The sequence below is a fragment of the Callorhinchus milii genome, unplaced genomic scaffold (genome assembly GCF_018977255.1).
Source record: "Callorhinchus milii isolate IMCB2004 unplaced genomic scaffold, IMCB_Cmil_1.0 Scaffold1, whole genome shotgun sequence".
Classification (NCBI taxonomy): Eukaryota; Metazoa; Chordata; class Chondrichthyes; order Chimaeriformes; family Callorhinchidae; genus Callorhinchus; species Callorhinchus milii.
The window spans coordinates 19033886-19178064 of NW_024704742.1; the positions used below are offsets into that span (position 1 = coordinate 19033886).

Consider the following 144179-nt stretch of genomic DNA (forward strand, 5'->3'; position numbering starts at 1 on the left):
CCACAATACCAACCCCATCATATTTCCATCACAGCATCCAGCTGTTTCTTAAATGACTCCAGCATCCTGATCTCTACCACTCTTCCTGGTAACCTATTCCAGCTGTTGATTACCCTCTGTGAAGAAATACTTTCTGATGTCTGATCAGTAAATTGCCCTACACGATCACTCATATGGTACGCCCGACACACCTGCCATCCATGGGTAAGCTTTTGGCTATTCTGTCCCCACTCTAGGAACATGAATTGCGAATAGATGTTTTCAATTGGAACAGTTATGGTTTACTTCAAAACCATGAATTCATCTGTCTGCACTCCATGAACAAAATGCGGCTATGGATATTTAACTGTACAGTGCTATCTGTAGATGGGCTGAAACTTCAGGAACTATGGTTCAACCCATGCACCTCTTCTCAAGTACACAATAAAAACCATTCCATGATTTTAAAGGCTTACTGCTGAAGAAATATTCAAAATACAAAATTCATTCATTCCCTTCAGTTTTGAAACAAAAATTCTGAGACCCTGAAAGTTTAAGGGGATGAGTTCAGAGCAGTAAAGTTGAACATTTATTGCCAGGTGGCAATATGCATTCTGAACTTAACTTATCAAAGGCACTTGTCACAGAAAACACCTCATCTTCACAACATTGCCTGACCAAAATGAACCTCAAATGGTGCTGTCTGTGGATGTGCTGGCCACGTTACTTGATGTGAGTCCAAAGAATGCCAAATATACCAGTACACTGCTGTTCTGATTTTGACACCAAAATGTGCTGGGAAGGTGGAATCTCCCAAAATATACCTCAACATCTGCCGTCTGATCAAGATTATATATCTACTAATATCCACTTTCCCCAGGACACTGCTTTATTTTCACAGACTCTGCTAGCACCATCAACCCTGTGAGGTAGATGGCTAATGGAATAACTTTTTAATCCATCAATGTCATCCCCGACTCGAGCAAACACCTCAACTAATGAAAATCAGCATGTGCAGGTGCCTTCTTCTATTGAGCTGCTCAACATGGGCAGAGTATGGAGCAAGTGCCAGTTGAACAACAGGGGCAGAAGGAGTGCCTTCACCTTTCACTGTGGAAGATGTGAAGCACATCACAGCACTCTTACAGGCATGTAGAAGAATTGTCAAGCATACCAAGAAAAAGCAGCTATCAAGTGAGCCCCTGATTAATGTTGCTTCTTGCATCCATCTGGACATTACTGCATAGGTCACCACTTCAACTGAACACAAAAAGAACATTTCCATATTTCTTCCTGACATTTGGAGTCTGAATTGGTCCTACATCTTATCATCTTGCACTGAACAATTGAAAGTCAGACAAGTTAAATCTGGATTTATAATCTCAAAAGTGTGTATATTCTCAACCTTTAGCTGCAAAAAACCATATATATATATTTCAAAACTGTCTTTTTGCCTAACTAACATGTTTTACTTTTATTATTATGCTTGTATATTAATTATTTTTTACCTTGGCTTTTAATTCTTGTCAGTAGAAATGTGAGTTTAAAAATTTCTCAATCAAATGACACTGGCAGAATATTGTTAATTAACTTTCAGTTCTTTGTTTTGCATTCATTGCAATCTGTTAATGTCAGGTCCCATACAAAGAAAATCCTCCCCAATGCCCTTCATCTGGAAATGAAACTAATTATGTATGATAGCTTGAGACACAATAGCAAGTTAATGCAGAAGGTGAAACCTACTTATAACATAAGTTCCCTTATAGCTTATAGTCTTCAAAAGACAGCCATTATGAGATGTTAAAAGATGAGGTGGTGGAATGGGATATGATAGGTGCTCGGGCTCAATAGGTAACTTTTCTCACCCTCCCAATGTAAATGTACAACAATCCCAACGATTCCCACTGCACAACAGTTAGCGTTAAAAAAGGTAATATACATTAACTCTATTTATGTTTCCTTATTGGACTTTCAATGCTGCTTCTAGATTTTCCACCTGACATCTGGATTTACTTGCTTTATCATGTTGCACATCTAATATAACTCACTGAAGCCCCCTTTGAGATCTCTCTTTTTGAAGCTAAGGTGCCCTGGTTCATCACTCCTCATACATTATCCCTATTGAAGATCTGGCTCACTGTTCTCCTCTGCATTGTCCATAATCCCTTCTCAATTCCTCCACTCCACCATCGGTGTGCAGCTGTGCTTCAGCCACTATGCCCCGAAGCTATGGAACTCCCTCACTCAATCCCTTTGCCTTGCCCCCTCTCTCCCCATTTTCAGGTTATGCTTGAAGACCTTCCTCTTCAACCGTGCTTATGGTCACCTCCCCCTCCCCCTGGCTCGGCATCAGACTCTGCCATTGTTAAGTGCTCTGGGATGCCGCCCAGTGTGGAGGGCGCTATATAAATGCAAGTTGTTGTTGTTGCTGTTGTCCTGTCCTGTACTTCCAAACAAGTCTACTTGATTACAACCGGAAGCTCGGATGCAAACTTTTAACTGTCCAGCGCCTTGGGACGCCCTTCAGACATGAAAGGCAAGACATAAATGCAATTTATTGTGGTTGTTGTACTACTGTCCTGTACTTCCAAACAGTCAATTCATGTTACAGTATATTCTGCGAAGCACTTTTTGCCGTCTTGACGATGTGATGATCAGGCGCTATATCAAATGCAAGAATTATTATTATTTTCATTATTACTAAACAAGTTACTGCTTTCTTTCAGAACAGATTCCACTGAAGCTCAATGTGTTGGCATATTAAAACGTGTCAAGCTCACTTGGCTTGCCATCGTCGCCGAGCTATGTTTAGAGATCTCAATGTAAGATACGCTCAGCAGCCCTGTTCAAATTGTTTTTTAAAAGCTCGGATGTGTCTATAATAATATAATGATCCTTGCATTTGATATACTGCTTTTTCACGTCTTCTAGATGTCTCAAAGCGCTTCACAGAATAGACTGTAAAGTGAATTGACCGTATATTTATGGGCGAAACGCGGCAGCCAATTGCGCACAACAGTTTCCTACAGACAGTTGTGGATTGAAAACAACCAATTTATTATTGTTTTATTTCTTTCAATGGATGTGGAGTGGCACAACTCAGCCCCTCTCCCCCAACGCATTGCTGGCTGTGGTCTGTTCCACACTCGGGGAGGAAGGGGCCACAAAGGCTCTGATGAACCCCCTGATTGAGACGCCGTCCACACGCACTACCCCCACCCCCACCCCCCCCCCCCCACCCCATCCTCTTCCCAAACCTCGCTGCTCGACCTGCATTTAGGTCACTTGGGTCAGTGTTGCGTTTGGCATCTGCATATATGCAGAGGTGCTTTGACCACCAGGGCAGGGCAGGGCAGGGCAGGGCAGGGCAGGGCAGGGCAGGGTGGCAGCCGAGCTGACCCACCAGGGCAGGGCAGGGCAGGGCAGGGTGGCAGCCGAGCTGACCCACCAGGGCAGGGTAGGGCAGGGCAGGGCAGGCAGGACAGGGCAGGGCAGGGTGGCATCCGAGCTGACCCACCAGGGCAGGGCAGGGCAGGGTGGCAGCCGAGCTGACCCACCAGGGCAGGGCAGCAGCCGAGCTGACCCCCCAGGGCAGGGCAGGGCAGGGTGGCAGCCGAGCTGACCCCCCAGGGCAGGGCAGGGCAGCAGCCGAGCTGACCCCCCAGGGCAGGGCAGGGCAGGGTGGCAGCCGAGCTGACCCACCAGGGCAGGGCAGCAGCCGAGCTGACCCCCCAGGGCAGGGCAGGGCAGGGTGGCAGCCGAGCTGACCCACCAGGGCAGGGCAGGGCAGGGTGGCAGCCGAGCTGACCCCCCAGGGCAGGGCAGGGCAGGGCAGGGCAGGGCAGGCAGGGCAGGGCAGGGCAAGGCAGGGCAAGGCAGGGCAGGGCAGGGCAGGGCAGGCAGGGCAGGGCAGGGCAGGGCAGGGCAGGGCAGGCAGGCAGGGCAGGGCAGGGCAGGCAGGGCAGGGCAGGGCAGGGCAGGCAGGGTAGGGCAGGGCAGGGCAGGGCAGGGCGGGCAGGGCAGGGCAGGGCAGGCAGGGCAGGGCAGGGCAGGCAGGGCAGGGCAGGGCAGGGCAGGGTGGCATTTCGCCCTGACACCATTACCGCGTTCATCTGTTGCCATCAGTATCCGCGATGCGAAACGCCAATGCATTATAATTTTATTTAAACACTCACAGGTTGGTCTGTGTCTGTGACCTACACCCCGAGCGATCCGAGACTTTGATTTCTCCCCCATCTCCTCCCCCCCCCCCCCAACCCCCCCCTCCCCCCCCCCCCCCCCCACCCCCTCCCCGTTAGCTTTTATTGCTTATGATTTAAGGGATTTGCAATGCAAAGATCCACATCGAGTCCCCGCGCAGTAATGTCACTGCTCGATCAGAAATAAGACGGGGACCTGTTAACTTTCTTCAAGGAAGAGCTTTTCCGATGGGTCTCCATCACGTCCTTCCTTTCTTAGCTCTTCCACCGAGTTGTCCTCCTGTTAAACAAAAAGGACGCGTCTCCCCGTCCCGACGAGGCGTTGCTGCGAATCTTTCAGTCGCCATCCAAAGTGGTCACGAAATTGGAAGCAAAGTGCAAAATCCACATCACAACGTCGCCTCCGATTTTATTTTGTTTGCATTTCGTTCTTACGTTCTTATCGGATGGGACCCACCGATCATTGCAATCGCCGTGGGAGTCAACAGACTTAACCAAGAATAAGATCGCGTCTCATGTCATGTGTGTCACTTCGGCTGATACATTTGGGCTGCGAAAAAAAAACAAAAAAAAAATGTGATTTACTGTCATTGTTTTGGGTCATGAAGCTGTTCTGGCAAAAGCTGTGCAACGCATTTCAATATTCTGTTCATTTATGCTTAACCCAAATTAGCACATGGTGTAATATGTGGGTCGCAGAGATGCTCCAAAACACAGCCCAGTCTTGTCTGGAAGGTTGACCAAACGTGCGTATAATGTGCAAAACACACGAAGATCACAGTTGAGTCGAGTTATTGGTGTTAACGTTATCGATTAAAAAAAAACTGCATACACCCCCGATTAAGGTATCAGTGATCGCGCCAAATTTTAATACATCGATTACCTGATATTAGCAAAGAAGTGTTCGTCTCGTGTCTGTGTTTACAGTCTGCAAAAAAGCATTAATAACCACAATGAGAATAATCCTCAGAGAAACATTGGGAGGGATGATGTGGTCCATGACCCTGATTCTTGGTCGAAATTACTTTCCAACAATCCTGTAGATGCTGAACGTTGGATAACATCAAACACTGCAAAATTGAAATCAATATCTTGGAATTGTAGGTCAATAAAATTCTGTGCTGCAAATTAAAAAAAGCAGCAGGGATTATTATTATTATTATTATAAGCTATTATTTTTGAAGAAATGTAGATTCTCCATTGTTTGATATAATTGCAGTTTATATGAACAGCATTTTGCATTAGGTTAATGTATGTAGGTGGTTACTGTCATCTCAGTATCTCAGACGAGTGAGTTAATGAATGTATGGGGACTGAAAAGCGTTAACATGTTATGATTAACATGTCGCATGTCGATAACATGATAAATCTCAAAGAACTGTGTCAAGGACACAATTAGTCACCTGCATGAACATTTCACAGAGGGGATTTGTTTCCTTTCCCGACCAACTGCTTTGGCTTCTGCCAGTTTTGCAAATACACCATTAAAACAGTGTTAACGACGAGATGAAAATGAATAGGGGCGACTAAAAGCAAAGCTTTAGGAAAAACATGGAGGTTTTAATGAATCACAGTGGAAGCCTTCTCTGGATTGGTAGGAAGGGACGTGTCTCAGTTCGGTGACTGATCGGTTGTGTTCGTGTGGGTTCGGCTTTATTAAGAATCAGGACATGTCTCTGGCAGTGTGGATGTAGTGAGAGGTGATGCTGGGTAAAGCGCAGTGCTAACACTGCTTTTCACATCTCCCCAGTGCTCCTGCTCCCGTTTGCTGCTATTTTCAATCGAGAAAGAGTCAGCCCTCACTACCTTTTTATTCTTCTGCTTTTCTCCCTCCCTCCCTCCCCCCCACCCCCTCCACCCCAACCCACCACCCACCATCACATTCTTGAAGCGACAATATGCAAGGGATCTGAGCTTTACAATCCTGAAAAAAAAAGGAAGGATTATACCCTGGTTGCAATGTTTTCTTCGGAAATGCAAAAGATTATGCAGCATATATCTGCCTTCCTGGTTTCTTGGTTTTGCGGACTGGCGGTTGCCGCTGCTTCCCCAACCAGCGTGCAAATAGGTGAGTTTCTGCAAAAAAAAAGGAAAAAAAGGGCAAAAAAAAAAGTAGTGCAATTTGCATTTTCTGTGTTCTGTTCGTTCGCTCATATAGTCTCATCCATGGATCGCCGTTGCATCTGCATTCCCTGTCGCGAATCGTTAGGTTGGGGTTGAATATTTTTCACAGATTGCAAAAAAGTAGATGCATATATATATATATATGTAATATAATAATATATATTAAAAAAAACCTCGTTTACGGTAGCATTTCTTAATGCTTTGTTATTGCAGTCTCTATCATGTCAATTTAAATAACTTGGCGATCGACGTGATATTTTTGACCACGAGTGCATTTGGCTTTAACTTTACCTTCTGTATGATCATTTCACCTTCATGCTGAATTTCTTCTAGTTCCAGTAAACACTCTTGTGTGTGTGTGTGTGTGTGTTTTTCCCCCCCTTTCTCTTTACAGGAGGGTTATTTCCGAGAGGAGCAGATCAGGAATACAGCGCGTTTCGTTTAGGAATTTTTCAGCACAATTCACATGAACTAAGGCTGACGCCCCATGTTGACAATTTGGAGGTAGCAAACAGCTTCGCCATAACTAATGCGTGTAAGTAGCCTTTCAGACGTTGGCTGCTAATTGTATGGTTGTGTCGGAATGCTTGTGTCCCTCAGTGTAATCGCCAATGGCAACTGAGCTGACATCTTTGACAGATGTGCCTGAGCCTGGGGGTTGTCTGGATGTGATGTGGTACCTCTCCTGTGCTAGCTGGGCTGTTCTGTTCTTAATATGTGGAAGATTAAACCTTCGTGATGCGTTTAAGGTGGCTTTCCCCCCTTGCCTTATGCCCACCGTCGCATGCAAGTGTGGTACTGTATATCTGTGTGCTCCTATCAGGCTTTGGCTGAGGCAACATTTGTGGTGCAAACCGTCTGAGATGGGTGATGGCTTCAGTGTCGTGTTGCGGGCTGTTAAATATCGTCAACGGTACCACTCCTCCCATCAAATGACCCAACGTGCTGTGCCATGGGTGAGGGAGTCACCAGTGGGTTATTGGGTCGGGTCTCAGAGACCATGAGTGGGTTATGCATTGTGGCATCTCACCGGTGCTGCAATCTCCTTGCACCGCCCTGACCATCCGATCAGAAAGTTCAGTGTTAAACATACGATACATCTATGGCCATTAAAGCAAAGTCACATCACTCAAGTTATAAGAGCTTCTTTCTGATGTCAGCAGGAGGCTGTGTCACATCAGAAAAAAGGTGATATACCATTGACGTCATACCACTGCAATGCTAAAAGAATATCCCCATCGGCTCTGTGATCTTGACAGGAGGATAATATCTTGAAAGTAATGTCTTACACCCTGGAACATATCTGTACATTTACAGACACACACTTAGCAATCTCAAACACTAACCTGAACCATGCATAAGACTAGTTTGCCATTGGGATCAATGCAAAAAGGGACCGTCCTAATTATTATTTCCCCTAAAGGAAATTAATGCCCCTCTTCAGCCCCATATAAAAGTACAAAGCATCGCCTAACGGTATACAGTTCTTTATATATATATATATATATATATATATATATGAAGAAGTACTCTTTGCACATTGCTGAAAATGGTGGTGGAGTAGGTGAGCGAGGAATTAGCTCCACTGCACCAGATTATCACAGCGCGATGCCCAGAAAGTGTTACACAAGCATTTCTGGGAGTCACTGGAGAAACAGAAAAGAAGGTTAGAAACGGGAGGGGGAGATCTGCTCATACACACTGTGCTCTAACGAGGCGCTGGGGACTCGTACAAAATCGTCGCCACATTGGATAGCTGCTGTTTGTGTTTCTGGGGGTGTCTGTGATCCCCACTCCCTCCCTCACCCTGTGTGTGTGTGTGTGTGTGTGTGTGTGTGTGTGTGTGTGCAGTTATGCCATACAATGCTGCCTGTGAAGGGGATATAAAACGCAGCAATTAAGATGACTTCATTCAGTACACAAGGAACCACATACATTCTATTTAAGAAGGCAAATATATATATATATATATACCGTATTAGCCCAGAGCTCATCCGGAATTTAAAATGTTCCTTCTACCCTTTACTGACTTCTGAAAAATTGCATTTTTAAAGCACTTTTAAAAGGATTATTCTTTTAGAAAAAAAGATTTTTTTTAAAAGTAAATATAGCCGGGTACCGGAGACAGACTTAGGTACGATTTTAACATTGTTTTTCACCTCTCAAATACATCTGAAATGACATATTTCTTGCTGAAACGCGTCTTGAGCTGCGGTACCTGGTGGCAGGTGAGGAGTGTGGGTGGAGGATTATAACTGGTTATCTGATCCTCGTTTCAAATGAAAAAAAATACATCTTGATTTGTGGCATTCTGTTCAAAATTCAACCCAAAGGCAAACAGACACTCCTCTGCCGCCCCTCTGAATTCCTCTCACTCCTTTTGGAATAAATACCAATGCACTGTTAATAGGATGAAGTTACTGTGTGCCGAGACGTTGGGCATTTTGCTCAACAGCGTTCAAGTACATCTCAGATTCTTTTCCGCTTCTTCTGATGTGTTGTGGAAACACCTCGTTAACACGATTTGTGAATGTTTATGCAATGTTTCGTGACACTTTTTTTTTGGTGCCTCAAGATCGTCAATAGTCCTGGGGTTGGGGTCGGGGGGGGGGGGGGGGGGGGGGGGCGAGGGGGTAAAGGTAAACTGGAGATGAGAAAGTGAGTGAGCTGCAGACTGGTCAGCTGGTGGCTCAATAGAGAGAGAGGGAGAGAGAGCAGTAAAGTACTGTTACTGTAGATCAGCCTCTCTCCCCTTCAAACCAACAGTCACCAACACAGCTCAGGCAATGCCACTTGAAGTAATATACAGGACAACAATTATGTTTCATGTCATTCTGCAGTACACAAAAGGACCCAAGCGACAGCAAAGTGCATGTTGTAATTTGACTCTATATGTATAGATATACATATATGTAATACTTCATTATGTTCACACCCGAGAGGTTCCACTATTGCTGCTTATTTGCATCATTCCGGTGCTGCAGTGCCTGTTTACGAATAGCTGGTGGGAGCAATATCACTCACAAATTAGCTTTATTAAAAAATCCTGTTCTCTCCCTCTCTCTCTCTCTCTCTCGTGTGAATGCAACGTGCCATTTCGGCCCACAATATCCGCCAATTCAGCGCTGCATCGGTTTGATGCAAAGTGGAGGAACGTTCAGTGTAGCTGTCATCCGGGAGTAATCAATATTAACGGTGTGAGTTTAAGTTTCAAGTAGTCTGAATGCAGGACATGCCCTTTGCAGTTGTTTTCCGTGAGATGTAGCTGTGCTCAGTGCCTGACCATTGGAACACAAGCGTTAATATGATTCATTTATGGCCTCTGGAAGATCTTCCCTCTCTCAGGGCTTGGAGTCTGTTCTGTTAGCGCAAGGGGGCAGGATAGCATCAACATAAATACTCACTGATCCTTCACACACTGATCTGCAGTATAGGGTTTCGGGCACTGGTATTGCTTTCCACGCACTGTTGCTATTTCATGTGCCGCAAAGGACCAACGTTTGAAATTTTGCATTACGGAAATATCACAAATGATCTCAATGCATTGGTGTACTTAACAGCACCATCCGGAACCTGCAACTTATTGGGTCCCAATCGTGTTTGCAGTGTACGGACGTTAACTCCCCGATTTCACATACAGTTGTTGAGATCCATAACGCTCCAGTGTCTGAAACGATTAATATCAGATCGTTTGATGTGATTTGTGACTGTGATGGGAGTTTGTGATGGTGCAAAGTTTGGGCAGATGTGATGAGCGATCATCTCCATGTTCCCAATAAACGAAATCCATTGATATTCCTCGGGCTTTTTATTTCGATCCGAACCTGGACTTTGATGTCTATCTGAGTGCTGCAGTTGAAGTTTCAAAGCTGACTTGGACTTACATATTTTATCGAGGAAGATGTCTTGCAATCACGTTCAGCAACAGATCACAGAGACGTTCAGCTTCACCACAATTACATGGGAACAGAAAACAACCACGTTAAGCGCTGTGGGCTGTGTGTGAGGGAGAGAAGCCAGTGATGGAATAACATTGTTGAACTGGATGCCGTGTGCATTTTGGGCGATTTAAAAATCGCAATGCAATAGCACAGTGCACAGATTGCATTTTATCTATGGTTGATGGTTAATCATGCAACGATTGCTGTAATTATATTTACAGCAGGAAATGGATTGATGGATTTTGCACGGATACCTCTGTTGTGGGCATCGATTGCTCTTTCAGTTGGATAACATGTTTATTTTCCCCGTCGAAGTGCAAGAGGAGTTTGCTTGTGTGTGGCTTTGGGAGCCTTGTGGAGAGAGGCTACATTTCTTATTAAATAAGCTCATCAAGAGGAGGTTGGCAATATTTAGGGTTCTCAATCTGCAGAGACCATAAGTAGGACGCAATATAACAGCACAGTTGAGCTGAACCTCCAAGATGCCAGATTTTTATATCATGCGCCTATCGGATGCATGGGACTGGTTTCCAGAATCAAATCAACTCCTTCAAAAATCATTAATATAAAATTATAATATTCCTTGCATTTGATATGGCATCTTTCACTTCGAGCGGGTAAAATAAGACAAATTATTTTACACAGAGAGTTGTTAGGACGTGGACTGCCCTGGTGGGATGGGTGATCGAAATAGTATCCATATTAGATTTCGAGAGGGCACTAGACAGTTATCTGACATGAAGTATTTATAGGGTTATGGGGAAAAGGCAAGTGAATTGGGCTGAATGGATTGCTCCACGGATTGAATAGCTACCCCATAAACAATGGGTCATAAGGCCTTCTTCTGTGCTGGAGAGTTCAATGGTTCTGCACAATCAATATTGTTAAGAACCTAGTAATTCCCATTGGATCACTTTCTCAGCCTAAATACTAATGTTGTAACAGAAACACTGCTGAAATATGTGGAAATGGTAATACAATAGTATGGCTCCAGAGAAGGATGTAGAGGAGTCATCACATTAATCATTATCGTCAGTCCTAATCGTCATTTTTATATTATGGTACACCATTCACAATACTGTTATTATCTCTGTGTCTTTGGCCATTTCTGAAAAATGTAATATTTCAATCTTTTTCTTTATAATACCGACTGCAAACTCAGGAATTATAGGGGTGAATTTGATATTACACAAAGGATACCAGAAATCCTTATACAGTACTTAAAATTCCATGAGTGTAGAAAATGCATTTCAATTGAACATTCATCACAGGATTAATCTCCTTCACTAGAGCAATGCCTTGCACTAAGTAGCCTATGGCACAGACATTCAATAGATTTGTCGAAACCTCTGATCCTCATTTTAGGTGAAATGTATTTTTTTGGTCAGCTAGGTATGCGACATATATGGAAATCTATCACCTATGCTTAATAATATCCAAACCAAACTTATGGTGAGTTCCACACATGAAGGGACATTTCTATTTGTCTGTAGTGGAGTTTGCAGTTTCTGTGCAGGGGGACATACCCTGCTTACCCTGGAAAATATTAGGCTTCGCTGGGCAAAAGCCAAAGGCTTGGCAAACCCAGAGTGTGAAAAAGGTACTGCTGAGTTTAGCCAGCTAAAACCATGTAATTTACCATTGCAAGCAATATCTGGCAAATCTGTTTTTGTCTAACCGGAACCACTTCCCAATTTTGCCTGTTGCTTGTAGGATTAATCAGAACCAAATGGGAAGAATTCTTACCCTAATTATTGACCAGCTTTTCCAATTTCTGCTGACAAGCCAGGCCGGATGCCCTGTACCAGCAGTGGTTTGCAATATTGCAGACCCGTCTGTCTCAGGACTGTGGAGATTTAACTTGATTTCAATATTCTACTGCTGGACCCACTCAACCCCAAAAAGACCTTGCTTCCCTTCCCACTGCGCTTCTCAGAGATAGTCACTAGTTGATCTTTAGACAGGTGAAATGTATCAAGTAAGATGGATGGTATTAGGCATTGGAGATACATAGTCAAACAATAGGTAGATATGAAATATATAGAAATGGAAATTTAGTGGAAAGAATAGTAACAGGACTACCTAGATTTGAAGAGACAAACATTCTCCAATGGGAACAGAGTCTGAAATGTAATAATTCCGGATAGGCTCAATCTACTTTATTCTGGATTTATAAACCTATACATCAATATTAGGCATAATTTGAAGACTGAGAAACATATTATCAGGATGGAAGGGGAAGTAGGATGTTAGTATAGAAGGAAGCGATCTAGTGAAACAATGGTTAAAGCAGATCGCTGGAGCAAAGTAGAGGGAGATTGCCTCAGCATGTTAACTCTGGTCCTTAATAGTAGTCTAATTTGCAAGTTGTGTAAACCACCTGTAAGTGTTTGTTAACACGGAATTAAAAATGAACTTAATTGCATAATTATTAACCAATGAAAAGGAACACATAATGTTTGTGTCATAATTACGAAATTCAGGTGTCTGTAATCCCCTGTGGATACACTTGTTTACACATGGTTTACACACCCCGCAAATTAGACCCCAATGATTCTAGATAGAGAATGGTAAATACTTTATCTCATCCATGAAATTCCATCACTCTGATGAACACCCTTCTGCATGACTTTTTTAAACAATAAGCAGCATATTAGTGAAAATAAAGTCACTGCTCAACAAAATATTGTTTGTTTAGTTATAGAAATATGTAGTTTAAAAAACAGTTAACATATATATGATTTGTTTAAAAATTATAATAAGTATAATAATCATTGCATTTGATGTAGCACCTTACCACGTTATCGAGACGTCTCAAAGAGCTTCACAGGATTTTACTGTGAAGTGAAATGTATTTGTAGGCAAATGTGGCACCCAATTTGCACACAGCTATGTCCCACAACAGCCATAATGTAGTGAAGTGAGTGATCAATTTTATCTGGGGTTTGGCCAGGACACCAGTAGAAATGGTTGAGGTTAGGAAGTAAACTCATTTTAGAAATAGCTTTAGTGGGAAGATACTAATAATAATCCTTGCATTTGATATAGCTTCTTATCAAGTCATCGAGATGTCTCAAAGTGCTTCCCAGGATATGCTGTAAAGTGGATTGACCGTACTTTGCAGGTGAAATGCGTCAACCAGTCGCGCACAGCAGTGTGCCACAAACAGCTATGGAGTGAGATAGGGCAGGTATTTAGTAAGGATGAGATCAAATGTGCTGAAGCATCATCTTCAAGTATAATTCTCACGTGCTTCTTTAAACTGATTCTCTGGTTGAGGCTATCTGACGTGGCACAGACTGGGATTTGAACCTGTGTCTTTCATCTGTATGACAAGTGCTGCACTCACCCTGTCGTTAAAGACTTGGATATTGGGAGAAGCGTGACATTGTTTTTTAGAATTTGTTTGTCTCCCTGGCTCAGTGGTAGCACTGTCACCTCTGAGTCAGAAGGTTGTGGGTTCAAGCCCCAGATCGGGACTTGGAATCACATAGTCTAAGCTGGTACTCCAATGCAATACTTGGGGTTGTGTTGTATTGTCAAAGATGCCATGCTTCGGATGAGACATTAAACCGAGGTCCCATCTGCTTATTCAGGTGGACATTAAAGATCCTATCCTGGCACTGAAAAGAGAAAAAAATTGCACGGGAGTTTCTTCTGGTGTCTCAGCCAAAAATAACTGCAAATAAAATTGGTCACTCACTCATGGCTGTTTGTGGGACATTGCTGTACACACACTGGCTACCACATTTAGCTCACAAAATATACAGTCAATCCACATTACAATATATGTCGTTAAGCGCTTTGATGATGTAATAAGATGCTGTATCAAATGTAAGGATTATAGCCAACGTAACCAGATCTGATAAAGTGATCATAAAGATACATTCCTTTCTATGACAAGTGACTGTTTTGCTTGGTTCATTTTTGCTGGTAACGTAATTGAGTTTGAATTTGAAATTGTTGGTTAGTACTTCAATTATTCTACATGTTAGTTGTCTTAGCTACCTCATTTGTGAGTTATATATGCTGCAGATTTTAAAAGCAGTTCAATTAGTCATTACCCACTGGAAGCAAGTCACAGATAGCTGCATTACAGATATCTTGTGTACATTTGATTTGTACGTCTTAATGGTAAAAGCACATTGTTTTTTACTTACTAAGCTCTCAGGGGAGCACAAATAACATGCTTTAGAAATTTGGATACAGAGTAGCATGGCATACTGAAGCAACATTTTAATGCTATTTGACATGTCGTTAAAAATATCACATGGCATATACTTTCTTCAGTAAAAGGCTCCAATAAAATGTTTAGTTTGAGGTTTATTTGGGTTCACAGCTGAGTGAGCTGGTGGGTAAACTGCTTCCAACCCTCTGAAAATGCTGTTCCTTTAACTGGGCATCGAGTGACACGCAATGGTATTCTGTGAATGAGGTAGTCCTTCCCTCTGCTGCACAGTCAAACTGTACGGCTTTGGCCTAGCAGCTCCCGACTGCTGTGACGCAATCTGGGAGCTGAGTGGAATGGCAAATCTAATTTGTTTTAACCCATCAGGCAGCATTACATATTTGTACTCCAATAACTCATGTCATTATGCTGTCTGGATAATGTTAAAAGGATTTCAAATTTTCTTAGTTCAATTCAAAGGTCTCAAAAGCTCATTTAATAGCTTTGACATGAGCCCACCCGACATTAGCATGTGCAAACTTGTTGGTCATGACATTGACTCCTATTGTAGACCTACTTGTTAATATAGAAGATAATGATAACCAGTAATGGTGCCCTTGGTCCTTCCAATTATAATAGTTGAGGCTGCTAAATGCCAATTTCCAACATGAAATGCTGATGAGAAAGGCACTATGTAAATTTAAGTTGCATTGTATTATTGTAATATTGTCAAAGGTAGGGTGGATCCAATTAGGGACCCGAGTGGAAATCTTCTTGTTGAGGCAGAGGGCATGAATGATGTACTAAATAAGCACGTTGCAACTGTCTTCACAAAAGATGATGCAACCAATGCCACAATATTGTAAACGTGTGAACAGAAATTGGATATGATAAAAATCAACGGAGAGGAGGTACTAAAAAGGCTGTCGGTGCTCAACATAGATAAGTCACCTGGTTCGGACAGAATGCATCCTAGGTTACTGAGGGAGGCGAGGGTGGAAATAGCCACAATCTTTCAATCCTCTTTGGACACTGAAGTGGTGCCAAAGGACTGGAAGGTTGCAAGTGTTACTCCCCTGTACAAAAAAGGCAGAAGGATAAACCTGAGAAGTACAGGCCAATCAGCCTAACATCAGTAATAGGGAAACTTCTGGAGACCGTAATCCGGGTCAATATAAATTCTCACTTAGAAAAATATGGTTTAATAAAGGACAGTCAATACGGATTTGTTAAAGGCAGATCGTGTCTGACAAATCTAATAGAATTTTTTGATGAAGTGACTGAGAGGGTGGATGAAGGTAATGCAGTAGACGTAGTTTATCTAGATTTTCAAAAGGCATTTGACAAAGTGCCACATAAGAGACTTATAAACAAAATAGAAGCCCACGCTATTAAAGGGACTGTGTCAACATGGATCCAGAACTGGCTAGGAGACAGAAAGCAGAGAGTGGTAGAAAAACGGTTGCTTTTCTGACTGGAGAGAGGTGCGTAGTGGTGTCCCTCAGGGGTTGGTATTGGGACCACTGCTCTTTCTGATCTATATTAAGGATCTGGATCTGGATATAGGGAGCACAATTTCCAAATTAGCAGACGATACTAAGCGAGGAAAAGTAGTTAATGGTGAGGAGGATAACACCAGACTCCAAGAGGACTTAGACAGATTGATAAAATGGGCAGAAACAATGCAGATGAGGTTTAATGTGGAGAAATGCGAAGTGTTGCATTTTGGTTGGAAGAATGAGGAGAGGCAGTATAAGATAGAAGGTACAATTTTTAAAGGGGGCAAATGAACAGAGAGACCTGGGGGTCCACATAAGCAAATCTCTGAAGGTGGCAGGACAGGTAGATAAAGGTGTTAAAAGGCATACGGGATACTAGGTTTTATAAATAGGGTTATAGAATTCAAAAGTCAGGAGGTTATGTTGAATATTTATGAAATGTTTATTAGGCCTCAGTTGGAGTACCGCGTTCAGTTCTGGGCACCGCACTTTAGGAAAGATGTTAGGGCATTGGAGAGGGTGCAAAGGAAGTTTACCAGGATGGTACCAGGAATGAAGGACCTTAGTTATGAGGAGAGGTTAGCGAAACTAGGATTATCCTCGCTAGAGCAGAAAAGATTAAGAGGGGATTTAATAGAGGTTTTCAATGTCATGAGAGAATTTGATAGGTTGAACAGGGAAAAACTGTTTCCACTGGCATGTGGATCAGTAACCCGAGGACACCGATTTAAGTTAGTTGTTAAAAGAAACAGAGAGGAGTTTAGGAAAAAAATTTCACCCAGCATGTTGTTCGGATCTGGAATGCATTACCTGAAAGGGTAGTGGAAGCCGATTCAATAACACTTTTAAGAGAGACGTATATGGGTATTTGGGGAGGACAGGATTGCAGGGCTATAGAGAAAAAGCAGGCCAATGGAATTGAGTTGGAGTCCTCTTTTCGGAGCCGGCGCAGGCACGATGGGCCGAATGGCCTCTTTGTGTGCTGTTTGATTCTATGATTCTATAAATCTTTGATTTTAACATTGCTTTGGATTGTACTGTACAGATCAGTAGTGCTCGCAATATGTTATAGAGCCAGAGAAGAGCATATAATTCAAGTCCACTTTAGTTTGAAATTGAAATTTCACTGCATGGGGAGAATGACCCCAACCATCTGTTTAAATCATCCCTGTAGGCTACTTGTTATTAATCATGATGATATTGAGTAATGGTGTCCTTGGTCCTTCTACTCATAATAGCCTATGGCAGTGGGGTTCTCGAGATCTATGTGGATAGTTCTGACTGTTATTTTCCAATGTGGGAGATGAGAGGTTGACGTTTGTGCTACAATTACAAGCTTGTTGCTTACTAAATTTTCGAGTTTCCTCTGATGGTGTGAAACAAACTACTGAAATTCCAAGTCCATGTAATTGGAGTCTGCTGTTGATTTCGATGCAGATGAGAGGTGCCAGTGGGGCTGAAGTGAGCTACTCTGCAGTGAAAAGTTTTTTCACTGTGATACTAGCAATGTTAATGTTAGAACATAAGTGTTAGCCTGGGAGCACATCGTAAACTTGTTAGCCGTGACATGGACTCCTAACATAGACAAGCTCATTAATATAGATAATGCTGACCAGTAATGGTGCCCTTGGTCCTTCTTCTCATAATGATGTATCATAAACGCCAATGTCCACAATCAAGAGTAACAATAGAAGAGAGAATTCTTCAAGCTCAATCATTATCCGAAAGCCATGGAAACATTTGTTTATTGTTTGGACATCAGGATCAGGTCATTATCATAAATCTTCCTTGTTCTATTAACTCGTTTCAAATGTATTTTTTATTTTATTCAATTATTCGTATTTTTTTACTAGTCTTCCTTGTCGTACAATGGCATAGAATTGTCAAATCGTGTCCGTTGAGAGATACAATAAATAAGAGCCTGATGATACATTCCTATTGTTATTCTTCCTAACCCTTTATATCATTGAGAAAGTACAACAGGAGTTGACTTAACCCATCATGTTATTAGATCATGGAATCAATTTAGATTTTTAAAGCCATTTCGTTATATTTTCCCCTATCATTGTCTTTCCAAATAAGGTGGAAGCCACTTAAGCTGGACATATCAGGGCCAGCCATTTGTCCGGCTTTTGTGGCACCTGAGGTTAACCCAAGTTCGTCCTGTGCTGCAGAGGAGTGGTGGTGGTGCCTCCTCCCTCCCCATTCTGAATGGCTGGAGTCTGCTGTCAATCAATCGCAATTTGACTCCTCCCTGGAGTTGCTCGTGGCTGATTGGAGCCGCTCGAGACACAGAGTGAGTAGCCAAAGTGGCGACCAGTGGGGTATGTTGTCTGAACTAACCGGCATTTAAAATGAATTGGGGCTGAGCATTTTGTCCGATTTACTTGGTGTTCTGGGGTTAACTAACATCCAGTTTAAGCAGCTTCCGCTGTATCTATTTGCTGTCAGCTATGATTCCCCCACACACGCTCCCCCCTCCCCCAGCCTCAGGATAATGAGTGAGCTTTAAGAATTTTGTTCTCCATTGTTACTCTTAATCACAGAGATTGGGATTTGAGTGCAGCTACAATTGCCAGCCGTTTTGTGACAAACAATGTACACAACTATTACTGTTGGGATAAAAGATATAATTGTTCACAGAAATAGTCATAACAGAAATTTAGTGTTTGTGTAATAAAAGCCACGTTTGACTGCAAATTCAGAAATTCACCACAGGTGAAAAAGCATCTGAAAAGTAGGATCCTACATCTGAATTGAATTGGTGACTGGGGATGCTCCTTTATGGATTAAAAAAGGAAGGAAAGTTTGGCCTCACAACAATTACTGTATATAAGAAATCATACCTCTGATATCGTGAACTGCCATAGATGAAGCTCAAATAGATTATTTTTCTTTCAGTGTATAAAACAAAATCATTCTTTTCTTCTTATTGTTTTATCTTCAAAATAGGGACCACGAGAAATTAATAATGGTAATCCTTACATTTGTTACAGAGTCTTTCGCGTTGGGATAACGTTTCAAAATGCTTCACAGAATATACTGTAAACTGCAGTGACTGTGTGAAATTCTACCTGGAACTAATTTATTCTATTAATGTAGAATTTTGGAACATCTGGAATTTCGCAAATTGTTGATCTCAGTTTTAACGGTGACACTGGTTTTCAAATCATTTTAAAAATAAAATTTCAGAAATCCAGTTTCAAAATTAAGGCTTTATTTAAGAAATTGACAAATTCTGTATGCTCTAAAATTCTACTTCGGTAGACCCAGGTGGAATTTCTCCTAGCTAAACAATATACTATAGAGAGCAACTCTGAATGGCAAGCAATTGATTAGTACTTTTTTATAGAATGTGAGACAAGATAAGAAAAGATCCTCAGTTATTGTGTTACTTTGAAACAAGATGTTAAACTGGGGTGTAAAATACAATATTTGCAAACAGGATTTGATGTGTTCATTACAACTTCTTGTTTGCGAATATTGGATTATGTAATTTGGCACAGTTGAAAATTGTTTATCTCAAACTGGAACAATCTGAGAAAAGGCTAATCTGCAAAAACACTGACCAGAAACAACTGACGGTTTGCTCACCGGCATTTTTTTGAATCGGGTTAACTTTGTTTTCTCGGTTCACAGAGCATCAATTTCGCAATTTGATATTGACAAACAAGAAGCTGGAAACCACAAATCATTTGGTCAAAGATTTTAAACATGGCAATACTCTCTCATACCTCTTAATTTATTCCTTCACCAAATATGAATCAATTTCTTGCTTGAATTTGCTGACATAATCTGTCTTCATCAATTCCCTGAGTAGTTCATTCAACATATATATCACTCTTTGTGTAAAGTAATGAAATATAAAATTTCTGTTCACATTCCATCTTCTGAGCTTGAATCTATATTTACTTGTGGAGTTTGTGGTAGGGTTCAGATCATCTATACCACACAGTCATTACGATTTACAGTGAAGGGCTTTGAGGCATCCCCCCGGTGTGAAAAGCACTGTATTGGAAGCAAGGATTATCATTGATATTATTTTATTGATACCCATTAGAATCTTGCTACTTCAACAAATTTTCCCCTGGCCTTCTCTTCTCACTACTAACTCCTGTAATATTAATTAGCAGAATAAAATATAATAATCCTTGTATTTGGTATAGTGACTTATTACATTGTCAAGACATTTCAAAGAGCTTCACGGGATATACTGTAAAGTTGTATGCCTGTGTATTTTGTGGGCAGGATATACCAAAGCTGCAAAATATACACATCAATTACTATTGGGATTCCCAACTCGCAAATGGCAACTCCATCTGTTAACAGGATGTCTGTCATCCTGACCAATGTAATCTCCACTCTGACCCGATCTACTGGATTGGAGATCCCATGGGTCAATATGATGTATTTCCAGTTACTGGAGGAGTCCAGTCCATTTGCAACTCAGAATCAGTTTCCAATAAATTACCAGAGTCTCCACCTTTAGTCCATAGATGAGAAAAAACTTATTGTGTGCATTCTTTGCAACCATTTATGTAAGAATATCCAAAACACTTTCTACATTTATCCCACCAAAGTAGACAAAGTCAGCCTGAGCTACCATCAGCAATATCTGCATTTTTATTAAAGATACCTGATAGATCTTAAAAAATGTAAAGTTGAAACTTGAACATCTTTTTACCAAGAGACAAACAATCTCATAAGACAGGCTGGTGTTGATCACTTCAGGAGCTAAATAGAATCAAACCACAGGAAACCATTGACTAGCAAATCAATATGTCCATTTGCTATACACAAGAAAGACACAATTTGAACATAAGAGTTTGTGGTAGGCTTCAGGTCATCTATACCCTTTAGAATGCCGGCAGTTCACTGGAGATTATTTTCTCCTTGGGCTGACATTTTGTGTAGATTTTTAGCTCATGCTCCGTGATGCTGAAAAATATAATGATATTACATGAATAAAACCACTTAAACATTAGGAAAGCTTTTATTACTGCAATCTTAAACCAAAATACAAACAAGAACAGAAGTTTAAGCAAAAATGAAATAGATTTTAAAAAACAATACTTATATTCACCCTTGGCCTTCGATCCCTATTTTCTCTTCCTTCCTGTTCTATTTCCTTTTGTATTTTATTTTAACTTTAACTATAGTGCTGCATTTATTTCCAATCCACAGCTTCTGCCCCTTAAAAATCCCATTAAAGAAACTGCGGAATTGTCAGCGGTGCCAACCTGCGGATGATACATTAAAGCGAGATACTGTCTCTCCGTTCAGGTGGATATTCAAGAGCCCATGGCAACACAGTACAATACAAATTTACATTTATATCGCTTCATTCACATCAGGAGGACATTCCAAGGAGCTATTTGAAAAGAGAATGGAATTTCTCCTGGTGTCCTGGCCACCAATTCACCAAATAAAATAGGTTATTCATTTCATGGCTGTTTGTGGAACATTGTTGTGTTCAAATTGGCTGCTATATTCATCTACAAATACACAATCACGCCACATTACAGTAAAACCCTGTGAAGTGATTTGAGACATTTTGACATGATGAGTTGCTATACCAAATACAAGTATGATTATTATTATTATAAACAAGGCCGTTACTCTTTTTTGTGGTTCTGGATGAGTTAAGAACCTGAGGTAAACTGATATCACATGATGGATTTCCCCCCATACTTTATTGTCCCTGATATTGTCTATTGATCTATGGCTCTGCAGCATTACAAGCTGTTTCACTGAATTGTCTTAAATGTTACTGAGTTTTAGGCATAATTAATAATCGTGGAAAGGGAAAATTACTGATAAGATACACTTTGGTCAGAGTGAAAAAATGTGAGATGGAATTGGTATGTCAGCATAGACTATATGAGTTCCAAGTCCTGATGTGGGAGCTTCAACCTACAACCTTTTAACTTAGAGGCAATAGTGCTACCAACTGAACCAGGCTGACAAACCTCGGAGTCTCACCCTCATTTCAATTAAGAAATACCTAACACTGCTTATATGCACGTATCTACAGGTTAATTATTATCCAACTTGATATGTGAACTGTTTAACAACAACAAATTACATCTGTATAGAGCCTTTCTAGTCGGGAGGATGTCCCAAAGCACTTGACAGTAAGGGATTCAGAATAAAAATCAAGTGGACGATTCTAAGTTGGATACAATTATTCACAATACTCCTGAGAGCTTTACATCTGGAGTGGAGAATTGCATGTTAGCAGGAGTTTGATTGTGGTTTTGGCGGCATTACAAAGAGATTGTGCTTGCGTGTGTTTGCTTATGCTGTGTCAATTCCTATCAAAGATTGTATTACCTTGATAGGTCGGTAGTGCACTTCAATACTTGTCACCAAACGTCACCGCTGTAAAAGTTATTGCATGCCATGTAACATTCCCATTAAAGAGATATTCAGATGCCAAAGGATGAGGAGAAATAAAAGCAATTGTGGATCAGAGAAAGGCTAGAGTATGACAGAAGCAGAGGAAATAATTGATAATGCTGGAGAGGCTTGTGCAAGAATAATTACTTTTTATTCCATGCTGGACTTTTCATTAATTTTAGAGGGAATTACCAGTCTGTTTGTCAAATACATTGAGAAATGACACAGAGTAATATAGATTTATGTATTTTTTTACTTTGGGACTGCAATAATCCTTCATGGCCCTTCACATTGCTACCCACTTGTTTTCTTTCAGTTATGGAGAAAGCAATGGTTTCTTTTGTTTTCGTAATGTGAAAAAACGTTTTACTGATGTTTTTCTTCTAGTTATAAAATAATTCCTCTAGTTTCTTCTAGTTGTCTGTTTATTTTGTGGGCGAAATGCAGCAGCCAACTGCACACAGCAGTGTCTCACAAACAGTCATGGATTGAGCGTCAACATTATTTTTTTTAACCCCAGGAAGTGATCCGCCAATTATCTAACAACCGGGTTCCCACTTAGTGGTAGGTAAACAGAGGGCTATGTGTGGAGTAAGGAAACTTGCCCCAACCCACCCAGGAATCAAACCCGGGTCCTCTTGCTTGCAAGGTGAGCGAGCTCACTTCAACCAACGACTTGCATTTTACACAGCACCTATCACATAGAACAGTTTATTAGCTTATTATTGGAAGCGGCAATTGACACACACAATTCCATTCTCCTGAGAGGATTGTGGCCCGACACAAATCCATGACCAGGCTTCTGAACACACTTTTCCAGGAAAGTCAGAGCACTGTGGCAGATCTGATACGCAGGCTCACTGTTGTGTCTGGCACTTCATTCACCCCTAACTACACTGGAAATGGATTAATCTGATCAGTGCAGCCTCCCCTTAATCCTAAAGGTTTAATCACTATCCCAACCTGCAGAACACAGAAAGAAAAACAAATGTTTAAAAAAAGTGCTCTCTCAGAATTCGTATCACAATAACAGTCTTAAGGTAAAGTAAATGAAGTGTCTAATTGGCCGAACTGCTCAACACCCCAAAATATTCTGCGAGCACATGTATCTCATGATCTAATAACCCTGAGTCCTTTTGGGGTGGGTGGGGGTGGTCAGCCGTGTGTCTGACACATGTGGAAATCCATCACCATGCTTAACAGTAAACACATGGAAACCCCAGAGATAGATTGTTGGAATGGAATGCGCACTCTCTCCCTAAAGGGACACATCCTGCTTACCTAATTCCAGAGAGTATTAGGCGCAGGTTGGCAAGAGCCAAGGCTTGTGGACCCCAGAGGGTTGCATTGGGGGTACTGCGAGAATCTAACTAACTAAAACCTGCATCGTTTGCCATTGAGATTGCTGTCTGGCAAGCTTACCCACTGCTTTTGCATCTAGGACCACCCTAGCATTTAGGGCTTTGTCTTGCAGTGTTAACAGGAACTGTTATTAATACGAGTTGATAACTGATTGATTGACATGAACATATCAATCTGTTGTAATATTGCTCCAAAAATCATCTTTTTCTCTGTGTATTTTCAGTTTAATCTGTATGTAATCACACAAATAGGCTGTGCGAATGTAATGTTCCACTTGCGTATCACCCAAACCCTGTACACAATTCTCTTGCACTTCCCATTGGGGTTTCTTGTTTTGTTGTCCTTATTTTTTAGGCTAACCAGTTCATAATTCAGAATATATTTAAAGTAAAAGCAATTGAACTATTGTTACCTTAGACTCAGAAAGTGACAACAATAAACAGTAGAACTATTTGTCCTGTTATCTGCGCTGGATCTAAACACATGAGGCTGACGCACAAATGCAACACTGTCATTCATGAAATGTTTATTAGTTTCAAATTATAAGAATGAATTATAGGATACTTGTACATCGGGGGAGAGAGCCAGTCTGCTCTAAAATAAAACATCTAAACATGAACCCAGAGGACATGATTCTATCAGTGTAATTTAAACTACTGTACCAACATCTGCTTCCATACTAGTTTTTAGATTTTGCTTTTGTAACATTTTCTTAAGCTTTAAATGCCATCATTTTTTAAAATAAACAAAATGATTGTAATGAATGAATCTACCTATTCGATTTACCAAAAGAGTGGGTAAAGGAAGATTTTGTTTACTATCATTACAATTGATCTTGGACTGCGTAATCTTTTTTCTTCTAAATACAAGGCAATTGGTTCAGAAAATAACTTGTGAAAAACGTAAAAAAATTACTGAATAGTTAGCCTACAATTTACATGATGAAGTGGAGGGACCAGACAGAGCTGTCTAAGAAGGACAGGATGGCTGCTTTGAGCTGACATTGATTTGTTGATGTACAGGATCACAGAGTAGTTGGAGGTGCAGTTAGGCCTTTCATTCAACATGTAGCAAATTCATCATATCAGTTGCAGGAACTGAGGACCTGTCGATTGTAGGCTGGATGCCTTCACATGAAATTGGAGATCACAAGTCAAACCATCAAGTGTATCTAAAATATCCCCAAAGGACAGTCACAGAATAATAATACAGTACTTGTGTTTTCTGTAAAGTGTATTTGTAAGTGAAACTGACAGCCAATTTGTGCAAAGCAATGTCCCCAAAACAGTCATGAAGTGAATCGCCAATTTTATCTGTGGCATTGTTGGCTAGGTCATGGAGAGAAATTCCCTTCTCTTTTTTTGAGTAGTGCCATGAGATTTTTAATACCCACCTGAGCAAGCAGTTTAATTTGTCATCCAAATGATGCCATCTCTGACAAAGGGGTGCTCGTCAGAGTATCACACTGGAGCCCTAGACCATGAACTCAAATTCCTGAGGTGGGGATTTAATAGAGATCTGAACAAAGATTGTCTATCTGACATCTACCAGAGGAAGGTAAAACACAATATGGGAAGGAAGGTAGTTGCTGCTATCAGTTGGAAGAGTGCTATGTATTTGTCAATAAAATCACTGAAACCTGCCATAATTCCTTGGCAGCTCAAACTGTTTATGTTTTGGTGGGTACATTTTCTATTCTTCAACCACGTGTTATTCAGAGGGCTGAGATTACGGGAGACATTCCCTGGAAGAACCTCAGCACCCTTACTGTAGGACACAATTCATCCATCAGAAAGCACTTCATTACTAAGTCTATGTTAAGTGGCATCAGAGCTGATTAAAGCAGCCTCCTCCTGCTTCTCTGAAATGATTTGCCATCCCTTCTGTGGCATTGTAAGAGCTCATAAGAATTTCATGAGTGCACCACTTCAAACAGACATTGGCTGTGATTACAGAATATTGTGGCTATGGTTTAAATTGATCAGTATTGAATGGCTTTTGATGAGCAACAATGCGGCAAAACCACAGCCTAACAAGATTAAATATACATGTAATCTTATATGTATTTGGAGCATCTAAACGCAGAGAGATTGAGATTTTAAGGGATTTCAGAGCCAGCTTTTAATGTGTTACAGAGGCTTCTGGTCTATTGGAAAGAGATGTAGTGGCCCACCGCCCCATCCAGGGAGGCCACAGGAGGCCACGGTAGGTTTATATGTGGGTCCGTGGCAATGTTTGGAATCCTTAGGAATCAGAGGTCACCCTTATATAAAGGCCACTTTGGTCCAGTCCCCTGAGTGGTTGCTAAAAAACGGTTTGACTGATGTATACGTAGAGAGAGAGAGAGATGACTAAATATTCCATGGGATCACAGTGGTTCTTGTGTTGCTGAGGAGAGTGGAATGTTAAATAAAACAATAATCTTTGCATTTGGTATGCACTTTAACTTTTGTGAGGGTGTCTCAAAGTGTTTCGCAGGATTTACTGTGAAGTGTAGTGACTTTAGGTGAACACAGTAGTTAATTCAGGCTGTCAGTGTCCCACAAACAGCCATGAAGTAAGTGATCAATTTTCTCGGGGGGGATAGTTGGCCAGGGGACCAGGAGAAATTCAAACTTATCTGTGATTATCTGTAACCCACTGGTGATTAGGTCATTGAACAGCAACAATGTGTGAATAGATAATTCTGGAGTTTTGCTCAAATATCTTTGGAAGAAGGAGTCAGGGAGGATATGCGTCTCGAAGATTCCTTATTTGAGAATGGTCTATGGGCCGCATAAGCAATATTTTGTGTTTCCCTTCCAGAAACATAACAACATTTACACAACACCCTTTTCATGTTGGAAGGACATCTTGACACTGTTGGCTGGGCAGCTGTGCTGGGGCTGGGAGATGAGAGGGGGGATGCGGAGGGGATCAAAAGTGTAAGGTCTTGATGTGCTTTGAAAAAAAAGAGGGAGAGAATTGGAGGGACTCCAGGAATGGAACTCCAGAGAGTGGCAGCAAAATGGTGAGGGTGAGGAGGATAGGGTGGAGGGACATGAAGCAAACTGGTGTTTGCTCTGCAATGGGCATGGCCAGGTCGAGTGGTCACACAGAAGGGTCGGAAGGTTGCAGAGATAGGATTGAGGTGGAATGAAGGACGTAGAGATGTTTTTCACTGGAGAAAATGGGAGCTTTCTGTGGGGAAACTGCACGGCACATCACTCTGTGTCTGTCCTTGTTCCCCCGCACAGTGGACGAGGGAGGCTCCGATTGTCTATCCAGACAGTGAACCACAAAACACTGCCCTCACTTCTCCTCCATCTCTGCTCTCTCACTTTTTTCTCTCTCTCTCTCACACATTCTCTCCATACGCTCTCAAACTCATTCTCAATCACCCATGCTCTCTCTGCTTGTCCTGGTGAACACTAAAATGAACAACAAAAACAGCAAATGTTGATTGTGTGGCTGACAGTGTGAGCCATGTGGTAGAATGTACATGGTTTGAGTCCCATGATGGACCTTAAAGATATCCTGGCACTATTTAAAAAATGAAGGGAGGTTCTCCCAGTTTCATGACCAATAAATCCTCCATCTTCATGGTTGCTTGTGGGATATGGTGGGTACCAATTGACTGCTGCATTCGTCTTAAAAAAATGCATAGTCACTGCATTTCACAATTAATCCCGTAAGGTGTTTTGAAAAACTTTGACAGCATCATACAGCCTGCTATGTTTCACCCACAAAGTACACAGTCAATCCACGATACCCTATATCCTGTGAAGTGCTTTTAGATGTCTCAGGGGTGTGATAACGCGCAATATCACATGTAAGGATTATTATAAGCATCATTATTATATCAAATCCAAGGATTATTATTGTATTATTATAAATTGCTGAAGCATCCTGAGTTGAGAATTGGATCTTTCATACACATTACTTTTAACCAAGATTGATTGATGATGATATCGGGAGCCCAAAGAGAGAATGCCATTTCATTTCTTAGCACCAGCATTGCTTGCCTTAATGAGCACAAATCCACCTGAAAAATGTATTGTGTTTCATCAAGATATTCATCATCCTGCTTATATTGTACTTCCACTGTTGCATTATCACAGAGGTTATTCAGAGAAAGGTTTCAGCTCTTATTTAATAAACTCTATATTAGAATACATTAGAATATATAGCACAGAAACAGGCCATTCGGCCCAACTGGTCTGTGCCCGTGTTTATGCTCCACATGAGCCTCCTCCTGCCCTTCCTCAACTAAGCCTTCAAGCATAACCTTCTATTCCTTTCTCCCTCATGTACCTATCTAGCTTTCCCTTAAATACATCTATGCCATTTTCCTCAACAACTCCTTATGGTAGCATGTTCCACATTCCCACCACTCTCTGTGTGAAGACATTTCTTCTAACTTCCCTATTTGATCTATTTGTGACTATTTTATATTTATGGCCCCTGGTTTTGGTCTCCCCCACAAATGGAAACATCTTCCTTATTCTACCCTATCAAAACCTTTCATTATTTTAAAGACCTCTATCAGGTCGCCCCTTACCCTCCTCTTTTCAAGAGAAAAGAGTCCAAGTATGTTCAGCCTTTCCTGATAGGTATAACCTCTCAGTTCTGGGATCATCCTTGTGAATCTCCTTTGCACCCTCTCCAGTACCTCTACATCCCTTCTATAATGTGGGGACCAGAACTGCACACAGTATTCTAAGTTTGGCCTAACCGAGGTTCTATATAAGTTTACCATAACTTCCCTGCTTTTCATTTCTATCCCTCTAGAAATGAACCCCAATGCCTGGATTGCTTTCTTATGGCCTTATTAACCTGCGTTGCTACTTTTAGTGAATTGTGTATGTGTACCCCTAGGTCCCTTTACTCCTCTACCCCATTTAGGTTTTATTTTCTAGGATGTATGTGACTTCCTTATTCCATCTACCAAAATGTACCACCTCATACTTTTCTACATTGAAATGCATTTGCCATTTAAATGCCCATTCAGCAAGTTTATTAATGTCTTGCTGTAATTTGTTGCAGTCTTCCTCTGTATTAACTGCTTCCACCAATTTGGTGTAGTTCCGCAAATTTTGAAATTGTGTTGCTGATTCCCGAATCCAAATCATTAATGTATATTGTGAACAACAGAGGACCCGATTCCGATCCTTGTGGAACACCACTGCCCACCCCCTGACAGTCTGAGTAGCTACCCTTTCTTTACCTCTACTCTCGGTTTTCTGTTTTGCAGCCAGCTTGCTATCCATTCTGCTATTTTTTCCCTGACTCCACATGTTCTGACCTTATTCATTAGTCTATTATGTGGTACCTTATCGAACGCCTTTTGGAAATCTAAATATATTACATCTACTGAATTATTTTATTAGCTTATTGATCTATTTCTCTGTCTTACGATAACATTGATCAAATCCTATTTACTTCAACTGTCGCCCACACATATACGGTCAATTCACTTTACAATATTCTGTGAAGCGTTTTGACACATCTGGAAGACATGAAAAGCACTTTATCAAATGCAAGGATTATTATTATAACTATTATAACTGAAAGCAAAAGAATAAGCATTTTAGAAAATGTAAAAAAATCACTGTATTCATGTATTGTTTAGGAAATTGAAGTGGAGTTGAACATTGAGGTTTAACACTTGGATAATAAACCCACAATTGAAGCAGATGTGTTTCTTTTTGTCAGATATCAGTTTCGGAATACGTTTTTGTAAACGTGTTAAATTGTTTTACGTATCATTAAACTTGATGAAGGAAATCATTCACAATCAGCATAATAATAAATCAGAAGATACGGCATTTTTTTTCTGCTCAGCTTACCAAAAGAAAATCAATGAAGGTTAATTCAATGGAGCCATTCGTCAATATAATATGCAAATGATTCACAGATCTTCATCAATTGTGTTTCCGTTATATTTGCTGCAAAATATAAAAAGATATTGACTGAAGGAGCTGATTTCACTTGTTACGACTGTATCATATTCTTCTGGCTTGTCGAGCTTAAGTTTTAGAAGAACATTAGTATCGACATACACTATATTAGAGTAGAGGCTAACCTCACAGTTTAATTAAACAATGACCTTAATGTGAGGATGTTCCATACATTTTAATTGCTCAAATTTATATTTAATAATCCTATTATTTCCGTGTACATTTTTTTTTCCATTTGGCACAGTTGCAATGGAAAGCAGCACTGATCTGCTGTACCAAGACTCCAATGTGTTTTTTCACAGTCCCTGCTATGTCCTTCAGAGTGGTTTAAAATGATAAGGCATTCCATCAACGTTATTGGTACAGAGAGAGAATGATAAATAGAACAGGTGAATGAACATAAATATGCTACTGTGTAATCTATCATCTTTATGAACGCAGATGTCCTGAGAAGCCATCTCAAAGTGCTGAGTCTTTAAAGTGTGACTCACTCTCAGTTCAATACTGTTAAGTCAGTCAATATTATAATTAAATGTTGAAGGTGCGATAAAGAAGTCCTGTGATAAAGTAAAGAACAATGACGTGCATAGCTCCACAATTTGATTTTGGAGCTAGTTGAAGAAAATAATTGAAATGTTATCGGTTACATAAATTGCCAAAGGACAGCATTTGATGCAAGATATTATATGAAATAAGACATGTTAATGTATTTTACCAGTGTTTTGTGGATTTAACAATAGGTTGTTTATAGTTTTAGACAAGCTGGTTTTGTTTTAAATTAAAAAAAAGACTCTTTTGAGTTTTTTGCCACATATATTTCCTGCTGAAAGGATGGACTGGAGTTCTCTATGAGCAAGCAGTGCACCTCAATAACTGACAGAAAATATTCACAGGACAATAGTACATGATATCGGCCACTCACTCCATGGCTGTGGGTGGAAAGTTGATGTGCGCAAATTTGGCTGTCACATTTGCCTTCAAAATATACACAGTTACATCACTTTACAATATATCCTGTGAAGTGCTTTGAGCTGCCTCGACATCGTGCTTAGATGCTATATCAATTGCCAGGATTATTATTATTATATATTATTATGCTGGCTCCCTAACTGGTTATATTATCTTCATGGGAGTATTTCTTTACACAAAGGGGAATGTACAGTTTAACTGTTGTCAGGAATGGTAGTGAAGGCTGAACTTATTTAGGAAACAGCTTGGTGCTGTTAAAGGGAGGACAAGAACGGCCATTTTGGAAGGTTGACAGCAATTGGGCTGAAAGACCTTCGTCATTTGAACCTCTCTTGTGATCTAGTGTGAAAACATTTGACTTCTGCTCAGTGAGTCCCTACAATAACATAGTTTAGATAAGGAGCTCATCACTTTAGGAATCTTAAGCATGAACATATATCTTCCCACTCCATGAGAGCCAAATATTGTGCTGTCCTGCAATCTCATGGAGGGTTTTAAAAATTACAATTACATATGTTTTATTTGATTATCTGTGAACATACTGTTTGCAGTATTTCCCTCTTGTCCACCCTCAATTTACCTGTACTTTCTTTTAGAGACAGTCATGATATGTTACATCACAATCTGTATAGTTGTATTTTTGCTTGTCAGCTTATCCCTGTATCTTGTCACAAGCCAGTCTTTGGGTCTTGTTATATCTCGATCTATCCAATTGTCTGGTTACCTGTCAGTCTGTACAGTTGTTAAATGTCAGCCCATATAGTTTCTTTTCACATGTCTGTGTGAACCCAGCTGCAAAACAGTTAATTTGCATTTGAAAAGTCACAGACACATTTGTACACATATTTTTTTTTAAAAAGGGTTTATTGAAATGCATGAAATCATTTTGTTAAATTGAAGTTTTATTTTGTATAATATGAAAATGGATTATAGATTTTGCATTGTATAATAATAATCCTTTCATTTGATATAGACGATTTGATTTGATTTTGACGATTATCACATCGTCAAAATATCTCAAACCGCTGGATAGGATTAACTATATATGGTTGTATACTGACTGATATTTTGTAGGCAAAAGCCAATTTGTGCATAACAATGTCCCACAAGCAATCACTAATTTTATCTACATCCTGCTGCACTATAATGTACAGTGCTGGGGGGTTGTTGCAGTATTGCAGGACCTGTCCTTCAGATGAGACATTAAACCAAGGGCTTCAAGGGCTTCCCTGCTTGGAGTATTCTTCTTTTCTCTGTGTATGGTGAAAATAGTAGTTTCAAGCCCTTTTTCTTTTATACCAGGATTTATTTTATGTCAGCTGGCGCTAACTGTCTGTGGCCGAACCTTCTTCACAATTTATCGTTTCTATTAATGGTCAATTCTTTGTGTAAGAGGCCTATTGCTACATTGTTCTGAACATAAAGCAATTTATTTTCATTACAGTTTCAAATTGCTACTCATATTATGTTCATGACAAACCGCAATCATAACAGATCCCTGCAACAGTTATGTGCATGCATGAACGCTGTGAAAAAGCATGCATACTTGGGCCGTTAGGAATCTGATGTATATAGTGTAGGTTAATTGCGGACAATTTTTATGAATGTGTGGAACTGATTTTTTGCTGATAGCATGAAAGTAGACGTCAACAGATAGAAAGCTAGGTAGACTCGGGGAGATAGTGAGAGGGAGAGAGAGAGAGAAACAGAGAGAGAGCCTGAGAGAAAGTTAGCAAGACCATCATAGAGAGAGAAGGGCTGCTATAATGAGCTTCCATGACACCAATAGAGAATACTTGAACCGTGAAACCTGCACCCGCTCCACTCCTCAGAGAAATTAGGCCAATTAACATTAACACAAGAATTTATCGAAATTCTAATGACAGAATACAAACTATAAGGTCCTCTGTGGTTGACTTGAATGTGCCGATTATGATCTAGATATTAGCTACATTATGTCACAAGAGATTGCTTGTTGGAAAAACGGAGGCATAAATAGTGCTTTGACACTGGAAAATGCACCCCAAGATATGAAGTGAGTACTGCAGGGAACAGCTTGCAACATCACCCTAACTTGTGAGAATTTTGGTGTGAGGTTAGGCTTGAAGGCTCTAGGGAGGGATCAAATTGTCATTTACACTGCATTTATGCAAGCAGCCTTTCTGAACTCCATTATAATGGAGAAATTTACCCCTTGCACTTCCGGTGTGCAAAAAATATATTGGACAACTCCTTAAATCTCACTTTATTTTTGGTCAGCCAGGTGCCTGACAGCTGCGGAAACCCATGCTTAAGAGTATCCAAACCAAGCCTTAAATCTCCTAGTGGGTAAATGCACTGCATGGTACATCACTGTACAACATAGATCAAAGGGTCACAGCTTTAAATTCGTAGTCTTCACTGATTCTAGCACTTTGGGCCACTAACAGGCATCAGCTTGACTCAGCTGGTAGCACTCTCATATCCTGGTCAGAAGCTTGTTCATTCAACCCCCACATTGAGACATTGAACTTATACAATCTAGGCTAACACTCCAGTATAATATTGAAGCCCACTGCCTTGTTTGAAGTGCTGTCCTTTGGATGAGACATGAAACTTAAATCTCATCTGACTTTCAGATGGGTGTTAAAGAAAACACCCATCTGAACAAGCTTTTTTTTAAAAAAAGAGCAAAGGAACATTTGCGCAGCATTATTTCACAGAAAGGATAATAGAAATCTAAAACATTGCCAAAGAAGTCCATTAAAACGGAAGTTTTCAACGGATTCAAGAAGCAACAACTTTCTTATCAGATGTTATTATGTCTTATGGGGAGAGATGGGATTCAACAACAACATATATTAGAACAGCGCCTATCACATCAGGCAGAACACTGAACCAGAGTTGAGCATATTTATCCAAATGATCTTTTTCAATTCCTTAGGTTTCAAGAACCAATACTGTGGTTTGATTTGGAGACTTCCTTACCCTGATGAAGGCTTTTGAAAATGGAATTGTTGCATTGCCTCCTCAGTACAGTCCCAAGTCAAATAAGGATTTAGCAAAACAAATAAACTTTGAAAACAGGGTTGATTGTCACTGAAGTAGATTAACATATCAGAGAATTAACGGTGGATTATGAATGTTTGATTTGTACCCCAAGTCACAACCATTCTTAGGGCATCTTTGTGCTGAGACTAATAATACAACGGTGTGCATGTTTTAAAATAATTCCTCCTTGAGGGAAGGTAAGCAGTGTCTCATTGGAGCTGATCTGCTTCCAAGATATTATGCTTTGCAACTGAATATTGGAATCAAGCCAACTGTCTCTCCTGGGCTTGGTTGACTAGTTCCTGACCCATGTGGATGTCCGAAGGTCAAGCGCTCAGGGACGCTACCCCGCAGGAAGGGCGCTATATAAATGCAAGTTGTTGTTGTAAGGCACTGCTGCCTAATTGTTGGGACTTAAGGGGTAGACACTGGCGACAGGGATTCTTCGATGTAGCTCCTGGTAACTCTGTAAGCCAAGGCCCTAGTTAGACAAACAGTGGGAAGCTTAACAGACAGTGCTTTCAATGGCAATAATAATAATAATAATAATAATCCTTGCATTTGATATAGCGCTTTTCATGTCTTCCCGACGTCTCAGAGCGCTTCACAGAATATGCTATAAAGTGAATTGAAGGTCTATTTGTGGGCGAAATGCGGCAGCCAATTGCGCACAGCAGTGTCCCACCAACAGTCGTGGATTGAAAATGACCAATTTATTATTGTTTTGTTTTGGAGGGATTATTATAAGCTCTGTGGTTTAGTTGGTTAACCTCCAGCAATACCCCAAGCGCACACTGTGGGGTCCCTAAGCCTTGGCTCTTGCCAGCCTGTGCCTATTGCTCCTTGGAATTAAGCAAAAAGGGTGCATTACTCTGGGTAGCTTCTGGTTAAGTGTAATTACAGTGTTGATACTGGCATTTACCGGCTTTTTCAATGCTGAAAAATGCTGGTACCGGCATTGAAATTGTTTGAATTCTGCAAGCAGACAATAGTTTATAAGCTACCTTCTGCTCACATTCGGATTTCAAACTAAGTCGATAGCCCTGACCACTGAAGTCCAGCAAGGACAGTGAGGTGGGGACGTGTGCTATGAGAGTGAGTCAGCGGGAGTATACATGCTCGAGAACCTGCAGAATTTTTTTTAAAATTCTATTTCAAGTCTGGTCTGACTATATACAAATTCTGGCTATCCAGAGACCAGGATGCCCGGCGTTTACTGTAAATTTAGAACCCAAAATGTTTTGATTATGCTTCAAAATATCTCCCTTCTTGGCCTTCAAGGCGCTTCAAGGATTTTTTTAAAGTCAGATGGATATCTGTCACACACCAAACCCATCGCCATGCTGAAGAATGGTTATAAATATCCAAACCGAGTGAGATTTCCTCATATATATGGATATTTCCGTGTGTCTCGATGGACTGTGCAAGCTCTCCCCAGAGGATTGCGTTCACCTTGTATAATGTGTGTTTGGAGGTGCTCTAGGCTACATATTTAGTGATAGCAGAGTGAACAGTTACTCTGGACACATCCTGTTCTGCTCACTGCGCGTTTAATGCAATGCACTTTTGAAAGCAGCAGCAACTTGCATATACGGTATAAAGTGTTCTTCACATAGGCACAGCAACTGAGGCTCGGACATTGAAGGATCGGGGGGATGCACAGCAGAACTGTGTTAGGTGAGCTGAACAATCATTCTCCTTCACAATTGGCAACAAGAATAGTCATTTCAGTTGTTATTTCCTGCCAATGTTTCTCCTCTGATTTTCTCTTCTCCTGAAGATGTTTCCTTTTTTTTAGTACAGCTTCTCTGGTGTATTGGATACTGTATGGTACTTCACTCAAGTGGCTATTATGCATTTGGGAGCTTTGAGAGTGAGCTCTGACTATGAAGAGCATCAGTCGAGCCTGAGCAAGTCCTCCCCTGAAGTCCACATACGCACATTCCAGTAGGAACTTATGGATAACAACAACTTGCATTTATGTTTATATGGGCAGAGGCTCAGAGTGCTTAACAGTGGCGGAGCCTGACGCCAAGCCAGGCCGAGGGAGGGGGTAACCGTAAGTACAGTTGAAGAGGAAGGTCTTCAGTTGTGATCTAAAAGAGGGGAAGAAGGGGGCAGGGCAGATAGATTTGGGGAGAGAGTTCCAAAGCTTCGGGCATAGTGACTGAAAGTGCGGATGCTGATGGTGGAGCGGAGAGGACGAGAGACAAACAGGAGGCCAGAGCCCGCTGATCGGAGACAGCGGGTAGTGGAGCGGGGAGAAATCAGGTCAGAAAGGTAGGGAGATGCCAGGACGTGAAGGGATCTGTTACAAGTGAGAGGATCTTGAAATCAATAAAGATCGTCAGGAGCAGAAATCCTTGATAACTGTCCCCTTCCAAACTCAATGGCGCTGAGGCTCATTGTAACATCCTATCTGCTGCTCTGGCTGAGATAAGCTATGTCAGCACACTTCAGAAATTAATTCTGCAACCTTCAGGTCTGGCTTACTGCTTGAGTGACTTACTTGATGCATATTCGGAATTGAAAGGGTGGAGTCCAAAATTGTAATCTATCAGCCTTCATTGATAGTTGGCCCAAGTCATAATGTTTAAGAAAGTAATGTGGTAATGAATCTAAAATCTCCATATAAATTGGTCATTCACTTCATGGCTGTTTGTTGGACATTGCTGCGCACAAATTGGCTGCTATGTTCACATACTACAAGAGATATTAAATATCATTATGTATGAATTGTTACAATGACTTGGCAGTCTCAGGGCTCAGAAGGTTAGCAGTTTGCAATATTATTCTAATGTTAGTACGAGAAATGTTGAAGTGCAGTTAATAATAATTATACATTCTTTAGTTCACTATATTAAAGTTATTGTTTGCACTGGCATTTATTAAATCCCTGTCAGCCTGGCTCAGGTATCATACTCTTATATCTGAGTCAGAGCGTGTCAGGGATTTTGGTCGAGACTGACACCACAATGCAGGAAAGGAGATACCATCCTTCAGATGAAACTTTATGCCAAGGTCCTATCTACCCGTTTAGGTGGACATTAAAAATCCCATAACATTATTTGAAATGTATTTCTCCTAGTTTCATGGCCAACAATCCTCCAGTTCAATGGATCATTCATCTCTTGGCTATTGAATGGGACATTGCTGTGCGAAAATTGTCTGCCACATTTACCAAATACACAGTCACTACACTTAACTGTAAATACTATGCAGTGTTTAGACATTCTTCAAATGTCATAAGGGCACTGTGTCAAACACAACAACAACAACAACAACAACAACAAGATTGCATTTATAGAGCGCCTTTCACGTCGGGAGGACATCCCAAGGCGCTGGACAGTTGGGTCAGGACCCGAGCAGGGGGGAAATGGTCAGGGTGAGGGGAGGGAAGAGAGGGAGCGAGGAGGGGGTAGAGAGTCGAGAGGGGAGGTGAAGGCACGGTCAAAGAGAAAGGTCTTGAGACCGGCCTTGAAGGAGGAAAGGGAGGAGGCAAGGCGAAGGCACTGGGGGAATGGAGTTCCAGAGCCTGGGGGCTGAGAGGCTGAAGGCCCGGCCACCGATGGTAGGGCGGTTGGGCGGGGGGTGTGGAGCAGAGCGGAGCCAGAGGAACGGAGGGTATGAGCAGGTAAGTAGGAGGATAGTAGGTCGGAGAGGTAGGAGGCCTCTCTATTAAAATTAAAATTAAGGCCGTGAATGGCCTTGTAGGTGAGGATGAGGATGTTGAATTCTTATTATTGTTATAATTCGTCTGATGTCATAAATATACTTGGCAAATTCAAATAATTTAGTGCTTCGAGACGTCCTCCCGCCATGAAAGGTTATATAAGTATAATTTTATTTTATTGTGTATAATTCAAGTGTTTCTCTTTCTCTCTCTCAGTCTGTTCCCAGTTTTCAAGAGGTGTCTACGCCATTTTTGGATTTTATGACAAGAAGTCTGTAAACACGCTTACGTCATTCTGTGGGACATTGCACGTTTCATTCATTACCCCAAGCTTCCCTGCAGATGGCTTACACCAATTTGTCATACAGATGAGACCAGACCTCAAGGGTGCTCTTCTGAGTTTGATTGAGTATTATCAATGGACCAAGTTTGCTTACTTGTATGACAGCGACAGAGGTACCTATATTTTCAATACAATTTAACTTTACCTTAGAATTATATTATGGTTGTGCAGGACTATTTTGCTGTACCGTAATCATTTAGATGAATAAAAATGTTAAAGTATTACCCACAAGTTATGAATGTCAAACCAGATTTCAACTTGATTTAAGTGATGTGAGACAAATGTTTTTAATTTCCCCATTCAGTTATATGACTTAGAGTTGGTATTTTTTTCAAATCAAGTAGCGTTGCAATATATAGAGGGATAAGGGGCTAATTCTCCAAAGATCACTACATTGACAGACTACACTGGACAAGAACACTACATTCTCCAAAAGCCTGTAAATTCAGACGTTGGGAGTGTGACCTTGGTGTTGTGAGCTTGTTATTTTCTGCTATTATCTGTACCACTGGGCCATTTCTTGTACAACAAATTTTGCTTTCCATGGATATTTTCATTCTTTCCCAGCTTTTGTGGGGGAAAACATAGAATAAAAAATAACTTCCTTGTAATGCAGGTCTGAAGTTAATGTCTTTGGGTTCTGTTATGATTTACACATTGGTTTTATAATTGTATAAGATCTACCCACATATCTAATGGACACCATCTCCATTTTACTGCATGCAGCTGTTGGTATCGTGAAGTAGTTAATATATATACATATAATTTTGAGGTTATATAAATGCTATGAAGTGTAAAATATATTCAGAAAAAAGGTTACACCTGGACTTATTTAGGATAATAATACATAAATGATTGTGATTTTTTTCTTTCACTCATTTGGAAGACTGCTTCAGTCTAATCATGGTCATAAATTCAGACATGCAGTTTGCAGTTATTTTTGAGTTCATCCTTTGTCTCTCCCCATTACATTTTTACAATTGAGTAGTTATATAGCCCACAAGAGTAGAGAGTGGGGATGGAATCATAGCTTATTCTCCATTGATTATTTGAATCAACTGATGGGTACTGGGGTTAGAGCCATTGTCTCTGTTTCACATGAGATTGTCTCTGTTTCACAGTTGGACCCCATTATACTGTAGTGGTTTAGGTGCATAAAATCGGTGCCCATATCGTAATGGGTCCTATTATAAAAATGGCCATTGATCAGTGCTTCCAGGTTATCAGGTTGTTACTGACGTAATTTCCGCCTCCTGATGCAAGTGGGCCAGTCAGTGGTGACTGCTCTTGCGAGTGTTTCCAGCGGTTGCTGTGACACAACTGATGCTCGGAAACCTTCTGAACCTGCCTGCCATTTTTGTTCAGCTAACACAGGCCTGCACCTGTGCCCCTGACTGCTCCTCAGTGTAACAGATTCTGACTGTTGATCAATCTTTGATCATAGGCTGGGACTGAACCTCCTTAAAAACCCACATTTCACATCTTGACTGTACTCAATTTCTAATGATGTACAAGGCAAAAAATAGACCCTGAAAGAAAATAGAAAATTACCCAGAACTTTTATTTTGTGTGCGGGTAAAAATTTACTTCAATGGTCCTTAGTCATATAATAAATAATAATAATTTTTGCATTTGATATGGTGATCTTCACATCTTCTAGACATCTCAAAGCGCTTAACAGAATAAACTGTAAAGTAAATTGACTATATATTTGTGGGCGAAATGCAGCAGCTACTAACGCACAGCAGCATCCCACAAACAGTCGTAGATTGAAGTTACCAAATTATTATTGTTTTTTTTCTTGCGGGATTATTATCAGGCATGTGGAGTAAGTAAACTTCCCAAGATTTCGCCCTTTCGGGAATCGAACCCAGGTCTCTCGCTTGCGAGGCAAGTGCTCTAACCGCTGAGCTACAGGATTCCACATATACATCTGGTTACTGGAAGGAGTGGGCACTCACATTCCTTATTTAAGGAAGTCCAGTTAGAAGATGTCTGTGTATTAGCCCTGATGGTGAACACATTCTCCTATTACTCTACCCTTTTCCAGGATTGTCAGTATTGCAAGCTGTGCTGGATTCTGCTGCTGAAAACAAGTGGCAAGTCACAGCCATTAATGTTGGAAACATCAAAGACGAAAGGAAGGATGAAGCCTATCGCTCCCTCTTTCAAGATCTGGAAAATAAAAAGGAAAGACGGGTGATTCTTGACTGTGAGCGAGATAAAGTCAATGACATAATGGATCAGGTACAACTTCTATCATTTAAGTGAATAATTATTACATAGATGTGCAGAGATTTATTGGGCTGGTTATTAATCATTTAAATGAAAAATCATATTGTCAGGGAGAGTTAGACAGCAAATATTAAATTGTGAAATAGATAATAGCAATTTGACATCTTTCATCTCCCATTGAGTTTTTACAGCTACACTATGTATCTTATCTGATGATCAGTCATAGTGTTTATTATTAGATTTTCTTGGAGAATCAGTGTAAAGTCATTGCAATAAAAGCATGGCTATCACTAATACTGTAAGTACTATTGCAGTTCCATTATAATGCATGCCCACCTTATCACCTTAGTTCCTGTTGCATGCATACAATTTTCCATGTAATTAAATTCATAATGACTGGTAACAACTCTGTTACGGGAATAGATGGGGAGAAGACTATGGGATTCTATTTGATCCATTCATTACCAAAAGACCAAAGTAGATGATACTGAATCAGTCACTGAAGAGCATTAGATTGTCAGAACTGCTTAACATATTGAGCAAAGGCTTATTTATTATAATAATAGTAAATAATCTGTACATTTGGTATGGCTACTTTCACTTTGGTAGGTTGCCTCAAATTGCTTCACAGGATATACTGTAAAGTGGAGTGACTAGGTGTTTTGTGGGCAGTCAGTTCTATATGCAGAAAACGTTAAAAATGAAAATTACAAGTAACTTCTGCATTAGATTCGGGAATACAAATTTGTCATGCCTGGGTTAAAAAATCTGTAAAATCCAGAATAAACCCTTTCTTGTAACTAAAGGGGAATTGTACACAACTGACATTTATGCCTAAGTTAAATGATTATTGAGAACAATAATGGGATGTTGATGGTGGCCAGACAGCTGTATCTCCCGCTGGTGTCAGAGCTCTTGTTGTTGCCCTGTTCTTTGAAATGAACACTTTCTTTCATCCAAGCTCCAGAAAGTAGAACATTTTCCTAACTTTTCCATGGTACCTTTGAACAATGCTATTTTACTCGTCAACCATTAGTAGGGCGGAGGTGCAGCAGTTAAATAACTGCATTTGGTGCAGAAGTCTGGTTAGGCTAGTGAAGGGGTGGGGTAGGAGTGAAGCAATAAGCAGAGGGGTGGGGTAGGAGATCAGGGAGGTGTGAGAACGTGAAGGGATTTATAGGTGAAGGTGAGGACCTGAAATCGATCCGTTGGGAAACAGGGAGATAGTGGAGCCTGGCAAGGAATGGAGTAATGGGTGTGCAAAGTTTGATGGGGTAAGGATATGGGTGGCAGAGTTGGGAATAAGTTGGAATTTATCGATAGTGGAGCTAGGAAGAATAGAGAGGAGAGCTCGTAAAAAGCCCAGGCGGGAAGTAACAAAGGTGTGGATAAGAGTCTTGGTGACATTTGGTGTGTGAGGTGGAGGCGGCGATGTGATGGAAGTGAAGAAAAGCAGTCTTGGTCAGAGACTAGATGTGAGGGAGAAAGGAGAACTGAGAATCGAACTGGATCAGTGCTTTGAAAGTGAGGCCCCCAACCCCTAATAATATGTCAAAACTATTTACAATAACCATGACTGAAAACAGACGCCTTGAAAAATATATACTTGAATTAATATTATTGATGCCCCAGTAATTTATAAGGGTTATAAACAACAACAACAACAAAATTAAATTTGTAGAGCGCCTTTCACATCAGGGGGATGTCCCAAGGCGTGCTATAGGAGTTATCCATCAACTCTATGATCTTACAGTCAGACTTCATCAGTGCTAAGGAATGTGTGTATATCCAACTTCCTAGAGTAGTTGCAACTAAATATATGGAAGCGGAGAAAGCAATTTGGTCCATTAAACCACTGTGTTCAAGGAACTGTACATAATTTGGTATTTGATAAACGCTATACCAAATGCAAGGATTATTAGATATTATATTGTTACAACATGTTAGCGTCTAAAGTGAGGTTTGCCAATTTTTTACTCTTGTTCTCCCGTCCTTTGTTCACCATTTATAGTTAAATAACTGCTTTTAGTTATCTGGCTCTTTTTCACAGTTTTATGTCCCCTTTCTTTTCTCATTTCTCAAAGAAGAGCAACTTTAATTTAATTTAATTCTTGCAACTAGGCACTATAAATCCAAGAATCATAATCATTGTCACTATTCTCTGAACCTACTGTAATGCACAATTGTTCAGTTGGAAATAGGTTGGCCAAAGTGTTACACAATATTTGAAAAGCAGTCGTGCCAATGACAACAGACTGTAAAGAGGTCTAATAAGGTTTCAATATGGAATCAAATTCCTCTTTGCTTTGACATTCGATAATCCCTGTATTTACCTTTTCTCTCATCAATCAATGTGTTCATTTCAATGCAAGCTTCTTCCGGATCACTCTGCCAAATTCCCATCTTCCATTTTCTCTTTTCTGACCCTTCTGTCTTCCCTCTGCACCTCTTCAGTCTCTATTTAAGTAAATGTGTCTTTACTATATCTCTATTTATGTAAATGTGTCTTTTGGTTCCTGCTCTCAGAATGAGAGTCAGAGGTAGTGCATAGTTGTGAACCAGATTTATTCTCAGAAATTATACCATTTACTTTGTCTTTCAATAGCACTGTAAGTGCAGGAGCTAGCAGAGCTATTTATAGGTGTAAATCATGTGGGACAGGGTCAGACACGCAGTTGATTTAATAGAAATCTAGCTTTTGCAGAATCTTTACTCAAGAGAATAAATGATTCAGAGTCCATATGAAGCACATTTCTCATGGACTTTGTCAGAAAGATGACTGAATCACTAAGCATCACTTTATCACTCCACATGTTCTTATCCCTCTGTAATTAATGCATTATGTATTCCCTGCCAGTCAATGCATTCATAACCACTGCCTGTTTCACTAAGAACAAATAATCAAAGAACAATTACTGTTTCCTGCTGACACTTTGTGCTCACAAACTGTTATTAAGCCTGGAATTCTACCCAGTCTTAGCCAGCCTGACCATTTGTGCTTTAAAGTGTAAAATTACACAGAATTGTGGAAAATTCTTAAATTTAGACTTAATTTGGAATTCGGTTATCCATGATTCCTAAAAAGAGCCGACTTCCAAATTAAGACTGAATTTAAGAGTTTTCTTAAATAATGTTTAAGCAAATATTGAATTGAAGACAAAATGATTTTACAGGCTAAGACTAGGTGCAATTTCAGTGCAGGATATCGACCTTGTACAATGTAAGATGCAGGTTACAGACTTTTATGTAGAGGTTGCAAAGCTCAATTGTTCTTTATAGTTAGGTTATTTAATTTGTTATTCTGCATGCAAATGCTTAATACTGTGTACTTAATATACAGTCAACTGACTTTACAGCATATTCTGTGAAGCGCTTTGAGACATCTCAAAGAAGTGATAAGGCACTATATCAAATGCAAGGATTATTATTAAGAGTCTTTACATATCAAAATTGTTTAGAGTGACATCTGGTTTATTATTTAATTGTTCTCATTATGAAACAAGCATCTGGTTAACAAATAGGTTATTAACAATTCTGAACATCCTGTTGGAGCAAGAGGAGAGTGGATTTGAATTCTCACTGGGTGTACATATTGTCCATTTATGTGTGCCCAGTTGGTTCAATTCAAACCCATATTGATGATGGGTTCTGTCTCTCTCTAGGGTCACTTAAGGGTCTTGAGTGATGGACATACTCCGTTCCCATCGAGAGAGAATCCATGATGCAAACAAAAATGTCCATTAAAGGACCATTGGCACTCATTCACTAATCTTGGCTGAAGGAGATTATAATGATAAATCATATGAGAAATGGAAAAGTCATGTTCTTCTGAGACAGCAATTAACTTTTTAATTGAAAAGACGCTCAGGGTCATAATAATCCATATGGAGTTTCAAAGACATGCATGTAATTTATCAGCACAAAGCACTTAGCACAGCAGCAGAAAAGTCTGTATATATATATAAAAAAAGTAAATTGGTCACTCAATCTACAACTGTTAGTGGGACACTGCTGTGCGCAATTGGCTGCTACATTTCAAAATATACAGTCAATCCACTTTACAGTATATTCTGTGAAGCGCTTTAAGACGTCTCAACCATGTGATATCAAATGCAAGGATTATTATTATTATTTGAAGAGGTGGATTCAGCCCCCAAAACGTGGCCTGTATTATTTTGACTAAAGAGGACCTGCTCAAATTTGCAACTGGGCACCAAAATAGAAACCTGGATGTTTTTCTTTACCCAAAGAGTAATTAACGACTGGAACTTGTTGCCAGGAAGGGTGATGGAAACCAGAATATCGAACTTGTAAAATTCAGCTTGATGCTATGATGAATATTTTTAAAGGATGAGATCAAATGTGCCAAAAGGCCTTCTTCATCCAAACCTTTCTTGCAATCTATTCCTGAAGATTTTTCCAATATAATTTAATCAGCAGAAATGTTATTTAAAAACCTAATCTATAGCTATATTCACAGGTTAACAAACCTCTCGATTTAGCTCTGACAGAGCCCACAAAATTCCCCTCTCATGCCTCTGATTAGTTCATAGATATTCAAGGATAAATTGCAATCCTTTTTCAGGTTTATCTGAGGTTTGAGATCTATGGAATGTACGCTAAATAACTACTAGATCAACAACAATAATTTTGCATTTATATAGGCCTTTGACATTGGGAGGACTTTCTACGATTGCTTCATATGAAAATAACCTGAATTTATAGAGCTCCTTTCACTAGATAATGAATAATTGGCAATGCACAGAGTCGACAGAATCTTACAGACACTCACTGTAATCAATATTAAAAAAATGCTTATAATTTATATTGCATCTTTTTCTTCAGGAGGATGAGGTAATGTATTTCATAGGATATACTGCAAAGTGTAATGACTGTATTTTGTAGGCAAATCTGGCAGCCAGTTTGAACATACCAATGTTCCATAACCCACCATAAACCATGACAACCAATTTCTATTTGGTGATCGTTGCCAAAGTCTATGGATTATGTGTTTTATACTGTGGTCACTTTAATTTGTATTGACTGCGATCTGAATGCCTGCAGATTTTTGCTGCAAATATCATTGCTGTAAATAGAGTGTGAAACTCTTTGAAAAGCATGAAATCACAAGCTCATGGGAATTCAATGAATACATTTGAGATTTGTAGGCTTCAAAAATTACTCAATTAATTAAAACCAGCCGCGTTTTAATTATTTTCTTTTACATCTCACCTTCATATACCCTTGAAAGATCGTTCTCTCATTTCCTAGTGTTATTTTCAAACTTTCTCACTGATGATAGTTTTTGAGGTCACCTGAATTTTTTTTTAATCTTTAAGGTCTTTTTTGTTGGGGTGGTGGGAGGTGATAAGATCCTGAATATCTTAAATGTGTTAAGTATATGCTGTTAAAAATGTGTATGTTTCTCCTGTAATGGTAACATTAAACATGTTATTAAGTTAAGAAAAGTCACTCATTTCTTAATCTCTTCCTCACAGGTTATAACTATTGGGAAACATGTGAAAGGATACCATTACATCTTTGCCAATCTGGTAGGTAACCTCTAACATTGTACACTGGAATTGTGTTGTACATAAAATAGGCCAGAACCTGCAAAACCAAACAACTGTAGCTCTGTGCAACATTTATATGTAATTAGATTATGTAATACTGTGTAAAGATTCAGATAAGCAGAGATACATTAAGATCATTGCAAAAAAGAGTTTTTCACTGAAATGTACAGGTCTAGAAAGTACAATCTGGCTGGACTCAAAGAAAACAATTATGCTATTCTACTATTTCATACACCTCAGTCAATTTGATTGACTAAATACCTATCTATTTTCCTGTTGAATTTAGTTACACAATCTACCTCCACCAACTCCCCAGATACACTCATTCAGTGTTCCTTGTGTAAAGGAGTTATAATAATAACCCTTGCACTTCATAACGTATCGTACAACAACAACAACAAAAAACTACATTTGTATAGTGCCTTTGACATCGGGAGGCTGTCCCAAGGTAATGGACAATAAGTGTTTTGGATCTGAGTTGGGGGTCAGGATCGGGGAGGGTGGAGGGTAGGGGGAGATGGAGAGTGCCCGAAGGCACGGTCGAAGAGGAAGGTCTTGAGACGGGTCTTGAAGGAAGCATGGGAGGGCGAGGCGGAGGGACTGCGGGATAGAGTTTCAGAGGGTGGGGGCAGAGAGGCAGAAGGCCCTCCCCAATGGTGGGGCAGGCAAGGCGGGGAACGTGAAGCAGTCCGGAGCCCTCTGAGCGGAGGGAGCAGGCAGCTTGGTAAGGGGGGTAAAAAGTCGCCGAGGTAGGGGGGAGCAAGGCCATGGAGGGATTTGAAGGTGAGGTCCAGGATCTTGAATTGTATCCACTGTGTGATGGGAAGCCAGTGGAGTTGGGTGAGGATGGGGGTGACAGGGTCGCGGAGCCTGGTGTGGAAGAGGACACGGGCTGCAGAGTTCTGGATGATCTGCAGCCTATGGAGGGAGGAATTGGGGAGGCCGACAAGCAGGGAGTTTGCATGGATGTTATGAATGCATGCATGAGGGTCTTGGCGGTTTGTGGTGTGAGACAGTGGCAGAGCTGGGCGATGTTGATTTTGTGTCATCTTGTGGAGATAGTAACTATTTTAAATATGTTATTGGGATTACGCTCATCTGTAGCCTTTAGGACCTTAAACATTTGAATAAGATCTCCTTTCAGCCTTCTCTTCGGCAGTGTGACCATTTCTAGTTGTTACAGCTTCTCCTCACAACTCAGTGCCTCACTCCAACTATCATTTTAATTACCCTTCGCTGTAGCATCATAACGCTCATACGCCCATCTATTAATACTGCAAGCAAAATTTTACACTCCATGCGGTATAGACAAGAGCTCTCCACAAGTTCAGTATCGCTTCCTGAGATTCATGCTCCATCTGTTTACCCATCTACTGCCTCATACTGTGCTGATAATTTCAAGAACATATCCCCCAAATCATATTAAGCGATGAAATCCAGCAGGCCACCAACAATGAACATGTATCCATGTTAGACCCAGTTAAATCTTTCATTGGACACTGCTATTGTAATGCTTGCTTTCTGCAGCTCACTTCCATTTTGCACAGCTGCATAAAACCATGCCATCTGGAGTTTTCATGATATGAAGGACTCCTGCGGGAACAAGCCTAATTTGGAAGTGAATGCGCTATGTTATTTTCAGGCCAAGAAAAGATGACTGGATGATTGTTCTGTACAACTGCAGTCTGCAAAAAGCCATGTTCATTAAACGTTGATGTAAATTACATTACCAAAGAGTAAACATTGTATAATTATTTAATAAGGAAGCAGAATTCTAGCTGGCTGAGTTAAAGTCTTAATTTCTCATAAACAGGTCAAAGACATCTTAAATCAGAAAATATAATGACTGCTGGAATAATTTCATGATATCTTCAGAACACAATTTATCTATCTTTTGGGGAAAAAAATGGTTGGGTTTGTTTTGCCACTTAGATCTTACCTAAATTTCATGTAAATGTACATTTCAGTAAGCGCAGTAAGTAGGAACCCGGTTGTTAGTCGATTGGCAGATCGCTTTTCCGGGGATAATAATCCCTAAAAAAAAACAATAATGCTTTTGTCACTCAATCCACGACTGTTTGTTTGTGGGACACTGCTGTGTGCAATTGTCTGCTGCAGTATGCCCACAAATATACAGTATTCTCTATGCAGTTACTCATCCCCACTGTTGGGTGTGGAGCCTTTGTTTCACCTGCCCATCCTGTTAAACAGATCATTTAGCACCTTATTTACTCATCTGCTAATAGATCATTAGTTCTCTATTCCACACAGTAGGTTTGAAACACTTGCTATCTCAAGGTCTTAGCATTTGTCTGCTTGTAAGCCATTACATAACAGTAGCTGCAGGCTGACCCCATTTTCCAGATAGCTGTTCAGACACTCACTATCACATCTGCCAACCCAGCTGATCTGCAGGGATATGGACTGACATGGGTTTGGGTTGTATCAAAATAGCTCCGGGAAGAAAATAACAACAATAACAAACAACGACAACAAATTACATTATATAGTGCCTTTCACTTTGGGAGAATGTCCCAAGGCGCTAGGTGTAGGAGCTGGGAGTGGGGAATAAATACAATTATGATGTGAAATTTTAACATAATTTGACATCAATTTTAACATTTTTTAAAAAAGATTGTTAGAAGTGTCGGAAACACAGTCAGTTAGTTAATCCCCTAGATCCAGCCAGCTCTATTATTTTCTTAACCACCCAGGCACTTAAAACCATTTATATCAATACAAGTAATTTCTTCAATGACATGTAAAATGTGAATTTTTGATCAGGATACCTTAAGAAAAATAATTAGAAATCCCACCAACGCATGAAAACTGTGTCTGGAAAAGTGGATCACGTCAGAGTGGAATTTCTGCTGCTCAGGGTGATTTATTTCTCGTTTTCGAATAGGAGTTCCTAATTGTCCAACTCAGATTCCTTATTAGAAAATAATGGTGTTTTAGCCGCTTATTGTAAATGATATAGATACATTTTCCATATTGAATATTGCCAGGATTTCAAAGGCTTTTCTTCGAGCTGCTCCCTTTTCTCCCTGTGGAAGGTAAGCAAAGATTCTTTGGGACTGAGCCGGCTTCAATGTGACATGGCTGGATATACTTCCATTTACGACTGTTTGTGGGACACTGCTGTGGGCAATTGGCTGCCACGTTTCGCCCAAAAATATCAGTCAATTCACCTTACAGTCTATTCTGTGAAGCGCTTTGAAACGTCTGGAAGACGTGAAAAAATGCTATGTCAAGTGCAAGGATTATTATTATTATTATATAGAATATCATAATTGAGTCGATCTTTGTGGGAGTCTTAGTAGTTTAGATCCTGAGCCAAGCAGGTTCTTCGACTCCAAGGAATTGTTGATGACAAACCATCCAACCTTACTTGTCAGCAGCACTTGGAGGAGTTTATCAGTCACTGGCGCCAGGAAATCTTCCCACTCAGCTTCTGTCAACTAAGCAATTCAAAACCCTAATGGGATCCTAGCTGGACAAGCAGCAGGAAGCTTGCCAGATAGTGTTTGCATTGGCAAGCCCCTGCGGTTTTAGCTGATTCAACTGCAGTGATAGCTTTATGGAAATTCTGGGGTCCCCAAGTCTTTGCTCTTGCCAGACTCCACTTAAGGATCTCCAGAATCGCTTGAGCAAGTGTGTCCCTCTGGGGAGAGAGTGCGCATGCCATTCCAGACAAACAGAGGTATGGTTATGCATATACAATACAATTTACATTTAAGTCAGGAGAATGTCTCAAATCACTTATGTGGAACTCGGTGTAGTTTAATTTGGAATGAAACAAAACCAAATGAATCCATCTTTGTTCTTGTCACTTGCTGCAGGGATTTACAGATGGCGACCTGTCAAAAATCCAGTATGGTGGAGCAAATGTCTCTGGATTTCAAATTGTTGATTACGATGACCCAGTCGTCATGAAGTTCATGCAACGATGGTTGGCTCTGGATGAGAAGGAGTATCCAGGAGGCAAAACAAGTAAAATTAAGGTAGGTTTATTATCCGTTCTATTTTCAGCAACAAAGCCATGAAGATCTAACTGCTAAAGCATTAGCTGGTCACAGTGGAGCGTGATGAAACCCAATGATGTGGCAATCAGAGGGCCCAAAATTCAACTGGTCTTAGCCTTAAGAACATTTAAGTTGTACAGAACCTTGTGAAATTCTAAATTTCAGTCTCGTTTTGGAAGGTGGCTTTCCATAGTCCTTNAAAAAAAGCTACAGATTAAGGATCAAAAGGCTGTAGATTTATAGGTGAATAAAGACATTAGTTAAACTATCTATACAAGGCCAGAATTATACATAACACCCAAATGTTCCAATTAGAAAATAAGAAAATAAGAACATAAGAAATGCTATTTGAAAAAAGACCAAGGCCCATCTAATTTGCCTTCCATCTTCCTGGCGGTCACATGCACATATGTCCAAAACTACCCATGTATTATATCCCATAATGTTATTTCCTAAAAGAAAACCATTTAATCTGTGTTTGCAATTCATATGATTCAGGCATTATTGAATACTTTCACCTGTAAAACATTAAATTAAATACTGAATCTGTCCTTCAGATGAGACATTAAACTGAGATCCCATGTGCCTGATCAGATGGATGTTAAAGATCCCATGGAACTATGGTAAAAGAGTAGGGAGTTTCTTCTGGTGTCCAATACAACTGGTCATTCATTTTGTGTCTGTTTATGGAACATCGTTGCTCGTCGACAAATTATACAGTGACTGCATGCACAATATATCCTGTGAAGCACTTGGAGACATTTTCCCTAAGTGACATACGCTAGGTTAAATGTGAGGATTAATTTTTAATATTTATTTAAAAATAGAGGAATATTGAAGGCACTAAAACTCAGCAGCAAACCGTGTGTCAGAGATACAGGTGATCCAGGAAAGCTTTGAACAAAAGCTGGAGCATTCACTTGAAACTCATCAATATTTTAAGCACAGGTGACAATAATACTTCATTCAGGTCTGAAATTGGTTTGTTCTGCAACAGATATGGCAAACAAACAATCACATTGATCATGTCAGCTGAAGATGGGACCGAAATTGTGTGCTTTCACAGGGAAGAAGATCTATCATCTTATTGCAATGCGATGCTCATCCAACAGTAAAATGGTCAGACAGTTCTCTTCATTTAGCTTTTTGAGTTTGAAGGTTGTCCTGAACCAACCAGTCTAATGGGCTAAAATTCTGGCACATGCAATGCCTTTAGTAATGTCAGCCACTAATGGGATTTCCCTACTAATTGTGCATTGCCGAAGGCGTGAGCTAAACTAAACACTGACTAGAATGTCAGCCCATTAGACTGAAAGAGTACTATGTCTAATACTGTTTGTAGGAAAGCAATTATCCTCTCCCAAAGGGTTGCACTGTAATCTAGGCCACTTCTATAATGGCCAGAGATATTGCTTCTCAGTGGCTTTCCATTTTGGTTTCTGTTCTCTTAAATATTCTACCGTGCCTAGGAATCTCCATTTCTACTGAGAAGAATTTACAGAAGAAGTAGAGTTTTATTTGTTTTTTTTTAGAGATTACATCTCTCTCCTGGAGGGGAAACTCAATGCCTGGGGATCAGAGGTGTAGGTTCGCAGAAGACAAGGGTTAGGGATCTCAAACTGCTCATGGGGACTCTGCAGTATTTCAGAACAACATACTTCATTTAATGATAACAATAATAAACCTTGCATTTGATGTAGCATGTTTCACGTCAGGAGACCATCTCAATGCACTTCACAGGATTTACTATAAAATGTGATAACTGTGTATGTTTGGAGGTGAAGGCGACAGCCAGTTAGTTAGTGCACAGCGATGCCCCCGCAAACAAGTCATGAAGTGAATGATCAATTTTATTTGGGGGATTATTAACTATGACACTTAGAGAAACTTCCATCTTTGTTTCAGTAGTAATAATAATACTTGCATTTGACGTAGCACTTTTCATGTCAAGAGGACAACTCAAAGCACTTCACAGGATTTACTGTAAAATATGGTGTTTAACATCCACCTGAACAGATGGGTTTAACGTCTTGTCTGATTTGATTCATGGTTCAGTGATGGGTCCTGCCTGATCAGTGGAAGGGATGATAATTGTATTTTAATGGAAGTATTTCTTGGGCTTTTGACTTTGTGAAATTCTGAATTTTAACTTTTCCAAAAGAGGTCACCCTCAGGTACTGTATGTTCATTTGTTGTCTGCTATATAGGTTGAAACATTTGGTCTGAAATTCTACCTTGTCTTACCCTGTAACCCCACTATGTAAAGTGATTAGGATTGCATGGAACTGTTACAAATTCTTCAATTCAATCTTACTTTAGAAATCGGTACTCTTCAGTTATTAAAAAGAAAGAGTCCAAATTAAGACTGATCTTAAGTATTTGGCGAGGATGGAGGGTACAGGATTTATTACGTCTACTTTGCTTTGTTTGCTCGTTGTCTCTGTTTCTCAGTACACTTCTGCCCTGACATACGATGCTGTTCAAGTGATGACTGAAGCTTTCCGTTATCTACGCAAACAGCGAATTGACATCTCCAGGAGAGGTAGTACTGGAGATTGTCTCGCTAATCCTGCTGTGCCCTGGGGACAGGGAATTGAAATTGAAAGGGCATTGAAGCTGGTAAGTCTGTCCGTGTTTATAAGAAAACAAAAGGCATTCACAATATACACATAATAGAAGAAAGATGTTATTGTGAATGTGGTGAAAATCTTTAAGTTCAATAACTTGCATGTTACGCATTTTATTTCAGGAAATACAGTAGTACTGATTCAAAATGATAAACGAACATCATTTATTGCTGTTGTCATTGCCATCTATCTCTTTTGTGTTGAATAACTACAACTGTTTAACTTCCAACAAAGCCTGTTTTCAGATGCTGACATGTTAATGGCATGGCTTGTGTGTCTGAGATGTAATTTATTTGTTTTCAGTCTGCTGGAACTTCCCCAGTGATGATGGATTTCCTATATTGTCTGTCATTATTGTAAAAATCTCCTGTCTTGTCTCTTAAGTATCCTGGTGGTCTAGTTCTTCTATCCCAGGGGGATCTATTGGTTTTCAGTGCCTTAAACCTATCTAGAACGTCAGGCTCATTTGTGACAAAGTCCTGGAGTTCATACAATTTTTTCTGGATTTTGGGGGAGCATTTTTATAATATCTTTCATGCTAAAAAAAACTCCAGGAAGTAGCTGTTAATATGTTAACTATTGTTCATTTTCTTTATCAACCCTCTTTGGATCTATCTTCTTCGGATTCTTCCTTAGGATTAGGGTTTTACCATCTTCCTCTACTTACGACTTATATGATCAGTTTACGGACTGAGAAGCTCTGCAACGTGATGTGATGTGGTAAAAGGTGCAGACAGACTGATTTGAATCCTCAGTTGGAGAAATTTGAGTTTTGCTAAACTAAAGTTTGTTGTGAATCTCCTTTGTCTGCAATTTCTTGACTCCTACTACTGTTTCAATACTCATAACCTCTCTGTTGCCAGGTCAACAACATTGATGGAAACAGTTGCATAGTATGACAAGTGGCTGGTTCACCAAATTTCATCTCACTTTATTCTCAGCTGCAGATTATAAGGGAGTATATTGCAGTCAAAAGTGATTTTCTTCTTGGTTGGGTACTTTTTTCCTCAAAGAGTATTTTTTTGTTATTGTCAGAGGTATTTTTCATGTCATGCGTAAGGCAGTTGAAGCTCAATTATCTGAAAATAAGCCTAGGGATACCCGTGAAAGGAACTTTTCTTTTTGGAAGAAAGATTGAAATCGAAATCTGAAGAATAACTCTGCCACAAAAATGCCCCTGGGCAACTTTCAACTTTCAAGACCTGTTCAGTAGAAAGGGCTGTGCTGAACCCTTATTGTGACAATGCAATTAGTCTCCAAAGCAATCTATATATACGTGCTACGCTGTGCCTTTCAAAAAGTTTAAGATTGTCTCTATTTCCTGGTTTAGGTCCGTATTGATGGTTTAACTGGAAATATTCAGTTTGATCAATTTGGGAGAAGAGTCAATTATACCGTGAACATCATGGAACTCACAAATAATGGTCCCCGGAAGGTAATAATAATAATAATAATAATCCTTGCATTTGATATAGCGCTTTTCACGTCGGGAGGACGTCCCAAAGCGCTTCGCAGAACACACTGTAAAGTGAATTGACTGTATATTTGTGGGCGAACGCAGCAGCCAATTGCGCACAGCAATGTCCCACAAACAGCCGTAGATTGAAAATGACCAATTTATTATTGTTTTGGATTTTGGAGGGATTATTATTAGGCGTGTGGAGTAAGGAAACTTGCCCAAGGTTTCTCCCTGCCTGGAATTGAACTCAGGTCTCTCACTTGCAAAGCGAGTGCTCTAACCACTGAGCTACAGGACTCCACAGAGGTGTATGCAACTTATCTTTACATTAGCAAAGAATTTCACATTTTTAATGGATAATTTCAGGAGAATTGATGATGTTGTTAACGTGTTTGCTTCTTGGAACAGGTACATGTATTACCAGTGTGGACCTTTAGATGTCAACTCTTGATAAACCCATGCTCATTTTCTCTGTACTCTGTAGCAGTACTTTTGGTGGGTGGATTTGGTTTGTAGCTTCCTGATTGGCCATTTGCAATGGTGGTTCCTAGACATTCATGTAAAGCATTTGCAGATACATTAAAAAAAACAAGGATTGAGGTCCTCTGTGTTTCTGTCATTTAAAGAAAGTGGGATAGAGAGAGTGAAATAGAGGTACGCACGCATATGTGATAAAAGTACTGGTCAAGAATTTTTTTTATATATTTGAATAATTTTACCAAATCTATTGTGAACCTGGCAGATTGGATATTGGAATGAAGTCGACAAGATGGTTCTCACGGCAACAGATTTTCTTGGTGGGAATGATACAGCAGCAATGGAGAATAAAACCGTGGTGGTGACAACGATTATGGTATGTTTGGTAATCGTAATTTGCAGCTAAAAACTGAGTAATGATGAGCGAAGGAATAGCGTGCAGTGCACGGGGAATGGAAAGCAAATCTCTTCTTGAGAATTACGATCGTGTTCTAAACAGAATAATAAAACTGATGATTGTATTTTTGGTTCATATTTTACTTTGTAATGTGTTTTTTTACATTTATATTTTGTGAATCCCCAAGAGGTTGTTATTTTCTCAAAAGGATTTGCTTTTCTGGCAAACTGTACCATCCTCTTTAGTTTGTAATGTTTTTACTTCATTCAGTTAGTGCTGTGATTGGTGAGCACTTGAGTCGCTCCAATGGTAGCCATCTAGATAGCCTTACTTTTCAAGCACATGTTAAGTTGAAGTTCAAAAGCAGGGATCCACAGAGGTCAAGCTTTGACATTGCTTCAAATGGCAACTAAAGGCAGCGTTTCCTGCTAATGGAATGCTTCATTTCTGTAAGGAAAAAAACGTCAGTGTCAATCTCACCTATTGTCAGAAGATCACAGATCAGCAGTGACAGTTGTCACAAAGATGTCCATGTCCCCAATGCTGCATGTATAAAATGTAGTGTGGAAGACAGCTGTGAGAGCCCTTGAGGACAATGTAGCTGTTAAATATAGAAACAGCAGTGATTTAAAAGCAATTGAAATATATTTCATTTTGTTTATAATTATGTACTTTTTTTAACACATTTTCTTCAACCCACATTAAGATTAAAATCTGTATTGAAAGAAAATGCATTTTTGGGGGACAGTTTGCACTTTTAATGAAAATAAAAAAACATTTGAATAATTTGCTATATAATACAACTCAATACAACTCAAAGTCAGTAATTCATTAAGAAATTGCTACATTTTATTTTTTTAAATAACTTTTAAATTATGGCTTGTTCATTTGTTTGTTTTCTGTGTATGTGTGTGTGTATATATGTGAGTAGGGGACTGTATGGTTGGTTGTGTATATGTGGGTGTTTGTGTATTTGTCTTAGTGTATGTATTATGTATTGCTGTCTGCCTATATGTGTATGGATGTGTATGTGCCAATTCATTGGTGTACTGGATTGCTCATCCACTGATAAAGGATCGGTTTATGCCTATCATTTCCCACACAGCACTCATTGATCTATAGATGTACTGTCAGAGTAAGACATCAAGTGGAGTCCTGGCAGATCCACACAGGTAGAAGGAAGAGCAATGAACGTAACAGCCTGGCTGCTGCCCATTTCCTGTCAGCCAAGTACTGTCAGCAGACAGACAGAGGGCTGGAGGAAGGTCACCTGTTATTCTCTTAGTGATGGAGTAACATGTGGTTTGGGAGTGACTGATATAAAAGAGGGATAGTGAAATGTTTGCAATTTGAAATAAATGAAAGCATTTTGTGACACAAACCTTCTGTCATAGGAAGCACCCTATGTTATGCTGAAGAAAAACCATGAACAATTTGAAGGCAATGACCAGTATGAAGGCTACTGTGTTGATCTAGCGGCAGAAATAGCCAAACACTGTGGCTTTAAGTACAAGCTCTCAATAGTGCCCGATGGGAAGTATGGTGCTAGGGATGCAGAAACCAAAGTTTGGAACGGAATGGTCGGAGAACTGGTGTATGGGGTAAGATAAGTGACTCTAAAATTCATTCAGCAAATAAATGCTTAGGAATTTAATAGATTTAGATATTGATAACTAAGAAATGAGCCTCACACTGCTGAAATTGAACCATACAGGTTGCCTGATTAGATCCTGTTCTCTCTATTGGACTGATTGATCATAGATACAGCTACAGTTAACCTCAGCTGTTGGAAAGGGAGAATAAGCTAGTATTCCCTTTCCAAATAGCAATCCACTTACCAGGGCTGACAAGTGGACAGATAGGAAAATCAGGTGAATTGACAATGATGCACCAGAACATTCCCCTACTCCTATTACAGTGAACAGCCTGCTGATCCTCACTACTTAAAGAATAGAGATTTGGATGAGATAATGGAGGGCAGCTATTGCCTATGAATTGTGCCCAGCATAAGTCAGCACCTTCAGCAGAGAACGAGTGAAGAGGGTAAAGAAAGGCATAATTATAGCAATGATGAATGTTCCTATTTTTCCAAATAAGTAGCATACCTATAGTTCAGTCTCAAATGAAGCTCTTTATCTACCTGTTTTTGTTGCAGAAAGCAGATATTGCTGTAGCTCCACTGACAATAACATTGGTAAGAGAAGAGGTGATCGACTTTTCAAAGCCCTTCATGAGCCTTGGGATATCCATCATGATAAAGAAGCCCCAGAAGTCGAAGCCAGGAGTTTTCTCATTTCTAGATCCGTTAGCATATGAAATCTGGATGTGCATTGTCTTCGCTTACATCGGGGTCAGCGTAGTTTTATTCCTGGTCAGCAGATTTAGTCCGTATGAGTGGCACACCGAGGAGTATGAAGATGGACGGGAAACACAAACTAGCGAACAAACTAATGAATTTGGGATATTTAATAGTCTTTGGTTTTCTCTGGGTGCCTTTATGCAGCAAGGATGCGATATTTCGCCAAGGTTGGTCACTCGAGTATTTTAGCTTTGTGCATTTTTGGTCTCAAACTAATGCCATGTTGCATATATATTCGGGTTTTACTTGCAACCCTCCCCACCTCCTTGATCTTTTCCTTTTTTAAAAAAACCCACAAATTAAAGAACAAAAACAAATTTGAACATTTGGTCCTGAAAAGGGAAAAACAATTTTTAATAAATACAAAGAAGTGCATGAATGATGTACAACAAAGTCATTCATGCATTTCCACCATGAACTTATGTGCACCATGCAGAGACTCTAAAATGCATAAGGTTACAGTCATTACATGGTCCTCTTGGAGGGGTACCGTGTTTTTGCTGCATATTCCCATTTTACGGTCCACGATTCATGTGTATATAAAAGAGGAGGGCATGAAGTTAGTTAGTCCATCAGTCATTCATCATCCAGTTTTTTTTATTCACACAAACAGCAAGATATAGCACATGCCTGCTTCCGGTAAACTCAGAAAAGCATTACCTCAGGCAATATTGAATGTCAGCTCTCCTCAGTTCTCCTCCAGTTAATCACGGAGACAGTTGGAAGTTGTTGTGAAAGAAGAATTATACTGGTTTGGAAAGACCTCTGTTGAGAATAATAATCCTCTGCATTGAGAAAAGAGACACATCCCTTGAAAAAGCAGTCTCCTCTATTGAAAGGAATTCCTTCCATTGAGTAAGGAATCTAACCCCTCAGAAGAGAGTGTTCAGTAAAACGAGAGCGAATGGTAAAATAAGATAAACTTTATTTGTGTTATATTTGAATGCCTTCCATATATACATTATATCTAATCTTTGTAGTTGTTTATCTTGAAGACCAGCTTGATGGATCCAACTTCGTCAGCTATAAGAAGACAGATTTAAAACTACTGGCGCTGTTGGTGACTGCACAAACCATACATTAGAAAGTCTCTTTGCAATTTTAACAGTCTAAAGATATTAGCAACTGGGACTAGATGCCAAATATACTTATTGTGCGCCTGATAAAGTAGTTTGATAATGATTGCATGTCGTAATGTTCACAAATTGCTCACAAAATATTTTTAGAATCATTTATTTTTTATAAAACAATAGAAGTTAGATTTAGCACCTCTGTTCACCTAGTTTTGGTGGCAAGTACAGCACGTAATGTCACACAGTCAGTGGATCAACCATAGCCTATTTATTTAAAGCAGATCTTCACCCGTATACTACACATCGTTACATCTTACTCTGCAGCATCATCTCTAGAAAATTGCAAAGCAATAGTATTTCCCTCTCTCCCTGTTCCATTAAAGCACTAATTTTGAATTAATTTGAGCATGAAAAGCTTTGAAGCTAAAACTCATCTTGATTTAAATTGTAATCCTTGAATTTTGATATAACAGCTTCCATGTTGGGAGGATATTACAATAGGATATCTTACACATTTATATAACACCTTAAGCATTGGGAAGACATCTGGGCTGGGCATACAAGCTGAGCCTGGGAGGCGAAGGAAAAATTTATAAGTTAAGCATTTAAAATAAAGGGTGGGTCTATGAGGGTTTAGCACCTTGACACACTGAGCCATAGGTTATACTAAACAACCAATGTAGTTAATGGTCACTACAACAAGCAATATAAATAAATTAATTGAAACTTTATTTTAATAAGAATGACAGTAATTTTATAAAATAATTTGATACGTTCTACCTTCATAGTCCATATATTAAATGGGGAATATACTTCCAATTTCTATTACTATGCAGCAAAAGCATTATATCTGCTCCCATCTCACTGATACAGTCCAAAAACATGTTAAGAACAAGAGTCTACTGGCAGCCCCAGTAGACTCTTGTTCTTAACATGTTTTTGGACTGTATCCCAGCCTCTATTAGTTTCCCTATTTTTCACTTATTTTCGTCTTCCTGGTTTCAGAGACCTGCTGCTCCCAGTCTGCCAGTTATGCTGCTGTCAGATAGTGAGTGAGTGAGTGAGTGAGTGAGTACGTACACTTAAAGAATTCACCTTCAGGTTTTCTAACCCTCTCACTAATTGGCTTCTAGAAAGTACCTCAGCAAAGGAAAACCAAGCTGGGCTCCCACCTCTCGGTGATGCTGTACACTGGTGCTCTGATGCATTGTACACTCGTGCTCATGCATTACAGTAGCATGATTTTGATTTTGCTTTTAAGGAAGAAGGTGCAAAGCATTTAGAATGTAGCTCAGGAGATGAAGGATAAGATGTAGTAATTATAGTCCCGTCAGGATTGTAGGCTGTTCAAACACTAATACTGTTTTCATTAGACACTAAATGAAACATATTTAATGCATATCTGTACCTTTTCCCTCTAATAGGTTAAGACAGGTGAGAAAATTTTGGCTTCTGATAATTTCTGGATACTCGGTGTGTTACATTAGGTTTCATACATCCTCATCCTCAACACTCTGCACATCTATATATGTGTATATACCATTTTCCATTACTGTGTTTTGTATCTTTATTTTAAGGATTTAATACCCTGTAGTTGAAAGATCTTTTTAGAAAAATAACTGAAATAATGTTGTTTAAAAAGAGAACTCAGGTGCTCCCAGTGTGTACCGAGACTTGCCAAATGGTTCCAGGTTCCATGCCCTGGTCTATGCTGAGTCAGCTAAAGCCAGCCAGGATGTTAGTAAGTATGAAACAGTCTCAGCTTTTTGTCCCCATGATCACACTGCCTGCCAGCACTTAATCTCCAGGCTCAAACATGAAGAATGGCCACTTGATGAGACACTGGATGGCTGCTAACTACATAGGCAGCAGGAGGCTAGAGCTAGAAGTGGCTCAGATGCCTATATCTTTTCTCCAGTTTTAGCTAGTGGGATGTTGCGACTGGATTGGGGAGCTGCTCTCTGTGTGTAATGGGACATGAAGTAATGTAAGTGTAGCAGTCAGTGATTGAGTGAGCAGGAGTTGGATCCAGTGCCAGGGCACACACACAGACAGATAGAGACACAGTCCTTCAGTAAAGCACAGTCAAGATGTACGAGGAGAGTGTGGCTTAGCTCAGCCCCCATAAAGATAATTTTCACCTGCCACGTATGGATAGGATCCATGCCATCCCCCCAGCATAAAACATTGGAGAGGAGAGTCATTGTTTTTTTCAAAAAATTCAAAAAAAGCTCAATGATTGGAACTGAACTTAGGTTGCACAATACTTTTGTTAATTCTTATTATGACTTCAATCTTACAAGAACAAACGTGCCTATGTACTTTTACAAGGTTGCATTTGTTTAAGATATAATTAAACATGGGGTGCTATTCTGAGAGAAATGTGTTTACTGGTAAGGAAATTAATTATGTATTCAGCAATGTGCTCAGTGAGACCTTGAGTTCAGACTCTCCGTCACAGTTTTGTTTAACGGGGATGAATTCAAACAGTTCAGTTGAAAGCAAGACACAAATTTAGACTTGCCTTGTTATCAGGGTATTTTTGCCAGAAATGATATGTTGAGAGTGATTTAGGCTATTCTTTTTTTACCTCGCTCAAATTAATTGAAAGAATTTTAATTTATCTTAAATTTTAAGGCAGGAGAAAAGAAACAAAGTGTGAATATTGGAGTTGCTGCGAATAAAGACTCGGATTTCTGAGTCATTTTCATGTTCATAGATCTTGTTTGTTTGCATCAGTTTTGTTGTCCATGATCACAAGCAGCTCCTAAGCCATGCCTTCCTTTTATTAAACCCTCCAGTATTGAAAAACTCCAGCATCATTTAAAAAGTTGCTCGTTGAGTGTTGAGCATTCACCTTTCTTTAATGTAATGTAACAAACCTTCACCATTGCCCGTGGCTCCTCTCGTTTGTGTATGACACTGTTTGTGGACCCCATTTGAATGTTTAAATGTCTTTTTCAGATTAATTGAAAATAATCATTCAAGCATTTGGCACAGTTTTTGTGTAAGACCGTACTATGTGCATTTGTAGTTTACATATCATAAATTTGCCTTCATTTTTTGTGTTCTGAGCAAAATAGAAGATGTATAGTAGCATGGAGGGCTACTACTTTTCTTTCCATTTGGCATATTCTCATTATTTTAAATTTTTTATTGCAAGGGAGCACTTACTTTCACTACTTATTATTAGATGTAGTAAAACCTTTAAACACCAAACCATTTAGCTGTGATGTATAATTCATGCAGCATTAACATTGTTAACTCTTAAATTTATTTACGAGGATGAAGACAGTTTGTGGAATTATTTTAACAGCTCACCAAGTGGCTTGTAATATGCAGTTAAAGTGCTTCCATGCATTTAAATGCCAAGCATAATAACACGTGACTGATGACTCTGTCCCAATGAAGACATTCATTTCATTTTACAAATCCATTTCACACTTGTTATTAGATCCCTGTCTGGGCGAATAGTTGGAGGTGTGTGGTGGTTCTTTACCTTGATCATAATATCCTCATACACGGCTAACTTAGCTGCTTTCCTGACGGTCGAACGAATGGTCTCTCCCATTGAAAGTGCAGAAGATCTTGCTAAGCAAACCGAGATTGCATATGGAACTTTGGATTCTGGATCCACAAAGGAATTTTTTAGGGTAAGTTGAGATTTTGCTTTTCTGCATTTGTTTTCAGAGGTGAGAAATCATTGTTGATGCAAAAATGGGTGAGAAAATCATTATTCCCAACTCTGTGTGAAAAAGCTTCCTGACCTCACTAACTGTCTTGGTTTTGATTTTAAGGCTATGTCCCTTGTAACAGATTCCTCTACCAGAGGGGAAGAGTCATCTTCTATCTAACCTGTCAATTCCTTTCATTACTTTGAATATCACAATCAAATGACCCCTTAACCTCTTCTGATCTAGGAAATATAACCACAGTCTAGCCATTATGACTAGGCTTCTTTGGCCCAGGTATTAATTTAGTGAATCACTGCTGGACATCATCCAAGTCTTGTATATCCTTCCTAAGATTGGGTGTCCAACACTGAGCACAATACTCCAAATGAGGTTTGAGCAGCACTACACAATTGGAGCAGGACCTCCTGACTTTATATTCCAGACCTCTTGTAATAAATGCCAGCATTCCATCAGCTCGATTGCTTTATGCAATTGCAAACTTGGACCCCTTAGATCTACTCATCTACTCCTCCTGGTGTTTCCCTATTCGGAACAAACTCCCAATTGCTACTCTTCCATCTTAAGTGTACATCTTCACACTTTGGAATGTTAACTGCTTCTCCTCCTGACCCCACATGGTCATGTGTGGCATTCATCAGAGCTCTATTCTCAGTCCTTTCCTTTTTATCTTCTACCTGCTTCCCCCTTGGTGACATCATCCATAAGCACGTGTTCCACTCCTATATGTGCATGGATGACAACCAACTCTCCCTTTCTGCCTCTGCCCTCATCTCTAAGCACTCTGAGACACTGCCCGGTGTGGAGGCTGCTATATAAGTGCAATTTGTTGTTTGTTGTCATTCTCCCACCCCTACCCATCCCATCTCTGCAATTCCCTGCATCGCTTCTCCTCCAACCACTCATTTAATTTCACCACCTCTGCCCCACATCACTTGTCATCACTTGCCTGTCAATCAGAGAATGTCCATTTATAGCAACTTTTTGTGTCCTATTTTACAACCTATTGTCTGTCTATCACACAAAGTTGCCTTCAACTCTATGTCACGCATTAACTTTAGCTAATTAATAATTAATAATTTTCTAGTTATGGGATCATGGGGTGAAAAAATTGTACTTCATAGAATTATCAGATCACATATTGCATTTTCACCTTATGGTTTTAAAACCAGCCAAGACTGTTGAGATAAAGGTACCTTTCCATAAAACTGTCCTCACTTCCACATTCACTTGAAGGCTTTATTTCAGAGGATGAAAAGAATGGATATTTAAGTCTCACAATTCTCTTATCAATGACTGATCATTGTACACCTTTCTTGTGGCAAGACTTGGTCTCTGATTCAGCTGTCTTAAGTGTGTTCAGAATACTAATGGGAATCTCCAAAGGACAAAATATGGATGTTGCTTTGAAAACTTATTCCTTTATATCCTGAAAAACTGCATCTGAGATTTGTTTTCCAAAACAAAACAATAATAAATTGGTCATTTTTAATCTATGACTGTTTGTGGGACATTGCTGTGCGCAATTGGCTGCCGCGTTCGCCCACAAGTGTACAGTCAATTCACTTTACAGTGTGTTCTGTGAAGCGCTTTGGGACGTCCTCCCGACGTGAAAAGCGCTATATCAAATGCAAGGATTATTATTATTATTATTATTATTACCTTCTATGTTGGCTGTAAGCATCTTGTGTGGAACTAGATTGGTCAGTCTCTAACTAAATTATTGTGGAGAGCACCAGCCCACATTCAAAATTGCCTCTTATTCAGTATAAATGCCAGTGTGTTGAGGCTTTTCAACCAGCAATCCTTCATTGTTTCTCCCCCTCAAATTTCAAACTGATTATTTTCAGTATATTCAATGAATTCAAATCCATACTAATCAAGATACTGGTCCCTTCAGTCTGAGATAGTTTCTCAGATTTATATTTCAAAATACAAAAATTATAAAATAATCCTTACATTTGATATAGAGCCAGTGTTTTGTGTCAGGATGATGCCTCAAACAATTTCACAGGATTTAATGTAAAGTGTATGACTGTATTTTGTCAGCGAACACCGCAAACAATTTATGCACAACAATGTCCCTCAAATGGCCATGAAGTGAATGACCAAATTTTATTTGTGGGATTGTTGGCCACCAGGACAGCAGGAGAAACTTTCTTTTCGAATTGTATCATCTATCTGTAGCATGGGTGCTGCTTATCTAAAATGTCTCATGCGAAGGATGACACCTCCAACAATGCGGCACATCCCCAGTATTAGCGTAGACTAAAGGCTCATGTCAGAGATGCCCTCTTCTAGATAAGAGGTGAAATTATTTGCTGTCTGACAATTCAACTTGATGGTAGAAATCCCATAACGATTTAAAAATAGGGGAATATTTCCTGATATCCTGGTCAACAATCATTCTGATTAGTTCAGTAGGTCATTCACCTTGTGGCTGATTGTGTGACCTTATTGGTGCAAATGCCTGTTGTGTTTACCTACAATAAATACACTACACTTGTCAATAACAACTTGAGTTATATAGCGCCCTTCATGCGGGTTAGTCTATCGGAGTGCTTAACAGTGCCAAAGCTTGACACTGAGCCAGGGAGAGAAGGGATTAAGATACTTTGACAACAACAACAGAAGCTTGCACTTACATAGTGCCTTTCACACAACGTAGCATCTCAGAGTACTGATAAAGTGCTATAAAAATATAAACTCCCTTTTTCTCTGGCTACATTTATTTGTCTTGTTTCTTTGATAGCAGCTTCCTTCTCTTCATTTTCAGTACATGGGACTTCAGTCACATAATTTTATTTATTGTTCTGTTGTGTTTCTGTGAGATCCATATACTGTATCTCTCGTTTCCTGCTCTGTAACTCTTTCGTATGACATTTTGTGAGTCCCATTTCCTTGAATTTCCTCTCTGACCCACCAACTGTGGAATCTTATATTCTTTAGTAATCCCAGGTGACTGAGACTACTGCTCTGCAATGCGCACTGCTTCAATAACACCCAAGAGGCAAAACGGGCCACTGGTAATTAACAACAGGAACCATTTGCCAAGAAGGGTGGTGGAAGACAGGAAACTGGGCTCAATTAAACAAAGTGTGATACTGTGAGAGGAGGATGGTAGGGTGGGTATTCTGGAAGGATGAGATAAAATGGGGCAAAGGAACTTTTTCACTAAAACCGAACTTGTGGTATTGTAAACTCTGAATGCAGCCGCTTAATCATGAGTCTTTTCAATTTTCAATAAAAGCAGAGAGCTCACTTTGCAAAGCAAACCTTTTCAAATTGATAGTGAAATATAAATAGGGCAATCGAAAATATCAGTGAGAACTCTCTCTCTTCCTCCCAATCGAGTGATTATTATTATATAATCACTTGATGGAGTGGAGTCCTGTAGCTCTGTAATTGGAGCACTCACCTCGCAAGCAAGAGACCAGGGTTCCTGGTAGGGCAAAATGTTGGCCAAGTTTCCTTACTCCACACACCTCTGTTTACCTAGCAGTAAGTAGAAACCCAGTTGTTAGTCAATTGGCAGATTGTTTTTCCGGGTTAATACCGCAAATAAAATAATAATAATTTGGTCATTCAATCCATGACTGTTTGTGTGACACTCCTGTGAGCAATTGGCTGCCGCGTTTCGCCCACAAATATACAGTCAATTCACTTTACAGTATATTCTGTGAAGCACTTTGAGATGTCGAGAAGATGTGATAAGGTGCCGTATCAAATGCAAGGATTATTATATAAAAAGTGTTCAGTGACTGGTAAACTATTTCAAGCCTGAGTAAGTGTTTCAGTCTATGGTGAGCTGAGAATTCTATTCTTGTTTTGTTGGACAGAGATCCAAAATTGCACTTTTTGAAAAAATGTGGGCCTACATGAAAAGTGCTGAGCCATCTGTCTTTGTCAAGACGACTGCAGAAGGGGTGGCCAGGGTACGGAAATCAAAAGGAAAATACGCCTATCTCCTGGAGTCCACCATGAATGAATACATTGAACAAAGGAAGCCCTGTGACACCATGAAAGTCGGAGGAAACCTAGATTCTAAAGGATATGGGATCGCAACACCTAAAGGATCCTCATTAAGGTGGGTGGAATAGTATAACAATATTCTCAATGTTGTTATAGTATCCCACCTACCCTGATGTGTTGTTTACTATTGTGATATGGTTTGTATAAAAATATGAGGTAACATTAACATTGTAGAGGCCATTGAGAAAATTACGTAGCATTCTTTAGAACTAAATTTTAATTTATTGCACCAAGCAAAACTTTTTTTTAAAAGGGCAATACCCAATTAACCTGTGTTGGACGTTGAACCGAGTTCTTACTTCTTGAATCGAGCATGTTGGTTAGACTCGAGACTCGTAGACAGTGCAATCCTGATGTCTTTACTTTAGTGGGAAAGGGAGACAAAAAAAATACCTGAATGTTCTTTAATAATATATTGTTTTCATTGGAATAATTTTGGTGGGATTGTCAAGTCCTATTGCGAAAAATATTATAATATTTTATGAAAGAAAACAGTCATGTATTTCACTGTTTACGAATCTTGAATCTGACCATAGTATGAATTCAAAGAAAGATGACCCTATTTAAGGAAAAATGCAAAATATTGCCCTTTTAAAAGTATTAATTCTTGTTAAAAGTATTTTAGATACAATTTTTAAAAAAAACTTCCTAGTATCTTTTGGCATTTGATTAAATTAGCTTTATTTTTACCTGACATAAGTGAAACACGTTATTTGTTGTATATGGTTGTTATGTTCACAGTTGGTGTTACTACTTTTTTGCTGTCTCTTTTTAGTGGAGTCACATTCAAGACACTCTCTTATTTATTTGTTGTGAATGTGAGTACAGTGATGTAGATGATATAGCTCCCCATTTTTGCACTCTTTCCTTCATTTTTTGTTTAAGCTCTGCCACCTTCCAACGAATGCATAGAACATTAGCAACACATGGGTTTTGCTCAAATTGTTTTAATATTGTGGCCAGTTCTTGTGTTTCATTGTGACATGCCTGCCACAGCAGCAAAATTTCTAAACAAAAAGGGAAAAAAAAAAAGCAAACTCGCTCACTATTTCTTACAAGTATGTTTTATCGTTTCAAGAAATGCGGTTAACCTCGCAGTTCTAAAACTGAATGAACAAGGCCTCTTGGACAAATTGAAAAACAAATGGTGGTACGACAAAGGAGAGTGCGGCAGCGGGGGAGGTGATTCCAAGGTCAGCCCCAGTGAGAAAAGTAATGGGTAACTCAATGCAAAAACAAGTAAGCAGCAATATTGCACAGTGGTGAGCTAAAAATGCTAATTGAGGGCACAGAGACGATTTAGGACCCAAGCTTCCAGTAGTACTGGATCTGATATTTAATGCAGACAATGCAAAGGAAACTGTTGCACTTGCTGGTTACTTCAGGCGATGCGTTAATGGTCATGTGGCTTTGTAAATCTCACTGGGTTTGCATACGCCAAATGGTGCATTAATGTATATCGCCCTTGCAAACTTGAAATAGTATTTTGTAATGAATAACATAAAATAACATATATAATGTTATTTATGTTATTTTCCACGTGAAGAACACCTATAAACCTTGCAGTATTGAAACTCAGTGAGCAAGGCATCTTAGACAAGCTGAAAAACAAATGGTGGTACGATAAAGGTGAATGTGGAGCCAAAGACTCTGGAAGTAAGGTCAGTCGCTGCAGGTTTTATGTAAAAAAAACAGAACTCAACTATTTAGTGGGAATGACCCTGCTTATAACTGAATGAAAAACTACAAAAGCATGAGGTGCCTTGGTAAGATATTGTTAACTGCTTGCATAGCTGCTGAGCCCTGTTTATTTCCTGTCCATAACTAGCTGTAACAATTTTGTCGCTTTAAAATAATGTAAAGTGATGCATGAAAATACATAGGGAAAATGAATGTACTTGGAGACGATTTGTTCAACTTAAATGCATAGCCCCTTTTAAGTAAGACCAAGTTTTAGATATAATTTTTTTTCTGAGTTCTCCTTGAAATTAATAAACCTATATTCTGTTTGATGGTTATAAAGCTAAGGTAGAAGTTCCAGTTCCAAGCAGCTTCCAACACTAAATGGATGTTAACTTATATATTCACAGTTAAATTGCATGGATTGAGCACTGTTAAATTTGGACAAATGAAAGAATCAGAGAGACAGCTGTTGCTCTTAAATGCTTCTGACAATTCTATATTTTAAATTGTGTTTGCATGAAAATGTACAATTCTGGGAGCATGTTTAAAGTAAAAAAAATTGATAAATACTGTACATTGTTTTTCACTTTAGCAGGGTGTTTTTTCCTTTCAAAGTGCTGTTAAAAAGATCAAACTTCTTTTTAAAATGTGCCATAATCACGTCTTTATGTTAAAACCACCAATGTTATTTAGTGGTGCAAATCATTAATATTTTTAGCTGCTAGGCTAGGGCTTTCAAACACAATTGTTTAATTCTGCTCCAATTATTCAGAATTAAAAAAAGCATAATGTTGCTGGAAGCACAGGTAGCTTTCTGACAAGAAGTCAGAACAAACACCAAATAATTCAGAGCACGCACCAACTTACCTACTGCAATGTAACATAGCGCTAACCAAGTTCCAGACAGATGAATATGAGTCACAAGTTAAAGAATTAAGCTACATGTTATGAATCAGAATGCTGTACTATTAAATTCTATATTTATATCAAACCATTAGGCAAACTGTCCTTCATACCCATGTCTAGTCTTGCAGCTGAGTCAAAATTTGAAAATGTATCAATTACAATAGTTTGTATTGTATAGACTGTTTCCATCTCAGCTATGTGTATCAGCACTCATAAACTCAGCACTCACACTGCTTCCATTTACATCTCATTGTGAATGTTCTCTCCTTCACAGCTAGTTGTTGACAGGTGTTTTTCCTCATACAATTACAGGAGAAGACGAGCGCTTTAAGTCTGAGTAACGTGGCTGGAGTCTTCTACATTCTCGTTGGAGGACTTGGTTTGGCAATGCTGGTGGCTTTGATTGAATTCTGTTACAAGTCAAGAGCAGAGGCAAAACGAATGAAGGTGGCAAAGAATGCACAGGCTATTAACCCAACTTCCTCGCAGAATTCACAGAATTTTGCAACTTATAAGGAAGGTTACAACGTATATGGGATCGAAAGTGTTAAAATTTAGGGGGTAGGAAACCGGTCCTGTTTTAAAACTATAACTGCACGCTGTAACTTCATTGTCGCATCCATAAAGCTAATTGCTGAGGAGGCTGACCCAGGGACCGTATGTATTTGGTATTTCATTCATCTTTCTAGTATCAATGGGTATGGTAAACGTGACTTGTTGCTTTTGAATGTAGTTTGTATCAGCTTTTCAGAACATAGCTTTTTTAACCTTTTGCTTTTGTATGATTTATATCTTGGCTTTCTGGCACACACATCAGAATTTGTTTTCAATGTTGTGTTTTGTTTGTTGGTTGGTTTGTTTGTTATTCTTGAACAGATGTCTGCCAGAATATTTCAGATCATCCGATTGCAACATGTGCTTTGTTCCTTCCTAGATGACCTTCAGTGATGCCATGAGAAGCAAAGCAAGACTATCAATTACAGGAAGCACTGGAGAAAACGGACGTGTTATGACTCCAGAATTTCCCAAAGCAGTGCATGCAGTACCTTACGTGAGGCCTGGCATGGAAATGAATGTCAGTGTGACTGATCTTTCTTGATTGATAAGACTCTTTGAGTGCCTTACATGATGGTTGATGTAAGTTCATCGTTGATTGGTGAGAGGCATCCAGCGTTGTGAAGATATTTTTGCAAGAAGAATTCTTGTTATTTTGTCCAGTTCATCTGAATAATAATGGGATGCTTTGTTCACACACACACCACACAAAACAAAAAAAGAATTAAAAACCATCATTAAAATGTTGAAGATGGAGCTTGACTGACATGCACAACTCATGTGGAAGTACTGGAAACAAAACGTTTTACGAGGCATCACGCCTGTGTCTGCAGCCACCGCTGTTTAATCCTGGATTCGTATGACTTAAGCACAGTGTCCACTTGACGTCAGCTGCATTATGATGTGAAATCTTTTATAAAGAAAAAAAACAAAAGTACACTATTTTTAAGTATTTTCACTATCAAGAAATGGCTTTTAAATAACTCTGCTTCCATACTAATTGAATATTAATGAAATTAAACTGCAGGAAAGTGACAAGGCTAGAGGCATCAATTTCATGTTTTTTCTGAAAGCCAAATATGTACATGCGCAGAATAAAGGATTCAACTCTTGTAATTTAATATTGTAAGACTTTCCTGTATATCTTCTTCTTAACATTGGTGTTAATATCAAATACTTGGCAATGCTTGACATTTGAAATAAAATTTTCATATGGTTTATATGCAAAAAGTGTAATTTATTTAAACGGATCTTGGTTACCATCCTGAATCCACACATATTTTGGAAGTTGAATGGTGCCATTGGTGTATTGATAGTGAAAGAATCGCTCCTGTAACTGCAGACTGGTTTAGAATCACATTCTGAGGCTTGAAATTCCTCATGATCTTAGAACTCAAAATAGTTTAGTTTAATGAGAGTTTATTTAGGAGGAATGTCTTTACACAGAAAGGTGAGAATGTGGAACTCACTGCCAAATGCTATATTTCTGCCAGAACACACTGCCAGGAGCATCAATACATCTAAAATGAAACTTGATGCATACATGAGGAAGAAAGCAATAGAGGAAGCATAGGAGATCAGTTCAGGATGGGTGGAGCTTCATGTGGAATATAAGCACCATCACTGACTAGTTGATGTAGTCTATGTAATTGCATGGTTTTAAGGCTAAGACCATGTGAATTGTGAGCCTCAGATATTTATGTTTCCTTCTAAAATGGTAAAAATCTCATGTTATCTGTTGTGTATTTCATTTGCCTGTCAAGGTATATTTTTTGAACGGTTCTTAATACAGTGGAGTCCTGTAGCTCAGTGGTTAGAGCACTCGCTTTGCAAGCGAGAGACCTGAGTTCAATTCCAGGCAGAGGGCGAAACCTTGGGCAAGTTTCCTTACTCCACACACCTAATAATAATCCCTCCAAAAAACCCCCCAAAAATAATAAAATTGGTCATTTTCAATCTACAACTGTTTGTGGGACATTGCTGTGCGCAATTGGCTGCCGCGTTCACCCACAAATATACAGTCAATTCACTTTACAGTGTACTCTGTGAAGTGCTTTGGGACGTCCTTCCGACGTGAAAAGCGCTATATCAAATGCAAGGATTATTATTATATTATTATAATATAACTTTATGTGTTTTTTGTCTCGTTTGATAGTTGTTTATTTGGTTGTTTCTTACCTAAACCAGCTTTCTTTGTGTCACTGTGATGTGACTGGCACGGGAATCAATTATTTATGTTTGTTTCTATTCAGCTGTTTGTCTTTAGCAGTAAATTACTCAGAATCAGAGCAGGGGTAAATATACTATACATCAATTGGGGATCTACTGGTGCAAGGTTTTTAAAGTGAAGAGCTGAGCCATGTGTAAGTCCCAGGTTTGATTCACAATCAACGTATTGGTTCAACTTAGTCAGTTGATCACAAATGAGGTAACATCAGTCCATGACTGTTTGTGGGACACTGCTGTGTGCAATTAGTTGCCGTGTTTCACCCACAAAATATACAGTCAATTCGCTTTACAGTACATTCTATGAAGCATTTTGAGACATCTCGAAGACATGCTATATCAAGTGCAAGGATTATTATTTTATTAACATGTGCAAAGGCTACAATGAATCTCAGAGCCCTAGATTAGGGAGGGGAAATTCATCCAAGATTTCCTCAACTGATCACTATCCAGTGATCTGGAAGGTCTTCACATGTAAGTATGACTGAGAGTAGAATTGGCGTTTACCACAAAACACTCTGTTATTAATAATAATAATAAACCCTGCATTTGATTTAGTGCCTTATCACGCCTTGTAGACATCTCAAAGCACTTCACAGAATATACTGTAAAGTGAATTGACTATGCTTTGTGGCAAAACACGGTAGCCAATTGCACACAGCAGTGTCCCACAAACAGTCATAGATTGAGTGACCAAATTATTATTTATTTTTATTATTTTTTGGAGGATTTATTACCCCCGGAAAAGCGATCCTCCAATCAACTAACAACTGGGTTCCTATTTACTGCTAGGTAAACAGAGGCATGTGGAGTAAGGAAACATGCCTAACATTTCGCCCTGCCGGGAATCGAACCCAGGTCCTCTCGCTTGTGAGGCGAGTGCTCTAACCACTAAGCTACAGGACTCCAATAACACGACTATTATTGAACAGCCTGCTGACATGCATACATGAAGAATGGGAAAATTAAAATGATATAGTAATAACAGCGGTACACAGGTTCAGATAGCAAAAATAAGGCATTGTAGCTGGTTTTGATTAACTCATATTCTGCTATCAGCAGCAATCACTAGTCCATGATCTGAAGGGGGAGGGAGAGGTTTGGTTCACATCTGAGGCCAGTGATATCTACTGACTATTAACAGTTAATATTAATAGGTCAATATTAACTATTAATATTAACTATTAATGGGTGTTGGTGGGGGGTGGGGGGAGGGAGTGGACAACTAAAATGGTATAGTGGATAGAGCTGCAGATAACAGACCGGAAGCTCGCTGGTTTGAATCTTGGATCCATACTGAGTTTGTTGATTTCCACGGGGAGAATAAATTGGGCCTGGTTTCTCCCAGCATTAGTACTGTCTCCTCTACTGGCAGCTCCTCTGTGATACATGTACATGCCTGCTGACATCCACTGCAAAGGTTCACACATTAAAAAATATTCACTTGCGCAGGGTAACCGAGGGCAAACAACACCATGGAACTGCAAATCTACATGGGGAGGCTGGAAACCACAAGCAGAAACATTTGCCAGTGAGGAGGACAATTAGAAAAATAATTGGAGACACGATTTTTAAAAAAATATTAAACAACTCTGAATATATTTAATTGACAGGATTTGTCTAGTTCCATTTTGAAAACCTCTTTATTTTCCTCTTCCACCAGCTGTGCTGTGCTGGTTGCTTGTTCTACATACTTATCCTCTCACTGAAACAAACGTCTCCTGTATTCCCTGTTCCTTCTGTTGGCCTTATTTTGAAGCTAACTGGATTGATACTGCAGCTAATAACATTCATTTACTTTCAAACTACCTCTCGGAGATGGTTCCTATAGCAGGACTCGATCAATGCTTGTAAAACATGATTGATACTGTACTTTTAGCATGGATTCCAACTAAAACAATGCATCAAAATTGATTTTGGCAGTGTAGTAAAAATGTGTCATTGTTGTTTGCCTATCATTCTCCACATATCAAATCTGCAAGGATTTCATACAGATTAAATTGGTGTTTAAACTGGGTGCACTCAGACTCTCAGACAGAAAATTCTGATGGTTCATACTGTATTGTGATTTTGGAGGATTTGAGGGTGTCCTTGAAGGCACACGTCACTCTCCCAATTACTGTGAAGGACGCAAGAGAAATCTCTCTTTCAATCTCCTTCTGCTACCCTGGTGGATATTGATCAACGTTTTATCTGTCTAACCATCCAGTAGAAGATGAATGTTTTGCTGAGAAGTGTCATCGGCTTTGTGTCATTGGATTCAAGTGCTCTGGGTTGCTATCCTGCGTGAGGGACTCTATATAAATGCAAGTTGTTGTTGTATTTCTCTATGGGAGCCTACAGTAACAAGTGGAGGGATAGCAGGAATTTTCTGATGATATGGGATTTGCCAAACACTGGAGCTAGTACATTAGGTAATAACAATGAATTCTTGCATTTGATATAGAGCCTTTTACATCAGGAGAACGTAGCATAGAGCTTCACAAGATTTAATATAAAATGCATTGTGAATAGTGCCATGGGATTTTTAAAGACCACCTAAACAAATAAACAGGACATAATTTTACCATCTCATTCAAAGGATGTCACCTCCAACAAAGCAGCATTTCCCTAGCACTGCAATGGAGTGTCAACAACAATAATTTATATTTATATAGTACCCTTTAAGTGGTGAAGCATTTTGGAGAGCTTAACAATGGCAGAGCCTGAACCCAAGCCAGGTGAGAGGGGAGGTGACTAAGGATGGCTGAAGAGGAATATCTTGAGGACTGATCTGAAAATAGAGAAGGAGGGGACAAGGCGAAGGGATTCAGGGAGAAAGTTCCAAAGTTTGGTGGTGCAATGGCTGAAAGCACGGCCACCAATTGGTGGAGTGGAGAGAACAAGGGACAAGAAGGAGACTGGAGTCAGCCAAGTGGAGGCAGCAGGTGGAGAAGTGGGGAGTAAGCAAGTTGGAGAGGTAGGGAGGTGCCAGGGCATGAAGGGATGTGTCAGACAACATGAGTTTAGTAAGGGATTTACAGCCTTCTGACTCAGAGGCAAGAGTGCAACCAACTAAGCCAAGCTGACATCTTGCAATCACGTAATCATTAAGGATCCCATCAGAGAACAAGCTGGAGACTTGAACAGGAAGGTGTTCCACACCCTTTACGTCCAACTAGTATATAATTTCTCTGACTTGTTAATGCCCAGTTTCCAGGATACACAAAGTTCTTTAAATTTCTCTTGTAGCTACTGTATTGCAACCTTATCTTCTGAGCACTTTATTATTTCTTAGATGAATTGTGTTGGGGAATAGTAGATCAATGCTGTTTGTCGGGATTGGCTCAGTTATGGATTGCTTCATTAATTGTACATCCCTATGGCATTGTGCAGCTGCAGAGCCAGAGAACCAACTGCTCTGTGATTGTTTTGTGCGGAGAAATGCACATGCAGCCAATTCCCAAATCAGTGCACACCGATCAGAAGCAATAACAGTAACTAAAACAGATGACTGAATGGACTGGAACAATTGGCGTCCCACAGGACGAGCAGCACCAATGCATCTGAAGAGTTGTCAGTAGCAGTATCCATGATGTTTCTAGGACATTACCACCAAACTGCAATATTTCCATAAGTGCACGGGTATCAAGATGTGGTTGAGCTGAATGCTGTATGACATAAAGTACAATGAAAGCCCTGCATCCTTTATTGCTTCTCCTCTCTGTGTTCAAATCTCTCATTCATTGTTCCTTACAAGATCATTTAATGTTACAGGACAGCATTAAAATGAGTGCTAGTACCTTCACGTTAACTCTTCAGAGCCAGCACTGGTTGCTCAAGGAAACGTTTCATCTTATACTGTACCATGATTCTTAAACATATGGGTTTAAGGCCCAGTTTCATTCCTAGTGCTTAAAGACCCAATAGGGTAAACTACCTCAATGGTGGTTTGGTGATAATAAAAGAGCAGAGAAAAAGCAAGTGTTAAAAGCATTGTAGCATACAACTGTGACTATGGTAACTGGCAAAATAAAAATACCTTAAAATATTTGAAATGTCCATAACCAGGACATGAATGTAAAGATGCATTTGAAGAACAAGGTTGAATTAACTATTAAAAAATGTGATGTTCCAAAAATGTCACTTACCTTTGGCAATTGGATTATCTTTGTAAGATTGATATTATCTTTGAAGTACACTCTGAGGAGGACTATCCTTGACTATCCTCATTATCAATTCACTTAACTTCCAGGTTATTAAAATTATGCATAATTTGTGCTATTCTTTTCTCCACTGTTATCCTTATTTATCCAGGATATCAATTTCTTTCCTTTTCTGTCAAAACGGTCCAAGCAAATTGATTCAGATCTTCCCTCGTGTGAGGTTAAATTATTCTCTGTCAATCACTCTGAGATCCTATCTTGTTAGCACTGCTCTGCAAATGCTTCTCCTATTTCATCTCCACATTTGCTAGCTGCTTTGTGTAACATTGAAGTGTTAAGAAATATCTCAATTGAACCAATTATTTCAGTCTTCTCTTTTTATGATATATCTCCAAGGCCTAGTACTTTGTTGTGATCTTCCCTATGTTCGTATAATGTGCAGCAGATATATGGCAAAGCAAGTATCATGTTAGTCCACCGATGAACCACAGTGCAGACAGCAGAGTTTGCCAAATGCAATCTTCTTTCTTATTGCCAGCTATGATAAAATTCCTAAGGAACTCAATCATGGTGTGAATATTCAACGTCATTGGAAATATGTCTCATGTTATGTTTATACTTTTACATATGTTGAAGCTTTGAGACATTTCAAAGTGGTAACCCTACCAACCCTGTCACTCACTTTGTTCATCCAGCATGAAGGGTGTTATATGAATGCAAGCTGTTGTGTTGTTTAATGAGCACGAACCTGCTTCATGTCTCCACCATATCCAATCACCATTGCTCCCATTCTCTTGAACTCCAACCCAAAGTCCTTCCGACTCACTCTCTCCTTCACTCATAACAACGCTTATGACCACACTCTTTTCTTTCCCTCACACCCTCAGCAAATTGGATGCCCATCCAGAACTGTTATGCATACCAATGTTAAAGGCGTTATATAAATGTTTATTGTATTGTAAGACTTTATGAGCATTTTTATTTCTAATTGACCTGGATGTTTGCTTGTCATGAAATCAGCTGTTATCTTACTCTGAAGTCTCGTCCTGGCTGGAAGTGAAATGCAACAACAACAATTACATTTGTATAGCGCCTTTTATGTTGGGAGGACAGGAGTACAGCATTTCAGACCCGAGCTGGGGTCAGGGAGGGAGAAGGGAGGGGAGGGGAAGTGGGTTGACCGATGGCATGGTCGAAGAGGAGGGTTTTGAGGCAGGACTTGAAGGAGGCTAAGGAGGGGACGAGAAGGAGTGATTGGGGGATGGAATTCCAGAGGTTGGGGACAGAGTGGCTGAAGGCTCTCCTGCCAATGGTGGGGCGGGTGGGTCGGGGGACCAGGAGCAGGCTGGAGCCGGCTGAGCGGAGGGAGCGGGTGGGTTGGTAGGGGGTTAGGAGGTCACAGAGGTAGGGTGGAGCTTTGTAGGTGAGGACCAGGATCATGATCTGGATCCTCTGAAGGATAGGGAGCCAATGGAGTCGGGCGAGAATGGGGGAGATTCAGGAGCAATCTGAGCTGGGTTTTTTTGTTTCTTCTACCTTGGCAGTGGATACATGTACAGCCTTTGCTCAGCACATCTGAGCAGTGGACAGATCAGATACTGACCACATGGGCAATATTCACACGTCTGTCTGTAGCCTACCTCACTGTGACACAACATGATCGGGCCTAAAATTTAGAAAACAAAAAGGCCGCGGTTCATTTTATTTTTTTAAAAAACTGCGCGTGAATAAGAGGGTTAGCTGCCACCTGGTGGGCAATAGTTAACCCTGATAATAATGATGAAACCACCAACCTTTATCCCATTTACGTGTTATTTCCCCTTTACCACTTTAAGCAGTACTCTTATAGAACAGACACAATACACTTGTCCTCCCATTGTTACAAGTGTGTCATTCCAGTGTAATGATGTGAGTCAAACAGTGTAATGGGATGGTAAAAGTTATAGGATAGCCGATTTGGATGCAAATTCAAGAGTAATTTGACAAGATTGCATGCGGGAGAAATAAGATATACACAGGGTGGCTCAGGGGTGCAGAGGATGGACCAGTGACATGCTCCTTAATGGAGTATCACAGTTGAGACTCTGCCCACAATTCCCCACACATTGTGCTTGATCTTGGTGGGAAGCATTGAGTGCATGCGCAGATGACTGGAGAGTGGCATGGGCATGATACCCAGCCTCCTCACAGCCAGGGATGGAGGAGTCAGGACAGAGAAAGGCAAGAGGAAAATAACATCGAAAACAAATTTGAATGCACAAAATTTGATGATATGAATTCTGCTGAATAGGGTTTATGTTGCTCGAGCGTAGATTTCATAGTTGTACCTAATCGCATCACACGTTGAAATGAAGTGCTAACCCAGGTCAGAAACTGAAACTTGATTGAATTTTATTCAAGCAACTGGCTTTTATTAATACACACAAATGCATGGTTTAATCACAGAAAAGTTTTTCTTTTTTCTATAAATGTTGCAGTTTTGCAAATTTTGACCCCAAATTCTCTCTTTTCTTAGTAGAAAACGTTTTCACCCATTAATTACATTAGTTGCCAGTCTTGACTAGTTTAATATTCTATTGTTTTATTGCTCAGCAAACCAGAGAGATATCATTGCTTTTATTCTCAGTGAGTGGTTTGTTCAGTCTTATGGGCAATAGGCTCAAAGAGAAAATACAAGATCACAAGATTTGATCGGATGAAGAAGGGCCTTCGATTTGATTTCAGCCTTCTAGAATACCAACCCTATCTTCCTGCCCTGACAGATTTTTTTTAAATAAGACTAGTGTCCAGGCTCCAAACTTCCTTTCTGGCAACCTGTTCCAATTGTTAATTACCCTTTGGGTAAAGAAACAAAATGTCTAGTGCACTGAAATTGCCTTTGGCAACTCTAAACCTCTTTTCTACTGTCTTGGGAGTAAAAAAAGTGAACAGAAAAACATGCAATTTGCTGGAAAAGACTGATCCTGATCTATGAATACCCTCACTTTATCAAGGTTCTCTTTGTCAAGCAAAACTTCCCTGCATACCAAGAATTCTGACATTCAAACATTTGAATTCAAAGTTGCAATGGAAGGAAAATTGAATCCTCTGTGCAAACTGGGATAGATTGATTTGTTTTTGGCTGTCCCTTTGTGTATTCAGTTTGAGGTTTAAGACACTCCTTAGAAAGAATGTAGGCATTCTCGTCTTCAGTGTGACATCTCTAAAAATCTCTATTGAAATCTTTACTTCTATAAGGATTATGGGGTGAGGATTCCTAAATGAGGAGAATGGGGAGAAGGAGAACAGAGGAGAGAGAAGCATACACAGGCAGCATGACATCATTTTACAGTATATTCTGCGAAGCGCTTTGAGACATCTTGAAGACGTGATAAGGTGCTATATCTATTGCAATGATTATTATTATTATTATTTCACCTAGTCTTAACCTAGAAGATCATTTTGTTTTAAATCTACAATGCAAAGTCTTGCAAAATTGTGGAAAATCCCTAAGTTCAATCTTATGTCGGAAGCTGGTTCCTTAAAGAATGCAGCAAGCTGGCTTCTAAATTAAGACTGATTAAAAGTAAATTTCCACAATTCTAGATGATCCTAGATTTTAAGAAATGGTTTAACAGGCTAAAATTAGGTAAAATTCTAAGCCCAGGGTAAGCAGAATTGCTTAGAATGTGTTCTTAACTAAACTTGTTCTAACTGTATTTTTTATTCATCTGCCCTACTAAAAGCTGATAGCATCCTCTGAGTGAATTATTTTTATGCTAAACGTTTCATTCTTAACTGTTAAATAAAGATAACAAAGTACCCAACAAGAGGTCACAGTCAATAATCTGGTACTGTAACACTGATAAAAGTAAAATAAGTGATAAGGTATCAATTACTCTTAACTCATCCTCAGACTGTACTTTTTAATTGCATCTACACGGATACTATGACAAGGGATCTATCACACACTAGTTGCTAAAAATAGCAATCTTTATATTGGAAAATCCCATGAGGAGGATGCAACAAATAAGTTTTTATTTTTAGCAATCAGCAGGTCAATAAAATACAGCTTCCAGAATTGTAGCAGCTCAGTTGGAGCTGTGATCAATCTACTACAACCTAACACAGCACAGCAGAATTTAGCTTCTGCTTTTGAGAATAACAGAATGACAAACTACAAAACCAGCAGTATTATCTCTGTAAAGATGTGCAACTTGTTTTAAAATTTGTGACGAGATAAAAGGCTGATTCAGCACAAAGTTGACTTCTGGTGGGGTCGAGCAATCGATCTAGCCGGAAGTTCAGTGCTGATTCAACCGATTTTTGCCTGTGATACAGATCAATTTGACACTTGACACGACAGGCGCAGCTGCAGCTCTTTATTTCTTCTCTGATTGAATCTACTCAGCATTTTCTTTGGCGATGTGGATGCTTGTTCAGTTGTAGCATCTGATATACCTTATATGCAATCTGGCTCACCCTTTCCTGTGAGTCAGAAGGTTGTAGGTTCAAGCCTAAGTCAGGACTTTGAGTTCAGTCGAGGTTGATACTTCAATACAGTGCTGGATGGGAGTTGCATTGTTGTAAGTGCCGTCTTGTGGATGAGAAGGTAAACCGAGGATACATCTCTTTAGAGGAGTTTCTAAGCCTTTGAAGGTAGCAAAGGAACATACAGTTCTGTACATATGAATAGGAGCGTTGTGAGCATAAGGTTATAATAAACATATCTCCATTCTTGGTATCACTGTTAGTTATTTGATGATAACTGATGGTCTAAGAGCTGAACGTTAGTTGTTTTAGTATAAATCTACTGGTAGAATAATTTTAATTTCTATTAGGTGTTTGTTGATGCTGAGATAAGTCTTAAGTTTAATTTATTTGCTAGTGCATTAGGATGTAGCTTTATTTCCCACCTTCTGGTGCCTCCAAAATGGATGCTGTGTATTCTTCCCCTGTGCAGTATCTACTCACAATCTGGACAGAGTTTCAGGTCAGCCAACTTACTTCCTTTTGAGGCAAGATCCCGAATCTATTAAAATAAATTGGCTGGTTTCACAGCTAAAAGGAAGTAATGTTCCTTTGAAACATGCTGATTTTGAAAGAAGAAAGGGTCTGTCTTGTGTTTCTAAATCAGAGACAGTGATTGTTTGAAATGAATAAATCTGCCCCTTTTTTTCTGAAAGGTAATAATTTATTTCGATAAATAAATGTCAGCGGTATTTTGTTTTGTTTTTTTAAGAGAATACTGCAGATGCTCACGCTGAGGGGGAGGATGAACACCTCGGGGTAGATGCTGCTGCTCACAGAGATGTCAACATACAAGTTGTTAAATGTGGGTCACTCAAGACTAACAATTCAGTAAACAGACAGCGGTAACACAACAGAATAAGAACAGCTGTTGGTTAGAAATGAATTTCAATGTTAAGCAGCAGACCTGCAATTCTGGAGGCCAGGTGCACCTTGATGGGAAGGGGGAGCGCTCTCTGAGTGCCTAGGAATGTGATAGATTCTGTCAAGATGATAGTTAATAAAACAAAATTAGGAACCTGTATCCCCCAGGAGACGAGTTATGCAATACAGTAATTGTTTGAGCTGGAAAGGAGATTCATTCCTCTAAAGTTTTGTTCACAGCGGTTTACTGCACGGGTGAAAGGAGCTAAATATCCACAGGCTGCCCCGTGAAGGACACTATATAAATACAAGTTGTTGTTGTTTACAGTTCTATCCTGTGTGAAGGATGCTAAATTGCAAATTGTTGTTGTTGATGATGATGCTTCAGTTGAAATTAACTTAGTGCCCTGCTCTCCAGCTATAGTCTCTCCAGTGCCAGCTCAGCCCTGCCCTCATTAGTTAGTTGTTTCTTCTTTTACTGGTTCAAATAACTATGATTTATCAATATGAAATGGATCTCACCTGGAAGCCTTGTGGTTTGGTCTCCATGATTCACTTCATTTCTATTGACTCAAGAGCATTGAACACAGAGCTTCATGATGAAACATGGTGACATCATTTTGGGAGATATGGTAACCAATGGCCATGTTAAGATGACTAACTCTAAAGTCACACTATGCCCAGGTATAGGTCAGAGCCCAACTCTTACTATGTTCCTATAATTTGAACAGGTCATTACTATTGGTATTTCTTTGTCCTCACGGTAACTAAAATGAGGATCAGGTCTTCTCATTCCTGTTTTTTGTCCAGTTCTCCCTTCGGATATGTTGTGGGCATAGATGTTGGTTGGGGACAGAAATAAGCTAGTATATGATGTCTCCAAGCATAAATATTGTACCAACACTCAATGTCTTAGGCTCACACATGAATAAAGTCAGTCGGGTGATGATTAGGAGCAGGGAGGCAGCTGATGCCCATGGAACCATACCCTGGAATGAATCATGGGAGGGAATTACTTGGCTCTTGACTGTTTGTGGGATCTGACTGGCACAAATTGCCACAGTGTTTTCCTATAAGTATAGTGTCTATACTTGACATTATCTAATTGTGAAGCACTTTGAGATGTTTTAATCTTATTAGACACTTCAAAATTGCAAGTTATTTCTTTATCCATCTTAATAACCAATGTATTGAATGAAATTGCAGCACTTTGTATCTCATCTTCATACAGTGACAGTCTCCTGAAAGAACAATGGCTTTTGACAAATGTAGCAAAATAAATATTGAATCATAGAACTTTACAGGACTGAATGTGCTTTGAAAGAGCAAACCATTCAGTCTCATTTATCTGCATTTTCCTCATACTCTTGCAAACTATGTTTTAGAAATCTATCTAGTTATCTCTTGAAAATTAATATGATTCTGATCTCAATCACTGCTCCCAAAAGCATTTCACATCCTAAAAATCCTCTGTGTAAAATAAATCCTCCTAATCTCGCCCCTTTAATTTGGTAATTATCTTAAATTGATTTTGCCAAGTAACAACACCAACTTACATTTACATAGCATCCTTCACACGGGGTCGTGTTCCGAAGTGCTTAAACTAACTAGTAAGTGACTCCAGTGGAAATAATACCAGTACGTTGCTCTATAAAGGCAGTGGAGCTGATCAACTTGAGCATGTCCTTTGATATTAGATCTGTTTCAATTGGATGTCTCCAAGTGAGTGGTTATTGCCAAGGTCATGCTTTGCCTCAGTCCTGCAATAACCAGAGCTCACTATGGTCTGAAATGAGTGTCTGCAGTTACATCACAATAAACAAACAGCAATTCAGCTCAGATCCCAGGCTTACTACAAATAGTCACCTACAAATGTTAGGTCACTATACATAGCGGCCATTACTCTGAAGTGCTTTGAGATGTTTCAAGACATTGCACCAAATGTAAGGATTATTATTTCAATACAGTATAAACATGCAATCATATTCAAACAAGTGCCTCTACAGAGTGAGGTCTAATTTGTGATCTAGGAAGTCAGAATAGTAAAAATAACGACTCTGTAGATAGGATAGAAATTGTCAAAGGGGGAAGCTGAAACAGATCTAGGGGTGTTAGTTAACTCATTGCTCACTATGTCAAAACACTGTAAGGCAGCAATAAATAAAAGAAACCAGATGGAGGGCTATATTGCTAAATCAGTTAAGTTTAGATCCCAGACATCCTACGCAAGCTAGATCTTAAAGTATTTCACAATGTTTATTGTAAAGTGTAGTGACTGTATTTTGTAGGCAATTTGGAATTAAAAAGCAACTGGAACTTGCACAATCAACTCTTTATTTTATCTCAGAACTTCCTGATCTGAATCCAAGGTAAATGAGTTCTCAGTTTATTGACAAATATTTACTGAATAACTCAATAGATTTGAAGCCATGGAACCGACTACAGAGTCTGATAGTCTAACATCATTTACATTTCATAGCTAATACAATACTTGTGTGTTTCTAAAAGGATAACTGCAGATTATCAGCATTTCGGTGAAAATACAATTAATTTTTTTTAGACATAGCATTTCAGTATCAATTCACTCGGAAATGGAGAAATGCATTTTTTTAAAGTTCTCCACCATCATAGAGTGGTGAATGTCAAGCCGATAACAGTCCAGATAGATGGTGTTAAATAATTAGTGTTCCTCCTAACCACTTTATTGCTTCAACCGCTTGTTTCATCAGTAATTGATCTACTTCAGAGTGCTTACCTTGGACATGTATAAAGTGTTCTTATACATTTCATACATTATATAATGCGTTGAACCACTAAAAGCCTAGATCAAATTTAACCATGAAGGTGGTGATGTCTCAGTTCATTTGTAAGAGAGATTCAGCTGAAGAAGTCCCTTTAGTCCATTTTCATCTCGGCCTTATGGAATTAAAACCCTTCCCGCTCCCGAATCAACCTGTTTCTTATGTAAGTTCAGTCTTTTCACTTTAATCATTCTTTTGGTGAGCCCATTCCAGACATCAATCATCCTCTGCGCAAAGAAATCCTATCATTGTATCTGTTCTAACATTGCCCTCCACAATCCTAAGCATGTGCTGCTGGCTTGGCATATCTAAAAGTATTGTCCTGGGATTACATTATCCCATTTGACCCATATATATATAGCTGCACCTGAGGATTTTTCAGTGCTGTTACTATTCCAATTGCAGAGATACGCAGTTGAGTGCAGCTGAACCAGGACACCAGCTGAAAGCAGAACTCAAATGTTGCCTCCAAGATCTAAAACTGAGCTGCAATCAGTGTTCCTGAAAAACAAGCATTTTTTAAAGAAAATAAAGGAAGAAAGAACAATCTATTGTGCTTCATGTCATCATGGGGAAGGATGCTCAGTACTAGGTGATTGAGGATTGACTTGAAATTTGGGACATTTCCTGAAGCCTTGTTTCCTCCTCAAATATATTATTATAAACAGCACAAATTTCTCCGCACCAAATTTAATCCCAATTGGGAAATTTAGCTTTTCTGTGGGTCGTACATCCAGTTTCATATTTTGATACTTCCCCTGATTATCATTATTATTTATTTTTAGCCAAATTAGAAGGCAATGATTGTTTATTCTTAAATTGTAAAACATTTTGTTTAATGAAGCTTTTTGCTCTTAAAGCACAAGGGCTCTGGATTCCACCTGTCATTTGGTCTTTAACATTTAAGACAGGATTGTGGAAAATTCTTCATTTCAATTTGGCAGTTGATTATTTGTAAGAACTGCAGGCAATCAGCTTTCAAATTAAAATAAATGTAAGAACCTTCCACAATTATATACAACTTTAGACAAATGGTGTTACAAGCTAAGACTAGGAGATCAAGCCTGAGAATTTTACACTGGGAATTTTCCTATTGCTGACCCCAGCGTTAGCATGAAGCCCATTAAAGCACTTCCAAGTCAGGCACAGAATGGCATGATGCTGAGTAAAGGTTCCTCTGCTCTGTCCTTCAAGGTTCTGTCCTTGCCTGGTTCAGGTCCTACCTTTCACACCACCTCCACTTTGTTGGGGCAAACGGCTTCTCCTCCAGCTCCCACACCGTCTCGTGCGGTGTTCCTCAGGGCTCTGTCCTCGGTCCCCTCCTCTTCATTCTCTGCATGCTCCCCCTTGGTCACATCATCCGTAGACATGGGGTAAATTTCCACATGTATGTGGATGACACCCAACTCTATCTCTCTGCTTCCACCCTGAACTCCAGGACTACTGGCGTCCTGAACGACTGCCTGTCCGACATCAAGTCCTGGACGAGTCAGCAAGACGAGGCCCTCCTGATTGGCTCACACCAGCGCCTCCGCACCTCGGGCGCTGGCAGCACACTCAACCTCACTAAGTCAGTCAGGAACCTGGGTACCGACTCCATTGGCTCCCCATTCCTCAGAGGATCAAATTCAAGATCCTTGTCCTCACTTCCTACCTCTCTGATCTGCTGACTCCCTACCAACCTATTCATTCCCTCCGTTCAGTGGGCTCCGGTCTGCTCCATGTTTCCCTCCCGACCCACCCTACTATCGGTGGCCGGGCTTTCAGCCTCTCTGCTCCCACACTCTGGAACTCCGTCCCACAGTCCCTTTGCCTCGCTTCCTCCTTTGCCTCCTTCAAGGCCGGTCTCAAGACCCTTCTCTCCGATTGTGCCTTCAGTCGCCCTCCCACCTCTCTGCCTTCCCTCCCCCCTACCCCACCCCTCCCCCATGCTTGGGTCCCAACCCCTGACTGTTCAACGCTTTGGGATGTCCTCCTGATGTGAAAGGTGCTCTATAAATGTAATTTTGTTGTTGTTGTTGTCCAAACAGTATGACTTCATCCTCTATTCAGGTGACACCCCCCACCCTCCCAATCAATGGCAGATTGTCCATTTTCGTTGAGGTATTTCTCAGTAAGATTATGTAAGAGGCAGCACACATTCATCAGGAATTGGTTTGACGTGACCTAACTTCAATCCTGGAGGAACCTTAACAGCCAACAGACAGAGAAGACTTTTCCCATCCCATCAATCTGGGTTGGATTCAAACTCTGAGTCCAAAACTATGCTAATCAATTATATAACACAATCCTTCAAGGGATGTTTAACTGTTGGATATATATTTTATATATATATATTCTATTGCCAGTGTTGCTGGTTTCAGATTCATGCAAAACAGCAAACTGGTGAGCTCAAATGGATTCCTCTCGGAGATTACATTTCTTCACTTGGATTTGGTTAACAAAATGCAAACTCCTGTTATTATACTGACATGACATTGAATGTTCCTAAAAATGCCATGCTTTCTGGTTTGGTGTATATACAAATGCTGAATTATCTGTGAAATTGGTGACAATATATGACATTTACAGGAATTTGAAATGAGGTATACAATAAATAATTATTATAATAATGCAACGCAAAATGTGTATTATAGACATTATAATATGTAATAGGAATGAAAATATACATTTATCATTTAATTACTTTTTTTACTTTGGATCATTTTGCAGACCATTTACATTTGAAATTGTCAATCTATTAGGTTTCATTACTTGCAGAAAATGAATTTCTGTGAATGAAACACGAATTGTGATTGTCATCTAACTATGCATCCTCACTGAATAATAATTCCACATAAATGCATCGAGCCTAAGGATGGTTCACTCACTGGCAGTCTGTGGACTCAGTTATAGGCAGCTTGAAGGCTTTGCGTAGTTCAGTGTCATACTTTCACCCCAAGGGCTGTGAGTTCAAATTGCAGCCTCAAATAAAATTCAAATTTGCTACCTTCCATACCTATGTTAAGCAGAATTTTTTAAAAATTGTAAACCCCAAGTGCCGTTTTACCCACAAAACATAGTCAGTTAACTTTGCAGTATATTTTGTGAAGTGCTTGGAGACATCACAAAGACCCTATACCAAAAGCAAAGATCATCATTATTATTCTTATAGAGGGGCAGTTTTAGAAAAGGATAGGCAACAGTTTAGGTGTGATCCTTCATTAAAACTGTTGTCTCACTCATACCTTTGTCTTTGCACACAAATACCTGTCTGTGCTGAGTTAGCTATTCTAAGCTAGGCTGCAGTTGAGGCTCATCAATTGGACCCTGTACCCCTGTATTAACAAGCTGAGTCCTTCATTAATCTTATAACAATGTTTGGGAAATTGAGCTTAACAAAAATAAAAGCATCCTCTTGGAGCATAATCATCGTTGAAGACGTTGAAACTTGGAGGACTTTTATGAAGCAAGCCTAATATTATTAATTTTGTTCCAGTGGATTAATTTACCAGCATATTGGTCAAAGTGCTCTGAATCCTGCACATTAATAGTATAGGTAGACTACAATTTGGTACTAAATGACATATCTTTTTTTAATGAGATCGTTGAGAAAATAATCACACAGTAAGGCTAATGATGAGGCACACAGCTGAGTGACCGGAATCTGTCACTTTGAATATGAAATACAACGGTGGCAAAGCTGCCTTTCTCAATTGTTCAACAGTCCCACATTAAATGACTGCAGCTACCAGTTCTAAAGCTTGTTAAGCAGTCATGGTGCCAGTTGCTATTTTTGAAGTCTTTCTTAGGCCTTCAATAAAAATACCAATAAAAATAAAAATAAGTTCCAACAGAGCAGAGTTTGGGGTAATTTTTCTCACATTTGCAGGATGGATTTAGATGAAAAGAGGCAAATAGTGTGATGCTATTCTACCGAATGGGTACTAGATAAATATAACAATAATAATAATAATCCTTTCATTTAATATAGTGCCTTATCATGTCTTCGAGACATCACAAAGTGCTTCATAGAATATACTGTAAAGTGAATTGACTATATTTTGTTGGCGAAACACGACAACCAATTGTGCACAGCAGTATCCCACAAACAGTTGTGGATTGAGTGACCAAATTATTATTTTTAAATTTATTTTATTTAAAGGAATTATTACCCCCGGATAAGCGATCCGCCAATCAACTTGCCTACTTACTGCTAGGTTAACAGCGCTGTGTAGAGTAAGAAAACTTGCCCAATGTTTTGCGCTGCCTGGGAATCAACCCAGGTACTCTCGCTTGCGAGATGAGTGCAACAACCAATAAGCTACAGGACTCCATAGTTGCTGTTGTAATATTAGATTTACCATGTTCAATATGTTAGTCTATGTACACACACATCTGTTGAAGAACAACATGCACGAATCAAGATTAATGTTACTGTTTATGTGTACGTTCTTAGAGTTTAGAGTTTATAACAGAAACAGCTTGCACCCAATATGTTGCCACACTGGACAGTTTTCAGGAAAATGGTTTAGTCAACAGTCCACAGTGTGCTTTTCTGTTCATTTCTTTTACTCTCACCGTGACATTGTTTTACATTCACCATTACATCATGCTTGAGTGGCAAAAGAAACAGGAGAAAGAAAAAGAGGAAAAGAGAGGAGACATTTCAGACACCTTTTTAAACATGACATTTGGAAAATGACTCAGTTCCTTTTGTGAGCTGGTGTGTGACACGATGGAAGACTCAAGCTGTCATTAAAACTGTTCCTAACAGTCAAGAAGCTTGCCATCATCACACCTTAGCTAAAGGGAATGAAGACTCTACATGCAGATTTTTTTCTACAGAGCAATATAGAAGATTGCTCTGCTGAAGAAAATCTTGCTCTAGATTATCTCATCTGTAGAGTTGCATTTAGCACTCTTTCCTTTACTTTCGCAACATTGCCCGCCTCTGCCAATGCCTCTCCCCCCAAGGCTGTTAAGACCTGAATCCACACCATCAATCACCTTCAGGCTCTAAAAACAAATGTCCTACTCATTGCACTCTCCATCTTATCCCTACACAAGCTGAGGCTATCCAAAACTCTATGGCTCATGTCATCTCCTGCAATAAACTGCACAAGTCCATTGTCCTCATCTTTGTCTGGATCCATTGGCTCTCCATCCCTCAGAGGATCAATTCAAAATTCTCGTCCTCACTTTCAAATATCTCCTTAGCCTTGTCCCAACCTATCTCTGTGACCTCCTGCAATCCTACTGCCCTGGATACTCCCTCCTCTCAGTAAACATGGTCTGTTTCATGACCCCCATCTGCTCCATTCCACCATCGGTGGGTGAGTTTTCAGCCATTCTACTCTCATTCTCAGGAACTCCATCCCAAAGTATCTCCACCTTCTCCCTTCCTTCCCTGCCTCCAAAGTCCTGCTTAAGAACTATCTTTTGACCATGCTTACATCATCTTTTCCTCCCTTCTTCAGTTCTGCCCTAGCTCGGGGTCCGAGTTTATAAAGTGAACCATTTTCAGATAAAAAAATAATCCTTGCATTTGATATAGCACCTTATCATGTCTTCGAGATGTTGCAAAACTCTTCACAGAATATACTGCAAAATGAATTGACTGTATATTTTGTGAGCGAAATTGCAGATGTCCTCACATTGTGAAAGAGTTATGATATGTAAATATGTAAATAAGCGTTCTACCGAAAAGTCATTGACCTGAAATATTAACTCAATTTCCTCTCTCCATGGATGCTACCTGACCTGCTTCGTGTTCCCAGCAACTTTGGTGTTTATACTATGTAAATTGTTGTTGCTTTTATTAGATTCAATCTTGTCACTTGGTCTACTTTGAGCCCAGGGTTGGGATCTTACAATGCCCCCCCCCACCCACCTGTCTCAGAGCTGTCCCCAGAAACCAACTCAAGGATCCTGCCTTCTGGGTCATCAGTGCCCTCAGCAGTAGAACTCTCCAACCCTTTGTCCTCCAGGCCTCCAACATTGACCTGAACCCTCCACCTGCAATCCCCCAGGTCAAATTGCTGCCTTGTTCAGCCACAAAATACAAAGTCAGACCACTTTACCATACATCCTGTAAAATGCTTTGAGATGTCTCAACAAATGATAAGGCGTTATATCAAATGCAAGAATTTTCAATTACAATATGCAATTGCAATATTTCAAAGTAAAATAGTTCAGAGTGAAAAATAATACAATTACAAATCCAATGGAAATAATTTCTGAAAAAGGAATAAAAATGATTTTGAGCAAAATTTGGGTGGTGGAGTGCCAAAAGAGTTCGGTAACAAATACTTAACCACAATCAATATTCCTAACTCAGTTTAGTATTAAATGCCTGTAATGGAACAGTGTTACCAGTTTTAATTGTCTTGCAAGATGAGAGGTCCTATTTACAAAACAAAGATGCATAATGGGCAGTTCTGATATAGTTGCACACCCAGGAGCCAATCTAATATTATTTAAGGATGCAAAAGGGAAATCATTTTTCACCTTATATTATGCTTCGTAATTTCAAGAGAATGTGCTATTTGTTTTGCTACCAATAGAGAGATAGTGTCAAAATCACAATAAAACCAATGTTGTTTGCTGCACTGAGTGGCTGCTATTTAAAGAGAAACACCACAGAGTCTTAAGCTTGGTTACAGCCATTTCTGTCTCACAAGTTGCTGGTTAATCACGCTGTTGACTGAATGGTGAGATTTTCCGATGGTAATACGATGATTGGGGGCCTCTCTGAACCCTTGCTGTTCCTGTTTTGACGACAGAATATTTGCTTTTATATGAGTACATGTCATCACGCAAAATCAGAACCGCTTACTCAATTACTCCCTGAATCTTCACGGGGCACAAAAGCTGCATCAGTTCAGAGCAGCAAATACAGAGACTCCATTATACCATCATGCTGGATTGCCTAGCAACAGAGAGGGCTCTTGATTTTCTAAGGATTCTAACAGAAACATAAAGTCAACGCCTAAAAGCTTCTTACTTTATTCTTCTTACTTTGGTTTTCTTTTTGTTCCTTCTGCTTAACTTTTCTTTCATTTAATTTGACGCTATTCTTGTTGTCTGTGCATTCTTTCATCCCTCCCAAGTTAAAGACAAATGAAATATTCAATATGCTTATGTTATCCATCGTTCCCTGTTGATTTCTATGCAGAGGAGTTGCCTCTTATCTAGATTTCCCCCCACACTTCTGCCCCCAAGCAAAACATTCCTTTGTCGATTTATTCCTATTGAAAAAAACAAAAGAACAACTGTCACCACCTGACAGCTATGTGTTCAAGATGTCTGTAGCCCTACTTAAAATTTACATGAAGTGAAAAAGAATCTATCAAAAATATTCAAACACAATTTCAAAATGATTATCACCAGAACAAAAGAAAGGGGAGGTTGGGAGAATTTTTTTTCTCTACACAGAAGGTTATTAGAATATTCAATGCCTTTCCGGGAATATTTGAAAGCTAAGACTAGAACAGCATTTATTGGACAAATACGTGGGGGTAAATAAATAAATAAATAAAATAAAAATTCTTATGTTTGGTATAGACATCCCAAAGCACTTCAAAGGATATTATGTAAAGTGCAGCAGCTGTGTGTTTTGTGGCAATAATATTAACGTATATATGGGAAGGAGAAAGTGAATGGAATTAGAGCAGATCGCTCCAAAGGGGAACATAGAACCAGCAGAACATGATGCTATCAACTTTTCTATGATTTCTATAACTATGTTATTACTTTCATAATTATTGCAATATTCAATGATTTAACAAGGTTGTATGAAAGCTAAGTCTAGAACAGCATCTAAACATAAACAACAACAAAATTACATTTGTAAAGTGCCTTTCACATCGGGAGGACGTCCCAAAGCACTGAACAGTCAAGGATCAGGACCCGAGCGTGGGGGTGCAGATTTGGGATGAGGGAGGGCAGAGAGGTAGGAGGGCAGCTGAAGGCACAGTCGAAAATGAGGGTCTTGGGTCGAGCCTTGAAGGAGGCAAGGGAGAGAGCAAGCCAAAGAGATTCTGGGATGGAGTTTCAAAGGGTAGGGGCAGAGAGGCTGAAAGCCCCCCACCGATGGTAGGGCGGGTCGGGTGGGAGACATGGAGCAGGCTGGAGCCTGCTGAATGGAGGGAGCAGACAGGTTGATAGGGGGGTCAGCAGGTCCGAGAGGTAGGAGAGGGCAAGACCGTGTAGGGCCTTGAAAGTGAGGACAAGGATTTTGAATTCTATCCTCTGAGGGTTGGGGAGCCAGTGGAGCCGGGGTCACGGAGCCTGGAGAGGACATGAACTGCAGCTTGTGGAGGGAGAAATTGGGGAGGCCAACAAGGAGGGAGTTTCTGTAGTCGAGCCTTGAGTTGACAAATGCAAGTACGAGGGTTTCGGCGGTCTGAGGAGTGAGGAGTGGGGAAAGGCACAACGGGTCATACACGGATATGGGGGAGAAAGTACAGCTGAGGGTCAAACAAGATGTCCAGATTCCTGACTGGCTTGGTGAGGTGGAGTGTGCATACGTGGATGCTGATGGTGCCAGTGCCTGAGGTGCAGAGACGTTGGCTGAGCCAATGGGGGGGGAGACTCAGTCTTGCTGACATTCAGCTATAAAAAGTTGGCTCTCATCCAGGACTTAATTCTGACAGACAGTTTATCAGGATGTCAGTTTTCCTGGAATCGAGGGTGGAGACAGAGAGATAGAGTTGGGTGTCATCGCGTACATGTGGAGGTTGGCCCCATGTCTGGAAGGGGGAGCATGCAAAGGTTGAAGAGGAGGGAACTGAGGACAGAGCCCTGAGGAACACGGCACAAGTCTGAGGAACACTGCACGAGCAATAACCACAGTTATTGGTAAAGAGTAATTTTTAATAATCCTTAGAAAAGCATGTGATAGACAAATGGGGATATGGTAGTTACATTGCTGTATAGCCTACTCTAAAAGGCTTGGCTTTAAACGTGGTAGCCATAGCAACACAAGATTGTTGGGATTTTTAAAAAAATATAGAAACTTTGATGATAGAAAGTGAATTCCTGTTATGAATTCTGACTTGCAACAACAACAACAACAAAATTACATTTGTGTAGCGCCTTTTACGTCAGGAGGATATCCCAAGGCGCTGGACAGATAGTTTCGGACCCGAGCTGGGGGGTCAGGATCGGCGAGGGTGGAGGGTGGGGGGGGGAAACAGGGTGATCGAAAGCACGGTCGAAGAGGAGGGTCTTGAGATGGATCTTGAAGGAGGCAAGGGAGGGGGCGAGGCAGAGGGACCGCGGGATGGAGTTCCAGAGGGAGGGGGCAGTGTGGCAGAAGGCCCGCCCACCAACAGTGGAGCGAGAGAGGAGGGGGATGTGAAGCAGGCCGGAGCCCGCTGAGCGGAAGGAGTGAGCATGCTACTCATGGGTTAGGAGGTCGAAGATGTAGGGAGGAGCAAGAGTGTGGAGGGCTTTGAAGGTGAGGACTAGGATCTTGAACTGTATCCTCTGTGTGATGGAAAGCTAGTGGAGTTGGACAAGAATGGGGATGATAAGATCACGGAGCCTGATTCGGGAAAGGACACGGGCTGCAGAGTTTTGGATGATCTACAGCCTATGGAGGGAAGAGTTTGGGAGGCCGACAAGCAAGGAGTTTGCATAGTCAAGCCTCGATGTTATGAAAGCATGTATGAGGGTTTCGGCGGCCTGCAGAATGAGACAGTAGTGGTGGAGCCGGATGATGTTGTGGAGATGGGGGAAGGCAGAGCATGTCATGGCACAGATGTGGAGTACGAAGGATAGTTGAGGGTCTAACAAGACCCCAGTGTTCCAGAATGGCTTAGAAAGGTGGAGTGTGCAACCATGGATGGTGCTGTTGTCAGTGCCTGAGGTGTGGAGGCGCTGACAGGAGCCAACGGGCACAATATATGATTGATTATGTTTAAAAGGCATGTGAAAATCAATAGCAGAGATATTATTTCATCAATTAATAATAAATAACAAGCCATACATATACATTGTGTATTAAAGCTTTGCCATGCCTATGCATTGATGTATGCATGTTGTAACAATTATTTTTGGTCAGCCGGAGTCTGACACATGTGGAAATCCATCACCATCCTTCAGGGTCTCCAAACCAGACTGAAAGTTCCACATATGTATGACACCTACACACAGAAATTTACCTGTATCTTGAATGGAAAGTGCACTGTCTCCCTGAAGGAACAAACTCTGTTACCTAATTCAGAAGAATAATAAGTTCACACAATAGCAATCCAATTTTTTTCTTGATTGAATATTTCTTGACTTATGACATGAAGAGTTATGTTGTTGGCTGACCATAAAGGTTGGCCACCACTGGGATACAGGAGAGGCCATATGGGATAAAGGACAGTTAATTGAGGAGAATTGATTAGGAGTGATGGAGGCTCAACCAAACCTCAGTGTACACAAAGCCAACCAAACCTCATCTCACATAATATCAACCCAAACCTACCACACATAATACCAACCATACCTACAAAAACTAACTAAATATATACAGATATATATATGTACAGCCATAATCATTTAACAGGTAGAAACATGCAGATACCAACAAATTACTGCTAAGCAGTTCTCATAGAATCATAGAATCTTACAGCACAGAGGAGGTCATTCGGCTTATCATCCCTGTGTCGGCTCATCGAAAGAGCTATCCAATTTGTCCCACTGCCCCGCTCTTACCCTAGAGCCTTGCAAAATTTTCCTTTTCAAGTACCTATCCTATTCCCTTTTGAAAGCCAATATCGAATCTGCTTCCACCACCGTGGAAGTGCCTTCCAGGTGAGATGTCTCATTTCTTTTTCCCAAACGTGTTTTATCTCCAGCACTCTAGCAGTGAGCAAGCTTCACAGCTTTGGCAGAGGCATGTATGTGTGGTGTTACTGAATTAAATTTACATGGTCGGTGCAGCCACAGACCAGCCATTTGATCTTTGCTTTGACGCAACAGTCTATTGCAATATGTTTCAAAACATGATTTAAAGAGTGTTAGTAATTGTATGGGCTGTTGTTTTAATGTGTGCCTTAGAAAAGCTATTAGATAATCGAAATCATAAGGAACCCAAATCACTAAATCCTTTAAATGAAACATAAAAAGCAGTCAACAATAATAAGGCAGCAACATATCTATGAATTACTCATTTATGAACCTCAAAGTGATTGAATAAATGTGAATAAAAGAGTAAGTTGAAAAGCAGTTAGCTCCTTGCTGGTAGAGCTTGATGAATCACAGAGGTGTTCCTGACCACAGACGTCTAATCCTTTCTTGACATCACTCTCTGACTGAATGGGAAGTGCTTTTGACATCTTTAATGGTACATCATTGAGGAGTAAAAAAGCAATTGATCCCTCACATCTCACACACACAAGTATCATTAATGGCATTAAAATAGCCTTATTTGTGTCTGCTGTATGCAGTTGATCCTTTTCATGGCTAACAACATTCACATGCCATTGCACACTAATTCCCTTTCTTCTTGAATGTCCCGTGGAGCTAATTGAATGTTCACTGCTGCCTGCAAGATGTAAATGGCTTGTGGGTCTTATGCCTTTCTGAATATATTCACGGTTTGCTTATCACCAAGTGGCAGCATTTGCTGTTGTTAATAAGTAGTGGTCTTCTTTTATTAGTTGGAGTTACTATCCAGTTCAAAGAGTTAATCTGCATCTTCCAATGCAAAGTGAATACAAAGGAAGGGTGTGTGTATCTATGTGGGGAGGTGGGGGTGGAGTAACTTCATAAAAATATATCAGCATATAGGATCAAAAGTTTTAAGTATCAAATGTTATCCTGCTGTTGAAGATCCTTTCCAACCACTTTCTTTACAGTACACACTTTGCAGTACAAACTTTACAGTAAATCCTATGAAGTGTTTTGAGATGTCCTCTTGATGTGAAAGCGCTATATTAAACGTAAGGATTATTATGATACTTTAATTAGTTCCCCAGTATCTCCAGAATGCTACATAAATGGAATAAATCTGGACCCAGGTAGAATTGCTCCCCAACCGTGTCCTCTGACTGTTTCTACTGTCATTTCTAAGAATTAAAATCAGTCCTAAACCCCGTGGTCTACTGAGTGATCAGTGATTTTATAATAAAAATTATAAAATTATAATTTACATTGTGGTCCCTGTAAATATTGAAATCTTGCAACGCTCTTCACATGTATTTGCTGTGAAATGTTACTGTGCATTTGTAAGCAATCACAGCAGCAAATTTATACACAGCAATGTCCCCCATTCACCCATGAAGTGAATGTTTCATTTATCTGGAGGATTTCTGTCCAAGACACTGGGAGAAATTCTCTTCTCTATTTGAAGAGTGTCATAGAGTCTATGACTTGCACTTTAATAAGCAAACAGAACCTCGGTTTAACTTCTCATCCGAAGGATGGCACCTTTGACAATGCCTCCTTCAAGTCCCGCCTCAAGACCCTCCTCTTCAACCATGCCATCGGCCACCCGCCTTCCCTTCCCCTCTCTTACCCCCCCCAACCCCAGCTCGGGTCTGAAATGCTGTACACTGTCCAGCGCCTTGGGACGTCCTCCCAACGTGAAAGGCACTATACAGATGTAATCTTGTTGTTGTTGTTTCTCCAATACATTGTAGGTATGTCAGCCAAGACTGTGAGTTTGATTCAGAATGCAGAGATAGTTACCACAACCTTTAGTCGGGTGAAACTCAGAGACAAGAGTGATAACAAATCATCCAGTTTGACACCCTAGGATGTCTCAAGGTGGTCACAGGACATATTTATGTCTACTTTGCAGTAAAAATAACAATCTTTTTGTAGGGGGATTGCTCACTATAATATTTAATTATTCAGAGATCAGCACATCATGAACCCCATTGATTTTCAATAGTTAAGGATGGAGAGAGAAGTAGCCTTATGCTATTGACAGATGGAAATCACTCTATGATTATTACAATGTATTTCACCCGACTAAAGAGCACGAGTAAATTATATAACCATGTAAATATTAAATACATGATATATAACAGGTGCTTTGCATCATAATCAAATCAGGACGCTAAACCTCCCTTACTCTGTTACTATTAACTTTCATGATGACCCTTTTGAGACCAGTTCTTTGTCCTTTTCAGAAAGGGTCGGGACATTATAAACAGGAAACGCGACTGATGAGCACTGTGGCTTTCACGTGTCTTCTGTTTGGTTAACAACACAAGATCACAGAATTGATCTGGATAAAGAAGGCCCTTCGGTCCATTGAATCAAATCTTTCCATAATTCCCATTCTACTGTCCCCCCCATCGTGGCATTAAGCTGCTTTTCTGGTAACATGTTCCAGTCATTGATTACCCTCTACGTAAAGAAAAAAAGTCAGAGTATCTGTCCTGAAGTTACACCTTACAACTCTAAACCTATGTCCTCTTGTTCTGTTGTCTTGTTGCATCATGAAGTATTGATCTCACTCTACTTTCTCGATCCTTTTTAAAGTGTTATGCACTGCTATGGGATCCTCTCTGAGTTATTGTAAACTATTTTTGTGGGGGTCAGCCGGGTGTCTGACAGATGCAAAAACCTATCACCATGCTTAAGAGTATCCAAATTACAACAACAAGATTCCATTTGTATAGCGCCTTTCACATTGGGAGGACGTCCCAAGGTGCTGGACAGTGTACAGCATTTCAGACTCGAGCTGGGGTCGGGGAGGGGAGAAGGGAGGGGAGGGGAAGGAGGGTGGCCGATGGCATGGTCGAAGAGGAGGGTCTTGAGACAGGACTTGAAGGAGGCTAAGAAGGGGGCGAGACGGAGTGATTGAGGGATAGAATTCCAGAGGTTGGATGCAGAGTGGCTGAAGGCTCTCCCGCCAATGATGGGGCAGGTGGGTTGGGAGACGTGGAGCAGGCCGGAGTCAGCTGAGCGGAGGGTGCAGGCAGGTTGGTAAGGGGTTAGGAAGTCGCAGAGGTAGAGTGGGGCGAAGCCATGGAGGGCTTTGTAGGTGAGTACGAAGATCTTCAACTGGATCCTCTGATGGATAGGGAGCCAATGGAGTTGGGCGAGAGTGGGGAAGATGGGGTCACCGAGTTTGGTGCGGGAGAGGACATGGGCTTCAGAGTTCTGGATTATCTGCAGCCTGTGTAGGGAGGAGTTGGGAAGGCTGACAAGCAGTGCGTTTGCATAGTCGAGCCTAGAGATGGTGAAGGCATGAACAAGAGTTTCAGCGGCCTGAGGGGTGAGGTAGTAGTGGAGTCGGGCGAGGTTACGGAGGTGAGGGAAGGCAGAGCGGGTTATGGCTTGGATGTGGGGAAGAAAAGACAATTGAGGGTCGAACAAGACACCTAGGTTCCTGACTGGCTTGGTGAGTTGTAGTGTGAAACCATGGAGGTTGATGCTGCCAGAGCCTGAGGTACTGAGGCACTGGCGCGAGCCAATCGGGAGGGCCTCAGTCTTGTTCACATTCAACCGTAGGAAATTTGCCCTCATCCAGGACTTGAGTTGAGGGTGGAGGCAGAAAGATAGAGTTGGGTGTCATCCACATACATTTGGAAGTTGACCCCATGTCTGTGGATGATGCCACCAAGGGCGAGCATGTAGATATTAAAGAGGAGAGGGGCAAGGACAGAGCCCTGGGTGACACCAGATGTGACAGTGCGGAGGCTGGAGGAGAAACCATTGGAGGCAAAAAAGTGGAGACGGTGAGAGAGATAGGAATCGAACCAGGCAAGGGCAGATCCGTGAAGATTAAGTAAAGAGGAGAGGCGGTGTATGAGGATGGAGTGGTTCATAGTGTCGAAGGCAGCAAAGAGGTTGAGGATGTCAAGGAGGTAGAGGGAGCCCTGATCACAGATGTTTAGAATGTCATTAGTGACTTTGACCAGGGCTGTTTCCGTGCTGTGGGCAGCATGGAAGCCGGATTGGAGGGGTTCAAAGAGGGAATGGTGAGAAAGAAAGGAACGGCTGGGACATGATGATTCATTCCAGGACCTTGGAGAGGAATGGGAGGTTAGAGATGGGGCAGTAGCTGGAGAGGAGGGATGGGTCCAGGGAAGGTTTTTTCAGGATGGGGGTGATGACGGCTGTTTTTAGGGGGGTGTGAACTGAACCTGTGGACAAGGAGAGGTTGATGACGTTGGACAGGAGAGGAGCCAGAAGGTGGAGTTGGGAGATGAGTAGAAAGGTGGGGATGAGATCGAGGTAACAGGTGGTGGGCTTGATTTTGCTAACGATTGCGGTGAGGGAGGAGGGAGAGATAGGGTCGAAAGAGTATAGGGGTGGACAGGTGGGGGGGTGGGTCATGAGGGAGAGGTGATGTGGGGGTGGCGATGGACAGGGTAGAGGTGGCTAAACGTATCCCCTCGATTTGGGATTCGAGGAAGTCCAGCATCTCCTCACATTTGGAGTTTGAGGAGAGGATGGGCGAGGCGTGGGAAGGTGGACGGAGGAGACGGTGGAAAAGAGGTGGAAATTAAACTGAAGTTTACAGGCATCCCACCTATACATGACCATTCTCGTTTATTGGAATGCACATCCTCTCCCTGGAGGGATGCATCCTGCTTACCTAATTCCAGAAAGTATCAGGCTTGCAAGAATTCAAGGCTTGGGGATCCCAGAGTGTGTGTTGAGATACTGCTGGAGTCCAACCAGCTAAATCTCTATAGCTTGCCATGAAAGCTGAACTCTTTAAAAGCATTTGACGAGACCATGAACTATTTATATGGTTTATACCTGCGGTGTATAATGCATTTTGTTGGCGAACCACAGAGCCATGAAAAATTTCACAACTGATTGTAAGAAACAATTTTGAAAATAAGCCATTCACCTTCCCTATTAATGTGAAGTAATTTCAATCATGAATGTAATGAGTTAGGTTATTTTGTTAAGATTGGGCAATTTATGAAGAGAGACAACATTGGACTTGTTTTGATTGGAGAAAGGAAGATCGAGTAGCAATATCATGCAGATTTTTAACCTGCTGAGAAGAACACACATTATAGATGTAAATATGTTATTTAATTTGGACTCTGAGTGCAGAACTGGAGGACATGAATACAAAATTAAGAAGCCTCAAGCAAGATGTGGGAATGAATATATTATTTTCCTGCAGATAATATATATCTGGAACAGACGCCATGCAAGGCATTCAATGTAATGTTGATCAATTACTTTAAAAATAACTGAATAAATAGCTGCTTAGGAATGGGATTATGGATTCTGAGGCTACATACAGGCAGAAATGATTAAAGGATTTGTGCAAAATGATGGTTCCGGGGCTCCAAGGAGGTAAATGGGTAGAAATAATGTATTACGTAAATAGTTATTCTGCAGTTTTGCTTAGCTTATTTTATACAGGAGGTAGGAATTTTTCAGATCTTTCACGCTAACAAATCTAGAACAGGATTTAGGAGGAACATCTTTAGACAGAGGGTGGAGAGAATATGGAACTCATTATCAGAAGCCATGGTTGAAACAGAAAGCAACAATCCATTTAAGAGGAAACTTGATGCATAAATAAGGGAAGGGAATGAAGGGATATAGTGGTTGGTTAGGAAAAGGGAATTCAGATGGATGAAGGCTCATGTGGAGAGTAAACACCAGCACAGACTGGTTTGGCCAAATGGCTTGATTTGGAGCTGTAGATGTTATGTAAATAAGAGCTGCGTACAATGTATAACAGAAGAATACAAGTGGTAATCTTGGAATCTTCTCCGTAAAAGAACTCACATAGTCTTCTAGATCATGGATTTTCAAACTGGCTGGCTCGACAAGGTTACAAGATAAGGATTTTTTTTGTTTTTTCAGCATTTTGCCAAAGGTAAAGAAGCTGAGTGTAAAAAGGGGCCAAGCCTCGGAGAAGGGAGATAAAAACGAAAAAAACGCAGATTGGTTGTGCCTCTCCGTTTCAAATATCAGTTGCTTTCCAGCTCGGTAACAAGAGACCAAGCGGGACACAAGCCTATACCTCCTGAGGAGCACGCAAACATGGTATGTTCTAGAAGGATGGTGGTGCGCATGGGACCTTAATGTCCAAAGTGGGACGCAGCTCAAAGCATTTGGGAACCGTTGCTCTAGAATTAGATTGACACTGCAGTATAGTGCAGGGGGGTTCTGTGTTGTTGGAGGTGCTATCCTTCGGATGAGATGTTAAGTCAAGGTCCTGTCCGCCTGTTCACATGGATTTAACGGTCACATGCACAATTTGAAAAGAGAAGAGAGATTTTCCCGGTCCTGGTCAACAATTCCCCAAATAAAATTGATCATTCAAATTGTTTATGGGACATTGCTGTGTGCAAATGGACTGTTGCATTCACTTACAAAATACAAAGTCACTATACTTTAAAGTGGATCCTGTAAAGCATTTTGAGACATCCTCCTGATGTGAAAGCCACTATACCAAAATACAAGGATTATTATTATTTTATTTTTGTGTTCTATTATTTACATTATTCATATTACAGTGATTGTAAATGTTGGGATTGCTATCAGTACTTCCATTTATAATGTTAACCTAATGCTGTGAAATATTATAACTATTATAACCAGCAGTCTATGACGATAAAAACATTCTTGAGGCATTTCCAAAAATGATGGTGAAAAGTTCAAAGTGAGGTGAAAGGAATCTCTCCAACTGATCTCTGACAAAACTGAAACTATTCTGCTCTGCTCCTGCCTTTTAAAATCCGGGTTCGGTCTGTCTGATCAGGTGGACGTTAAAGATCCCACAGCAGTATTAGAAATGAGAATGGAGTTTCTCCCAATGTTCTGGCCAACAAATCTCCAAATAAAATTGATCATTCACTCCATGGGTGTTTGTGGGCCACTTCTGCGCAAAATTGGCTGCTGCATTTCACCCACAAAATACACAGTCACTCCACTTTACAGTGAATCTTGTGAAGCGCTTTGAGATATGTGGATGGCATGATAAGGCTTGATATCAAATGTAAGTATCAGTATTATTATTATTGTGCCTGAAGTGAGGAAGTACAGAGAGGAGCAAGTCACAAAATTGTGCCTCGTTGAGTCCATCATGAAAATAACAAGAAATGTGTCAAAATGGAATGTAATAATTGTTGCATCATGACAACTACTATGGACAATGTATGTTACTTAGAGATTATGGGTGAGATTGTCTGCTTCCCAACGAGATCCTTATTCTCTTTCGAACACAAAGGGCTCGGTTGGGGCTGGGCTGGTGTAACTGCAGTCTGACAGTAGCCCAGCTCATTCAATATTTCAACATTTTCCTTTCTTTTATTTTACCTTGTCCCCCTGCCTCTCTTTTACCAAGCTTGATTTTATTTGAAATTGCATTTCTACACTGCAAGAGATATACAAAGAGCAATCGGTGTGATAATATATTTGTTTGCATGCTAAATCACTCACTCCTATATACTCATCCTGAAAAAAATCAATATTGTCTTCTGATTAAAGACTAACTTTAATTACAATGGAGCTATGTCTCTCTGACAAATTGAGGAGCTCAGTATCTGTGCGTCAGTCATATCTTTCTGTTTCCATCATTGCTGCATAAACAGTTAGAATGTATTATTTATGAGTGCTCTTGGCAAGGTTAGTATATTATTCAGTAAGGGCGCACTCCCAATATATCTGTCAGCAAGCAGTGAAAAATACCCAGCAAATTGTGCATAGAAGAATATTATCCAGACTTTTAGCCCTGCCACACATCAGAAAGAATGCACAAAGTTAAATGTGATATCTAGAATTATGATTCTACTCAATCTGCATCTTCTTAGTCCACTGGAGTTTTGAATAGTCTTTCTGTTTTGAAAGAAGCACAAGATATGCATTTTCAATAATAACTGGCAAGAAATTACATACACATTTCTAACATCAAAATTATTCCAAAATAACATAGTTTTGGAGGACATAGTTTGTTAAAACACATACTAAGTTCTTACTTTTTTTCAATCGTTAATTGTTCCTCATTAATGGATAAGGTTCAGACCAGCGTCTTTTCTGACGCATTTAAACCAGGTGACTGGTATTAACAGGCTACAAGGCCGGTCTCAAGACCTTTCTCTTTGACCGTGCCTTCAGCTCCTCTCTAGAATCTCTACCCCCTCCTCGCTCCCTCCCTTCCCTCACCCTGACCATTTCCCCCCTGCTCGGGTCCTGACCTAACTGTACAGCGCCTTGGGACGTCCTCCCGACATGAAAGGCGCTCAATAAATGGAACCTTGTTGTTGTTGTGGTTACAGTTCAAGGAACTATCACTTTCTGGAATTAGATAAGCAAGAAGCATCCCACCAGGGAGAGAGGACACATTCCATTCCAACAGGACTGTCTTTGGAATTTCCATGTGTAGGTGGGATGCATGGAATTCTCAGTTTGGTTTGGATACTCTTACGCATGGTGATGGGTTTCTGCATATGTCAGGCAGCGAAATGACCAACAAAATTATGCTGGATTGGGCAGGAGGTAAGACTGGGAACCTGTTTCTTTCAGTCAAACATTCGTTTTTTTCAACTATTGCTGCTTTCAATTATAAATATCTTTCTCTTGCTGTGTCGATGTAGCACTAGCTAAATATAATTTTTTTTATCACTTTTGAACAAAAAACTGTCATGGAATCTGCATGTATATTCTGGAAAAGCAACGTATGCTGGGATTAAAGGGAAATATGGGACTTTTCCCCATGGAAACTGCAGATCGACATAAATTCTCATTCGCCTCTCATCTTGTTTCCTGATGTGACATAACTTTCCTTTGAAATTGGCTTTTGAAGGTTCAGACTATCAAAATCCATTTCTGGAATTCAATTAAACTGTAGATGGCAATATTTTGTGAATGTCTATACAAATTACCATTATCAGAGTCACAGTAATAGCATTCTTTGTGCAGAGCACAGTTACCCATTTCCCCCTCAATCAATCAATTAATCAATAAGATTTAGGGAAGCTCAAACCAGGTCTGCAGTGGAGTAAAATAATGGCATTCATATCTCAGTAGTTTTGAGTTCAAACCCTGAAGGCTGTAATCAAATTATAGCCAGATATTGCAATTATCACAGCTCTCTGTAGGAAAATTGCTGTTCATATGTTTTGTATTGAACTCCCTTGAGACTTTTCTGCAGGCTATTCCAAGGTAAGAACTATGCTGTCAGCTGACTATTCCTATTGCTGCGCGCAATTGGCTTCCGCGTTTGCCCACAACTATACAGTAAATTCACTTTACAGTATATTCTGTGAAGCGTTTTCGGACGTCTAGAAGACGTGAAAAGCGCTATATCAAATGCAAGGATTATTATTATTATTAAGGGAGCACCAGTGCAAACCTTTAACTAGTCTTGTGATAAAAGGATGAACAGCAAACTGAAACCATACCATGACAAGAGGGTTCAACTGAAGTCCATATAGTTTTCCAGAGTAACTACCTGTAGGAATTCAGAGTTCACACCCAGAAAACAAACCTACACCAAGGATTTTATCAGCAATCTGTTTGATCAATGATCTATTACTTTTGAAAGCCATCTTCTACAGAGCTCTCTCTAGCACCCAGCTATATCCTGGTACTGATACATTAGCAGGTTTCTGATGCCCAATTTGCAATTAGGGCTGGAACGTCAACAACCCAGATTGGAGTCAAGCCTTTCTTAGCTACATTGGTTGAGGCATCTTTTTTAAACAAGCCAAAAAAACACACTCCTTTACACATAAGCTTATATCCATAGAAAGCAAAGATAGGGTTTATTCCCCTGTCACCTTACTCCCTTTGAGTTCCAGTATCAATGTCCTGGTGTCTACTACTGTTCCTGGTATCCCATTCAAGCTACCCTCTCCCTTGGAAAGAAAAAGTGAAATCTGTGTCCTCTTTAGCTGCTGTGTTAGCATATCTGAAATTATTGTTTTGGATTAATCATTACAGTAAGTAAAAGATTGCTCAGAAGGTAAAACTAAATAATCAATTAAAATGCTACAATGGTTCCCATTTTTTAATGTTTATTATTTCTGCATTGTTTGCTCTGGCATAAAACTTTTATGTACTAAATTTACATCTTAAATATCTTGTATAATTCTATTCATACAGTGTTGTATGTTTCAAGAACACTTCAGATTGATTTCTGCTAGAAAATAATATCTCAGGATAACCAGTATATAGTTTGTGTGGCAACTGCCAGGATGGTGGAAGCTGAACAAAATGGACCTTGGACTTCTTTTGCCAAGCAAATTCTTATGTTCTTATGTTTTAATATGAAACATGTACAGTATTAAGTCAGAAATATAACGGTAAGTTCAATTGTATTTGAGCTCTTGTGTTGTGAAATGTAATAAACATAATGGTTCTGACCTTTTGTTAATTATATGTAATTGAAAGATGCAATGCCTAATTTAGTTAATGGCCACAGTTTACAAATGTCAGGTTTCAACCATTTTCTTTGCGTGTAGTTGAACTGATTTAACCAGTTTGGCCACACAACATTTTTTGAGTAAACTTGTCATGGGATTTGACAAGTCACATGTTTGCTGATGAAAATGTGGATGTGTGCAAACAGGGGTAGAATCTGGATAAATCACGCTGCTTCTGACCGTCAGAAACACAGAGGTGAAAATTGCAATGTGCAATGTGTTAATTAACATCTTGGAAATTAACATACTGAAATTAATGACCATGTGATATTTAACATAGCAACTGGCCCATGGTTCCACAGCAGTTCAAAGATTTCATAGGATTTACTGTAGTGACTGTATATCTACCGCAGTGACTGTATATTTGCACACAGCATTGTCCTACATACTGAATGACCAATTTTATCTGGGGATTTGTTGGACCTATTATAGTAGAATTCAATGCACCAGTACATGAAGCTGTATAGGTTCTGATGATTCCCATCACATAAATATAAAAAAAATTGTTTTCAAATTGCCTAAATAAGGCCTTGCTTTTTTCCCATCTTTGTGCGAACTAAAATTCTGCTCTTAAATCTATGCAACCAGGGTCACTGAATCATTTCTAGTAAAAATTGCGGATGAAAAATACAGGTGACCCAGATAATTTACTGCCTCTCTCATTCTTTCTGCTCTTTGACAGCCATGGTGTGACGTCAATTGAGTGCCCTGGGAAAAGTACTTGCTAATCTTGGTTATTTGCCACTTTCGCTTTAACTCTGCCAGAAATTTCACAGGAGGCTTCATTAAAAAGAAAAATCATGCTTATTCCTCATCTTGTCTGCATAACACAATTATTTGCGCACAGCAATGTCAGAATATAACAGTTCTGCACCTTCCACTAAATCCTAGAATAAGGACATGACATTGTGGCTGTTTTTGTTATACCTGAACACAGGACATATTTCTTGCACATCCAATTGAATATAAATTGCTGAACTAGATTTAATGTAACATTTGCATGCATGGTTTCTTTGCTTTTTAACCTAGAATCATAGGGATCAAAAGTACACTTTTCTTCAAAAGTGTTGAGGGATGAGTGATAAAATGTCTATGGAGAAAGGAAAGTGAGTCAATGATTCGGGTTACAAGCCTGTGTTAGAAGGGTCGTGGACCTGAAGCGTTGACTCATTTTCCTTTCTCCATAGATGCTGTCTTACCTGCTGAGTGTTCCCAGCGACTTCTGTTTTTGTTTCAGATTAACAGCATCTGCAGTATTTTGTGTAGTGTTAAAATGTATTTTGTCATAATAGTTTCCCCCCTCCCCCTCCGCCAGTCTAGATAAATAATATCTAAACCTGCCTGAAAAAGCTTTGGATTTCTATTGAACAGGGATCATTGTACAATGGAAAATAGGCACATCACACAACTGCACACACATGTACATACCAGCACAAAGAAGCACACGCAATCAGATGCACATACACTCACCCAATCACAAATTGACATACGCACCACACTCACACACAAGCACATACAAGTACAAAGAACACACAAAGAGAAACAAGCCCTCATACACACATGCACAGAGATGCAGGTATACACTGACAGAAGCACACACATGCACTAACAGCATAACTACAGATGCAAGCAATGCATTAACAGAAACAAACAGGCAGACACACACACTTACCCAGTGCAGAGAAAATAAATCAATTGCAATGCATCCATGGGCCAAAAACAATTGGATTTCAAACTACTATGCAATAAAATGATAAATCTGTTTCCCCTTAAATATTATTTTTATTCATATCACGCATTAAGTTTTTTTTTCTTGTTTACAAAAATGGGAAATCCAAAGGAGAAACGAGAAGAAATGGCAAATCCAGAGGAGAAACGAGAAGAAATGGGAAACGCAGAGGAGTAACGAGAAGAAATGGGAAATGCAGAGGAGAATCGAGGAGAAATTGGGAAATCCAGAGGAGAAATTGGAAGAAATGGGAAATCCAGAGGAAAAATATAAAGAAATGGGAAATCCAGAGGAAAAATGTGAAGAAATGGGAAATCCAGAGGAAAAATATGAACAAATGGGAAATCTAGAGGAGAAACAGGAAGAAATGGGAAATCCAGAGGAGAAACGGGAAGAAATGGGAAATCCAGAGGAGAAACGGAAAGAAATGGGAAATCCATATTGTAATAGAAACTATTTCAGTGTGTGATGTTAGGAGGAATATTTTTCAGGAACAGAGTAGTTAGGATATGAAATGCCTTGTCAGGAGCAGTAGTTGAGGTATAATCCATGTTAGCCTTCAAAAGTTAAGTATCTGAAAATGAGTAAACTACCAGGTTATGTGGAAAGGGCTTGCAAATGGATACAATTTTTCTTAAAAAAAAAGCCAGCACAGTCCCGAATGGTCTGAATGGCCTCTTTCGGTGCTATGCATTTTTGTGGTTCTATATTTGGATTAGATGTTTTGTAGGAAGCAGAAACCTGCATTTTGCCAATGAATGATTGGAAAATATTATGTAAGTTGTCTACAAAAATAATGTTAAGTAGAATAACTGTGCAGGTGTGAACCATTCCTATTTAAAATAAATCTATGGTTCATAGGAAGTTATCGCATACAAGGATTGTTATAACTCAGGCTACATGCTAAGCATTCTGACTGGAGCAGCAGTCAGAGCCAACCGAGGACAAGATGGTTCTGAATTGTCATGCTCTCCTGGGGAGATGATTCCTTGGTTGCTGGACTAACCACAGTCACTTGATTGCAATTACAGTAAGGAGATGCCTCCAGTAACTTTTCAGTATCAGATACCCCAGATACAACCTACATGAGAGCTGTTCATAGCCTTGTTGTCCGTCTCTGCCAAATGGCTGAAAGACCCAATGTATATGTCCTGTATTCTTCTCTACAAGGCTAATTGTAGCTCATCAATAAGACTTGGTGGGTCACTGGGAGCAGGGAATCCCCCGCATTAAGCTCCTATTAACCCTGCAATTCAAAACCCCAATGGGTAGGGTGTTCCTAACTGAACACCAATGCTCTTTTACTAACAAGGTACTTATTGGCAGGTTTTAGCTTTTCAACTTGTTAAACTGCAGCAATACCTCAGTGCACACTCTAAGGTGTCCAGGCCTTGGCTCTTGCCAACCTGCACCTAATACTCCCTGGAATTTAAATAAGCAGGGGACAGAGTGTGTGGGTCGCATACATATGTAAAACTCTCAGTCTTGTTTGGATACTGTTAATTATGGTGACAGATTTTAGCATGTTGATCAAAAAAATTGATCCTTATACCATTGAGTTGGATTTCCTTTTAAAATAGTTTTAAATAAAACAAAATTCATGCTATTGTTAGTGCTGCTTCTCCACTTTCTTGCAGGCTCAACCTTTCCTCTTTCAAAACTGTGCCTAATTGGGTTGTTATTTTTAGTCTCTGTCATTACAACAAGCTATGGAGTGATCACCAGAAGCCAGTTCATTAGTATTCAGGAAAATTAGTCAGCCAATCGCTAATGGACTAGTCAATGTCTGGCACTTCATGAAAACAAGGAAATTCTTTCATTAATTTGCCACGAGTCAATGTCAATTTCAAACTCTGCACAAAGGTGAGAAAAGAAATAGCTCCTTGCTCTTGTTCTAATTTAGCTCAGGCAAATTGTGGAGCACATTCCACCCTCCGTTCACCTTGTCTTTGGTCACAACTGATTCATCATTGCAAAATACAACCATTGTTGTTAGTTGATTAAGACAAAAGCATTGAGTGTTTTTTGGGTGTGACCCCACTCGCCTGACTTTTTCCCATTGACTGGGCACGAAGCAGGAATGCCGTATGCATTGGATTTCTCAGGCAGCAGAAAGCCTACTTCATTGTGATTTTATTTGCTGCATTTAACTGTATCATAAAAAAAATGTACTTATCAAGTGTCTTTCACACAGAGTGGATGCCTTGAAAAGTTAAGCAAGTATCCAGCTAACCAGATATCCAATGATCTAATCCCCAGGCTGTCTTTGGGCTCAACTATTGTAATGGACTTGGAACAGATGAGAAGTTCAATCAATGTCTTTCATTATCAACTGACTGTTTTGCTTGTAATTTGATGGTAATGTTCTCATGGATTTCATGCTGAGTTGGCTGCTCACCAAGGGGTGTTCATGAAATTCTGGCACCTCATGAAATGAACAACCTTAAGCCCACAATTTAGACACATACCAACTACATACAACCGTACAGCAATAAGCCGACAAAAGTCCATAACAGTTAAAAGTTTTGTAGAGGATCATGTTGGTGTTAAACAGCAACGTAAACCACAACAACAAATTACATTCGTATAGAGCTTTCACGTCAGGAGGACGTCCCAAGGTGCTGGAAGACTACAGTAGAAGTTTAAGCCTTTGTGTGCTTGTATATTTCCAGAGGGTATAAATAATAATACTTGCATTAGATTTAACTTTATCGCAGTGAAATGTCTCAAAGCACTTTACATCATTTTTTATAAACTGTAGTGACTGTGTATTTGTAGATAAGTGCGGCAGACAGTTAGCACACAGTAATGTCCCAAAAAAGTCATCAAGTGTATGTCTAATGTCTGATCTAAGAGAAATACTCAGGACACTAGGGGAAACTCCTTTCTTTTATCAAATAGCTTCATGGGATCTTTATTGTCCAGCTGAACCAGCAAACATCTGATATGAAGTTTAACATCTCACTCGAAGGAAATCACCTCTGATATTGCAATATTACTCTCCTAATGGTATTGGAGCACAATTCTAGACTGTAAGCCCAAATTACGACATGAGGCTCAAAATCATCAACCTCTGACTCAGCGGCAAGAACAATACCAATTGAGCCAGGTTAACATCCTAACTAACAATAGCTGCAGTCTTGTTGGTTTTCCAAAGTACAGGGGACAGTTCAAAGCATGCACGTAGCAGTTACAGCTCCCTCCAGAAACACAGGTCCATGCATTTAGCAAAAAGGATTGTATTCAATAAGCATACAAATTAGTAGTTACTGTAGCAGACTAACCATATCTATTATGTCTTGATAATGGCAGTGGAGCCACAAGGCCATCATTCTATGGATTTGCATGTCTTCCATCAGGATGATACATGTATGGTGAGGTTTATATAATCAAAATAGGCTTTTTTCACTCCTACTCAAAGTCTAAGTAAGACAGGAAATCGTTACAATCAGACACAGGGGTATTGGAGCATATAAACTTATAAATTTCCATAATACAAGGCAAAGTGTGAGAAGGTAACCAGCCTGATGTCGTGCATTGGAATAGAACTCAAAATGATCAGCAAGAAAAGAGACAAGCAAATCTTAGCAGAATGGTACGTTTTATATAAACTCAACAATCAAAAAGGGAAATAATGCAGCGAAAGTAATAAACAAGTGTCACACAATTGCTCTGTAACGTGGATATGCCATTCAGAAAGAGCTATGCAGTTACAGCTCTGCGCCTCGTCTGCTTTTTACTGCTTAAATTGGAAAATCATATTTTTATTTGTTTTAAGTCAAGGTACTAAAAGTTCTCCAGCTGAATGATTTCCCTCCATGAAAATTAAACAAGTCTGTGTTTTTTTTGTGAAATTATTTCCTGTTCCAAATTCTTATTTCAGTGCACTAATGATATGGCAAGAATAATCTTGCAAGTCAAATTTCAATTTCATAATAATAATAATTCTTGCATTTGATATAGCCCTTTTCACGTCGGGAGGACGTCCCAAAGCGCTTCACAGAACACACTGTAAAGTAAATTGACTGTATATTTGTGGGCGAATGCGGCAGCGAATTGCGCACAGCAATGTCCCACAAACAGTCGTAGATTGAAAATGACCAATTTATTATTGTTTTGGGTTTTGGAGGGATTATTATTAGACGTGTGGAGTAAGGAAACTTGCCCAAGGTTTCCTTACTCCACATGCATAAACATCTTGTAGGAAAACATCAGACGAACTTGCTCTTTTTTAAAACCATTTTCTATGATTTGCTGCTTTGATTTTCTTTTCTGTTCTCTAACTGACTCTCGGTTAATATTCTCAAATCGTTCCAAGAGTTTGTATTTTGTTCTGCTTAATAAAGAGATAACTTATTATGCGATGCATTCACTTTAAAGAGCCGAGCAAAGAGATTGACAAATCTCCTAGGCACCTGCACACTGTTTTCATCTCATTCCTTCGCTGAGAGTAAATTTTCAGAATTTTAAAATGCCGCAATTAAAATTCATGTTTGTAAAATAAATCTCTAGAAAATGAAGTATGGATGGTGCTCATGTGAATCAATTCGGATCTCAAAATATAACTTAAATGACCTACATGCTAATAAGTAGTTAGACATAATATTGTAATGAAGGAAAAGAGAATCAAAGCACACAGTGAAATACATCACTCCGAGAACACGTTTGAGCTTACAGAGGTGACCAAAAAATTGTGATAACTGCCCTATTATCTAAATAAAATATCATTATTTCTTTAAGACTTATTAGACATTATAATGGTATCATGACATTGTCATCCTGTATTATGTAAACTAAGTTAAGAGAAGACAATTCAGTCTATTGATCCTATTTCACCAGTTTATTAGATCATTATTAGGTGATTATATCCCATTTTACTGCCTTATATCCTTGATACCACCCACCCCATCTATTGCCCATCAGTGTAGTGCATTATCATATGACACTCCTCAATTTTCATGTCATTTCTACATTGCTGTAAACAAAGCCATGTCACTTCTAGAGTAGAGTCTTGTGGAGCTGGAAGCCTCATTCATCCCCACTGCTCACAGCACTTGACAAGAGCTGCAACAAAGCTAATATGCAATAGTCTACATAAGGGTTAATTTTGAAATCCTTTATCAAATCCTGTGGGTTTTTTAAAATCATTAAATAGATGGGCAGCGCAAGAACCTTTAAAGGAGCAGAGTTGGAATCAATTGACATCTGCTGTGTTTATACTGCATCAAGTAATAAAGCTATTTTGTCAAGGTGATCTCAGCAGTGATTCAGTTTAGAAGCACACTTGCTCAACTCAGATTTATACTGCACTTTTTGCTGCCCCCACTGAGGAACATAGTGTACACCCGGAATTAAAGACAAAATGCTATTCTGATTCAGAATTCTCTCTGTTCTCTCTACGTCCAACAGCAGCAGCAACACGTTATATAAAGGCATCTCAGCCTGAAGGAGGAAACGGAGGCGTATCACACCACGAGACAAACACTTGGAGACAAATTCAACAGGAGGGAAATAATCCTGGACATTGATCAGTTGCTTCATGCCACAGGGGGAAAATTCAACAAGAAAAATTGAACCGCTGCTTTTCAATTTATCAGTGAGCTTTTGCCCCCAGGAGGACAGAAATCCAGCTCCCAATTGTCCTGCAAATGAGGGATAAGATTCAAAATAAATAAATCTGGTCCAAATTATACATCCTGGGGTGGAGATCCGCAGGTATTGGCTTTATTAGCATGAATTTAAGTTTGGATATAAAAAATACCTGATTTCTGCCATCATTGGCACAAATAATTAAATGAAAAGACTGCATTGCCTCGTCAAAAATTGTCTGAGTTACAAGGCGACACAATTCTCCGAACCCTTGTACCAGCTGATCAGAGCAAAGGGACCCACTGGTCAGTCCTGCAAAGTCTTAAACTTTTTTTCCAGCACAAAAAAAATTCTGGCACAACAGGATGACATTGATCCACATTGCGTCCTGTCTTTACTTCATGGTGTTCAGCTCTGGTACATCAAAACTCAGGTTTTAGAGAGCCAAAGGCTGATGTGGATAACTGGAAACTGGTTCATGCAAGTTCCTGAAGACCAACAGAGAGCATGGCTGCATCTCGTTCTGCTTTCAGCTTGAGTCAACTTATATGCCAATATTCTGCAGTGATAGCATTTTATTTCAGTTTAACACCTGGCTCTCAGTACGGGGGTGGAGGGTTTGAAGCAGAGACAAAGGAACATTTTGGAAAAGACTGCCATGGGTCCATCTGACTGGAATAAATTTGAAAAGTAATTCTACAATACTTGATCTCTTTAACTTCAATTGAACTTTTCACTAATTTCCTCTTGAACTTGGTGACACAAGCTGCCTCCTTAGGTAGTCTACTCCATATATTCATCACATCAGATCTGAACAATTTGTTCACCTTCCTTCTTCTGAGCTTAACTTTATGTTCCATTGTTCAAGATTTTTGACCGTGTTTTAAACATATTATTAGGGTTCAGTTTACTTGGACCTTTAGGATCTCGAATACTTCAATAGTATCATCACTTATAGCCCTCAGTTCTTCAATGTGAATATCCACAGATTAACCAATGTAATCTGTTGACCAGTCCCAACCTACCATACCCACCTCTCCTAGTAACTCAAGACCTGTTTGATTGCCATTCACTGTATATTTTTCAATGCTATAATGAGCTTTCAAATATGACCTTTCATCGGAGATATTTTGATTTCATGTAAATGCAAATTCAAATTTTAATCACTGAACATCACTTATCAGTGTAAAGTTCACGTTGAGAACTGCAGAGCTCCTCCAATGATTTAGTTTCACTGCCTCCTGGGCTACTAAGGGATATATCAGCTAGGGTCGATTGTAATTTAGTGACTCCTGTTGTTAAGTGCAAGTGGGCGGATGTCAGATAAGGATAAGATCAGACTTAACTATGATGCCCCTGCTGTTGAATAGCTTGTTAACATTCACTGTCTAACTTCACATGGCCACTTAGGCAGCTAACGAGTGGTACCCAGCAAGAAAAGTGGAGTCAATTTTTTTGAGATGAGGAGAGAAAATTAGTGAGAGGAAGAAAAGATGCCTGACAGCCTGAAAGAGGTGAGTATACAGATAACTTAAATGCTCATGTTGCTGACAGAATGATAGCAGTTCAGCTCCTTTCAAGTAACTCTCAAAGGCACTTTCCTGTAAAAAATGCCTTCAGCACTCAACATGCTCACAGCAATTTTCTGAATAAAATCAATCGGCAGGAAAGAAAGTCAAATGTTAAATGTGATCAGCACTTTGTAAAGTTTAGTCCTTTCTTGTTATGGATTCATACTGTGACAGCTATCTATAAAAAAAAGCCCAGCAGTTATGGGACAACAGTTACAATAATGTTTAGATTCCTTTCAAGAGCTTCATGTAGAGCAGACCCTGACTTTGAGCATTTTAATAATTTTTAAAGTCAATCCACTTTACAATATATTCTGTCAAGCGCTTTGAGATGTCTCAATGATGTGATAAAGCACTATATTAAATGCAAGGATTATTATTGTTATATTAGTAGTTTTGAGGTTCATCAAATTTGTCCCAGACTGATTGCTAACTCCCCTTTGTTAATGCCCTAGAACAGGACAGCAATCACCTGGTTTACCCCCGATGTAAAAGACGTTATATCAATGCAAATTTGTTGTTGTTGTTGGTTTAGTAATTTTGAACTCTATTTCATCATTACTGTACGAGGTTAGATTTTAATCTTCCTATTCTGCAGTAAAATGTGCTGTCTGAGTCGGAGACGCCTATGAAAGTTGCCTATTGATAGAGAAGTGTCCTACCTCTCTGGTTTATGTGCAAGTGAAGCAATGGTCAATTTGCTATTCAGATCATTGAATGGAACCAGATATGCCTTTGGTAGATACAAGCCCCTGACACTGTTCTTCGTGGTGAAGTCTAGGAGGCCGAGCCACAGCTGTCGAGCTCTGGCTCATGAATCACAACCTTTCCATTGCTGCTTGCAGTAAACCAACAAGTATAGAAGGGTATCATGCTGAAGAGCAGTGCAAGTCCACTAATAATAATAATACATTTGATATAGCCCCTTAACACATCATTGAGTCATTTCAAAGCACGTCACAGAATGTATTGTAAAGTGGATTGACTGTGTATTTTGTGGGCAAAACATGGCAGCCAAATTGCACACAGCAGTGTCCCACAAATAGTCATGGATTGAGTGACCAAATTACATTTTGAGGGGTTACTACCCCGGAATGCGATCCGCCAATCGACTAACAACCGGTTCTTACTTGCTGCTAAGTAGGAAAGGGAGTGTGGAGTAAGGAAACTTGCCTAATGTTTCGCCCCACCAGGAATCAAACATGGGTCCTCTTGCTTGTGAGGCGAGTGCGCTAACCACTATGCCTCGGGCTTCCATTTTTTCTCAGACTATTGAGAACATTGTAGTGATGGTGGGGGGAGGGGGTGTTCCTCATTCCCACACTAGGTTCATTCCATGCCTTAAATAATGAAATATTTTAAATTGACCGAAATCAATAAAGACAGCAATCTTTCTGCTTCCTTTCATATGGAAATTTTCATTGCAATAATGAAGTGCAAAGATCATTATTTTTCATAATACGTGTAAAATAGACCATCCCCTCCACCGTCCATGAACAAATGAAACACTAATATAATAATTATTACTATATTAATAAATAATGCTTTGAGATGTCTCAACAATATGATACGGTGCAATGTCAAATGTAAGGATTATTATTATTAATAATAATATTAATATGGACGCATTTTGGGGGATAAACTACATTTCCTTTCATACTTATTTCTGACATATTGCAGTGATCAAAATAGCCTCAATAAGTTATACAGTATTTTGCAGATTGGATTGGTTGGATGGAAGGAAATGGAACAGATGGTTCATCAAAGCAGAATTAAAAAGTACATCATCATTTTTCGATTCAGAAGTCACCTACCTGTCAGTCACTACTTTCAGTGAGTGACACTAGAGATGTGTGAAATAGGAAGACAACAGCACAGGTGGTGCAATACTCTCAAGATGGTGCATACTAAGAATAAATAGAAAGATCAGGAACATGTCACAGTGAGCATATGTGGTAACACTTCTTAAACAGGAATAACTAAATTTAAATGATCCAATGTTTGGATTCAGATTTTTCTTCCTCCTTTTTTTAAAACATTTGACTCGTTTTACATTGTGTTGCAATATGGTTCCATGGGTACCATTCATCTTTTGATTCTCTTTCCAACTAAACGTTATTTTGAGCCGTAACAGTTCACGTAGCAGATTATTCAACAATTACAGGTTGACTGAATCATATCATCACCCATGTCCCCAAATAATGCAACTCGAGAAAATTTCTCTGGTTAGTGATCAGAGGCCTGAGGGAAACTTCAAAACTCGGCTGGATCCAACACCTCATCAACTACCTTAAAAGCGAGGCGTGGAAAAATGGCCAACTTCCTAGTCATCAGGTCACTGTTGACATCACTGTCTTTATGAAGCTGGCTAGTCAGTGCTGGAAGCTGGGTGTACCACGCTTCTGGTTAGGTGGGTCCAAAGTAGACCTGTGCTATAAATTACACAGGGCTAACCTGAAGAAGGGCGTTATAATGGGTTTCTCCTCTACCATCCAGGCTTAGTCTGCAAAACCATTTTGTCTTCAAATTTTAGATTGTACAGAATTCTGAATAATTCTTAATTTTGCCACTTCAAATTAAAATTGAATTTAAGAATTTTCACCAAACAGATTTTCTACAATTCTGAATGATCTGAAATTTTAATAAAAAATGGTGTCATAGGTTAAGATTGGGTGTAATTTCAAGGTTTAAGGGTGAGAATGCTGATTGTTTTCCCCCCCCTCCTCTTCATAGGAGCATTGCAGCTGCCTTTGTACTACCACAGACAACAGAAAATACAACGGCAATGCTGGATTCAAACCTAGTACCTTCAAAGACTGGATGTCTCAGTCCCTTACTGGATAAATTAAATTAACTGTGGAGTGACTGCACATTTGGAAGCAAACCCAATTGTCAAGGCAGACTGGAAGGATTTATTTCAAGTATATATTCCTTCAAGTACATTTAATATTGCTTCTTGTCATGTTGACACAAAGTGCTTCATAGGATTTATTTACTGTGAAGTGCCGAGCTTGTGCAGACCAACTCACAGGCAATTTGCATAAAGGAATGTCTCACAAACAGCCATGAAGTAAATGACCAATTTTTTATGTCTTGATGTAACCTTCTAACTCGGAGATATGAATGAGATGAAATGAGTCAGGCTGGCACCGTGTCTCACTTTGTCCAGAACAAAGTGCCATGAACCTTAATTTTAATTTCCACCAAAAAAAATGTCCTAGTATTTAAAACAACCACAATTTACATTTATATAGTTCCTTTCACTTCTAACTAACTCAAAGTGCTTTACTGGGCATCCGACTTAGGTGGTGGTGGAGGATTAGCTCAGGAAGGTGGGAAGGATGGAAAGGTGACTGAATGAGTGATCGAAAAGATAGGTCATAAGGGAGGAGATGAGGTGGAGGGAACCTGTGATAGATTTCCAGAGAAGACTCAGGACAGAATTGACTGAAAGCTTTTATTTCATAAAATGTTCTGCCTTTAACTACAAGACACGTAGACAAATTCCATAACTACTGACATATCTTACTGGGGTGGTCCAGGTGTCCCTTCCCTGAGCACTGAAGACTTCATCTGTCACAGCACAACCTGCTGCAAATCCGTCTTCCCCACTCCTATTGCTGGTAGAAGCCATAGCCTGCACATTAGAACTGGCATCTGGACATCATCTGTTGAGTGCAATGCAGCTGACCGAGCAAGCTATCACCATGCATCCCATGCGGCAGAATATCTCAGCAACAGTATTGGAAATAAATATAAATATTATCTGGATTGTGTTTTACCAGCGTACACAATTCACTTATAAAGCTGAGAGGGTATCCCTTGAAGTGCACTCAAATCCTGCACTCCCTAGGATACAACCATGGTGGTGACTTGAGGCTTCAGGTCAGCTTTGGGCCCAGCCTTTCTATCAAAGACTAGGGGAGGGAGCAAATGTTCCTCTCACTAACCAGTGATTTGGACTGCAATGATATGAAGATTATCACTGGTGTTAATTACAGCCAGTGTTGCATTTTCACCTCAATGTTTCTATTCTATGTAAATACCTTGAATATTGAATCTAATCACACTGCGCTTAATTGACATCCAAATAAAGCAGACAAACGATTTGCAAAAAAAAATTAAAATTGTTTAAACAATTATATAATAATAATAATCCTTGCATTTGATATAGCACTTTTTCACATCTTCTAGATGTCTCAAAAAGCTTCACAGAATATGCTGTAAAGTGAATTGACCGTATTTTTTTTGTGGGCGAAACGCGGCAGCCAATTGCGCTCAACAGTGTCCCACAAACAGTCGTTGATTGAAAATGACCAATTTATTATTGTTCTTTGTTTTTGGAGGGATTATTATTAGGCATGTGGAGTAAGGAAACTTGCCCAAGATTTCGCCCTGTCTGGAATTGGACCCTGTTGTCTCGCTTGCAACCACTAACCCTGAGTTACAGGACTCCAATTAGGGAAGGTGTGACATTTTCAAAGGTCCACATTTGAAAATGTAAGAGTCTAATTTATAATAATAATCCTTGCATTTGATATAGCACCTTATCACCTTTTCAAAATGTCTCAAAGCGCTTCACAGAATATACTGCAAACTGAAATGACTGTATATTTTGTGGGTGAAACTTGTGGTATTTCATAAAGTTATTTCTCAATAAGAAATCCCACCAGAATTTCAATTAAACCTTGCAACCGTTTTCCAAAGGTAGTCTACATCAGAGCAGAGGTCCTCTGGGTCAATTTGACATAGGCGTGGGTATCAGGAGCATCCAATTAACCAACTTAGATTCCTTATCCAATCGTTTATTGTTTTCTCAGATGAAGTTAATAGGCAAAGGGCCAGAGTATTCCTGTGAAATGATAATCTCCAAATCTTCTCGAAGGACAGGACGCTTGACTTTCCATTGTTCAGGTGTATTCCCTGTAGTGGTGTTGACTCACTTATTAATGAAAACACCTCAGCTACATATTACATTTTTGCCATTGATCAGTGTCAGTTCCACATTGAATTCACTGAGAGAAACACAGTATAAATAGGAGATTGAAATACAGGAATACTTTTTACTCTGGGTTTTGGTGGCTTCTGACATCAACAATAACGTCCGATGGACCTTGAATATCCAGTGATTCCTAATTGGTATAATCGTTGATGCGAATAACAAACAAGAAGCAACACTTTGTAAGTGTTACTACCATAATCTTTATTCACATCAGATATTTATCAGCATCAGATCAGTGTAACAAAAACTAAAAGATGCTTTGAAATAATTTAATATGTAATATTAGTCATGTAAAAACTGTACTTTACAATTTCAGTTCTTTTGATGTAATCAAAAGTTTCAAAGAATATCAGGACAGCTGAAAAGATTTTTTTTGAACATGTTACTTTAAACATCTTAGTTTCCTATTTGCATTTGCCTTCAAACATTTTGAAATGAGAAGTATGATAATTGGTGAGTCTAGAATCTTGGAAGCCAATTGGCAGAGCTTCCGTGGAGACATAGAAATCTATACCACAGAAGGAATTCCAACCAGTAGGTCTGTGCTGAAAAAACAATTTGTTCAGCATTTCCTATTTCCTTCGTTTTCCTTAAACCCTGTAGTGTAACTACGATGGTGCAAGTGGTGCAGTTGTGCTAGGTCTCACAAGGTTAATGGGGACCTAACCAATTGGCGGTGGAACAACACGTTCTCTCGCTCCCCATTTCAATATAGTTGCATGATGCATGGGCTTGGGGAGAGAGATGGAGATGGGAAAGCTAAACAAAACTTCAGATTCTTGCACCGGGGTTTCCTGAGGCCTTGTTATGCAACTGCCTAAACCCTTTAATGTTTCTCTTTTCGAGCTATTTATCTAATTTCTTCTTTAAAGGTAATATGAATTTTGTGTTAGCCATGTTTCGAGGTAGGCCATTCCACATCCCAACAACCCTTTGTGTGAAGCAAAATTTCTCCTAACCTCTCCCTTTGCTGTTTTTGTAAGCATCTTAAATTTATGCTCTCCAGTTACTGACTCTCGCACCAACCAGTGGAAATAATTTCTGCCTGTTTACTTTATCAAACACCTTGTAATTGTTAAATCCTCCATTGGGTCTACTCCAAACCTTTTCTGTTCTCGGGAAAAAGATTGATAATCGTGATCCTGCCTTGTGACTGACTCGTTTTTTTATATATAATATAGTTGCTGCTCTTTACCACCAAACACAAAGTGAGAAATAAGACTAGGGCATACACTTACAGAGAGGCAAATTCTACACTCTGCTTCTAAATCAGTCATAGAAACAAAGAGAAAATGATAATCTATCATGAGTCACTGTCATAGCAACGGCAGCTGGAGAATAATAAAGCATAGATTTCCTTCTTCCCACGCAGAGATAAAACAGCTAGATACAGGAAAGATGCAGTAAAAATGTCAACTAGAGATAATTGGACATAAAGGCTAAGTGGAAGAGAATATCACACAATACAATGCAATGTACAGTGGAATCATGTAACTTAGTGGTTAGAGCCCTTGCCTCGCAAATTATAGGACCTGGGTTTGATTCCTGGGCAAGGTGAAATGTTGGGCATGTTTCCTTACTCAACATGCCTCTCCATACCAGCTGTAAGGAGGAAGACAGTCGATTGGCAGCTCGCTTTACCGGGGTAATAACCATTAAATAAAAAAATAATAATTTGGTCAGTGTGGCTGCCAGTTGTCAGTGTGGCAATTGGCTGCCACGTTTCACCCACAAAATATATTACCAATTCACTTTAAAGTATATTCTGTGAAGTGTTTTAAGATATCTCGAAGACATGATAAGGAGCTGTATCAAATGAAAGGATTATTATTATTAATATCATTATTACTTACTACTAGATAAATTGAGACATGTGGAGTAAGGAAACTTGCCTGAGGTTTTGCCCCGCCTGGAAATCAACCCATTCCTCTTAGTTGCGAGGCCAATAACCAATACCTGCAGGACTCTATGTTGAGTAAGACCCAGCTGATCATATTAAGTGCAAAAGGTAAACTCCTCTGGGTTCTGACCAGACATCTTGCACTAGATGTATTTTTTGGTCACCCGGTGTCTGACATATGCAGAAACCCATCACCGTGTTTAAGGTTCTCGGAAACCAAACCACTGAGATTTCCCCGTGTGCGTGAAAACTTCCCTCAGTTTTCCCTCAAATTTCCCTCTCATCCAGAGGGACACACTCTGCTCACCTCATCTTGGAAAGTATTTGGCACAGATTGGCAAGTACCAAGGTTTGGGAATCCATTGCTGTAGTGCCGGGGTTTAGGTAGGTCCGAGTCGCCTGCAATCTCTGACAGTCAACATTCCTGTTGCTTGTCCTAGAACCAGCCTTCCCATTAGACTTTGGCTTGCAAGGTGCACAGGATGCCACAATAGATGAAAGAAAAATCCACCTGACTGGTAGTGTATTCTGATGGATTTGACCATTACCTTTTTTGCAACTATCCAGTATCTGCCACAGTTTAGCCTTGGGACCAATCAACATGACAATTCAAAATAGTTCAGGCCCAGGTGGTTTTGAACTGGCAAGTGTTCAGTCAGAAGTAAAGTCAAAATGATAGTTTAATATTATTTTTTCACTATTCGTAAAGGAATTGTAGCAGTGACTCCAAACCTGGATCTGTCAGAGCTGCTGACATTTATTTTGATATGAAACGGCCTCAGGCCTGGGAGGTTATCACTGTCTATTTTTGCCATGCATTACACTGTCAGTCAGTCAGTCAGTCAATCAGTCAGTCATCAACACCACCACAACCACAACAAATGACATGTATACAGTCTTTCCCTTTGGGTCAAAGTATTGTGCAACATTCTGAGATGTTATTCTGCGTGAAGGGGCCTATATAAATGAAAGTTATTATGGTACCCTTTAATATCATACATTCAAAAGATTCATTTGAAATTAAATAACCTAAGGCTGGGGAAGGGACATACGCTGTGAAAAATAATAATAATCCATGCATTTGACAAAGCACCTTTCACGCTGGAAGGATGCATCAAAGCACTTCACAGGATTTACTTGACGTGGACTAGCTGTATTTATAGGCAAATGCCCATTTGTACACAGCAATGTCCCACAAACAGCCATGAAAAAATTACCAATTTTATTTGGGGAATTGTTGACCAAGACACCTGGAGAAACTCCCGTTTCTTTTTGAGTAGTGCCATGAAATCTTTAATGTCCACCTGAAATTTGGATATGAAAGATCCAGTGGTACTGCAGACTGAAACCTCTACTTAACATCTCATCCAAAAGAGTGCACCTCCATCAATGCATCCACCCAGCAGTGCATTGGAGTGTCAGCACAGGCAATGAGTTCTAAGTCCCAACATAGGGCTCGAACCCACAACCTTTTGACTCAGAGGTAAGAGTGCTTGACACACAAATGTGGGATGCCACTATCCTTGCTTGCAGATGCAGGGCTATGCAAACCTTTGGGCCTAACTGTTAAGAACATGCCTACGTAAATTAGCAGATTGCGTTTGTCAACTACATTCATGCAGTGAAAATCGCACCATTAAAAATGTGAAGTGACACTTCAGAGGCACTGGGAACATGTCATCATCATGTTTGGTATCAGATCATGCAACCAGATGACAATTTTTCACATTGTTAAAGGAATATTATCACCCTTAAATGTACTTGGCAACACATTGTAAAAATTGCAATAATCTCACTTATATTAAATAAAATATCTCTCTGGCACTTGTAAATGATCCCAGCATGCATAATTCCCATTATGGCCACTTGATTTATAATCCTCACACAAAAACAAGTCAAACTCCTTTCAAGAAGATATCACAAAATATTCTCCTGTAAGAAGTAAAATCATGAAAGATTCATGAATTGGAAAAATAAAGGATCCCCTTTTCACTGGGTCTTTAATATTCCAAATTCAACTTTCTTGGAATAACAAAGAACAAATTAAAAATCTGAGGAATTTGTTTTCAACAAAATGGTTGTTATACACAAATCAATGTGTTCATTATAAGCACCACATAAAGTGTAATCACTTTATTAAAGATTTACTTGCTGAAACAAAGGGTCTGCATGAATTTATCCACAAAACACGTTAAAAATAGCTGCAATCAATGAAGTTCATCCAACAAAATATAGAGACATTTTTTATATTTGGAATGCATCCAGCAAGGTTCAATAATATAGAGTGTGAGTGGTCGATTGCACCCTGGAGAATGTTTTTCTTCCTCTTGTGAAACTCATCTATAAATATTTTACTTTCTTATTACAGAACAAGTAAAGTAAAATAATAATAAAAATAACAATCATAAGGATAATCCTTGCATTTGATATAGCAGTTTTCACGTCGAGAGAATGTGCCAAGCACTTCACAGCATTTAGTGTAAAGTGTAGTAACTGCGTATTTTGTAGGTGAACATAGCACCCAATTTTCACACAAGCAGCCTGTTAGGCTGGCTAAGTCGTAGCACTCTCTCCTCTGAGTCAGAAGATTGCGGGTTCAAGGCCCATATCAGGACTTGGAATCATATGGTCTAAGCTGACTCTCAGTACATTGTCAGGGTGTTGTATTGTCGAGATGCCATCCTTTGGATGAGATCTTAAATTAAGGTCCCGTCTGCTTTTTCAGGTGGACACTAAAGATCCCGTGGCACTATTCGAAAAGAGAAGGGAATTTCTTCTGGTGTCCTGGCCAACAATCAAACAAATAAAATTGGATACTTGATGGGACATTGTTTTGTGGGACATTGCTGTGCACAATTGACTGCCATGTTTCGCCCACAAAATGCAGTCAATCCATTTTACAGTGTATTCTGTGAAGTGCTTTGAGACATCTCGACTACATTAAAGACACTATAGCAAATGCAAGAATTATTATTGCTATTATTATCAAACAGCCATTAAGTGAATGACCAAATTTTATTTGAGGGCTTGTTAGCCAGGCGCTGAGAGAAACTTCTCTTCTCAAATAGTGTGATGGGATGTTGAAGGTCCACCTGAAAAGGCAGACAGGACTTCAGTTTAAAGTCTCATCCAAAGAATGAAACCTCCAATAGTAGAGCACACCTCCAGCACTACACTGGAGTGTCAACTTGTACTAGGAGCTCAAAATCTTGAGAAAGGCAAGAGTGCCACCAATTGAACCAAGTTGACTTTTGTGTTCCATACTTCAATTCTAATAACCCTTGCATTTGATATAGCGACTTATCACGTCTTCAAGACGTCTCAAAGCACTTCACAGAATATACTGTAAAGTGAATTGACTGTGTATTTTGTGGGCAAACTTTATAATAATAATAATCCTTTGCATTTGATATAGCGCTTTTCACATCTTCTAGACGTCTCAAAGCGGTTCACAAAATAGACTGTAATGTGAATTGACTGTATACTTGTGGGCGAAACACGGCAGCCAATTGCGCACAGCAGTGTCCCACAAACAATCATGGAATGAAGTAACCAATTTATTATTTTTTTCTGAAGGGATTATTATTAAGCATGTGGAGTAAGGAAACTTGCCCAAGGTTTCACCCTGCCGGGAATCGAACCCAGGTCTCTCGCTTGCAAAGCGAGTGCTCTAACCACTCAGCTACAGGACTCCACAATACATAATAATATTTTATTATGTTTTATTATTATTAAAATTTGGTTGGGTATCTCATGTCATGACTTTTTCCACATATCCAATTCTGCTGATTTTGAGTATCGTCATAAACATTGTGTACTCATTCCATGGCCCATTTGTTACTGCACATCTTCCCAATCCTCTGGTATTGCCAGCACAAGAGCTATTTTTGAATGCACTTCTACCTTGCTATCTTTACTCTTAGGTCCTTTTAAGACATTAACAGCTGAAAGGAAGGTCAGAAGTCCTGCATTAGAAGTCCAGTGAAGATAACTTGATCAGAATGTAATTTCCCTCTAGGGAAGCACCATTAAGTGAAGCTTGCTCTTTACTTCTCTATAAATACACAGATATTGAGGTATACTCTCATAACGTCCTTAAAATGCCTGCCATTAGATTTGTAAATCTATGTGTAAGCAGGAATAACCACAATGTCTTCCCTGCAGTGTAGTTATGTTCAGATAAGAAGGACAGAACTTGCAATTTTACAGCAATTTATTTAATCAAAATGCCACAAAGTGCTGTACATTAATTACTGTCAAGTGTAGCAATTGTTATTTTTGTAGGCAAACACATCAGCTGTTTTGTGCACATCAAGCTCTTACCATCAACAGTGAGTTTAAACGTTGCGTACTGTCATCTATGCCTGTCATTTAGACCTGCACGGCATTTTGCTCTGTACAGCATAAAACAGCAGACATACGGTGTCTGGTGTAAACCTAATCTCATATTGTGTCAGAATATCAGTTTCACAAATGGTTGATCAATAAATCATTATTAGGTAAGTGACCATTACAATCTCTTGGATTCATTGAAGTCTGAAACCCACCCTTGATTATCACAGTTCAGTTCAAACATCTGTCCTGGCATATTGAAGAATCATCTGGGATTTCTCTTTGCTTTGCCATACTATTTGAGGGCTTAAGAACGGTTTCTGTGGCTTCAAGGGGTAGCTGGAATATTACCTCCGTTAGTGGAACTGATATTCAAAGGCATCAGTACCATTTTCAGAATACGAATGGCATCTCTTCACAATTGCTACTCCTTTGACTGAGAAAGAGAGCACTGTATTGACCATAGTTGGAGGCAGTGCAATTGGCTTCTATGGCCTTGGATAAGGACGAGAATCAGCCATAAATCAGAAAGCTGTAACATAAACTCCTGCTGGAAAGTTTGTGTACAGATAATGGTTGAAGAGAGAACCATACTTTGCTGTAACTGCCTCAAGGTCAAATCAACCACCAACTTTCATTGTCGAGGCTGAAACAAGAAGGATCATAACTTGGGTGAGATATCTGAAGGCTGATAATGCCTGTGGAACTGAGCCTTTTGGAGAGGAGAGGAGAGAAGAAAATTGGATGAAAACATATGGAGGGAATATAATCATAAAACTACTCAGAAAACATAATGGAAGTGATTTAAAGAATGTAATTCAATCCCATGGTTCAGTTAATATTTGCAAACCACTTGAGCTCTGCTCCACAGTTCATGATGTCACATGAACCCCTTAAGTGCTCATCTTGCAACTTATTCCTAAGTATCTACGGAGTCCTGTAGCTCAGTGGTTAGAGCACTCGCTTTGCAAGCGAGAGACCTGAGTTCAATTCCAGGCAGAGGGCGAAACCTTGGGCAAGTTTCCTTACTCCACACAGAGCCTAATGATAATCCCTCCAAAACCAAAAACAATAATAAATTGGTCATTTTCAATCTACGACTGTTTGTGGGACATTGCTGTGCGCAATTGGCTGCCGCGTTCGCCCACAAATATACAGTCAATTCACTTTACAGTGTGTTCTGTGAAGCGCTTTGGGACATCCTCCCGACGTGAAAAGCGCTATATCAAATGCAAGGATTATTATTATTATTATTATTTATCTATTATTCTATAGGCATCAGTTTCTGCATGTTTCATTCCATTGGTTTTCAATTTACTTTCTTTCTGCCTCCATACTTCACCTTGGTGATGCTTATCCAGATTCCTTGCCCTCTCCAAAACATTTATTGACATTTCCTTAATCTCCCTAGTTGGCATTTTTTGCTCCGTCATAGTTTCAGATGGTTACCTTGACATGAGGAACAGACTATGCTTTATCTGTGCTATTTTTAAATCTGTGTATCACAGCAGTTCATAAATGTACAGCAAGTTGCAGAGATAAGCATTGAATCAAATTCCAAACCTGACAACACTGTTTTAAACATACATTCTGATAGCTCATTTAATATGCAACATTGTGTGGTATGCACTTATTAAGATGGAATACAGTTTAAATGCTGCTTGACTTTCGTGGGATGATCTCTCCTGTGCAGTATAACAGGGGCTGATTAATTTGGCCTCAGTGACTCTGAGCTGAGGATGTAAGAAAACCATCCAAAATTCCTGTTTCTGAGCATCAGCCAATAATAATAATAATCCTTGAATTTGATATAGCACTTTATCACGTCTTAGCGACGTCTCAAAGCACTTCACAGAATATACTGTAAAGTGAATTGACTGTATATTTTGTGGCCGAAACGCAGCAGCCAATTGCGTACAGCAACAACAAAATTACATTTATAGAGCGCCTTTCACATCAGTAGGATGTCCCAAGGTGCCGGACAGTCAGGGGTCAAGACCCAAGCATGGGTGAGGGGTGGGGTAGGGGTGAGGGAAGGCAGAGAGGTGGGAGGGCAACTGAAGGCACGATCAAAGAAGAGGGTCTTGAGACCAACCTTGAAGGAGGCAAGGGAGGAAGCGAGGTGAAGTAACTGTGGGATGGAGTTTCAGAGTGTGGGGCAGAGAGGCTGAAAGCTCAGCCACCGATGGTAGGGCAGGTCGGGCGGGAGACATAGAGCAGGCCTGCTGAACGGAAGGAGCGGGCAGGTTGGTAGAGAGTCAACAGGTCAGAGAGGTAGGACGGGGCAAGGCCATGGATGGCCTTGAAAGTGAGGACGAGGATCTTGAATTCGATCCTCTGGGGGATGGGGAGCCAGTGGAGTTGGGTGAGCGTGGGAGTGATGAGGTCACGGAGCCTGGTGCGCGAGACGAGCTGCAGAGTTTTGGATAATCTGCAGCTTGCAAAGGGAAGGGAAACAGTGGGACAGTAGTGTCCCACAAACAGTCATGGAGTGAAGTGTCCAATTTATTTATTTTTTTTAAGGAATTTTTATGCCCGGAAAAGCAATCCACCAATTGACTAACAACTGGGTTCCTAGTTACTGCTAGGTAAACAGAGCCGTGTGGAGTAAGGAAACTTGCTCAACATTTCGCCCTGCCGGGAATCAAACCCAGGTCTCTTGCTTGTGAGAGGATAGCTCTAACCACTGAGCTACAGGGCTCCCGTGTCAATGATCCCCATTGTGGCTCAACAACAACAGCAACACCAAGATTACATTTGTATAGTGCCTTTCACGTCAGGAGGACGTCCCAAGGCGCTGGAAGTTTTTACCTCACTATCACTCTCCAAACCTTATAATCCACTCCACCATTGCTGAGTGAGCTTTCAGCTAATCTGTCCCAATTCTCCGGAACTCCAACTCAGACTGCCTCCACCTTGCTCGACTACTTTCCCTTCAAAATTCGACCATGCCTGTTGCTTAAACTATATTCCGGATGAATGAGATCAAATGAGCAAATGTACCTTCTTCACCCGAAACCTCTCCTATGATCTACTTGAAGTTAAAACTTGAGTTTAGCAATGTAAAAACAAAACAAATAACAAAAATAGAAATTAAATACATTCAAAATAGACAATTTGTGCCTCGATTTGTGCAGCAGCAAAGAGTTCCTGTTGAATCCTGAATAAAACATTAACAGTTCCATGGGAACATGTGAAATCCATTAGTTTTACATTAATATTCCAAATGTCTGTTTTCAGAATTGAGGCAGGATTGCTCAGGATCCCAGTGTTTAAAATCCAAATGGTGATGCATTTTAACCTTCCTCTACAATATACTTATCACTTGACACAGATGGAATTTGTTTTTGTTTACATACAAATAAATACTGCAGTCTGAATTTATAAGATTAGATGCATGCAGATGTAAGCTAAAGGGTATGGGTAAAGAGTATGTAAATAGGACTGGAAAAGAGTCGATCCAGACAAAAAGGACTATCTGTAAATTTCTATGCTTCTATGTTTTTGGTCAGGACAGGATCATTCTTGGCTGAAACAGAACCAAGGTCAATTCACCCATCATCTCTCAGTGACCAGGTTCATACATGAAGAATACTCACTTGGGTGGGTGAAGTACTTGAAGACAGATGTGGAAGTGAACCTTCAGGAGAATAGGAAAGAAAATTGAAAATTTCTGACACGATTACTCAAACGCCCTCCTCGCAAGTGTCCCCTGCTCCTCTATTCACAATATTTAAATAATTCAAACCTCCACTGCCTGCATTCTCACCCGTATTAAACTCAATACCTCCATTATCCCAGTCATTATCAAACTCTATTAGCTCCCTGTCACAGACCGGATCAATTTCAAGATCCTCACTCTTGTATTTAAATTCTTTCACGCCCTGGTACCCCCCTATCTCTCCAACCTGCTCTCTCCCTACACCACTACCTGCTTTCAGCCACTACACCCCAAAGCTGTGGAACTCTCTCTCTCAAACCCTTTGCCTGGCCCCCTCTCCCCATTTTCAGGTCTTGCTTGAAGACCTTCCTCTTCAACCGTGTCTACGGTCACCTTTCCCCTTCCACTGGCTCGGCATAGAGCTCCACCACTGTTAAGTGCTCAAAGACACTGTGCAGCATGAAGGGAGCTATATAAATGCAAGTTGTTGTTTATTGACCACACCAATAGTTATATATGCATATTTATATATGTCAGCTTATTGGTAAGATGCCAATGTCTCCATGCTGCTGACTCTGACTTCTTTAATCTTCATGGCCTCTTTCTTGTTAAAGAACCAATTCACTTAACAGCTGCACACCCTTGGTATTTGGTTCATCCCTTACCTTTATTTCTTCCCTCATATATGATCTATAACCAAATCTGTTTTTCTACGTCTGTAGCCAGCCAGCCCACATCCCTATTCATGCCTTCACAATTGACTTCTCAAATGCCTTCCTCTCCAGTTTCTCCAAAAGTCTGCAGCCAACATCCTTATCCATCCTCCCCAAGCTTCATTGGTTTCCTGTATCCCAATAGATCAATTTCAAGAAGGATGAGTGTTATTAATGATGAGCAGGTTGCTATGAAGTCTGGTTGAGACCAGAATACTAGACTCATAAAAATGCAGTTTGATACTGAAATAGAGGATGATAGGATGGGTTTTCTGGAAGAATTAGATCAAATGGGCCAAAGGGTATCCGAACCAATCTTGTGATCTTTGATCTTGTGAAACTCATTGACCTATTAGACAGAAAAAATTGACCCAATTGTCTGTGATGACCATCTTCTCCTTATAACATGAATATGGAATTGTAGCTAGTGAAGGAACTGTTATAACAATAATAATCCTCACATTTGGTATAGTGACTTTCATTGTCGGAAAGATATATTAAAATGCTTCACAAGATTTACTGTAAAGTCTAGAGACTGTATATTTTAGGCAAACACTTAATTTTCAAAAATTATTTAGAAAATGATTTATTCATTATTGATTCCGTACTACAAAAAAAAGATGTTTGTAGTATTAGAATACATTTTCGGCAATCGTACATATTTCCATTTATCTGTCCCCAAATCTCAATGCCTTATGTATTCTCTTGCCATCTTCAAGAGTTACTTGAAACATATTTGCTTCATTGTGCCTTTTGTCAAAATCCTTAAACTTTGATTGAAGCATTCCAAAATTCTACCCCATCTGAAGGGTGCTCTGTGAATGCAAGTTGTTGTTGTTGTTGTTAAACTCCTTTTCCTTTCCCCCTGCTTATGGATTCATTGATCTAAAGTGCTTAAAGAAACTCCATCCTACATGAAAGATCCATGTTTGTAGTGGTAGTTATTGATCTAAATTGTTCACATTGCTTTTGAGAAGCTCCAGAAATATTTTTAATAATGTTTTGTAAAAAAGTACAAGTCAATCCAGCTGGAGCATACGTTGATTCTGATCTGGTCTTAATGTTGCAGGAAACATTGGCAAGCAAGCAGGGCCAAATCCCACAGGCAATAACATTTTGATTAACCTTGAGAGTTGTCTCTTCCTCCCCTCCCAACTCCCACTTCCCAAGGGCAGAATTCTATAAATGCCAGAAGATCTTTTTTATATTTAGCTACTGATGAATGGTATAATTTGTCTGGAAGCATGCAATCTTGCATAAACTGTTACACTCGTAGGAGTTCACTTGTCAGCTTTCCTTATCAGGCGTCAAATGTGCAGCCATAAATATCAAAATTCATGCGGAAATGTATAAAAAGTATATTCTAAAGTTTTTTTTAGTTTGCATTTCGTGTGTGTTATAAATATTAATAATTCATTTGGAACATGTAACAGTATTGTCAGTGTTTATATGCTGCAGGCTTGTTAAACAGTTGATGGTTGAACAATTTAATGGATAAATGGATAAATGTCGTCTTCAATTAAATAACTTGTAAATAATTCCCATTTTTATGAACTTTAGCAAATATTTTCCATTTTGTCCACAGTGTTATCTGTTAGTGTTAGATTTATTGGGAATGTGCAGCCCAATGTGTAAATGGAAATTCTCAGCACATGAATTACACTTCTAAGATCATAGACTGAAGCAATTTCTTGCAGGATGCTGAGATCCGTTTTGCTCTCCATCAGCTTGTGTGAAAATAGAAACCCAAGCTGACCTTATCACCTGTTTCTTCCTGTACTCAATTTATAATTATTCTATGGGCAATAGGGAGAGCGCGGGGGAATGGGATTGATTTGGATAGCTCTTTTAAAAGCGGCGGCACAGACTCGATGGACCGAATGGCCTCCTTCTGTGCCATATAATTCTATGATTCTATTATTCTATGACACTGCAATATTTAAGTGATTTGTTTTAATAATAATAATAATAATAATCCTTGCATTTGATATAGCGCTTTTCACGTCGGGAGGACGTCCCAAAGCGCTTCACAGAACACACTGTAAAGTGAATTGACTGTATAATTGTGGGCGAACGCGGCAGCCAATTGCGCACAGCAATGTCCCACAAACAGTCGTAGATTGAAAATTATATGTTTTCATATGAGCCTCATAAGAAAAACATGTGCCTCAGCCTGGTTCAGTTGCCAGCACTCTCACCTCTGAGTCAGCAAGTTGTGTTCACAGTATGGTTGACACTCCAATGCTGCGGTGGAGGGGGGACCATTGTAGGAGATGCTGTCTTTCAGATGAGTCATTAAACCACGAACATGTCATTCTGCGCAGCTGCATATTAAACATCGAATGAGATTATTCAAAGAAAGAAAGGCGTATCTCCAGGTGTACTGGCTAAAAATGCCCAGGTAGAAATTGGTCATTCACTTCATTGGCTTTGTGGGGACACTGCTCTGCTCAAATTGGCTGCCCAAATAATAGATACCCAAAATATCCAGTGATGATGGAGATGACCTCAGAGGCCAGCTAATTTAGCGTGAAAAGCCAGCCAGAGCACGGGAAGCGAGTGGCCGGCTGTGCACATGTGCACAAAATGGGGTCCAAAATGCAACCAGTGTATGTTTTATAATGGGTCTGCCTTCTATCTGCTTCTGACATTTCACGTCCCCTGCCTCCCTTGCCCCACTATTGGCGAGCGGGCCTTCGGCCTCTCTGCCCTCAACATCTGGAACTCCATCCCGCAGTCCCTCCACCTCGCCCCCTCCCTTGCCACCTTCAAGACCCATCTCAAGACCCTCCTCCTCTTCGACCGTGCTTTCGATCTCCCTGCTTGCCCCCACCCTGCCCTCCACCCTCCCCGATCCTGACCCCCAGCTTGGGTCTATAACTCTGTCGGTCCAGCACCTTGGGACGACCTCCCGACATGAAAGGCACTTTACAAATGTAATTTTGTTGTTGTTGCTGTCTATGTGACATTCTTCTGGAGAACATTAGGTGGTCAGAACAAGTGGACTGACTAAAATGGGAATAAAAAAGAGATACAGGAGGAGTTACATTACACTGCTATGTGCAAATTGGCTGTTGAATTTACCTCCAAGTACATAGTCATGACACTTTACAGGAATTCTACTGGAATGGGGAGATGATATCCTGAGCAAAGCACCCATAATTCACTTTGTCCTTCAAACAGATCCATCACTCCAGTGATCAGAATTCTGGAATATACATCTATCCAGGTTGGGTTAGATTCTTAATGCTTGTATCGCATAACGGTCTCTTTAAATGGTATTAATACAGTTCTCTTCATTGGGCCTCCCAAGTATGTTCAACAGGTCACTAAGCAGCAGAGCTGGAATCAATTTGCACTGCAGTGTTTAGTGAAGAGATATAATTCTAAGGACCGTTGCAAGGTGATATCGGGAACAAGGCTTCACCAAAATTCAACAACAACAACTTTCATTTATATAGCACCCCTCACACAGGTAGTGTCCCACAGTGCTCGGCAGTGCATGATGCCGAACCAGGGGGAGGGCGAGGTGACCATAGACATGGTCGGAGAGGAAGATCTTCAGGTGCAACCTCAAGTTGGAGAAGGAGCCACCGAGGTGCAGGGATAGAGGAAGAGTGTTTCAGAGTTTCGGAGCATAGTGGCTGAAAATGTGGCCACCGATGGTGGAAAGGAGGGCATGAGGAACATGGGGTTAGTCAGTCGAGCAGAGGCGGCGAGTAGTGGGTTGGGGAGTAAGCAAGTCAACAGCAAGTCGGAGAGGTAGGGAGGTGCAGGGCATCAAGAGATTTGAAGACAAGGGTCAAGATCTTGAAATCGATCTGTTCGGTGATAGGGAAGCATTGGAGCCTGCCTAGAACTCCTATGAATCGGAGTTCACTCTGGGTCAACCCAAATTTATACTTAAGGTTTATAATGCAAACTGTGACACTTGCAAATTAGATTCCAATGTTTGTGAATTTTGGATTTTGTGGGAGTTTCACAAAACAATGAATCACAAATCCCAGCCTAGCAAAATATGAAATCAAAGCCCACAAGATTTTTAATATTTATTATATATTATTTATTATATATAGACATTCAGTCTTTCGGTCCCCATTTTGCTCACTAGTCTATTCTCACACTATAGCGACTTGGAACCAGTAAGTTGCAAACCATAATTTCCAATTTATGCAAAGAGCTTCGTAAATTTGACCCAAATTTCATTCAGGTTAAAGCTATAGTGATAATTGAACACTGAGCATTGTCTTATCCATTAACTTACCTGTTCCCTGGATTTCCAAATCTTCCCTCCACAAGACCATTCAGAACTCTGCAGCTCATGACTTCTCCTGCACTAGACTCTATGAATCTTTCACTGTGAGCCTCCTGATATGAAGGGTGCAAAATAATTGTAGTTTATTGTTTTTGTTGTATTTTTATCATTTACCTTTGTTAGTTATTGCACAATCTATTAATCAATCTATTAAACTATCTATCAATCTATTAAACTAGTGTTAAAGACTTCACCTCCCGTTTAAATGACTTGGGTCATGTTTTATTTTCCAATAACGTGTTCAATTGCTAGCTGCTCTCTATGTTATCTTTATTGCTTAACTATTAGACAATACGGTAGCATTATACTTGCATCAGCTGATAGGAGTCCTGTTGCTCAGTGGTTAGAGCACTCGCTTTGCAAGTGAGAGACCTGAGTTCAATTCCAGGCAGAGGGCGAAACCTTGGACAAGTTTCCTTACTCCACACAGAGCCTAATAATAATCCCTCCAAAACAAAAAAACAATAATAAATTGGTCATTTTCAATCTACGACTGTTTGTGGGACATTGCTGTGCGCAATTGGCTGCCGCGTTCGCCCACAAATATACAGTCAATTCACTTTACAGTGTGTTCTGTGAAGCACTTTGGGACGTCCTCCCGATGTGAAAAGCGCTATATCAAATGCAAGGATTATTATTATTATTATATATGTTCATGTTGAAAATACATTACTTTGAGGAGTAGTATAATCAAATTATTTTCTCCATTTCCTTTGAGTTGGCGTTCATGACAAATGCCCTTGACTGTATTGCTGAGCATCGATTTTATCCCCCACCAACCCACTCACTCACACTTCAATTATAACTAATACAAATGCTCTGATACAACAACAAGATTACATTTGTATAGCGCCTTTCATGTTGGGAGGACATCCCAAGGTGCTGGACAGAGTACAGCAATTCAGACCTGAGCTGGGGTTGGGGGACAAGGGAGGGGAGGGGAAGGGGGTTGGCCGATGGCATGGTTGAAGAGGAGGGTCTTGAGGTGGGACTTGAAGGAGGCTAAGGAGAGGACGAGGCAGAGTGACTGGGCGATGGAATTCAAGGGGTTGGGGGCAGAGTGGCTGAAGGCTCTCCCACCAACGGTGGGGCGGGTGGGTCGGGGGACACGGAACAGGCTGGAGCTGGCTGAGTGGAGGGAACAGGGTTAGTAGGTTGCAGAGGCCATGGTGGCTTTGTATGTGAGGACCAGGATCTTGAACTGGATCCTCTGAAGGATAACGAGCCAATGGAGTTGGGTGAGAGTGGGGGTGATGGGGATGCAGAGTTTGGTGCGGGAGAGGACACAGGCTGCAGAGTTCTAGGTTATCTGCAGCCTGTGGAGGGAATAGTTGGGAGGCCGACAAGCAGGGCATTTGCATAGTCGAGCCTGGAGGTGATGAAGGCATGCACAAGAGTTTCAGCGGCCTGAGGGGTGAGGTAGTGACGGAGTCAGGCGATGTTACGGAGGTGAGGGAAGGCAGAGCGGGTCATGGTTTGAATGTGGGGGAGAAAAGACAGTTGAGGGTCGAACAAGACACCTAGGTTCCTGACTGGCTTGGTGAGTTGTAGTGTGCAACCATGGAGGTTGGTGCTGCCTGAGCCTGAGGTGCTGAAATTTGCCCTCATCTAGGACTTGATGTCTGACAGGCAGTCTGTCAGGACAGCAGTGTTCTTGGAGTTGAGGGTGGAGGCAGAAAGATAGAGTTGGGTGTCATCCGCATACATGTGGAAGTTGATCCCATGTCTGCAGACGATGTCACCAAGGGGGAGCATGTAGATATTAAAGAGGAGAGGGCCAAGGACAGAGCTCTGGGGGACACCAGATGTGACAGTGCGGAGAAATCGTTAGAGGAAACAAAGTGGAAATGGTGAGAGAGATAGGAATCGAACCCAGGCAAGGGCAAATCCGTGAAGATTGAGTAAAGCGGAGAAGCGGTGTATGAGGATGGAGTGATCAACAGGCGGCAGAGAGGTCGAGGAGGACAAGGAGGCAGAGGGAGACCTGATTACAGATATTCAGAATGTCATTAGTGACTTTGACCAGGGCTGTTTCCGTGCTGTGAGCAGCGCAGAAGCCAGATTGGAGGGCTTCAAAGAGGGAATGGCGAGAAAGGAAGGAGCAGCTGGGACACGATGACTCGTTCTAGGAGCTTGGAGAGGAATGGGAGGTAGGAGATGGGGTGGTAGCTGGAGAGCAGGGATGGATACAGGGAAGGTTTTTTCAAGATGGGGATGACGTTGGCAGTTTTTAGGGGGGTGGGAACTGAACCAATGGACAAGGAGAGGTTGATGACATCAGACAGGAGAGTGGCCAGAATGTGGAGCTGGGAGATAAGGAGAAAGATGGGGATGGGATCGAGGGAGCAGGTGGTGAGTTTGAGTTTGCGGACAGTTGTGGTGAGGGAGGAGGGAGAGATAGGGTCGAAGGAGTGTAGGGGGGGATGGGTGGGGGGTGGGTCATGAGGGAGAGGTGATGTGGTGGTGGCTGTGGACGGGGCTGAGGTGGCTGAACGCATCCCCTCAATTTTGGATTTGAGGAAGTCCAGCATCTCCTTACAATTGGAGTTTGAGGAGAGGATGGGCGAGGTATGGGAAGGTGGATGGAGGAGACGGTTTGTGGTGGAAAAGAGAAGCCTGAGGTTGTCCTTTGCCTCCAAAATAACCTTATACAAGGGAGTGGGTACAGTTGTATTGATTTTTCTTAGCTGCCTGTTTTAAAGAATATGGTTTGTCAACACGGGCAGCACGGTAAAAAAAACAGAGGTCACACATGTCCTCTAAACTTTTGTGCAATCTGTAATTATGGACTGGAGAATCACTATTATTTGATTTTGTTGTAAATGTTTCGACTCACTGAGACATTCAAATAATAAACACGTTTTAAAGCAATACATTTGAATTTGCCAAAGTCAGTTAAGACAGAATTCAATAATTTATCAAATTCTGAAATGCTAAGATAAATAGAGTAAATCTGGCCCCAAGTGGATTGTCTCCTACACAGAGCCTAAAACTCACAAAATAAAGTCATTCAGCTCAGAGTGACAAAATAGTGGTGCTAAGTCTCTGAATGGACCACATCACCTAGAGAAGGATATTACTAGTGCTGCACTATCTGAACAAATAGGGGGGAAAAAGCTATCCCATCAAGGTGACATTTGTGTTGAAGGCAATAATAGAACTGAACAAAGGTGTTTTCAGAATCAGTGCCAGAAATGATGGGTGTGAACATGCACTTGCATTTGTAAAGTCATTGCAGAAAGATTTGCCAAGTGCTTTTCACTAAAGCTTTTGCCTTTTATAATAATATAATAATTCTTGCATTTGATACAGCATTGTAATAATAATAATCCTTGCATTTGATATAGCGCTTTTCACGTCTTCTAGACAACTCAAAGCGCTTCACAGAATATCTCTGAGATCTCTTAAAGTGCTTCACAGGATTTTATTGTGAATTCTAGTGACTGTATTTGTAGACAATCCTGGTAGTCATATATCCCACAAATAGCCATGAATGAAGTGAGTGATTAATTTTACCTGGGATATTGTTGGCCAGGACACTGGGAGAAACTCCCTCTTCGAGTGGTCCCATGGGAGTGGTCCTATGAGTGGTCCCATGGGTCCCTTTAATACCCAGTTCAACAGGACCTCAGCTTAATGCCTAATTCAAAAGATGGAATAGTTATTAAGTGATGTCGAAATAAAGAAGGCAGAAGCTCCTTCCTTTTCAATTTCTGTTCATTCAACAGAAACACTGATTTATAGATTTGAATGGGACCATGCGTAATACTCCACATCCTGAAACATTGGTCAGTTTATGTGAAACCACATGTTCGATACTGACCTAAGAATCATAAGAAAGATTGCACAATGCCAAGCATTATATGTCCATTAATTGTGTAGGAAGACACATAGTGCTGAATGGACACGATTTGAATTTTACTGAGCTGAGCAGTTTTCAGTTCCATTTTTAGCCCTTGTGAAGAAGCCTGTGAAGAAACAATATTAATGGCTTCTTGCTTGTAGTAGGTTAGTGGAGCTAAAGGTTTTCAGTTTATATTGTGGTGGGTCTATTTAACATTTAACCTTATCAAAGCTGATAAAATGAATATCATCTACTTTCAGATGCACCAAGATAGTATAAAAAAAGGACATAATAATAATAATCCTTACATTTGATATAGTGCCTTATCACGTCTTCAAAACATCTTGAAGCGCTTCACAGAATATGCTGTAAAGTGAATTGACTGTATATTTTGTGGACGAAATGCAGCAGCTAATTGTGCAACAAACAGTCGTGGATTAAAGCGACCAATTTTTTTTGAGGGAAAAGCGATCCACCAATTTACTAACAACCGGGTTCCTACTTACTGCTAGGTAAACAGAGGTGTGTGGAGTAAGGAAACTCGCCCAACATTTCGCTCTGCTGGGAATTGAACCTAGGTCTCTCGCTTGCGAGGCGAGGTGAGCACTCTAACCACTGAGCTACAGGACTCCGCATAGAATTAAAGCTGCAAAAGATAATATCAGGGAGACACCAGGAAATATTTCTATACTAGAGGGTAATTAATAACTAGAATAAGTTACCTGTAAATGTGATTGAGGCCAGGATATTGGACTCATTTAATGTGTGCGATGCTGTGATGGGAAAAAGGTAGTTAGATATTTTGGAAGGATGAGATCAAATGGGCTGAAGGGCATCTTCACCTAAACCAATTTTGATCTTATGATGGCTCAGAAAAAAAAGGCTGATGGGAAAGTAATTGGATGAATTGGCACAGAGGAAACACACTTTTCGGAACCATACCAATCTATAGACCTCCAAAGCATTGTCAATGGGTAAGCAACAACCACAACAACAACTTGGATTTATATAGCGCCCTCCACGCTGGACGGCGTCTCAGAGCGCTTCACAGAAACGGATCCTGGGGCCGAACCAGGGGGAGGGAGAGGAAGGTGACCAAAGGCACAGTCGAAAAGAAAGGTCTTCAGCAGAGACCTGAAAATAGGAAGAGAGGGGTTGAGGCGAAGGCAGTGAGAAAGGGAGTTCCAGAGCCTCAGGGCATAGTGGCTGAAGGCACGGCCGCTGAGGGTGGAGAGGAGGACTCGGGGGATGAGGAGGAGGCCAGACCCGGAGGAATGAACGCAACGGGTATTGTTTTGAGGAGAGAGGAGGTCAGAGAGGTAGGGGCTGCAGAGGAGTGCAGGGACTTGCAGATGACCGGGTGAGAGCGGGAAGAGAAGCCGTTTGTGCAGATGTACTGCTGCCGGTTTGTGAGGTAGGACTCGAACCAGGTGAGTGCGGTCCCATTGAGGTGGATGAAGGAGGAAAGGCGGTGGAGGATGATGGCGTGATCGACTGTGTAGAACATGGCAGAGAGACAAGGAGGCAGACGGAGCCCTGGTCACAGATAGAGAGGATGTCGTTTGTGACTTTCACAAGCACAGTCTCTGTACTGTGGGCAGAGCAGAAACCGGACTGGAGGGGTTTGAGGAGGGAGTGGGAGGAGAGGTGTGCGCGGAGTTGATTGGCAACAACGCGTTCTAGAACTTTTGAAAGGAAGGGCAGTTTTGAAATAGGGCGGTAGTGGCCGGGGTTTGAGGGATCCAGGAAGGGGTTTTTCAGGAGGGGGTTGATGACAGGAGTTTTGAGGGAGGCAGGGACTCATCCAGAGGAGAGGGACTGGTTGATGATGTCAGCCAGTAGTGGGCAGAGGAGAGGGAGCTGAGTTACCAGCAAGTTGATGGGGAGGGAATCGAGGCAGCAGATGGTGGGTTTCATGGAGGTGATGGTGGGTGAGAGGGAGGAGGGAGAGATGGTGAGGAAGGAATGCAGAATGGGGATGGTGGTAGGAGCAGATGATGAGGAAGGTGAAGGGGACAGAGAGGGTGTGGTGGTGGGTGACAGGTGGATGAGGCTGCATGGTGGATGTTAAGTATTTTCGATGAAAAGAAGTCCATGACCTCCTCGCACTTGGCATTTGATGTGAAGATTGAGGAGGCCTGAGGGGGGGCACAGAGGAGGTAATGGGTGGTGGAAAAAAGGATTTTAGGGTTGTGTTTAGCCTCCAAGATGATGTTGGAGTAGAAGGCCATTTTTGCGCGTGTCAAAGAATGACGGTAGCTGTGGAGATGCTCAAGCCACAGTTGGCAGTGAACTGTCAGGCCAGTTTTCCGCCATCTGCGCTCGAGCAGACGGGTTTGGGTTTTTTGGCGGTGGTATGACCAGCCCCTCAATGACAAACTGAAGGTCCTCGTGTCATGTCCTCATGTATTCATAGTCATCCTGAATAATATCCTCAATGCAGTGCCCAATTTAGGTAACTACTTCTTTTTGTAAAAGAAAACGTTAATATATTTTCCTTTCTCATCGTACAATCTTATTTGATGTTTTTAAAAACTTTATTGGAAAAATGTTCCAAGCTGCTTATTGTAATGTTATATTAACACTTTTCTGTTTCCTCTAACATAAAGATGTACTGTATAAAGGGAAAATGTCTTATGGCCTGGGCTATCATCTCAATGTGGTAGAAATAAAGAATTATAATCCTTGCTTTTGGTACAGTGTCTTGTTACATCAATGAAACACAGGATTTTACTGTGAAGTATGGAGACTCTATTTGTAGGTGAACACAACAGTCAATTTGCTCGCAGCAATATCCTGCAAACCGCCATGAAGCGCATGACCTGTGTTTCATCTGAGGGACTGTTGACAAGGCCATCTGGAAAAATCACCTATCTTTTCAAATAGAGCCATGGGATCTTTCATCTTAATTTAATGTCTAATCTGAAGGATGGCAAGTCCATTAATTCAGTACACCTTCATCACTAAAGTGGTGTGTCTGCCCAGACTATGAGTTGAAAGTCCTAAGATTTAGGCTAGAACCCAGAATGTTTTGAATCAGAGATGAGAATTCAACCAACTGAGCCAGGCTAATACAGATTTCAGCTTTCTTTGATGAGAATTACTGAAGAATGGATTGTGTTCTCTGTTTGTTCCCAAACAATTACTTTACTTTAGAATCATCCAAAGCTATAAAACAAGTGCTCAGTGTTTATAGCACTTGCCTTGCAAGCGAGAGCGCTGGGTTTGATTCCCAGCAGGGTGAAACCTTGGACAAGTTTCCTTACACCACAAACCTGATAATAATCCATCAAGAAAAAAAATAAAAGAATACTTTTATCACTCAATCCCTGACTGTTTGTGGGACACTGCTGTGTGCAATTGGCTGCCACATTTCGCCCACAGTATAAAGTCAATTCACTTTACAGTATATTCTGTGAAGCACTTTGAGACGTCTAGAAGACGTGAAAAGCACTATATCAAATGGAAGGATTATTATTGTTATTACGTATAATAAGCTCATACCACCAAAGTGAGGAAATGTACTGATGACATATTGGCGTTCAGCTCACTAGAATTACTGACAACGGGAGAATTGGTAATTGGTCTACCAGGGGTGAGCCAATAAGTTTGTCTATTTTTTATGTGAATATATAAATCCCTGAAATGTAAATCTCTCATTGAAGCAGAATCCAAACAAGCCCTGATACACAGCCCCAGTTCTGCCTGTGTTCTCAGGTTAATTAGTGAGATAATTGAAATCATAATCGAATGACATACCATCATCCTGACCAGGGACTTGCACTGTTCTCTATTATTAGCCTGTAGATAGACTAGTTGATGTTGCAATTAAGACTTCCATTAAATGGGATTTCAGCAATAACAAGTGACAAAGAGATGCCAATCTACGTTCCCCAAGAAGATGATAACTGATTGCTTTATATATCCCCTCTTGGCTTACAGAGATAAGTACATAAGAAAGCATGAAATTAGAAAGGTCTGTTTGACCCATCAAATGCACTCCTTCAATTTACCACACAGAAGCTACTCTGGCATAGACCCACTCTACCGCCTAGTGGAAAGATACAGGTGAAATCTTTTTAAATCCCCAAGCCAATTGAACAAAAACTGTGCAATATTCTACATTGTCAGAGGCTCCATCTTTGGATAAGGCATTAAACTGAGGTCTGTTCTGCCTGCTCCAGTGAGTGTTAATATTCCCATGACACTATTTGAAAGGAAAAGGAAATGTCTCCTTCCTAGCAAACAACTCCAAAATGGATTGGTCATTTACCTTCAAGCTTGTGAGTCCTTGCTATGTGCAAATAACTGCTGCCGCATTGCCTACACTACACTTGTCAATTATTACTATAAAGCTCATTGAGATGATTCAAGTGTTAAGATGTTTGCCTCCCTAAAAAAGTACATGGCACTTCCTGTATTAAATACAACAATTATTGTTATCATACTTAAAATTGAAGAACAGTAGATCTGTTACTTATATTCATCGACTCAAAACTGAATCCTGGGCTCTTCTCTCTCTCTCTCTGCTAAGTTAGGCTGTCTTGAGCTGTGTTACATGGAAAGGATATTAGCATTGAATGGATGGAAAGAATGCATGGAAGGCACTGGTTGCTTTTAATGAGCACACATGGTGCCCTGTCATAACAAATCGACCGTCAATGATGGTGATTAACGTTACTGCCACTTTTCTCAGCAGAATACATGGGCATGAGCCAGGTAGCCTCAGTGAAGACTGTCAGGAAAATTAATAAGGTACCTCCATTTGAAATGCATCAGGGCAGGCTATGACAGGACTTCATCACATGTGTGCACTGGCCTGTTGTGCTTTGAATTGAGCTGGTCCACAGAGAGGCTCAGTTCAGCGATGCGATGAGAATGCCTGGCTGGAAATTGACATCTTGAAAGAAAGAAATTCCTTGCATTTCATATAGAACCTTTCATATCAGGAGGACATCTCAAAGCACTTCACGGGATTTACTGTACTGTGTTGTGGCTGTGTATTTTGTAAAAGAATGTGACAGCCAATTTGTGCACAGCAATGTCCCCCAAACAGGCATGAAGTGAACGAGGATAGTCTCAAGTTGGTCAGTGACAAGCTGACAAGTGCCCGTGTCAGCTGGTCACTGACCAACTTGAGACAATCCTCTTGTGTTCTCATTTGATAGATTGCTGATACCTAGGTCCTCAAATATACTGATTTATGTATACATTGCTTGTACAGTGCTGTATATTTGAAATGACTACTTTCCAGTGTAAAGCTCAGTGATGGAGTCAATAAATTGTATTCATTAGTTTTTTTTAAATCTAAAATATGTTTTCTTCGTGACTACTAAGATAGTTTTCCTTTTTATTTGTCAACTTTTGACAATAGCCAACTTGTTGGACTTGTTAAAACTTCACCCGTTCTCTCTTCTATTCCATTCTCTCAGGCAGTTTTCCATTTATAATTTGTTAAAATCTTTAAATAAGTGTTAACACAGTAGCTTGATATGAGAAATAGTGAAAATGTATCATAGCAGAGCATTTACTGCTTCAAGGGACAACTGCAACACAGTGAAGTACTGTCTCTCTCTCCAATAACAAAATCTACTTCTACTCTGTCCTTTTTTTGACACACACATCACCTTGATCCCTTTCCCAAGCCTCTTCAATTGTCACCTCTGTCTGATGCGAAATCTGAGAAAGTCATGGACTTTTTCAGCGTTCCAAGACACTAACCTGTATGAATGGCATTACTGTTTATAAATGCAGTTCTTGTTAAACTGAATAGAAAAGAAAGATCTGCAAATCATGCAGAGTCTCTGTTCTCAATCACTGTTACTTGGAAAGGCAAACGTTAGTTTACCTAGAGCAATCTCCCACAAAAATCTAAGAAACAAATGACCAATTTTATCTGGGGGATCGTTGGCTAGGACAACAAGAGAAACTCCCTTCTCTTTTCAAATAGTGCCATGCAATCTTTAGACATCTTCCTGCACCTGCAACGTTTCTGATTCAGAGGGAGCCAAGAGTGTTATCAACGTAGCCCAGATGATACCTATTATGTTCTTATAGCAGTTTCACATTGACTGAAAAGCTTCAGTAAATAGTCAAGAATCACACTGAAATTCTTTTCCATCTTGCTTATAAACTCCCTTTGTTATCTATGTTTTCATCGTATTTGTTGCAACATACAAACACTTGTACTTATTTCTATTAAAATCCATCTGTCATGTCTTATTCAATCTCTTTAATTAATCTAGATCTTAATTAATACTTCTTATCATCCTATATTCATCATCTGACTACTTAACTTGGTATCAGCAAACCAAGTATATAATATTACACAATGTTTTCTCCTCCAAGGCAGTCGTGAATGGTTTGAACATCAGTGAAACAGATGTTCAAAAGCTTTCATCTCTATTATTTCGACTTGTAGTGCTTATGAGTTAAAATATTCCCCACCAGAAGTTATAATATTATGTCCAAGTTTTGTCTTGCTGTTTTTGTGTATATTTGAAAGTAAATAACGGCAGAGGTATCGGGGGAATGTTAACTTACGGTTACCATAGCAACAGAATAACAGAATGCTTGACTCCTAAATAAGGAATCTAGTATCATTAATATCTGTTATAAACATACTTTTGTCTTTCGCCTTTATAAACCAGCATGATGTAACTAGCACATAATTAGGTGGACAAAATGGCAGATACAAATTTGACAGCTCCCCAGTGTCCGAAAAGGATTATCTGAGCTTGTCAATTTCACAATTACTGCTTTTGTCTTGCAAATGGGAAAACTGTCTGGCGTGATTTGCATATGCAATTCCTGTGAAATAAACAAAAACAAACTGTGCATTAAGCATTATTAGTGTGAAATGCAGAGAAATGGATTCCTCCTCGGCTCAGAAAAACATGTCTGTTGAAAAAATGTATGCTTT

At 40.1% G+C, this 144179-nt stretch overlaps 1 protein-coding gene and 1 non-coding gene across 8 annotated transcripts; one reads left to right on the forward strand and one right to left on the reverse strand.

The window, feature by feature from the left end:
* Positions 1 to 6083: 6083 nt before the first annotated feature.
* On the forward strand, positions 6084 to 69936 carry gria2b (glutamate receptor, ionotropic, AMPA 2b). Of its 7 annotated transcripts, XM_007899209.2 has the most exons (17): positions 6084 to 6246; positions 6697 to 6837; positions 37499 to 37738; positions 39676 to 39872; positions 45359 to 45412; positions 49276 to 49437; positions 51910 to 52077; positions 53416 to 53520; positions 54287 to 54397; positions 55813 to 56019; positions 56574 to 56944; positions 61305 to 61503; positions 65382 to 65629; positions 66653 to 66793; positions 67121 to 67235; positions 68476 to 68610; positions 69098 to 69936. In XM_007899209.2, the coding sequence occupies exons 1-17, from the start codon at positions 6138 to 6140 to the stop codon at positions 69260 to 69262; spliced, it is 2868 nt and encodes a 955-aa protein (XP_007897400.1). In that variant the 5' UTR covers positions 6084 to 6137; the 3' UTR covers positions 69263 to 69936. The 7 variants fall into 7 exon arrangements, 6 of the variants coding, with proteins under 6 accessions (XP_007897400.1, XP_007897393.1, XP_007897394.1 ...); XR_006085274.1 differs by lacking the exon at positions 67121 to 67235 and having other exon boundaries at positions 66653 to 66767; positions 68476 to 68820; positions 69098 to 69161; XM_007899202.2 differs by lacking the exon at positions 67121 to 67235 and having other exon boundaries at positions 66653 to 66767.
* Positions 69937 to 71777: 1841 nt separating this feature from the next.
* Positions 71778 to 71850, reverse strand: trnav-cac. Its single transcript has one exon. It is a non-coding gene; the product is annotated as a tRNA-Val (tRNA).
* Positions 71851 to 144179: the final 72329 nt, after the last annotated feature.

What these genes read in the sequence shown, in the direction of transcription:
- gria2b (XM_007899209.2), top strand. Translation starts at nt 6,138, where the DNA reads ATGTTTTCTTCGGAAATGCAAAAGATTATGCAGCATATATCTGCCTTC. An exon ending in ATTACATCTTTGCCAATCTG is followed by an intron (nt 45,413 to 49,275) that starts GTAGGTAACCTC and finishes CACTTGCTGCAG; the next exon opens with GGATTTACAGATGGCGACCT. An exon ending in TGGTGGTGACAACGATTATG is followed by an intron (nt 54,398 to 55,812) that starts GTATGTTTGGTA and finishes CTTCTGTCATAG; the next exon opens with GAAGCACCCTATGTTATGCT.